Source organism: Lycorma delicatula, chromosome 11, assembly GCF_047948215.1.
Source record: "Lycorma delicatula isolate Av1 chromosome 11, ASM4794821v1, whole genome shotgun sequence".
In the NCBI taxonomy this organism is placed as follows: domain Eukaryota; kingdom Metazoa; phylum Arthropoda; class Insecta; order Hemiptera; family Fulgoridae; genus Lycorma; species Lycorma delicatula.
In genome coordinates this window covers 2,223,394-2,367,572 of record NC_134465.1, presented here as the reverse complement: position 1 = coordinate 2,367,572, position 144,179 = coordinate 2,223,394, and the positions used below count along the sequence as shown (strand labels likewise).

General features: G+C 31.8%; 1 protein-coding gene across 1 annotated transcript; it reads left to right on the top strand.

The window, feature by feature from the left end:
• The first annotated feature begins 44,306 nt into the window (after window positions 1-44,306).
• Gycbeta100B (guanylate cyclase soluble subunit beta-1-like) lies at window positions 44,307-142,659 on the top strand. The gene is made up of 14 exons (XM_075378418.1): window positions 44,307-44,472; window positions 64,069-64,142; window positions 66,591-66,691; window positions 71,488-71,606; window positions 72,611-72,766; window positions 101,705-101,858; window positions 104,981-105,135; window positions 107,045-107,173; window positions 116,796-116,878; window positions 118,163-118,333; window positions 125,589-125,826; window positions 132,872-133,009; window positions 141,393-141,550; window positions 142,465-142,659. Exons 1-14 carry the CDS (start codon window positions 44,470-44,472, stop codon window positions 142,592-142,594), a joined length of 1,809 nt encoding a protein of 602 aa, XP_075234533.1. The 5' UTR covers window positions 44,307-44,469; the 3' UTR covers window positions 142,595-142,659.
• The last annotated feature ends 1,520 nt before the right edge of the window (window positions 142,660-144,179 follow it).

Below are 144,179 nucleotides of genomic sequence, written 5' to 3'. Positions count from 1 at the left end.
GTTTGCGATTATTCAAGATCAGCTTGGTTACCGTAAGATGTGTGCACGACGGGTGTCATATCTGTTGACAGACAACCACAAACATCATCGTTTTGCGTCTGCTCTTATTTTTCTTCAACGTTATTTCAGGACTGGCCCACAGTTTTTGAAACAAACCATCACAGGGGATGAGAGCTTCATTACACTCCTGAAACTAAACGAGCATCAAATGAACGGAGACACAAAAATTCGCCTCAGCCAAAATTAGTGAAAACATACCCGCATGTTCGAAGGGTTATGTTGACAGTTTTTTCGATTCTGAGAGAGTTTTTTACAGTGAAATTATGCCCCGAGGTGCAATAATCAATGCCGAATCTTACTATGAAACTAAAAAAATAGTGTAAAGCCATTAAAGATCGAAGACCCGGATGATGGGGTCGTTTTTCTTCGCGACAACGCTACTTCTAATTCGGTTCATCTGACAATAGAGTTACTGCAAAAATTCAAGTAGGAAATGTGGTCTCGTCCGCCTTACAGCCCTGACGTAGCATTCTGCGATTACCACCTGTTTGGTCCTCTCAAACCAGACATGGGAGGGGAGCGTTTCGCTAATGATTAACTGAAAGAAGCGATCCTTAAACGGTTGAAAGAAATTGGACGAAATTTTTAAGAGAGTGAAACTGAAACACTTGTCACAAGGTATGAAAGGAATTTAGAAAAACTTGGTGATTATGTCGAAAAATAGATAAAAAGATATGTAGTTTTTTGTTCGATAAAAAAAAAAAATTGTCTTATAAATATGTATTTGTTTCATACAGGGAATGTAACTTACTTTCTGATCGTCCCTCGTAAAAAAAATTTATATTATAAAATTTATTTGAATGAACCACACAGCGAATAATAAAATATTTAGAATAATTGAACCTAACCGAGATACTGAATCAAAGCGGTATATTATTCGACCGACACACAGTTCTGACAAGAAAACATTTTCAAATAAACTGTATGAGAGTATCCCATCAAAAATAAATGATTCAACAAAATGATTATTACCTGAACTTATCTTACTTCCAACGCATATTCTGTTCAAGTAACTTTGAACATAGCGTGTATCAAAATGAATGACCCGGTTTCAAAACATTACATTTGTGCAACCACGCACGGTCAATAAATGAAATTTTCACCGTTTGAAAATTCGAGAACAAGAGTTTCAAATACTGGCCGCCAGATGGCAATCTTTCAAACGTCCGCTAAGCTTAATCGTAAACAACAAGGCATCTATGCAACAGAAGGCATTTTACAGTTTAGCAAGATAGCGTCCGGAATAACGGTTCAGGGTGCTTCAGGATCGATCCACAATCGGCTAAGAACGCTGGTATAAAAAATTTGAAGTAGGGGATGTTTATGAAAGGGGAAAAATCCAGGGGGACCACGCACTTCAGTGGAAAATGTACAACGAAAACAAGAGGCTTTTCAGCGAAACCGGAAAAAGTCCACTCATTGCTCGAGAATTTTCGATTTTTCATGACTATTTCGCCTGTGTTAATACGACGATTGTTTATCAGACCGTATCGATTACAACCGGTACAAGCTTTTAATGTATGCGATAAAAGAAAAAGTAAAAGTCTTTGTGATATGCCCGTTACTGATATGGAAGGTGATAGGTTCTTACCGCGACTAATTTTTAGCGATGAACCAACATTTCATTTAAGTTGTAAATTTCACATCAATATTCGCGTATGGAAACTTGAGTACCCGCACCAGTGTGTACAGAGCGAGATTCATTAAAAGTTAAAGTTTTTTGTACGGTATAGTTTACAAAATGTATGGCCCATCCTTTTTTACAGAGTATTAAGGCATTGTTATTTAGAGATATAACAGGACTGGTTTTTTTTTTTACAACTAAATGAAGACATTTTTCAAAAAGATTGGTCCCCACCAAATCTGCACACACGAATTTTAGAACCGGTTTTTAAATGAAACATCGCCTCGACCCTGAATAGGGCATATAGGAGCCCAAGAACTTGCACTTCACTCTTAGGCCCCAAAATGTCCAGATATTATACCTCGTGAATATTTCTTGTGGTTATATAAAACAAAATGTTTATATTCCACCATTACCGGCTAATTTGGATAACCTTAAAACCGGGGTTATAGCCGCAGTAACTTTTGTTAACAGAAGACTGTCTGTAACGCGTTACGGAAGAATTCAGTTATCCTCTTGATTGTTATCCGTACAAGAGACGAATGGTATATTTTTTTGTTTGTCTTCGATTATCTGACTGGTTTGATGCAGCTCTCCAAGATTCCCTATTTAATGCTAGTCGTTTCATTTCGGTATACCCCCTACATCCTACATCCCTAACAATTTGTTTTACGTATTCCAAACGTTGCCTGCCTGCACAATTTTTTCCTTCTACCTGACCCTCCAATATTAAAGCGATTATTCCAAGATGGCTTAATATGTGGCCTATAAGTCTATCTCTTCTTTTAACTATATTTATCCAAATGATTCTTTCTTCATCTATTTGCCGCAACCACTCTTCATTTGTCACTTTATCCACCCATCTGATTTTTAACATTCTCCTATAGCACCGCATTTCAAAAGCTTCTAATCTTTCCTTCTCAGGTACTCCGATCGTCCAAATTTCACTTCTGTATAAAGCGACGCTCCAAACATATAGTTTCAAAAAATTGTTCTATTCATCTTTGAAGTAAAACAATTATATTTCTGATTGAAAGCTCGTTTCGCCTGTGCTATTCGGTATTTTATATCGCTCCTGCTTCGTCCATCTTTAGTAATTGTACTTCCCAAATAACAAAATTCTTATACCTCCGTAATATTTTCTCTGCCTATTTTCACATCCATTCCTTCGTTATTTCTACTACATTTCATTACTTTCGTTTTGTTGTTGTTTATTTTCATGCGGTATTTCTTGCGTAGTACTTCATCCATGCCGTTCATTGTTTCTTCTAAATCGTTTTTACTCTCGGCTAGAATTACTATAGCATCAGCAAATCGTAGCATCTTTATCTTTTTACCTTGTACTGTTACTCCGGATCTAAATTGTTCTTTAACATCATGGTATATAGAACGTTAATAAATTGGTAAATGAAATGTTAAATATTTTTGAATAGTATGTTGTTTTGCTATTTTATTTTATTTTTATTATTAAATATTTCTGTTTAAAAAAGGATTACTCTTTTTTACATAAGTTGTATTTCATTATAGAATATTAAGGACGTGATCATATCAATAATACTACGTAATTAGCTTTTTAATAAATAATTAATGCGTTTATTTAATCATACAATTTTTTTAAATATGTGTTTTTATTTAAGTGAGATGCTAAGCTCACTTCTTGATTTTCCCCTGAATTTGTTTTCTTTCTCGGATATATATGTATTATGCAATAAGTCTATATAAATAAATATACGAATTACCATTTAGAAAAGAGTAAAAGTGATGAGTTTTAGTAAACAGTGAATAAAATGTAATCATTATTACAGAAGTTTTTATATCTATTCAACAAACTAGATTGAATTTCACGACTGGATATGAATTTAATTTTTCATAGAGGAAGAGAAAAACTTAATATGTATGGACGGTATATAATACTCGCAATAATAGAAGCAGAATTTCAGATAGAGCTTGTTTGTAGTAATAAATGTTAAAGGAATAAAAAATGGAGAAAGGAAATGTCGATGGGTGGTAGTGAAAGACAGATAAAGAAAGAGAGAGAACGATGAATAAATAAAAGAGTGAATTACAATAAGAAAGAGAAAAGAAATAAAGAGGGTAAGCTCACTTATAAATGATAAAGGAAAACTAAATGGGCTCTGGAATAATTCGTAAAGTTAAGGGCACTTAAGAATGGTTCCAGCAGTTTCGGTATGTCTGCCACATGAGATATTTCTTGAGAAAATCAAGAAGACGTTTTCATGCGTACCGTATCAACAAACAACGAAATATATACATATATATATATATACACCAGAATTTTTTTTTGTAGTCCCACAGGACATTGCTTTTGTTTACATATAATATTTTTATTCCATCCCTCCATTCTCAACGGTACAAAGAAATACAATATTCATTTTCTTTTTAAACAAGCAATTACAATAAAGGAAAATAATAGAAAATGAAATCATTATTTTAAATAACAATATTATATTTCTTTTAAAGTACATATTAACTTCCTCACTTAAATTTAATACTATTAACAAACATGTACACACATGTTCCTTTATTTATGCATGTACAAAACAGAAATAAAGGAAATACCGGTACAGCTTTAAAATAAAATTTAATTTCTCTCTTTCATTATTATTCTTATATAATTTTATTAAAATACGATTAATTCTGAATAAGATAATAATAAACTGCATTTTTTTATAACTGGATGGTTCTCCAGTTCTTGGAATCCAACAGGGATAGTTACATTTTTGAAATTAAAAATGTCAGATATAAGGTAAAATACGTAAGGAATGTGTTTTAAGCAAAGTTCCTCTGTAATTCGAGGCGTAAATAAACCGGTTCTTATAAATCATCAAAATACAGTTCACAACGCCTAATTATTAAATTAATAATTAATCGCTTAAGAAATCTGCAACATTTAAAACAAACACAATGTACTTCTAAATTGAATAAATACGTAAGGCGAAAAAAATTATACGTTTCACGAATAGGAAAATTCAAATTTACGAATATTGTTATTTTTGAGCATAAGGAATTCATTCTCCTTATATAAAATGAAAAAGAATGAATAACAACGTTAATCTTAATGAAAACTAAATATCTGTTTTTTTCTTTTTTTACAATTATATAACGATTTTCTGATTTATCGAATTAAAATTTACGTACTAGTAAATATGTACAGAAAAATGAAAGTATTGGAACGGATTACATAAAAGTATAGAAACGATTTCATAACTTCAAAACCGGGGTAAAATAGATAGATATAAATTTCTACTTTATGATGCGTCTGAACTTTTTGTCCACCATCTTGGATGCGCCACCACATTGAATCAAGCTTTTGTTTATATAGGAAGGCTGACACGGTGATACATGATATTAATGTAAAGGTTTTACGAAAAAAACGAAGGAGATTCTTGACAAATGGTTTCGTTTTTTTCTTCCTTATACAAAGTAAAGGAAGTATTGTGATCGCGAAAAATTTCGGTTTTCACTATTCAACTGAAATATCTATTTTTACAATCTCTGAATCAATTTTGACTAGTTTCAGCCTGACGTCTGTATGAACGTATGTATCTCGCATAACTCAAAAACGATTAAGCGTAGGTTGTTGAAATTTTGGATTTAGGACTGTTGTTAACATCTAGTTGTGCAAATCAAATGAACACCTGAAGTTTGACCGCCCTGTTCTTGGTGTGGGGGGGAGAGATCGGGCCACCCTGGAAGTTAGAGGTCAAGGGGAAAATTGGCCACTCACAAGCGGCGAGTCAATGTGGCAAGAGCCGTATTGTCGGACCGTGTGGGAGTTTCTTGATGCGGTTGCTATATTCAACCGACATCAGTAGTTTACCTAAAGGAAGACGCCTACCACACTGCTGTAGGAAGCCAACTTAGAAATATATGGCTGACCACCAGCCAATTAAGGCTCCAAGCGCTTTAATATGGTGGACAGGTATTTCCTGGCATTCAACGACCTAGGCAACGAATTGCTACCTAGATAAAGTAAATTTTAATTTTTGGATGTCATATATATTTTTAGTAGTTGATTGGGTGCGCCTACCCATTTTAGTAAATATATGACAAGTGAGCGGTTGGGACACGTAAGCCGGTGATGTATGGTACCGCGCTTAGTCCGCTCACGCTGTTAGGTAAGCTCTAGGAGCTATTTAGTACACTGGTCGCTCCTTATATAAAATGAAAAAGAATGAATAACAACGTTAATTTTAATGAAAACTAAATATTTCTTTTTTTTTCTTTTTTTACAATTATATAACGATTTTCTGATTTATCAAATTAAAATTTACGTACTAGTAAATATGTACAGAGAAATGAAAGTAACTGTTTCAAGGCTCAATAGCCGTTTTTGGCACAAACATTCGGTTTTATCCTTTAGAACGACCGAATGGGATGGTGACGGGAGAAATTCCAAGCAAACCAATACATCTAGTCGTGCACCTGCCCTTTTGATTGCAGTCGACTGAACCAACAATGTCCAAAAAAGGTCAAAATCCAAAATAATTGGTTTTTGGGCTTTTTCTTAACTGCAGTAATAAACCCTCATTGAAAGCTTTTAACGATATATCATAAACGGTAGATATTTTCATCGGTTTCAGTGTTATAGCTAAATAAAATTTTAATTAATGAAATTTTAGGATCTTAAAAGGGGAAGACACATCGGTTCGAATCAGACGTCATCTTCTTTATTTTAACTTTTTTTTTTGTAATTTAAATTTATTGATAGATTAATAATTTATTAACCTACGATTGTAAAAAAATTATTATAATAAATAATAATTCAATAATAACAATAAAATAAAACAAAATATGAAAAAATATCACAAGTTATTCACGATATAAAATTTTATGTACTTTTCATTTAAAAAAAGTGTATATATAATTTAATAGGCGTAAAAGGAAGACACGTAGTGTCCACATCAGATTTCTTTTTTTAGTGATAAACAATGAAACTGGAAAAAATAGAAATATGGCGGTAGTAATTTAACGGGGTTAAACGCCCGTAGTAATTTATTTTTATTCCGTATTCCTTCAAAATTACATGCGATAACAAACTTTAAACGGTTAATGTTGGAATAAATGGCCCAAACACTATGACAATAGCCTTCATAATTATAATTTACAGTATTATTGCAACAATTAGATAACTTCTTGTTTCAGAAAGATGGGGCACCACCTTACTATCTAAGGGCAAGGCAGATTTTAAATTTCCAAATCCTTGGTTGTTAAATTTCTACGATTGGTCGTAGGATGGCCTGTAGGTCTCCAAATTTCTCTTCTCTATGGTCTTATTTTTAGAGTAACTCAAAACATTTATAGAGGAACATGGTTCTCTAATTCTATCCTGCCCTCGTACCGATATACTAGTTTAAAATAAAATAAAAAATATTCAAATATCTGTGAAAAAAACTCAATTTTGTTTTATTTCATAGAACGGTAAAAAATAAGATACTGTAATTAGAAGTAATTTAATTTTTATTATTTAAAAAAAAAATTATAATTTATTATTTCTGTAAAAGTAAGTGTATGAAAATATGCAATACAAAGATGCTGATGGAGTATATAATGGTTTACTTAGAGTTTGAAACAGGCATATGTAACATCAAACAGTGACACGCTGTATGTATTCATATATGTAGAGACGGTAGTCGTACGAGGCGTGCCTTGAAGCTGATGTTAAGATTGTTCTACTACGACTTGTCGTTTGTCATAAATATTAAGTCAAAGCAATTTATCTAAGGTAAAATGAAAGCTGTAGAAAATACATAAAGTAAAAGGCATGAATCCGTGTCGAGAAGCAAAATGAAATAATAGTCTTAATAGGAGTGACGCTGTATATTGTGTACGTATATACATATATATATATTCCTGACTGTATGAACAAAATAAAATGAAATAAACAGGAAGGTAAAGATAAACACGGTTTACTATGAAATCGAGTGAGATAAATGGAGCAGTATAAATGTAATAAAACAAACGGTAAACTAACAGAACATAAATGAACTTAACGAATAAAAATATATACTCTAAAAAAATAATACCTGCTGCAAAAATACTAGTAATTCTTTATGTAGAATAATTCTTGTAATTTTTTTTTAACTGATCGATCAAAAAAATAAAACTAAAATTTAAAAATAAATTAAATTATTGTGTTTTACATAAGTCTCTACCACTTTCAGGAAAAGTCTAGTGGTATAGCATCCCCGTGGAGAATGGACAGCCTCAAGGAAGTGTATTAAGTGCCACCTTGTTTACTACAGCCATCAACAGTATCACTAAATGTGTGCAGCCACCTGTTTCATGTTCTCAATTTGTTGATAATTTTGATATACATATATGTATATATATATATATATATATATATATATATATATATATATATATATATCGCAACCCGTTCAACCACCACAGCTACTACAGAATACTATATCTCACTTTGAAGCTTGGTCCAAGCTCACCGGCTTCACGTTCTCACTTGAGAAAACAAAATGTGTAGTCTTTTCTCACCTACGAGACCCTTTTATTCCCAAAATCCTTCTCAATGGAGAGCCAACTGCTACCTCTCCTGACGTTAAATTTCTAGGTTTGCTTTTTGATAGTCATCTTACACGGGTCAAACATACAAAACAGTTAAAGGCGATACGTTTAAAAATTTTAGATATCCTAAGAGTCCTTAGCAACATCAAGTGGGAAACCGACCGATCATGTATGTTATTATTCTTTTGTTCGGGTTGCATCATCTGCTGTTCGATGCGTCATACCCGTAGTTAAGATGCTGAAGGATCCCTCATCGTCTTTGCCTTGCCACAGATGCCTTTAGATCAAACCCAGTCGCAAGCATACTTGATTGCGGTGAGCCATCCCTTTGGGATAGACGGGGCCAGCAACTAGCATCTTACTTTACACGTCTTAAAGGACGACCGAATCACCCGGATTTTAAAGCAAATTCTCATTTACAACGATATGAAAACCATCCACGTTATACGGCACCTTTTAAATTTTGAAACACCTATTTTCCCAACTTATCCTTGCTTATATCCTTCGTGAAGACTCGACCCGATAAATTTTAATTATGACCAACTCCTATCGTCTTTCAACAAATATTTTACCAATTTTTATCGAAGACAAACCCAGACGCAGTAGTATACACAGACGGGTCAAAACAGAATGATAACGTTGGATGCCCTAATATTGCAAATGAAAGAACGTATATGATCGGCCTACCTGGTATTACAAGTGTTTCTAAATCCTGAACCCTGTACGCTAGCGATAAGAAGTTTTGTATTCTTAACATCCTATCATCACCACTATGCAACCGCCGAGTTGAACCGTCCCAACACACAAGCGAGTTTCTACTGGATACCCGGGTAATGAACGTGCGGCTTTCGCTGCTAATATAGCCAACCGTCTTTCATTAGTCGTGTTAATACTACCGATTTTATTAATTATATTAAACACACTCTTCGAGAAACGCGGCAACGACTGCCACAGTAGAAAATAAATTCTGATACATCAAGGATACTGTGCCGCCATCGAGTTCTTCAATTCGTAATAACCGTCGAGAAGAGGTTATTATTTGCCGTTTACGAATAGGGCATACTAATCTTACATATGGAACCTAATGAATCAGACCGATACCCCCGTTTGTGTTCAGCAACTGCCGACTAACGCAGTCCACAAGTATGTAGTGACACATATTTATGGACTGTGTATGTTATGCGACGTTGAGTCGTAAATTTAAATTAGGAACTAACCTCCAAGATATTCTAGGAAAAAATATAATGATGCTATCAAATATCTTCTTGTTACTTAAGGCCGTACATCTGTATTCGACTATATAATAATTATTTAAATATGTTTTCTTTTCTAATATTGCATTATTTTTGTTCCGGGCGATGATAACGCGAAAGGGTTTTTCGCCCTTCCAAATAATAAAAAAAAAAGTTGTATTATCCGATGGTATATACTTAATCGCTCAAAGTGACTTTGGAATCTTCCCGCTGTTCCAGTTATTACCGGTACTATAATGACGTGTGGATGGGGACCACATACTTTTGATCTCATCTACCATTAGGATATGTTTCTCCGTCTTTTCTCACTCCTTTTTAATAAGATTCATGAACGGACAACAATATCGACAATAATCACAAGTTTTTTAGACTTATCCGTATAAACAATATCTGGTCTACTGTGTCACTATGTCCTGTCACTATGGTACGGTTCCAATACCACCTTGAACTCCATTTGTTTCAATAATAGATTCCGGCTCGGGTGTAAAATAAGATTAACAAGAATTAATCAAACTGATATTACGGAACATTTGCTTGTGCACTATTCTCGCAATATAATCGTGCGTACTCCTTTGGCTCCAGTACTGAACATGCTCTATGTTTATTGAATATCCACACATCCGATATTTATCTGTTCTAACATCCGGCTTATTTAAAATATAGATCCTATAAATTCTAGTTGGCACTACCTGATCTTCAATCGCGAGCATAAATTCTTCCGTTTCCGGGAATATTTCACTATTATACAGCCACCAGTGTGAGGCCAGTTTATTAATATCTTCATTTTTCAGGACACCTGGAAACCATCCGTACAGTTCTTTACTTTTCCAAATGGAAATTCTTACATCGGCGGTGAAAATTCTGCTTTCCGAATCAAAACTAATATTCTATAAATTCAAAAGCGTAAATGCATTATCACAATTCACTAAGCACCAGGCAGAATGCTATCTTTAGCCTTCTTGTAGAAGTAAGCTCGGGTTATTATTATTATTTTTTTTTATTTTAAATGACACATTTCGAACACGCTATATTACCGTAGAGTAATAATTTTGTAACTATGTACATCCACACTTGTTTCTACCTTCCAGTATCCCTAAGTTTTGAAATATTTCCACACATTAGTATCACTATATTTAACGGAAATTAAATTTAAAAAACTTAAAGTAAATAAAACAAAATAACGTTAACTCTTTTTAACTGTCAGGTTCAATATTATTAATTCACATACAAAAAAAAACCTTTAAAACAGTAAAACCGAATATGTTTCCCAGTTTTCATGGAATAAAAAAATAACTTTTAAACTAAAAAATAAAATAACTTTTTAGTATCGTAATGAAAATCGCTAAGTTATGTTAAAAGCATTCTAAACCACAATAACTCCAAATCAGAGTGCCTTCTACAATCTAATGTACACCTGTTAACTTCGTTGGGTGGATAAAAATTTATCTCGCTAAAGCTAAAGATATAAAAACCTTACGCAATCAAAGATATCTCTTTCCATGAATAAATTTTAATGGAAGGGTTCATCGTTTCCTTACGAACCGTAGTGTCAACTAATGAACGATCTCTCTTTCAATACTGTTTTAGTACTTTTTTTAATAATTTTGCTTTTACTTAAATAGTATTTCACATTATAGTTAGAAAGTAATAATATCAATGTTTTTTCTTCGATATAAACTAGATTAAATAAAGCCGCCCGCACAAGAAACTATTTATAAAACAAACCGTACTGATTAGAGGTTCCAATTAACAATTAATCAATTATTAACTACTATTATTGCGGCTTTTCACGTGTATTTTGGAAGATTTTTTTCGTTTTTCTTAGTTTCATTAATATTCAATTTACGTTATCTATATATTGTCGCCGAATGGCTTCGACGGTACGTGGCTCTTACTAACCTTATGGTAGCCCTGAAAAAGGCCATATTTATCGAAAATTGCCTTCGACAACTCGTAATTACTAACCTTATAGTACCCCTGAGAAGGATTGTCGTCGTCGAATAGTTTCGACGAGTCGTAATTCATAAATTTTGGTGGCCCTGAAAAAGGCCGTGTTTTGCGTTAGCTCTGAGAAGAGCTGTTGGGTCTGGAAGCTGGTCTCCGGCGAAGTCGGGGAGTAGCAGCTCATCTATTGAAGTCAGACCGGGCTTTCCCTCAGCGGCAGTTGGGTCCCCACTATGGCGTGGCAGTGGTAGCCCCAGATCCCCGCAGTGTCGGATCGGCGTCGGTTGTCCTTCGCCGGCGCGGCCGAGGCGGTTCTCCCCGAGCGACCGCACACTGGGCCGGCTACTAATGCAGAGTCCGCCGCCCAGGGCGATTGAAGCCCGGCGAGCTGGAGCGGGAAGGTAGCGTCCGCATCTAGCGGCTCCCTCAGCGGGCCGGCCGGGCCTGCTGCTCCGGCGGGATGTTGGCATCCGCCGGGAGGTCCCACCTTGAGGCGGCCAGGGAACTTCTACCATCTTCTTCTTCTACTTGGTCTTTTCCAGGTGGTAGTCGACGATGAATTGAAAATTCACTCTCGTGCACGCTTTTTTATTGGAGCCTGAGAGTGGTGGAGCCGCAGTGCCGCTATAGTGGGAGAACTGCGCGGCGGTAGTGATGCTTGTATCAGCGCGTACGTATACTGTACGCCATCTCACATTTGCTACCGTGTTCGTCCGCCGATATAAGTTAGGCATATATATAGTAACAATATATATATATATATTAAAGGCAAAGGTTACAATATATATATATATATGTATAATCTTCGTATGATGTGCATCCGCTATACACTAAAAAACTATTGGACCAATTTACGCGCAATTTTTTGCAAAATGGTCCGCGTTGTCCGGAGAAGGTTTAAAGCTACTGAAATCCGCGATCTGACAAGTAGAAAGAAAGTTAGGGGTATTTTGAACCGACTGGTGTGTTTAGAAAGTAGTTTGAATTAATTAACATTTGACTTTTATATAGTGAAAGGTAAAATTTTGTCAAGTTCCGTAATATTCAGTTTTTTAATGTTTTATCAAACGTTCAATATTGTTCATTTAATCAATATATGTACTTAAATCTAACAGTAGCGAAGCATATAGCCGGGTGGTCAATAAATATAATATGATTTTCCGCGTACCTTTATACAGCATCCTCCATAGTAACCCAACAGGTTGATCTAGTGGTGAGCGCGTCTTTATATCAGCTGATTTGGAAGTGGAGAGTTCCAGCGTTCAAGTACTAGTAAAGGCAGTCATTTTATACGTATTTGAATACTAGATCGTGGATATCGCTGTTCTTTGGTGGTTGGCTTTCAATTAACCACACATCTCAAGAATGGTTGAACTGAGACTGTAGAAGACTACACTTAATTTACATTCATACATAAATTCCTCATTCATCCTCTGAAGTATTATCTGAAAGGTAATTACCGGAGGTTAAACAGGAAAAAGACAGCCTCCTTCATCTTAGAATGCAGTATCCAATTTTTTTTTTCAGTACCATTAGTTTAAGTTATAAAAGAGTAAGAATAATTAATAATACATCAAAAAAATCAAGAATGATTTGTTCTGTTATTGATTGCGAATAATAAAATAAATTTGTCAACCTTCGTGGCAGAGTTGTAGCGTCTTAATATTTCATCCAGAAGATCTGATTCAAGTCAAGATCAGGGCTTAAATTATACAACAAATAGTTCTATATCATATTAACCTCAGATAAGCTTTAAATTAACGTTATTAATTAATAAATGTAAAAATATATCTGATGTAATCAACACATGACTTCCTTGTACGGCTATGAAATTACATATACACATTTTTAAAAGTACATAAAATTTTATTTCATTAATAACTTCTAATACTTTTTTCATATATATATTATTGTCGTTATTTAATTATTATTTATCGTAACACTTGTTTTAAGATCAGATGTTAATAATTTATTAATAAATCGATACATATAAATTAAAAAAAGTTACAAAAAAATAAGATGAAGTCTGATTCGAAGCGATGTGCCTTGTAAGATCTAAATATTTCATTAATTAAAATTTTATTTGGTTACAACTCTAGAACCGATGAAAATAAGCACTCTTATGATACGTCGCTGAAAAGCTCTCGACGAGACCTTATTACTGTAGTTAACAAAGAGTCTTTTTTTGGAAACTTTTGGTTCAGTCGATTACAATGAAAAGGGGAAGTGCACAACTAGATGTTACAACATCCTAAATCCAAAAGTTCAACATCCTACACCTAATCGTTTTTAGTTATGCGATATACATACTTACGTACAGACGTCACAACCAAAACTAGTCAAAATGGATTCAGGGATAGTCAAAATGGATATTTCCGTTAAAATCTAAATACCGAAATTTTTCGCGATCACAATACTTCCTTTACTTCGTTCAAGGAAGTTAAAAAGGAATAAAAAATGTTTAAATATATTATTAGTAAAAATATTGAGATTACTATTAGTTACATTAAAAATAAATAATAATAATTAATAATACATTAAAAAAATTCAAGAATAATTTTTTTAACGAAAAAAATTAATACAATAATTTATCAGTTTCGTATAAATTATAATGAAAATTAAAAAAATGAAAATTAAATTTAAAAAAAAAATAGAAATTCGTGCATGATTTCAAATAGTAAAATTTGTAAACGGAAAGAGCTTCGCAAATTTTCACCAAAAAAAGAACGATGAAATAAGTCGTATTCATGCAGCAAATTAGATAGTAAGTACATAAAAAAAAGCGGTTACAGAAAAGCTCTCTTCCAAAGAGAAAGATAGATAAATATAAATGGAAAAGAATAAAAAAGTAACAGAACAAAAAATATAATACACTAAGCAATTATTGGTTTTCGAATTAAACAACGCTAATCCAACTTTATTTTATGTTATTTTTACACAAGGCATGATTGCTTTGTACGGAATATTAAAAAAAAAAAAAAAAAATGCACTTTTATCTACAAATTATTGAATAAAATATAATAATGGAAAAATTAGATAAAACAATTTTATCATAGATTTACGCTTGATATACATTTACGTCACATATATTAAGTGCATTCATTCTATTAATTTGTGTGTGCTTATGAGCATGCGCGCGTGTACACGTATTACTTTCCACTATTTTGCACGTGAGATATATGTTTATAAAAATAAATGAACATGGTTTTAAAAATAACTGTTATTTTAGATTTACAAAGAAATCGTATGGTCTTGAAAAGTATGAAAGAAATCGTGTCTTGGGAAATGGAACAGTCCGTAGTCATCAGAAGGGAAGCACTTCTGCTAGGCTAAACTACAGTACTTAATTCCTTCTCAGTTATCTGTGTTAATATCCTGTATATAATCCTATTATATTTTGTAACTATCAATCGTTATTTAAAAGATTTGTCGTTTTATACAGAATATTCCACGAAGAAACTGTCAGGACATATGTTCTAACCCACCAGGTTGGTCTAGTGGTGAACGCGTCTTCGCAAATCAGTCGACTTGGAAGTCGAGAGTTACAGCGTTCAAGTCCTAGTAAAGTCAGTTATTTTTACACGGATTTGAATACTAGATCGTGGATACCTGTGTTCTTTGGTGGATGGGTTACAATTAACCACACATCTTAGGAACGGTCGAACTGACCAACCGACTGTACAAGACTACACTTCATTTACACTCATACATAATATCATCCTCATTCATCCTCTGAAGTATTACCTAAACGGTAGTTATCGGAGGCTAAACAGGAAAAAGAAAGAAAGGACATGTTCTACTAGTGAAAATTATGTAAAAAGTTCTCATAAATGTAGGTCTGGTAACGCTTTGTTTTCTAGTTATGGCTAGCGAAAGATTTCGCCCGGATTTCAGTTTATCTAATAACAAGGAGCCCTATGTAATTATAGGATCCAAATTAAGGAATAAAGTTGGCGGTTCCTAATGTAATTTGAGATAGGAAATAGGATAAAACAGATCCCAAAACTGTTACTCCAGTAGTTTTTAAGATATCTGACGTAAAACACGGATTCGGTGTCTAAAATCAACTTTTTTTCGGTTTGTAATACAATAGCTTTGTTAAACGACTAACAATTGCGGAAGATTTATTTATTAACAAACCTTGTAAAGAATTTAATTCATGAGAAAATGAATGATAAAAAGTAAATAAAAACTTTTAAAAACCGGTTTCTTATTGAAGCAAAACAACCAAAAAAAATCCCTTTCGGCATGCCGGAAGGCGGAGGTATATTCACCGGTGCTAAGTAGGAGTAAAAAAAATGTCCACCTTAAAATAAAGAAAAACTTTAAATTTATTCAATACGACAACGGTTACATCTGAAAATAAGTTTCACAGTTTAGCACACGACAAACCCCATCTTAATATTCGAGCAACATTTTGGCCATCCCTTGTCGTAAGGGTTGGTCATATCAAAAATTGTTTCAGACAACATTTTAAGGTAATGTTTAGAGAACTAACGACCACTTTAAACCAATTTGATACCGTGCCTATTAAGGGAGGTATGATGTTTTTTTGTCTTCGAAACCCTATTTTTTCCACCCCCTGGATCAATAGTGGGTGATATAAAAAATCTTTACTTAGATAAGTTTTAGCACTTATTCAAAGAATAGTAAGTTTATACGAATTCGATATTTTACTTAATAAGAAAGTTATAGCAATATTTTGTTTTTTCGAAAAAGCTTCCCGATTGCCCGATTTTGCCCATTAACGAACTCGACCGAGATTTTGGGTCTTTATATTTTATGTGTCAATTTGAAAGTGATTCACGCAAAATTACGGCAGTTATCGTGTCCACAAGAGTGATAAATATATATATATATATATAAACTTTTGAACTGACGGTGGTTTTGAGGTCTAGGTGATGTGAAATGCGAAAATACGTCGAAATTTTCGGAAGTCGAATCATGGTACTCATTACAATAGCTTTCTTATGAAATCTCCTTAATAGACAGAAAATCGTATTAACCTTTCTGTACCTAATAAACATTATTCTTAATTTACCAAAACAAAAAATAAACACATGAAATAACAAATATTAACAGAATAACAAACCTCAGTTACAGGAATGTTCGCAATTCCCTCCATTCACTATGTAGATAGCACTCTGCTCGACGTAAAATATTTCAGGTGGCATTTCCGAGTCATCGTGTGATTCAGCATATTCAGCGTAGCCCAAGCAACAGTAAAAGGGGAATTCCATGTCGGACTGGCTTGGCAAAAAGAAAGTGTAGCGCATCCTACGAAAAGAAAATCTATACTTTCCGCGTGCAGAAGGTTCAACATTTGCGGTCAACAGATTACCACCGGCGGTTAAACTTCTATCATCGGGTCCTAGACAACGGTGATTAAATAAATTCAATTTTATATACTAATGAAGCCACTTTTACGAGAAACGGAGTCTTCAGTTCTAAAAAATAGTAATTCATGGATAAAACCCAAACTACATGATACTGTGGAAACTACTTTCTAACATAGATTTGGCCTGCAGTGTGGGTTACTAGATGATCCCCTCCACGTGCTGTATGAGTGTTTAAAATACGATGAGAAACTCCCTGAGATGATCTGTTGTCTCGACTTTGGATATATAGCAGAATTTGAGAAATCAGGCAAAACGGTAAATGCTGGAGGAATTTGATTTTCCTTGCTAAAGAAAGAATTGCAGAAGGGGTGAAGGGACCCGACTGGGCATCCCGTATTTCTTTGTTTTGTTTTCATTTTGTTGTCGATTTGTGTGTCGAACTCACTTTTATTTATTGAAGTAGGTAGATATATCAGCCCCTTCATTCGGCGTTTAAGTAATTCAATCTTGTTTAAGACTTGAAAAGAGATGAGTTTTTGTTTTCCACGAGTTCACCTTAGTTAATTGTACGCCGATAGGAATGTCGCTTTTGGGATTCGCATCGGTGGCATCCTGGCCGAAAAGAGACAGGAATATATCAATCGCTGAGATTTTTGAAGATAACCCCCGGTAAAGCCCATCATAGCCACGTGCGGAGGGAGTGGCATGGCGACCGAAAACGTCACATGGTGGAAGTCATCCCCGACGGAGTCAGAATGTATATAAAGCTTTATTACTTCCTTGTACGAAGTAAAAGAAGTATTTTGATCGCGAAAAATTTCAGTTTCCAGATTTCAAAGGAAATTTTGACGATCCCTGAATCCATTTTGACTATATTCGGCGTGACTTTTGTACGTACGTATGTATGTATCTCGCATAACTCAAAGCCACAGAATGTTGAAATTTTGGATTTAGGACTACTGTAACATCCAGTTGTACAACTCCCCTTTTGTTTGCAATCGACTGAACCAAAAATGTCCAAAAAAAGCCCAAATTCCAAAAAAACATGGATTTTTTACTTTTTCTTAACTGCAGTAATAAGCCCTCATTGAGAACTTTTCTACGATATATCATAAGTAATACTTATTTTCATTAGTTCTAGAGTTTCACCCAAATAAAGTATTACTAATGAATCTTACTAGGGGAAGACACATCGGTTCGAATCAGACATCACATCCTTTTTTTTTCCTTTTTTTTTATTTTAAATATATTGATTTATTATTAAATTATTAATCTCGGATTGTAAAAAGTTTACAATAAATAATATTTCAATAATAACAATTAAAAAAGAAATCAAAAGTTATTAGTGAAATAAAATTTTATGTACTTTTCATGTTAGAAAAATGTGTATAATATGTAATTTAATAGGCGTACAAGGAAGTTATGCGGACTCCACATCAAATTATTTTTCTTTTATTAGTACTAATAAATACCTACGAGTATAATAAATTTTTATTGTTATCTGAATTCAGTACAGACATTATTATTTAATTTTGCTTTTTATTTACGGAATTTTCAGTGGTCGTTATATTTAGTAATTTTTTATTGAAATTTTAGTATTTATTTTGCAACTGATGAGGCTAAATAAACAAGAACCAGTGGGCAAACATGAGAAAACCGTATATTGATATCGAAAGTACAAATATTATAACCAATGTCATTAAGTACTTTGATAAAGACAGAAAACAGTTTTATTTACATATATGAATATGTTTTTTGTAATTTGTGTTTTGTATACAAATGTATTTTTCGATTAAGTGGTGTATATATATATATACACCACTTAATCACATTTCTCAGTCTATAGAGAAAAAAAGGTTAAGTAAAGTGAATGCAACATTTTTCAGGAATGAGGTAAACCTAACAAAAAAAAAATCTACTGATTTTTTTCAACTGATGTGAAAGCTTGTGAATAAGTAAAGTAAAAAGTATTTATATTTAAAATAATCTTAATGGATGTTTTAATGAAAAAAAAAAACAGAATAAAAAAAACAAACGAAATAAAAATATATCTTCACGGAAAAAATACACTGTTAAGTGAATCACAAATTCTCGTTATGCCGATAAACCTCAATCGCATTCAACTTATATAAACAGATAATCAAAGTGGACATAAACAGCTACAAAAACGCACTCACTCCATTAAATTTTTAAAAAAGAAAAGGAAAAATCACAAAAAAGTGGAGGACGAGAAATAATTCCTTTTACAATTTAGAATGGAAAAGAAATAGAAACAGTGTAAAAAAAAAATCGAATACAAACAAGAGTAGAATAACAAAAGTACTTTTTAGTATTCTTTACATTTAACACCAGATAGAGCAGTGGTATTATTAGTCTTATCGATAAATCGTGTCATAAATGTAAATTTTTGAAACAATTAATTTATTACTTAAAATAATTTTTAAACATTGTATTATTTTTTTCTTTTATTTATCTCTAATAATCAAAAAAATTATATTAAAATGTTACTGGAAACAAAATAAAAAACAAAGAACGTATTTAATTGCCAATTAAATTTTTAAAAAAAATATATATTTTTAATACATTTAATATTTAAAATCTATGTACTAAAAAGATAAAAAATGTCATTTAAATAAAATGACAAAACAAAATATTAGGTTTTTCTTTTTTCTTTATAAAATTCATCTATGCTAATAAACATACATATAAAATGACTTTCTTTACGAAAATCACCTACGTTCATGGATAGAAAGGATTAAATAATTTAGAATATTCAAAATAAATTTTCAAGAAAAACACTGCATCGTCAGTGTTTTTTAAATTTTTTAAATTGTTTTGTTAGTTAAACCGATAAAATGTACATAATCATTATCCCGACACTAATGAAGTTGTGTTTAAAAAAAAATTACGTATAATATATATATATATATTGGTAATCTCATAAGGACACCGGAAACAAGACTGTCAAAAAATATCATTGAAAACCTCTGGTTCCAAAATCTAGAAGTAGGATGGATCAAAGAAATTAGAGAAGATATGGAAGAATTGGGAATTTCCCTGACTGACCTACAGAATAAAACTGGAAAAATTACAAAGCTAAAAGACAAAAGCATTAGATTTAAACAAAAGACAGACAAACGACAAAATACAACGAAGAGGGTGTTTACGGATGAAGAAATACCGGGCAGCTCGAAAGAGTAAAATAACACGCTTTTCTCAGAAAAGATCCAACTAAAATTGACTTAAGTGGTCCCATGTTGGCCGTAAAAGCATAATAATAATAATAATATATATACAGGTACAAACAAAGGAAAGTACAAAGTTTGATATTAAATTAGACGGTATTGTTGTAGAGAAGGTTAACATTTTTTGTTATTCAGGAAGCACCGTCACTAGCAATAATAAATGCGCCACAGAAGTAAAAAGAAGAATAGCGCTGGCAAAACGAGCTTTCCAAGGTAAAAAGAATTTACTGACTGATAATCATATGAGTTTACAAATAAGGAAACAGTTCGCTAAAACTTACATCTGGAGTGTTATAACTTATAGGTCTGAAACATGGACGCTTGGGAAAGCAGAAAGAAGACTGGAAGCAATGGAAATGTGGATTTTGAGGAGAATAACAAGGACAAGCTGGGTGGATAGGAAAAGAAATGATCAAGCGTTAGCAGAAGTGAGTGAGAAGAGGTCCTTTCTGAATGTTATACGAAAAAGAAGAGCGAAATTGATAGGACAGGTAATACGACATGACAAATTCTTGACGAATATATTTGCAAGGCAAGGTTTTCGGTAAAAATCCTTGAGGTAAAACGAGAGCAACCATCATCAATAAAGTTAAAGAAGAAATGGGCCTTGGTTCATATAATGACTTGAAGAGAAAGGCGGAGATGAGAGTGACGTGGCTAAATCGAAAAGGCGTAGCCTTTAGTGAATAGTGAATGATGATTAAATATATATATATTTAAACACAAACATTATAGGTTATCACATATGTTATTTTTAAAATTCGAGGTATTTAGTTTTTAAAAAGATTTGAACTATCTTTATTCTTCTAATATTAATTTAACGTACGATGAAAAATCCATCGAACTAGTTTTTACTTTTTTGGTATCATAGTTCTAGGAAGCTCTGTTGCAAGAAGAAAAGTATGGTGATCAGTCAAAAAATGGGGTATGAGTTTTTTCTCTTTCTCGACGTTTCACGACCCATGGGCCCCAAAATACAACAAAAACGTGGAGGGTAATAGTGTATATAAATGCGTTAGCGAGTTTTACGCTTAGCAACTTTTGACTAGATAAACCGATTTTGATAAAAATTTCTACAGACTCGTGTATATGAGAAAATGATTTTGTAAACATTTGGAATCAATATCTCTAGGGGTTGGGAAGGGGTAAATAGTTTTTTGGGACCAATCTTCTCAAAATTTTCCAAACAAACTCACTTTGTATTAAGATCAGTCATGCCTGGGATCACGACCCAGGGGCCCCAAAATACAACAAAAACGTGGAGGTTAATGCTCGTGCACGTATGTACATGCGTTGGCGTGTTTTGATTGGATAAACCGATTTTTATGAAATTTTATACAGAGACTTGTGTTATATGAGGAAATCTTTTGATAAACATTTGGAGTCAATATCTCTAGTGGTTGGAGGGGGGGGTAAATAGTTTTTTGGGCCAATCTTCTCAAAATTTTCCAGACAAACTCATTTTGTATTAAGATTAGTACATTCATGCCTGCTTATCTTATGATTTTTAAAAACATCTTGTCCCAGAATTTATTTTTTCCTAAAAATCGAAAAAATTATATTTTTATTTATCGCACAATTTTTAATGTCCTCATACGCATAGTAGTAGTAGTGCAAGTGATCCAATAAAAATACAGGGGATTGGGGAGCCAATCGAAGTTTAAAGATATCGATTTTTTGAATATTTTAAAACTTTTATTGATTTATTTAAACTTTTAACAACAACATTACAATCAAATTTCATTATAATTCACCTTTCACTCCCAGAAAAGAAATCTTAAGTAACGTTTCCACGTATTATTTTTCCACTACATAAGAATAAATAACCCGTGCCAGGAAAGTACTACAAATTTGTTCAGCTTTTTTAATTAATACATAATTTTTTTTAAACTGAAAAAAAATTTCAAGGAACACACACACACACACATAAATGTGTATATGTACATTGACTTTGAGGGGAAAGAGGGAGGGTGAGTGAGAGAGAGAGGGGGAAAACCTATAAACGTTTTTATAATACAAAGATAGGATAGGAAAAGAAATGATGAAGCGTCAGCAGAAGTGAGTGAGGGGAGGTCCTTGCTATATGTTATACGAAGAAGAAGAAGAGCGAAATTGATAGGACAGGTAATACGACATGACAAGTTCTTGACGTATATATTTCAGGGCAAGGTTTTGGGTAAAAAACCTAGAGGTAGATCAAGAAAAACTATCGTCAAAAATGTTAAAGAAGATATGGGCCTTGGTTCATACAATTACTTAAAGAAAGAGGCGGGGATGAGATTGACGTGGCTAAATCTACAAGGTATAGCCTTTAGTGAATGTTGATGATGATGATGATGATGATATATAAAGAGTGTCCTTTAAAGGTGAGGCCAGACTGTAGGAAATGATTCTACTGAACACACTGAAGAAAGAATGTCCAGTGATCATAGATTCCAAAACGCATATTTTTCTGTCTGTCTGCCATTTTGTGTTTTTTTATTAGAAAATTTTTTTTTTCAAGAACGGTTAGAGATAACGCGATAAACTTGTTTACTTTATTTTAAACAATATTTTTTAACGGTGAAAAAAATAACGATCTTCGTTGACAAATTTCAAGCTGACGGTCGTTTCAATATTTCAATCTTAAATAATATACCAATTATTAAGATTTATCAAATTGTGTTGTATTACAAAAATATCAAGTATTTTTTGTAAGAAGAAAACGACACCTTAGTCGGAAAAATCCGACGACAAACAACAGAGTTATTCCAAAAAGTATACCTAAACCGATATGGCGGCCATCTTGTTTTTTTTTACTATCGTGACTCGATAACTAAACCAAATTTTCTGATTAAAATTGCAAAAATTAGCAAATTAAAACTGCATAAATCACGATAATAAAAAACAAGATGGCCGCCAAATCGGTTTAGGTATACTTTTTGGAATAACTCTGTTGTTTGTCGTCGGATTTTTCCGACTAAGGTGTCGTTTTCTTCTTACAAAAAATACTTGATATTTTTTATAATACAACACAATTTGATAAATCTTAATAATTCCTATTCTTAATAACAATTAGTTCAACTAGTCATGCATCAAAAATCTTAACTAGAATTCTATACAGAAGAATTGAGAGGAGACTGGAGGAAGTGTTAGGAGAAGACCAATTTGGTTTCAGGAAAAGTATAGGGACAAGAGAAGCAATTTTAGGCCTCAGATTAATATTAGAAGGAAGATTAAAGAAAAACAAACCGACATACTTGGCGTTTATAGACCTAGAAAAGGCTTTCGATAACGTAGACTGGAGCATTTTAAAAAAATTAGGGTTCAAATACAGAGATAGAAGAACAATTGCTAACATGTACAGGAACCAAACAGCAACAATAACAATTGAAGAACATAAGAAAGAAGCCCTAATAAGAAAGGGAGTCCGACAAGGATGTTCCCTATCTCCGTTACTTTTTTTTCTTTACATGGAACTAGCAGTTAATGATGTTAAAGAACAATTTAGATTCGGAGTATCAGTACAAGGTGAAAAGATAAAGATGCTACGATTTGCTGATGATATAGTAATTCTAGCCGAGAGTAAAAAGGATTTAGAAGAAACAACGAACGGCATAGATGAAGTCATACGCAAGAACTATCGCGTGAAAATAAACAAGAACAAAACAAAAGTAATGAAAAGTAGTAGAAATAACAAGGATGGACCGCTGAATGTGAAAATAGGAGGAGAAAAGATTACGGAGGTAGAAGAATTTTGTTATTTGGGAAGTAAAATTACTAAAGATGGACGAAGCAGAAGCGATATAAAATGCCGAATAGCACAAGCTAAACGAGCCTTCAGTAAGAAATATAATTTGTTTACATCAAAAATTAATTTAAATGTCAGGAAAAGATTTTTGAAAGCGTATGTTTGGAGCGTCGCTTTATATGGAAGTGAAACTTGGACGATCGGAGTATCTGAGAAGAAAAGATTAGAAGCTTTTGAAATGCGGTGCTATAGGAGAACGTTAAAAATCAGACGGGTGGATAAAGCGACAAATGAAGAGGTATTGCGGCAAATAGATGAAGAAAGAAGCGTTTGGAAAAATATAGTTAAAAGAAGAGACAGACTTATAGGCCACATACTAAGGCATCCTGGAATAGTCGCTTTAATATTGGAAGGGCAGGTAGAAGGAAAAAATTGTGTAGGCAGGCAACGTTTGGAATATGTAAAACAAATTGTTAGGGATGTAGGATGTAGAGGGTATACCGAAATGAAACGACTAGCACTAGATAGGGAATCTTGGAGAGCTGCATCAAACCAGTCAAATGATGAAGATAAAAAAAAAAAATAATAATAATTCCTATGATATTTAAGATTGAAAAATTGAAACGACCGCCATTTTGAAATTTGCCAACGAAGAGTATCGTTATTTTTTTCCTATTAAAAAATAATAGTTTAAAATAAACCATAAAATTTAATCGCGTTATCTCCAACTGTTCTTGAAAAATAATTTTCTTAAAAAACACAAGAAGGGCTGAAAACAGAAAAATATGCGTTTTCGGACCTATGTCCACTAGATTTTTTTTCAGTATATTAAGTAGAACCACTTCCTAGAGTTTGGTGTCACCTTTTAAGGACACCTGTATATATCACGACTACATAAAAAGACCGTCTTTTTCGTTTGTTCTCGATAACCGGGAAAACTACGGAATCAATGATTACGAAATTTTAACTGAAGCTTTCTTATAACCCCCGGAATGTTTATGACTAATATCACTAATAATTGTAAAAAAAAGTTTTACAATAAATAATAATTCAATAATAACAATTTAAAAAAGTATTAAAAAAATATCAATGTTATTAATGAAATACAATTTAATGAACTTTTCAAATTAAAAAAAAAAAATGTGTATATGCAGTTTAATAGGAGTAAAAGTAATTTATGAGGTGTAAACATCAGATTTGGTGAAACATCTGATTATTCGTTTTTGTTTTCATTTTCTTAATGGTTACAACATAATTTTAAAAATCTGATGTGTACAACACATGACTTCTTGTACGCCAATTTACATTTTTTTTTTTTTACAATGAAAAGTACGTGAAATTTTATTTCGTTAAAAACGTCCGATTTTTTTCATATTTTTTTTTTATTATTGAATTATTACCCGTTGTAATTTTATTTTTACAATGAGGTTAATAATAATTAATAAATCAATATATTCAAATTAAGAAAAAAAGTTAAAAAAACGAGATGAAGTCTGATTCGAACCGATCCTTGTACGTTCCAAATATTTCATCGATTAAAATTTCGTTTGGCTGTAACTTTGGAACTAATGAAAATAAGTACCACATATGATATATAGTTGAAAAGCTCTCGATGAAGGCTTAATACTGCAGTTAAGAAAAAGTCCAAAATCCAATTTTTTGGATTTTGAGCTTTTTTGGACACTTTTGGTTCGTTATATTGTAATCAAAAGGGAAGGTACACAAATAGATATTACAACAGTCCTAAATCTACATTTTCAACATCCTACGGCTAATCGTTTTTGAGTTATGCGAGATACACGTACGTACGTACAGACGTCATGCCGAAAATAGTCAAAATAGATTCCGGGATGGTCAAAATGGATATTTCAATTGAAATCTGAAAACCGAAATTTTTCGTGATCACAACACTTCCTTTACTTCGTACAAGGAGACAAAAAGTATAAATAAATAACCTGGAACTACTTTTACTAAATTTAATGTTGTCATCCATATCGATTGTCATTAACAATATCGATCGTCGTCTATGTCGATATCGATTCTTCAGAAAGTTGTTACTTTCTGAAGAACTTAATAATAACTTTCACGTAATAACGTGATTTAGAATATTTAGACATTTTTTTTTATAAAAGATTAATTTGCATTTTTATCGTAATTTCCGTGAAAAAAAACAGATTAATTTGATATAAAATAAAAAGAAATGACAATTATTTACATATTTAACAAAGTTTTGATAGCTTGAGAAATACTGAATTTCGATATAGACTTCTTCGGAAAATTGTTAGTTTTTAGTAAATTTAACGCATCACCTAATCTGCCAGTGAACTACGTAAATCATCCTCACGCGAACGAACAGCACTCTGTAGATTACTATATACTAAGAAATTCCATTAGGTTAACGTAATCGGTATAGATTGGCGTATTAATATCTTCATAACGCCTAGATCGACCAGGTCAGATATAGGAAGAACTTCTAGGGCTACAAGAATTTATGATTTAGACAAGGTGAGTGTACACCAGATCGCTGTCAAAGACTTGAGAAGAGCAATTTATACATTCGGCTCAAAATCGAATTCAACCTTAGAGAAATATGTTAAATCTGAAATCGGCTTTTGATTATCAGTCTAAAACTGACTATCTGAATTTGAAAGATATTGAAATAAGTAACACGATTAAAATACATAACCGCAGTGCCAAAAAAATGAAATGATTAAACTCAGGATTTTCAGGGACTTTGTCCCTGAAAGTCACACATTAAAGTCCAGGGACTTTGATGTGCTGGGAATAAAGTACTTCTGGAACAACTTCGATATCCTCCTGATTTCATTAAAAATTGTATTTTGGAAACATATCTTTTATCCAAATATTTCTTAGATAATTCCAGACAGTACAGTACCCGGATATCATTTGAAGTAAAGAGATAAAGAAAAGTAAAATCGTAGATAGCAGTAATTCTGAACGTAACAGGCCAAACATCATTCCAAAAAACTATTTGCAGTTTTTGAAATCCTACACGCATATAGGAGGGATACCGAATAAATATTTCGCAAAGGGGATACCAAATAAATAAATAAATAAACATATATATATATATATATCTGTTAAAATAATTTCAATAAAGATGTAGAAGAAAAGTAGCAGAAGTAGAAGTTCTGTAAATATTACGGAATTACGTGGCATACAAAGCTGCTGTTATGAACTGCTGCTCACTGTACAATGCGATGAGTCATTTTTCTTAAAAGGCTTACTGCAGACTGTCATTAAAAATGTCGTAACATGTTTAATTAGATTTTTACTTACAAATAATAGTTCGTCTGCGATGGTTTTTTTTTCTTCATTATTTATAAAAAATTACCTTTCTCAGTTAATCAAGTTTTTAAAATTATTTTAAAAAATAACAATTTCTAAATAAAATACCCATTTCTATTTAAATAATGACTGATAAAAACGCAGTTAGGTTAAAATGTAATAAAAAATTACTGTTGTTAGTTTTTCTTAATACTTTACTTTGTTGGAAAACATTAATTTGTAATGAAATTGTTTAGTCTGATAGAAAAATGATGGAGAAAATGCATAAGACCTGCCTTGATTTTTTAACAAAATTATCCTTGTACAACGAATGGTTACGCTTCAATATCATCGGGCGTAAATATTATAACATAACTAACATAAAGACAACTGTGGGTGCTTAAGACCACATGGCCGAAGAGAAAACTTCGGCGATCGTAATAGTTCCGAAGAAACACACACACACACACACACACACACACACACACACACACACATATATATATATATATATATACACACCCACACACACAATACATTAATGTTTTTAATATTAACAATAAATAAATAATTTTTTTATTTAATATCAATATATTACATTAAATGTAATAAATATCTTACTAATGTTTGAAATTATGTTATATATATATTATGTACAAAGTGCAAGAAATTAGCTATGACAATAATGAAAAGTACGCTTTGAAATATAATACTACACACTAGATATATATACACGAGTAATACATAAATTTACTTACAAACACAATGACTGAATTACTCTTCAATAACATTTTTTAGTATTAGAACGACGATGCACTAAAAGTATACAATGAAAGATAGGTATAGTAGTTACACGAAATCTACACGTACAACGAATAACAATTATAAACTTATTTAATATAGACCGAAACACAGCCAAGCACAGACGCCACGACACAATTAACCTATTCCCTCTCGCTCGGACAAATTCGGTCCCTCCGAGCGTAACCGAAGAGCAGATCACAACATAGTCATATAGATCATACTTACTTATTCAGTACACAGCAGACTCTCCCGCGCTCGGCTAAAGTCGGCTCGCCCGACCTTACACGAATGAGTGTTTCATTACAAGCCTGATGAATCAGACTTTTTCAATGCTCGTCCAAAAGAGAGCGGCACGCCTAAACAAGTTTTCACTTCATGAATGTTTGATTGTAATAAGATGGTTGATTTTTTCTACCCAAAAATGTTTTTTTTTTTTTTGTGGGCGAAAAACGCCTGGGCGTTATCATCGCCCGGTAGTTATTAGTAAAAGGATAAAACAATTCCGAAATAATAAACCATACATGGTGTAAACGTAATATTAATCATATAATAAAAATCAAAATTCATTAACGGTGGGGGAGATATCGCGAAAAAATATTCCGATTTTCTTCAGAGGGATTTTAGAAAAAAACTTTACTTTGACAGATTTGCTACCTACATCGCATGAATACATAATAAATAAATTTAAAAAAATAAAAAATATTTTTTCAAAATTAAACCCCTTTCTCTTAAAATTGAAATTATGTTTTTTTTTTTTGTTTTTTGCTTTATCTTCCTTCGGCTTAAATACAGGGTTATCATAAAAGAATGGTGCGATTTCACTAATTCATAGAAAGATTGTAGGGAAATTTCTAGATTTTATATTTGTATCCCTGAAAGCCTCCAACCCAAACATTTGTTTATCAGCAGTTGTAACCACAACGTCAGTTCTTGTATTGTTGTTGCGGTGAGTTTAGCGAGTTACTATGTTCTCGGATAAAGCCAAAGCAAAGTGTGTTTTATTGATGGCCGAATTAAAATCCGTAATTTTAGTTCAACTTGCGTTTCGACGTGAATTCGGAAGAGATCCACCGCACAAGAATAACATAACACGTCGGTTCAAACGATTCGAAGAAACCGGATCGGTTAAGAAACAGAAATCAACCGGCAGACCAAAAGTACCAGACGAAACGGTTGAACTAATTAGACGATCGGCAATTAGAAGTCCTGGGAAGTCCATCCCCCGTCAAAGCGTCGAATTAGGTATTCCAAAATCAACAGTTCGCAAAGTTTTACATAAAAAACTGAAATTACACTCTTATAAAATCCAGATACTGCAGGAATTGAAACCCGATGATGGTGTAAAACGTTACAATTTCGCTGTTGAAATGTTGGACAGAATAAGTGAAAACGAATCATTTTTAGACGATATAATTTTTACAGACGAAGCTACATTCCATCTGAATGGATGTGTTAACAGACACAATTCACGAATACGGGGCTCTGAAAACCCACACGTAATTATTGAGAAACAACGCGATTCGCCTAAAGTTAATGTTTGGTGTGGTGCGATGAAAAATCGTGTAATAGGGCCTTTCTTCTTTACTGAAAAAATGGAGTCGTGTATCTTGACATGTTAACCGATTATTGCTTTCCTCAGCCGAATGAACTCGAAAACATTCATCGACTTCATTTCCAACAAGATGGTGCTCCCCCGCACTTCAACGCATCGGTCACGGACGCTTTGAACGAAAAATTTGGAGATCGATGGATAGGCCGGCAAGGACCCGTACTTTGGCCTCCAAAGAGTCTAGAACTGACATCTTGCCATTTTTCATGTGGGGGTACATCAAAAGCGTTGTTTATACACAAAAAATTCGCGACCTAAACCGCTTAAAAGCAGGATTAATGAAGCAATGACAACCATTAACGAAGAAATGTTAACTAATGTTTGGAGAGAAGTTGAGTATCGTTTGGACATTTGTCGAGCGACTAAGGGCGCACATATTGAAATTTATTAATTATGTAGAAAAATGTTTGAGACGACAAATTTGAAAAATATAAAACATAAACGTAAGTAATTCTGTTTTAATTTAAACCATCTACAAAACTGCACCATTCTTTTATGATAACCCTGTATTTTAACAAAAAAATTTTCTTATATATCGTACAACAGGGGTGTCATATAATGTCTAATTTTTTTCAAAATTATAAATTCCGGAACTTAAACGAAAAGCTTTTTTTGAAAATTTTTACATTTTTGTTTTTGGCTTCATTTGAGAGAAGTATTAGATAGAAGGAAAACTTTACTTATGAATATTTTGAAGTTTAATATATATATGATATTATTAGAATTCTTTTTTTTTTATTTACTCTCCACCTCTAAAAAATATAATAACGGGTGATCATATAGTCACACAACCCAAACGACAACAAATTCTTTTCCTACAAAGCCTTTGTATTAATTTACAAAGTAATTTTAACATTTACAAAAGTATTACTTACAAGATTATAATAAGTGCTGAAAAAGTCCACCATGATTTTCAATGCATGCATCACCACGTTTTCTTTCATTGTATGCGAATTTTTTCAGTGTAGCAGCAGTGATATTTGATATACAATATTTTGTTTAAGTTCATCAAGCGCTTGCGGGTTGTTTTAGAATACATTATCTTTCAAAAAACCCTACAAATAAAAATCAGGAGGATTCAGGTCCGGTGAACGAGGAAGCCATAGACCTCGAGAAATTATCCGGTCATCGAAGAAATTGCATGCTACTGTTCGCCGTGTATGCCGTTACTCCGTCTCGTTGTAACCAGCAATCACGTTAATCAGCAAGTAGTGAAGCTATAAACTGCATAATTATCTCTTGATACCGTTCAGATGTGATGGTCTGAAAAAAAATATAGGCCCCACAATTCTCCGACGAGATACACCACACCACACCCCATTTTTTTGGTAATGAAATAGCTGTCCATGGAACACATGTATGTTTTATGAAGACCATATTCTGTAATTTCGACTGCTAACAAATCCGCTAAGATGAAACCAAGCTTCATCCCTGAAAAAATCTTGTTTTGAACAGATACGTCATTTCGAATGAAACTTCTAAACCACCGACAATATTGCATTCGTTTCTGCTTATCTGATTCTTGGAGCCGATGACTTACGGATGTAATTTTAGAACTTTAGTAGTCTTATGAACACTTCTGTAAGATGGCCCAATCTGGTTAGAAAGTTTTCGAAGAGACTTTTTTGGAGAACGAAGAAGCTTTTGATTTACCGTCTCAAGACTGTCATCAATACCCACCAGATTGGTCTGCTGGTGAACGCGTCTTCCTAAATCAGCTGATTTGGAAGTCGAGAGTTCCAGCGTTTAAATCCTAGTAAAGTCAGTTATTTTTACGTGGATTTGAATACTAGATCGTGGATACTGGTGCTCATTGGTGGTTGGGTTTCAATTAACCACATATCTCAGAAATGAGACTGTTCAGGACTACACTTCATTTACACTCATACATATCATCCTCTGAAGTATTATCTGAACGGTAATTACCGGAAGTTAAACAGGAAAAAGAAAGAAGACTGCCGTTAGTTAAAACACTTGGATGGCCGGTACGCTTACGGTTATGTACACTACCTGTATCTCGAGAACGCTTGAATAAAAGGTGGATTTTTTTGAGCACATTAGCACCTGGAAAAGCATTTTAAAAATCTTGACACATCGCGTACGATTTCGATTCGCAGTAACTCACAACAATAAAGACGCGTTGGGTAATTACGTATTATAACGGCGCTACTACGGCTGGTAGCTTATAGATAATAGGTCTTTAAAATCTAGCCAAACTTAACCTACGCTCGCTAGTCACGATTACCGAGCGAAGCGAGCAGAGGCTAAGTTTTGTTTAGATATTATTTATAAATTAGTTATTTACCTCGCCACCAGTCGCGCTGATTATAACTTCCCAACGTGGCGCCGTTAAAATACTAGGCGTTGTTCTTGTTTAAAAGATATTGCTGCTCAGACCAAATAAACTGCTTAGTGCCACGCCCACTGTTGCCCTAAGGCATGATCTAGCAGTGCAGCCATACACTAACTATTGTCACACAAAAAATTAGCGTAATTAAAATATTTTTTTACAAATCATTTAATTGACATTCCTATAAAGCAGAAAAATTTGGGTTGCGCGACTTTACGTATCACTCTGTATTTTGTTTTTTTCTTCGTTTTTTCAATCGATTTTATTAAAAAGTTTTTTTTCTTTATTACTTTATAGGCAACTGAAATTTAAGTAATTTTAATACATCCCGCACCCAAAATAAAAACGAATTTTCTTCTTCTCCATTACAAAAGTTACTTTATTTTTTCAATATTTCTAAACAGTCCTTTTTTTTGTTAAGGATCACTGTTTTTTATAAAAAGAAAAATGTATACTAAATTGTCCCCGCAGACTAAGGAAGCCTCAAAATTCAAAAAATGTTTTATTTTAAATTTGGTAATCATAATCAATAAAAAGTCCCATTAACACAGGAACTCAAAATAAAAAAAGGAAATTTTTTTCCTTATATTTAAACGTTTATATGAAAATAAAAATAAGACTAAATTAAAAAGGGGTTCTGGTATAGCCATGTAATATTTTGCCGGCTTTATTATGTTCTCTTTCTTTCAATGTAAATCTACGATTATAGACTATATATCTTTCTAGAAGACATACAACTAATCGTAAGTTTACAGTAAATATGAAAACATATGAACATAAAATGTTTTTCAGGTTTAGATGCGGTTTCTCCAATCTAAAGAAATTTCCAAATCGCATTCTAAATCATAAATCAATAGGCGACTCCTTCAGTAATCCTGAGAAAGACGGTTAAATAAACCTGTAAACTCCGATCTGTGAGGTTAAATCATCCCTATTCCACTTTTCCTTCCCTTAATCTTGGACAAACTTTAATGGAAGTCAAGTCAGCCAACTTGACCTACCTGGTTGAACAAGTGGTCAATTCGTCATCGCAAATCAACTGATTTCGAAGTCGAGAGTTCTGAGATTGAAATCCTAGTAAAGGCCTTTATACGGATTTGAATGCTAGATCGTAGATACAAGTGTTCTTTGGTAATTGGGTTTCAATTAACCACACATTTCAGGAATGGTCGACCTGAGACTGTACAAGACTACATCCTGACCTCCATATGTGAAGACACCCCCCCCCCCCCCGATACAATCCCCCCAACCAATCCGTTGGTAACCCTTATGGATTTTACCTAAGGTTATCTTCAAAACCTCGGCTTTTGACATATTTCAGTCCGCCTCGCCCAGGTTGCCACCGATGCGAATGCGGCGAGTTCCCATTGGTGTGCTATTATTTAATGAACTAAAAACAAAACACATCTCACAGAGTCTAAAGTAAGACTGAAAGGACTTACTTTAGGACGAAACAAACGAACTGAACTACCTACTGTACAAGACTACACTTCATTTACATTCATACATATCATCCTCTGAAGTAATAACTTACGGTGGTTCCGGAGGCTAAACAAGAAAAAAAGATCAGCCATCTTGGTTTTATCAGTGATACTTTCTGCTAACCGACAAAATAACCTCATTTTTATTGGAGCATAAAGTTAGAGCAATTTTGTATACCGGTAAAACTGTCGACTTCCAAAAAAATTAAAAACTAGAGTCTGAAATTCGTAGCGATTAAATTCACCCTATCGTACGAGTAGCCAATCGATCAAAGTTTTTTTTTATACTTTTATCACTAATTCTACGTAAATTCGTTATTTTTTTTATTTTTTACCTTTATGTAAACGTTAAAATATTTTAACACAATAAAACCGATAAATTCTACTACGCATTTCAAATAATTTGAAATTAGGAGTTCATATTGAACTCTAATTTGATCATTATTCTTTGATCTGAATACAAAATGTATAAACTTTTTTTCTCTATTAAAAAAACATTACAAATAATAGATTTAACAAGTTAAATAGAATAATAAATAACTTTATTAAATGAATAACCCTTTAATTCTGCTATTCAATTCAGAAAATGTTGAATTACTTTCTGTATTTATCAAATGCAATTTATTATTGCCGGTTATCGTGTAGTATGAAACGTTATGAATAAATTACCAATTTAGTAACAACACAAAGTAAAATTTTAAATACATATATATTATATAAATGTATGTGTTAATATAAAAGAAGATGAAATATGGATCCGAGTTTATTCAAATTATTATCCGATGAGAACAAAATGCATAAACAGTACCCGTTACGAAAAAAATTAATCGGTCACCAAAAAATTAATATTTAAAAAAAAAACTAAAAAATGAATTAACTCATTTTTTTATTAATAATAAAATTTATAGAATAAACCTGAGTATTATAATCTAAGCGGCAGCTGATTTCTGCAGGTATCTATTTTTTTGAATGAAACTCGATTTAAATGTTAATACATTACTGCCGGATTGCTTAGTAAAAATTAGCCGCAATTACCTTTAACTAAATATATTGTAATTAATTTATTTTAACGAATTGCAACTACATTAATTTTTAAGGGAATTAAACATCACTTGAAAGAAAATTATGTGAAGAATGTAAAAAAAAAATGGTTACCAGCTCTAAGTCAGCCGCAACCTCCAAATTGTCAGGTGTAACAGATATAAAAATTCTTAAAACAATAAACCTGTTAAAGGTTTCGGCGAGAGTTTGCCGTCAGTTAAAAATATCGTAAATCAAAATTCAACAATTTATTTATTTATAAAAGTTTTTCAAAAAGACATTGTCCGAATCAAAAAAGTACAGATATGAATGAAAGGCGAGATAATTGTTATATATTTTTCCTACTTCATTTTCTCAAACACAAAATTATACACCATTAAATATTTTCTTCCTGCTCTACTAATATTGTAACTGAATGATAGAACTTTTTTAATTTTTTTTTTTGTCTTCAGTCATTTGACTGGTTTGATGCAGCTCTCCAAGATTCCCTATGTAGTGCTAGTCATTTCATTTCAGTATACCCTCTACATCCTACATCCCTAACAATTTGTTTTACATATTCCAAACGTGGCCTGCCTACACAATTTTTTCCTTCTACCTGTCCTTCCAATATTAAAGCGATTATTCCAGGATGGCTTAATATGTGGCCTATAAGTCTGTCTCTTCTTTTAACTATATTTTTGCAAATGCTTCTTTCTTCATCTATTTGCCGCAATACCTCTTCATTTGTCACTTTATCCACCCATCTGATTTTTAACATTCTCCTATAGCACCGCATTTAAAAAGCTTCTAATCTTTTCTTCTCAGGTACTCCGATCATCCAAGTTTCACTTCCATATAAAGCGACACTCCAAACATACACTTTCAAAAATTTTTTCCTGACATTTGAATTAATTTTTGATGTAAACAAATTATATTTCTTACTGAAGGCTCGTTTCGCTTGTGCTATCAAACAAATACGAAATCATCGAGAAATAATTGGAGATAATTTTTTTTATATATTTGTATATATAACACAATTATATATACAATTGTATATTATATATACAATTAATAACACAAATCATATAATAAAAAATTCGTCAAATTTTCTCAATTATTTTGAATGAAAATGCAAAAACTCTTGCCGGCCCAATTCCACACTTTTAAGAACGAATTTGAACGAAACTTCAAGCTAATTAATACACAATTAGAGGCAGTACTAGTAATTATGATACTTTACAGTGAAGGTGACATTAGAAATGATTTCGTCACTTTGAATGTTCAAAATATCAAGGAAACATTTTATTAAAGGTAAAATTACAAACGATTAATAATGTGTGACCTTTTAAACATTAGGAACATATGATAAATGTATCGATTGAAACCTACGAATGATAATTAGTTCACACAATAAGGTGTGTAACACTCACTTTAAATTGTCACAAAGACCCGTACTGCGCCTAATGTTGATCATTGATCAACACTTGATATGTTCATTAAGTGATATTTTTATTGAAATCAGAAATCGATTACTGTTTTTTATCGATTTTTTCACCGTAACGAACAAAGTTGAACTTGTTAAGATCGTAATGCATATGCGTAGAACAATAAATAATAATTTAAACGTAAAATATTGAAGTTTCGTTCAAATTCATTCTTAAAACTATGAAATCGGGCCCGCAAGAGTTTTTGCATTTTCAATCAAAATATTTGAGAAAATTTGATGAATTTTTTGTTATATGATTTGTGTTATTAAGTGTATATATAAAGCCGGCCTCCGTGGCCCGAGTGGTGGCGTCTCGGCCTTTCACCCGGAGGGCCCGGGTTCGAATCTCGGTCAGGCGTGGCATTTTTCACACACGCTACAAAACATTCATCTCATCCTCTGCGGAATGAATTGCTTGACTGCGGGCCCGGATGTAAAACAAACCATAAAAAAAAATGTATATATACAAGTATTTAAAAAAATTGTTTATCTCAAATTATTTCTCGATGATTTCGTATTTGTTTGATATTAAAAAAGTTCTATTATTTAGTTACAATATTCGTAGAGCAGGAAGAAAGTATTTAACGGTGTATAATTTTGAAAACGACTGACGACTGACTGAGAGCTGGTAACCATTTTTTTTATATATTCTTCACACCATTTTCTTTCAAATGACATTTAATTCACTTTAAAAAAAAATATAGTTGCAATTCGTTAGAAATAGATTAATTGCAATATATTTAATAAAAGGTAATTACAGCTAATTTTTGCAAGGCAACCCGGCAGTAATGTTTTAAGTTATCATTAATATTCGATTTTCATTAAAAAAAACAGATACTGCAGAAATCAGCTGCCGGATGTTGATATTATTATAATAGATGTTGAGTATTATTATACTCGTACATCTATTCTCATACGTATATAAAATTATCAAAAACCTTCAGTATTTTTCAGTGGTTTTCTTATATGTTCGAAATCCTGTATAGGTCAAATTTAGTAATTGAAATTTGACACACTTGCCGTTATCCAATCAAGCTGAAATTTTCCACACAGCTTTGGTTTTGATGAAAATATAATATAGCGTATTTAATATATCATTCTAAATCCAATATGGCGGACATTTTGAAAACATATTTCTTTGTTTATATATGAAAAACAAATCATATGTTTCGGTAACTAAGGGTTTGTTATGGTATAGAAACGATTTTGTTACAATAAAAAAATGGATTTGTTAAAATTTTTCGTTATGATTTGTTACTGTAAGTTATCTGACTTATCTGACTATGGTGGACATTGCCAGCTTTGGCCTACAAAACAGGTGTTTTCCTGACTGCTGGAAGGCAGCCAGGACGGTCTTTCTCCCCAAGGCAAGACCAGCCAATGAAACAGGAGGTTATAGACCAATTACGCTAATTAACAATATGGGGAAGGTCGTAGAAAGACTTATTGAAACCAGGCTTAGGAAAGAAATTGAGGAGAGGCAACGCTTACACCCAGAACAGTACGGGTTTAGGAGAGGATGCTCTACTATAAGTGCTATTGAAAGAGTTAAAAACTGGGCTTTAACAACTAAAGGTGGATCCTGGAGAGTCAGGAAAATTCCCCTCATGATCATGCTCGATATCAAAAACGCTTTCGGCACACAGTACCGTGGATAGCTATAATAGAGGCCCTACAAAATATGCACATAAGTGACTACCTGATTAATCAGATTAATCATTACCTCCATCTTAGGTTTATCGAAGTTAAAACGCTTGAAGGTAAAGCTATATATCAGGTGTTTGGAGGCGTTCCTCAGGGATCCGTGCTTGGACCTAGCCTGTGGAACGTCTTCTATGACGGGATTTTTACATTAAATTGCCCGGAAGGGGTATCAGTGGTCGACTATGCGGACGACATAGCGGTTCTAGTGGAAGATAGAAATGTAGATATCGTAGAGGACAACGCCAATCGAGCGCTATGTCTAATTGAAGAGTGGCTGGAAAGAAATCGGTTGCAGATTTCCCTTAGGAAATCTTGTTGCATGGTTCTTGCTGGTAGAAGACCCATCAGAAACATAAATATAAACATCAGAGGAGAAAGAGTCATCGAAGTCTGCCTTGGTGTTCCGCTAGACAAAAGCTTAAAATTTAGTAAACACGTCGATATGATTTGCAACAGGGTTACCCCCACCATTAAGGCCTTGAGGGGGCTTTTTCAAAATCATGGCACAACTAAGATGGAAATCAGGAGGCTGATAACGGCGGCCACCACATCGGCGTTATTGTATGCGGCCCCGGTATGGGGAAATGCAATAAATACACAGAGAAATAAAACTACACTAAAAAGTGTTCATAGACTCGCTCTGCTTAGGGTGGCTGCAGGCTACAGAACAGTGTCGTATGATGCGTTGTGTTAACAGAAGTTCCCCCTACAGATTTGCAAATTAGAGAGAGGACATTAAGAGCCACGGGACTTCTCAGAGGTGAGACCATAGAGCTAATACAGCAAGAGTGGCAGAGTGCGTGGGCGCACTCAAGAGTTGGGGATTGGACGAGAAGGCTAATCCCCAACATAAATACACGGGTTGGTAAGAGACTGGGTCTATAGCACGCAACTATTGACAGGCCATGGTTGTTTTGGTCAATATTTATTCAGAATTGGGGAGAGAGCCACCCCACTACGCGTTTATTGTCAGGAGATCGACAATGTAGAACACACCATCTTCGCATGTCCCAGATGGGCTGATAATAGAAGGGAAATTTTAATTGATAGACTGACCCCTGAAGATTTAATTAATCGGATGGTATATAGTCAGGAAAATTGGGACCGGTTCAAGAAGTTCGCGGGGGAAATTCTCCGTATTAAAGAAGACCAAGACAGAAGACGGGGGTCGTAGTTAAAGTAGGGAAGGGAGGACAGTCCCTCCGTGGAGGGCCCGCATGCTGAGGTGTGCGGGTTCCTGAGAAGGAAGGGAACTCCTGGGGAACTGTGGGGTAAAGTTAAGACCGAGTCCCGGCCGGCGGTGTCGGCCCTGCGGGTGCCTTGGTGCTTAGCGGGGTCAGTGCCGCCGGTTTGAGGCGCGGCAAAAGATAAAGACCGAGACCCGGTTCCCTGCCGAGGGGCTGAGGGACGGCGTTGCCGGACCTTGGCCATGAGGTGTGGGATTAGAGACATGTCAAATGGGAAATAAAAGATCCGAGACCGGAGAGGCTAACCTGCCGTGCCGGACGTGCTGCCGGTGGGTGGGGGACGCCTCCTTTGAGTATATGGACACTCTCCCCGAAAAAAAAAAAGTTATCTGACTTTTATTTTGCGGGAGTAGTAGCTTCTCGGCCTTTCATCCGGAGGTCCCGGGTTCGAATCCCGGTCAGGCATCGCATTTTCATACGCTACAAAAACTGTCATTCATCTCATCCTCTAAAGTAATATCTAATAATGTCCCGGAAGTTAAAAAAAAAGAAAAAAGTTATATGGTTTTGTTACGACGACAAACCGATTTGTTATTGTAAGTAATGGAATTTTTTTACTGTAACAAAATCATCTGTCATCCCGTCTTTTGTTATTTTAACAAAATCATTTTTCATAAAGAAGAAGTACCATGAATTTTAAATGTTTGCTACAAAAAAACGAAGAATGAGACTAAGGCTACCAAAAAAAAAAAAAATGTGATTTTTTATAGATATGAAACAGTGTTACGACTGGTTCTCAAGTGTTTTCAATCTGAAAAATGTTAACATCAATGATGTTGCATCTACCTCTGGTGGGCTAATGACTGAAAATGTAGATATAGTCATGCAAAACCGGCAAATTAGCAGTTTTAATATCCGTAAGAAACTAAACACCGACCAAAAAACACTTTTAAACATATACGTTGCCGTAAATCGGGTTCGCTCGCTTGATGGTTTAAGGATTGAAGAACTTGACAACACGAAGTTTAATGGAAAATTCGTTCAATAACGGAGCGCTAGTAGAGTAAGATAGAATGAGAAAAAATTATAAACCAATGTGAATGAATCGATGACATTTGAATGAACAAGTGCGGGCGGAAGACTAAAAAGTAAAGAACACATAAATTTAAAAAAAGTTTTAAAACAATGATATTCTTTTAAAACGAAACTGCTGTAAGAAGTAGAAAATAATTTTCCGATGATTATAACATAATTAAAATAATTTTTAACATTTGAAAAAGGAAAACCATTGTGCGGTCATAAAATATTACTAAAGAATTCAAATAGGTGTTCTGCGAGTCCGTAAAGGTAAAAATGTGAACGTAAATTAAAACGATTAAACAAAGTAATATTTTATGAGCGCGCAATGGTTTACTTTTTACTAATGTTGAAAATTATTTTGATCAAGTTATAATCGCTGAAAAATTCTTTTCTACTTTGTAAAGCAATTTCGTTTTAAAAGAAAATCATTGTTTTAAAGATTTAAAAAAATGTATTTATTAATTTTTAATTTATCCATAACTCACCGTTAATTAGTTACGGAAAAAATCTTTTGTTCTTTTATTAAAAAGAAATTATCTGTTACACTAACTAGACATAAAAATTAGTGCACCGCACGTTTTAAAAATTTTAGAAATTATCAAAATTACAATTAATACGGCTACAAATATAACTCTAGTTTTATTATTATAAATGAATCAAAACACCAGCTAATATTTTGTTCTTAGTTTAAAAAAGGTTTTGTTTTTCTTGAGATGACGGGCACCGACTGCTTTGGTCATGAAAAACCTTAGCCTCATGAAAAACTACAGAAACATTACACTACATAATATAAAAATTTCAATGAAATAGAATCAAGTAGTTTTGAAGCTTTTCGAGGCACAAATTTTATATATATATATATATATATATATATATATATATTATAAAAAGGAAATTACATTTCAAGTGAAAAGTATTTTCGTAATCCTCATGCCTCAAAACGTACAGAAAATTCAATTTAATCCTCCACTCTCTCCATGCGACCGAAACTAATACCGTACTTATCTTCAAAAAGTCGTTAAAAAAAATCTGTTAGATGATATTGTCATTATTTCAGGTAAATTTCCATTACCTATTTACGATCGTTCCTTTAGAGCGATCCCATTCTATATACCGTATAGTGTATAATGAATTTTATATAATTAAAAAATTATTTAATATAAGTGTAGAAAATCTACAATTTTATTTTATTTTTTTTAATCATTATCCGTTGCACCGTTACCCTTCGTCAACCCCCTTATCGTCTGTCTCTTCATCATCCTACTTCTTCCATCCTTTCTCTTGTACAATAATTAATTTTAGGTCAGGAGACTATGGATCGTTGATTTTCATCGTTATATCTCTCTCTAATACTCTAACGATCTTGTCTTTTGAAAACCCTCGTGTAGCATAATTCTCAAACCTTATATCTCTCTAAAAGTTCTCTTGCTTTCTAATTTTATCTTATCGAGATTTTTTTTTCTTTTACGTAAATCTCAAAACGTATGTATTAATAAATAAAAAGTATCATTATTTACTAATTCTTCATAATTAATCGATTAAATACCAAGGGAATTTAAATCACAAAATAAATCGAATAATTGAAAGAATTACGAGAGATGTTGATTAGTTGTTTTTTTTTCCTCAAAATATGATTCATTTTTACAAATTACGCTTTATATACTATTAGAATAAACCTATTTTCTACACGGTAAAGATCATATTTATACACACAGTCCAACTAATCCTTTTTTACAACGTTACCAAAGTATGTAACCGGCTTAAATGAAATTTTACAGGTAATGCTCCTAACAACAATTTCAATTTATTTTTTTTAACCGTTTTGAAGTAATTCTATTACCACTCTTATATTAACTCGCTCTTGGATTATGTATGTGAGATTCATGGTACGAAAAATTTCATTCCAATTTTGAAGCACTTCCGTTTATCCATTCGCTCTGAAATTTTGCGTACAGGTTTGCTCCTGACGACAACACATTTTAACAACATTTTCAAGTCGCTAAAATGCGTTAATTAGTGGGAAAAAAATGCCCCTTGAACTTATGCAACCACGTATACATGTATATGTTCTTAGTGAAAGAAATGCCCGTCATGTTTGTGATATTGTCGTGTTTCAATTGATTAAATTGAACGAAAGTTTTTTTTTCTACGGCTTAGGCAAAAATTAAAATTTCATATAACCGTTCAATTCAATATTTATGTTTGACGATGCATGATACTTATGAACAAGTAAATAAAAGTCATTACTCCTTTTCGATCATGCGAGAAGTGCGCAGCGAGCACCCGCGTAGATTACAAAATTATCAAAATCACCTTAAAATTGCAAGCAAAAAAAACAACAAAAAAGTACAAAAAAATCAAAAAAGTAATTTTGCTGCCGACAGAACTTGAACACGCGACCGCACACACGGTGAAAAAAAAATTGTCCGCAACTTTTGTTAAATTACGGAATAAAATGTTAAGTTACATTTGTGTTTTTAATAATTGAATGACAAAAATAAATATAGCTTGCGCGCAGAAACTTTCAGAATTAATTAAAACATAAATATGTTTTTAATCCGTTTTAATGATAGGTAATATAAATAAATGTGAGTTTAGTTTTATTTAATTTGAGCAAAATAATAAATTAATTGGCCGGCCTCAATGGCGCGAGCGGTAGCGCTCGGCCTTTCAAAGTCCTGGGTTCGAATCCCGGTCAAGCACGGCATTTTTCATACGCTATATTTCCATATCCTACAGACAAACTTCAAACCGATGTGGCGATATCATCAAGCAAAAAAAAAATTACTACAAACAATATGATAGTAAGATTCCTTTCAAGTATTATTCTTAATTTTGTGTATATCTGTATTTTTACATATGTAGAAGACAGAAGAGAGAGAATTTTTTGGCAGAGTTATCTCTCACGTTACGTCTTATATGCTATATTTCAAAAACAGCCAAAAATTTCAATATGCTTGAACAAAAAAAGTAACTGTAATACACCAACATCGATTTGAATGTTTAATGTGTCTCTCGCTGTATATCTATGCACACAAAACATATCGTAATTCATAATCAACGCCCACCAAATACTACCGAAAATAAATTGATGAAAATTTGTATACACGTTCTCTTACGACGTAAGTGTACGTTAAGAAAGAAACTTTTTGAAATTCCAAGTATAAAGAGTTAAAATTACAATGAAACTTACTATTCAACAATAAAATTTGCTATTCTTTAAATTTCTAGGTAACAAATCAAGATATGAATTCTATTTTGGGTGTGTATAATCTTCATGTAAATATCTAAAAATTAATTTCTTGATTTTTGAAATTCCGAGTTTAAAGGGTTAAACAAATTTTTTAACCTTTTTTTAAACCCGGCTACTTTTTTAATTTCTCGGTAAAAAAAAATGAAGATATCAACTTGATCTTTGGTGTTTTTTAATTTTTATGTGTATACATAAAAACCAATTTCTAGTTTTTTTCGAAATTCGACCTTGAAAGGGTGGTGAAGAAAGTTAAAAAAATTTCGAACAACGATTACAATTTTTTCCCATTTCCGATTACATTTAACGAAATATTCAGTAGATGTTGGTTTTAAAATTCTCTTCAGATAACTATCTAAAATCATATTCTGATTTTATATGAATTTCAATTTTTTAACGGGTGCGATGGTGTACTCACACCGGCTCAGCCGACACAGACACTGCCACTGTTACTGTATGTACGACGCGACTGGCAGTACTTACCTCCTGTTACTTGATTAAAAAACATAAAATATAAAAAGTGACCGTGACAGGAAACGCAAGTAACTATAGAGCATAGGCGAAGCAGAGACGGGGATGATAGTATGTATGTATATATATAAATTCTCATTCGCTTAATGATTATTAAATGAAGCTTAATTATAATTATTATTATTATTAAGCATCATCAGAAAGTAGGAAAATATTAACTTTTAATTAAAATTATTTAATCATTATTTATATTTTAATTGTTGGGCATCGATCTGTTTTTGCATGTTGTAAATTTTGACGCGTGACACTATTCATAAAATATAAATTTTTCTTTAATTGTTTACTCAGAAATATATCTGAAGAAAAATATATATATATAAATTACCGTCAAAATTATGGATATTTTTCACTTTAAAAAGAATTACGGGATAATTTCCACATTGTTGAAAATATAAAAACAATACTTTTTTCAGTCTTCATGAAATATTAGTTTATTAATAAATAATTTATAAAAAAGAAGGCGGTAAAATTATGTATACTGATCGACATGAAATTTTTTTTGCCATTTATACGAATTCGTACATATAAAATATTTTATTAAAGTTTTTAATTAGCTTATATTAAGTTTTTTTTTTTTATTCTTTAAAAATAAATATTTTTTAAAAAGAGAAAACTTATTTATTGAAAATATTATAAATAAATGAACAGTAAAATAAAATTTTAAGATACTATTAAGATATCAACACACTCTCTCGGTGAAATCTAGAATTAAACTGAGATCGATGGAATGACAAAAGTGTAACCGACTGCGCCGCTCCAGTCGTGAGTTGGCTGTCGTAGTGATACCACATATTTATTTTACTGCGAGTAAGTAAATATTACTTTACGAAAAATGAAGATGATTTTATAAAGAAAAACATATATATCAAATAATTAATGATGACATTCTAAATTAAATTTATTAATTATTAAAAAATAACTCCAAGAAAAATTGCAAAATGGTAAGTAAATTTTATTTATATATATATATATAGTCTATTCATTTTTTATAATCTGATTTTAAAAACATGCCTTATAATTAAGTACAATATGAAAAAAATTAAATATTATTTATTTTTATATAAAAAATAATAATGTAATTTATATTTTCTGCTAAGAGATTGTTTTTAATAAAAATTAAAAACTTATAATTTTTAAACTCTTGTTTAATTTTGATATAACATAAAAATAATTATTTGCAAAAAATATTTGAAAAAAAATAAATTCAATGTAACCCATTTTGTACTTATTTATTTATTTATTTTTTTATGAAAAGACATAATCACAACGATAGTGTGCCCCGTTAATGCATATAACGGGCGAGCGAGCGAGCGCGCGCACACATTTACAAAATAATAACACAAGTATTTATCACATTTGCTTGATTGACTCCCACCAAAAATGTATGACAAGAGCCTCAATTATTTTTTCTATTGTAAATCGACTATAAAACACAAAACTTTTCAGATTATATATACGTATATAATCACGAAAAACTTGAATCGATAAATAAAAATAAATAAATCTAAAATGATTTGTTTTTCAAATATTTGTTTTTTTTTATTATTTATTCTTAAAATAAAATACAATAAAAATAAAAACGTAATAATAATTACGTTTTTTTTTTATAAGAGTAAAAATTCTAATTAGACATTTGCAATAAAAGAAAATAATAATAAATTTTTATCACTGCTAATACAAATTTAAACGATTTATTTTTTCTTAAAACAAATATATACTAACATTCCAATCACGGATTCACCCGTGCTATATGGTTAATTTTTTACTTCTTCACCACTTTCAAGGTCAAATTTTGAAAAATCTAAAAATCAGTTTTTTTAGAAATTCACATGAAGATTGCACAAAGAAAAAATCAAGCTGATATTTTAATTTGTTACCGAGAATATAAAAATATAAAATTTCATTTTAACCCTTTAAACTCTGAATTTAAAAAAAAAATTTAATTCATTCTTAATGTGCACTTATACATATAAGTACATGTATACACTTTCATCAATTTTCTTCAGCAGTTTTTACTGACATTGATTATGAATTACTCACGAAATGTATATTTATATATTATTATTAATATTATACTTCTAGTAAACTTTTTTTTTATAATAAATCTCAAAAAGAAAAGGGCGATTTGTATTCTAATTTTATAAAAAAAAAAAAAAATTATATCGTTCCGATCAGAGAAATATTTTTTTAAGAAATTTTTTAGATATCTTTCGCTAATATCAAGATTGTGCTCTAATGTATGAAAACTCAATTTTTTCTAATAATCTAATATTTATATTGTTTTGAAAGAGCACATTTCTTATTTAATTCAACGTCATCGCTGCAAAATTGATAAATCAAATCTTTTGATATCAATTAGTTTTAACTTTCTTTTTTCATTATTTTTTTTTTCAAAACTACATGAGGTGGTTGTTAATTCTTTGAGTATTATCATACAATATAATTCTGACTTCATATAACAGTATTCAAACATTCAGTTCACAAAATAAATAAAACTGAATTAATAATTTTAAACAGAATAAAATTTCCTCTATTTTTTCACAGCAGTAGAAACTAGTCTTTGGTATCGATGAATAGATCAAACGATATTTATAAAAATATTTACATTTAATTTAAAAATGAATAACAGTCGATTTTTCTAAACAGAGAAATAGATGTATTATTGTTTTTTCTTCTTAAACACTTTTAATTTTTGAAATATTCTTGATCGGCTTAAAAAAACCCCGTAAGAAATATCTGATTTAATTATTAGTATTTAGGCACGGGGACTCTCGCACCCCCGAGCGAAAAAGACCGAGTCCCAACGGGAATGCCCCACTCGGGTTGTCCCCGTTTGAGGCGTTGGCTTGCATACACAACTTAATTTAAAATATTTATCATTTTATTTAAATATATTTTTTCGTTTATTTAATTCAATTATTCTAACTAAAACGAGAGCTCATACCTTATTTCATTCGTGTGGATGTGGCGGTACTAGCGGCCACTTTAAATACTTTTTTACACTTTAAATATTATTCATTTATTTAATTCTACCGCTTAACTGTGACGTCACAACATAGCAGTTGACTACAGTAGCTGTACGTCAGCGCTACACTACCGCTCCTTGTGATGAGAGGGGGTACTATTGACGCAGTATACTCTCTTAGCCGCTAGTTTATTTAGAGCATTTTTTGGTAGGTATGCGATTTTGCAAAATTTTTTTATTCAAATATTATTTTTTAATTGTTAACAAATGCGCCTAAGAAAAATAAGACCTTAATTAGGTGAAATCTCGAAATACTAAGGTGATCTTGCTTTACAGCCTTACACCCGCTTGAATTTTTAAGTTGACAATCTAATGTCATCAATGCATATATATAGAAGTAATCTGGCCAAGTTTGGTCACAATCGATCAAGTAGTTTGAAGATATAAGGTGTTTTAGAGGGCGACACTGAACATACATACGAACATCCGGAAAATTTCAATCCCTTTTTTGAGTTCCTTAGGTGTCATAACGTCAAGATCCGGTGAAAACAGCATAAGCCCAAATTGGACCGATTACAATGCTTTACCTTGTAAAGCTATAGCGCTAGACGGAAAAGTAAAATATTATGGATTTGTAAAGCTTACAACAAACAGCTGTATTTTGTACAATAAATTTAGACCTTTGAAAAATTAAAATATTTTCATTTACTTACACAGTATTAATTTACAATAAACAATTCACATTAGAATTGGATTTGAATCAAATTTTCAGCAACGATTTTCGATGAAAATCATTTGGTATGGCATGATCGACAGCCAATTAAAAGGTAATTTCATACTAGAACAACGTATCACGGGAGTTAATTATGTGATATTTTTAAATAATGAAATTCTTACAGATCTTGAAACATTTTCACTGGCGAAACGAATTGAAATGTACTTTCAAACCGATAGAGCATCAACTCATTTCACGAATGAAGTAAGACAAATTCTTAGTTGAAAAATTTACTGGTAAATGGATTGGGCCGGTAATTCGCCAACCTAGATCACCTTACTCAATCAGATTACTGTTTACGGGAAAGGATGAAATGCAGGACTCACGTGATGAACTGATCGCTCGCATCCTAAATTGCTATTGCCCTCATCAAGGAACGCGTAGATGTCACTAGGTTGGAGACAAAAGATATAAGAAGACAAGTTGAAGAATATATCGATGTCAATGGTGAAATCTCGAACATTTATGTTAGATTAATATAGTAGTATAAACCCCTTCACTTACATATCATTCTCATCCACCCTCTTAAGTAACACCTGACGATGATTCCCGCAGGCTAGACAGGAAAAAAAATATATAGTATAAACCCCAGTCGGTCTTTTTTAAAGTAAATTATAACATTTTAATTTCACAAATGCCTAAATTTATTATAAAAAAATAAGCTAGATTTCATTTTTACAAATCCGTAACATTTTCCTGTTAAGGATGTTCCCTATCTCCGTTACTTTTTAATCTTTTCATGGAACTAGCAGTTAATGATGTTAAAGAACAATATAGATTCGGAGTAACAGTACAAGGTGAAAAGATAAAGATGCTACGATTTGCTGATGATATAGTAATTCTAGCCGAGAGTAAAAAGGATTTAGAATAAACAACGAACGGCCTAGATGAAGTCCTACGCAAGAACTATCGCGTGAAAATAAACAAGAACAAAACAAAAGTAATGAAATGTAGTAGAAATAACAAAGATGGACCGCTGAATGTGAAAATAGGAGGAGAAAAGATTATGGAGGCGGAAGAAGAATTTTGTTACTTGGGAAGTAGAATTACAAAGACGGACGAAGCAGGACCGAATTCCGAATAGGACAGGCGAAACGAGCCTTCAGATAGAAATACAATTTGTTTACATCAAAAATTAATTTAAAAGTCAGGAAAAGATTTTTGAAAGTGTATGTTTGGAGTGTCGCTTTATATGGTAGTGAAACTTGGACGATCGGAGTATCTGAGAAGAAAAGATTAGAAGCTTTTGAAATGTGGTTCTGTAGGAGAATGTTAAAAATCAGATGGGTGGATAAAGTGACAAACGAAGAGGTATTGCGGCAAATAGATGAAGAAAGAAGCATTTGGAAAAATATAGTTAAAAGAAGAGACAGACTTATAGGCCACATACTAAGGCATCTTGGAATAGTCGCTTTAATATTGGAAGGACAGGTAGAAGGAAAAAATTGTGTAGGCAGGCCACGTTTGGAATATGTAAAACAAATTGTTAGGGATGTAGGATGTAGAGGTTATACTGAAATGAAACGACTAGCACTAGATAGGGAATCTTGGAGAGCTGCATCAAACCAGTCAAATGACTGAAGACAAAAAAAAAAAATTTCCTGTTAAGTTTTGTTTTTCATAATAAAAACTGATATTTTTATTTTTGTTTTCCGTAGATTTTATTAAATCAATTTTCTCAGAATTAAATTCTCCAAAAATTTTCACAATAACATGTACGCAATATTAGTTAATCATTTAACAAAGATTTTACTTTAAACCTAAAAAATCTGATATGGACACCACACGACTTCCTTTTACGCCTATTAAATTACATACATATACACATTTTTTTCTGCACTTAATTTAAACTTATTTCATTTGAAAGTGAGATACAATCCTCCATTTCTTTGATAAAGTGGACACTGACAATATTGCATTGTAATGGACACCACATTGCATCTCATTTTTTTTTGTGGTATCCGTGTCAGCATTTTATATTAGTTTATATATTCATTTTGTTTCACGTCGCTCAAGTAATGTAAATGAGAACGTGTCGGATCCGTAACCATGTGCACAACGGCGGAATCTGACTTTATATACATATATTTCTTTTTTACTTTTTTTTAATTTAAATATATTGATTTATTAATAATTATTATCCTGTGTAAAAATTTTTGAATTAAAATGAAAACTACATAAAATTTCCTTTCACTAATTACTTCTGATCATTTTTCATATTTGTTTTTACGTCCTTGTTCTTTATTGTTATTATTGAATTATTATTTATTGTATGTTGTTTTTTACAATCAGAGGTTAATAATTTATTAATAAATCACTACATCTTAATTTAAAAAGAAAAAAACATTTTTTTAAAATATATGTATATGAAGTTGGATCGAACCGATGTGCCTTCTCCTTGTAAGATCCAAATATTTCATTAATTAAAATTTTGTTTGGCTATAACTCTGGAACCAATGAAAATAAGTACCCCTTATGATATATCGTTGAAAAGCTCTCAACGAGAACTTATTATTGCAGTTAAGAAAAAATCAAAATCCAATTTTTTTGGACATTTTTGGTTAAATTGATTACAAACAAATGTAAAGGTGCACAACTAGATATTCCAACACTCCTAACTCCAACATTTCAATATTTTACGGCTAATCGTTTTTGAGTTATGAGAGATAAATACATTGGTTTACTTCATAAGTGTTCATCGTCACCGAAGTAATCTGGTTTACGTTGTATATCATGAAAACTATGAAAAATACAATTCTATGACCTGTTTTATTCCATCTTTCAGGTCAAAAAACATATGAAACCATCAAGTTTAGACCTTATATAACGCCTTAAAAATTTCCGTATGACCTCATTTCACTGGGGGAACTGAAAACAGGAAGAAATATTTCGCTCGCTAACCGTAACTTGATAACAAAGCGTTTTCAGATATGTTTGTATAAACTTTTTTCCTTATTTCAAGGTATAGAATCGGTTCTTAAATTATTTCCATTTCCTCCTGAATCATTCTGTATATATTCAGTCATCTTTGTTATCATATGAACCGTTTCTGATGATTTTTTTAATTGAAAGGTCTTCTGATAGTCCCGTAAAATAAATGTCTTCCATACAATTTGAATAAGGAAAAATGAAATGATCATTCGAAAATTTAAAAATATTTTATGTTTTTTTTTTTTTTATTAACACAGGACTGGATTATAAAAAATATATTTTAAATAAAATCTTAAAATTAACTGGGAAAAGTTGAGGTAAAAAAAGAAATTTCCTCAAACTCCAGGACAAAAAAGCTCACGTTCATTAGTAGTTATATATAATGTCGATTCTGTTAATCCCTTTATACTTCCCCAACGAATAGAGCTAGAATGGATGCTTTACCATTGTATTGTTAGAATAGCTAGCTCAATTAAAAAAAGTGAGATCATATCAAAAATGGAGTATTGGTTTTTCAAATGTATACGTTTTCGGGTCGAAATTAGTAATACAACTAACCCAAAAAAAAACATACGCATGTATGTGCGTACGTATGTGTGGCACTGTTTTAAGCATTATATCTCAGGATTAACCGAACCGGTTTTCTTCAAATTTGAGTCAAATATACGGAGCAATGATAATTTTTTGTGAAATTACATTCAAATTCACAAGATTCTTATGAATCTTAAATTTCACAAAAACGTTGTCAATGCACGGCTGAGCATTATCATGTTGCATTATTTCCTGGGCAGTATCGTTATCAGCGTTCGAACAGGATATTTATAAAGTAAATAAATAAATTTTCAAAATTAATAATTAAAAACTAAAACCCAGTAATAAAAAAAACACAGCATAAATGAGAAACTCCTGTAAATGTCTGCTAAAAGCGAAATAAAACACAAAATACGTTAAGAGGGTGTGGGATATCGCAAAAAACCAACTTCGATTTTCTTCAGAGGCATTTTCTAGAAATCTTTAACAAAACAAATTTTTTAAATACAATGCATATATAAATAATCGAAAAAAAACTTCAAAAAATCAACCACCAACTCTTAAAATTGAAATAATTTTTTTGTTCTTTCGCCCTATCGCCCTAGGGTTTTAATATTTTTTTTTTTTTTTTTTTTTTTTTTTTAACTTGATATATAAATTTATCATAAAATGTATACAATTTTTTTTTAATTATAAACCCCCGGATCTAAAATCAAAAAGTTTTTTTTGAAAGTTTCTTTTTTCTTATTTAACCTTTATTGAAAGGGGTGTTAGATTTAAAGAAAACTTTACCAAAGAAAATTTTGGAAGTTTAACCTATATATGAATATTTTAGAAAAATTTTCTTAAAATTGGTTCCCTGTCTAAAAATATTTTTTTTTGTTTTGTTTTTTGGCTCTAACTCTTTGAATTTTTATTATTAAAATTTTTTTTTCTTCATCATTTAGAGGGTTATGAAAATTAAAGTAGCTTTGGAAGCTATATTTAAAAAGAGAAGCAAATTTTTTTTTATTAATTTTATAAAAGTTACACTTTATTTTATAAAAGTTATACTTTATTTTATAAAAGTTATACTTTATTTTATAAAAGTTATACTTCCATCAAATATAAACTTTACCGGCGTAGTCGGGAAACTCATGCAATACTTTGCCAGCTTTTTATATGTTTAATAAGTTATAGGTATCTTTTCCCAACATCTTTTTTCATACAGGTAGTTTTTTTACAATTCTGCCAGTAATTTAATTAAAATAATTTTCTTTAAACGATAAAATCAATTTAAAAAAAAAAATACTGATTATTCTTTAATTTAAATTTCTCCCTTTTTTGAAGTTACTGTCAAATTAATAATTAGTAAATTTTTAGTAATGTAGGTTTTTAATTTGGCGCTAACTTCAAAAATTTGAACTTTAAAAAAAGCTTTTTTTTAGTAATTGATTTTTTTGAAGTTTTTATAATTTTTTTTTACAAATATGCCCTTCATACCCTAAATTTTACACTAATTTTCTCAGGAAAATAATGTAAAAAGGTAATTTGAATAAAAAAAAAGATTTATTAAAACTAAATAATAATACTTATATAATTATTTGTGTAATCATATAACACATATATAAATATATATCAATTAGATCCAGGTTAAAGGTATAAATTCAAACATAATTTCAAATCACTTATAATTTTAAAATAATTACTGTCGTGAAAAAATTGTAATTTAAAAAGATTAAGTTGTAATACATCGTTACTAAATGAAAAGTATGAATAAAAAATAATAAATATAAATTAAAATAATTAATTGTAAAATATATTTTTACTTCCTTGTACGCAGTAAAGAAAGCATTGTGATGGCGAAAAATTTCGATTTTCAGATTTCAACGGAAATATCCATTTTGACCATTTCTGAATCCATTTCGACTAGTCTCCACGTGACGTCTGTATCTCGCATAACTCGAAAACGATTAGCCGTAGGATGTTGAAATTTTGGATTTAGGACTGTTGTAACATCTAGTTGTACACCTCCCCTTTTTATTGCAAACGACCGTTATGTACTAAATAAATAAAGAAATATTCCCATAAATATATACGTACAATCATCACTATTTACATCTTCATGTTTCCCCCAACTGTGATCTAGTTTTCTTATTCTGTCACGGAAGAATGCCTGCAGTCCTTTCCTTGATCCATGACCTCTTGTGACCTTCAGTTCATCATCCATGATGAAATGATAACCCTTAACATCCCTATTTAATTGTGGAAAGAAGTGAAAACCACAGGACGTCATATCTAGTGAGTACAGAGGATGTGAAGTACATTCAAATTCACAAAATTCTTATGAATCTTAAACTTCACAAAAGCCTTGATGATTAAACCTTGTCAATGCACGGCTGAGCATTATCATGTCGCACTTTTTCCTGGGCACAGTACAGTGTCGTTATCAGCGTTCGAACAAGATATTTATACAGTAAATAAATAAATATTCAAAATTAACAATTAAAAAATAAAATCCAGTAATAATAAAAACACACCATAAATGAGAAACTCCTATGAATGTATACTAAAAGCGAAATAAAACACAATGAAATATTACATTAATAAAATAAATTAAAACAATAAAATTACCATCTGCCATTTACGCCGAATGGCATAAATAGCCGAAACAAACTTTACAACACTCAAATATTTGAATATAAACGAACGGCTCTAAGAAATCGTAAAACAATCGACAACATCGTCTCATTGTTTCCTAAGACATTTCGGAAGTTATCTCCTAGTTAGGAGATAACTATTTCCGACAAAATGCTGCATAATAGACACAATTAACAAGGATGTGGTGTACAATTAGTTGGCAGTAGCAGCGAACACAAACGGGTGCACCGGTCTGAATCATCAAATATCCATGAGTGAGCTTAGTGTACCCTAATCGCAAAGGGTAAATAATAAACTCCTCTGGATAGTTATTTCTGAATGAAGAACTCCACGATAATACAGTGTCCTTAACTGGACGAAATTTATTGTAGATGGTATAATTCCATTCGCATTGCCGCTCATCACGGACCACCCTTTTCAGAAAACAGACAAGATCATCAGATACAAAAGGTTAGAGAAAGGAGGCTGGAAATAAGCCTCTTTTCCTATCAGCGCGCTCATTGCTTGAAATTCCAATAAGACTGAGGATCCAACAGAACCTCACAGTTGTGTTACGCTGTCATTTCAGAGAATAGACTTTATTTCATAGACAACACGGTGTTTGAAGTACATATCACTAAGTAAAGGCAGTTACTTTTATACGGATTTAAATACTAGACAGTGGATACCGGTATTCTTTGGTGGTTGGGTTTCAATTAACTTCACATCTCAGGAATAATCGACCTGAGACTGTACAAGACTACACTTCATTTACATTCATACGTATCATCCTCTGAAGTAATACCTTACCGTGGTTCCGGTGGCTAATCAGAAAATTAGAAAGTACATATCACTAATCGCCTTTGCAATTTTTTGCAATTCTGGAAGTCACTCGTGGAATTTCAACAGACAAGTAAGTGTCGAAATGTCGGGCTAATTATATTTAAGCCGGTGTCTCCATGGCGCGAATGGTAGCGTCTCGGCCTTTTACCCGGAGGTCCCGGGTTCGAATCCCGATCAGCATAACATTTTCACGCATGCTATAAATCGTTCATCTCATCCTCTGAAGCAATATTTAACTGTGGACCCGGAGGTAAAAAAAAAAATTATATTTAAGGCCTTATTAATACTCGTAGCATACAGCTCGCAACAAAAAACACTGACGGTGGTGGGAGGGCCAAACGCCTATATGTTCGATTACCAACCACTAAAGCACAACAAACAGAATTAACGTTCCTACAGCCGTCCGAATAAACTATAGGATAAGGATTCACGCTATTTAGAATATTATAGAATTGTAACACACGTAATACAAGAAAGCGTTCTAAATGTTTTTTTTTTTTAAATTATATTTAGTAGATAAGAGATGGTTTTGTTTCTAAAAAAAACCATTACTTATCAACATTTTTACAGTACAAAAAATGTTAATATTGACGCATGGAAATAGTAAAACTATAAATTAACTAAAATTCAGTTCATATAAATAACATTTAATCGATGGATGAAACCTTAACTTGATTAAAATCCACCTGATGATGTTACTGTGCACTGAAATAGCTGTCATTTTAAATAAATTATGTGAAAATCAAAGAACATATCTTTTTTTTTCATTTTCTTTTTACTAAATAACGTTAACTTTCATAAAACGAAGATCTGGCTAAACTTCTGCATTCTAAAAACTCCTAATTCTTTTAAATGACAAAAATCCTTTTATGCATAGAAATAAATTTTTTTTTTTTTTTTTTCAAATCTGATGTGGGCACCACATCACTTCCTTGTACGCCTATTAAATTACATATATTTATACTTTTTCAGATTTTTTTTGTTATTATTGAATTATTTTTTATTGTAATTTTGTTTTACAATCACAGGTTAATAATTATTAATAAATCAATATATTTAAATTAAAAAAAGTTTAAAAAAATGAAGTCGGATTCTCGCCGATATACCTTCCCCTTGTATCTGGAACCAATTAAAATAAGTACCACTTATGATATATCATTGAAAATCTGTCAATGAGGACTTATTACTGCAGTTAAGGAAAAGTTAAAAATCCAAAGTTTTTGGATTTTGGACTTTTTTGGGCACTTTTGGTACAGTTAATTGCAATTATAAGGGAAGGTTTACAACTAGTAGATGTTACAACAGTCCTAAATCCAAAATTTAACATTCTGCTAATATTTTTTGAGTTATGCGAGATACGTACGAGACGTCATCCCGAAACTAGTCAAAATAGTTTCAGGGATGATCAAAATGGATATTTCCGTTGAAATCTGAAAACCGAGATTTATCGCAATTTCTTCCTTCTAGAAGTACAAGGAAGTAAAAAGTAGAAAACTTAGTTTGATTAAAAACCTTTAAAACGAAATAAGATATATTTCATCTTTACAAACGAAATGAATTTCATTTTTACCCTAAAATATATCATTTAAAAAAAAACCTTACAAATGTTATAATAAGAGCAATATACATATTACTTGTATTATTATTGGGTATATCAACTTTGCAAATACTAATCGTACATATACCATGATGACACCTTTAAAAAAAACTATCTAAAACATATATTATTCTTAAATATTCTCCTAAAAAACAAGAAACAACTAGCACTAGATAGGGAATCTTGGTGAGCTGCATCAAACCGGTCAAATAGCTGAAGACAAAAAAAAAATATTCTCCAGGTTTAAAAAATCTAACTTTATCATTTTGTTTGTTTTTAATACGTTTTTAAAATGTATTTATTCTTTATAAAATGATTTTATTTTATGTGTTTTTTTATATATACTTTTACTTTTTAAAATTTGTATTGGCCCAAAACACCACAGCCTAAATATATGAAATGTTTACTAGAAATGTAAAGCCGATAAAAACAGCGTTTTGATGAAAATAAGTAACGGAATACAAAGAAATAATATGAAATCACTACTACCGTGCGTGAAGTAAGGGTTTTGGAATGTGTTTTTTAAATAAATATATAAGTTTTTGTTATACCATCATCTAAAATTTTTATATGAAAATATTTTGAATACAGTTACGCTATAACAACTTTTATAACTAAAATAAATCTTAAAGTTTAATCTTAAGTTATAAGGTAAAAACTTATAACCAAAAACCTTCTATACGGTAAAACATAAAATCAAATTAAAAACGTGTCACTTATCGAAATTGGTTTAAAAAAAACTTGATATTTAATTTAAACAATAAATAAAACTGTGACAAAATAAAAAGTTGAAAATAAAAAATTAAAATTTATTGGACTGCGGTAATACTAAGTAAGGTAATACTAAGCCTCTAAAACCTTAACGCATGAATATTTATAACTGCTCTAGATACATGGAATACCAGACTTATCGTTTAATACTCACGATTAAGCCACTTGTATGAAGTACTTGCCATAAAATTAAATCATTAGCTTATAAAACAAAACCCAAAACCTTAATAAATATATAACAGCATATTATATATATATATATATATATATATATATATATATATATAATTACATAATAGATGAGTACAAATTATGGATATTCAACAGTATTATATTATACGAAATTATAAATACATACAAAATTCAAGAAAATTATTTAGTAAACTTAAAATATTATAATTCCGGAACAAAATTAAAAAATAATTACGAAATAAGTTTTAATTTAAAAAAAAGTAGAATTTAATATAAACTGAAGATGCTGGATATCGCGAAAAGCGGTTATTTGAAATTATTAAAGTAAATTTAACGTATGTATAATTACTGTGTTTTGGTGGTTTATACATAGTGTTTGTAAAATGGTGGGTATACTTTTTCGGATTCTACTTGTAAAACTAAACAGGAAATATCCTGGGGAAAAATGGCGATTTCTCTTTCGTTCTCCCACTGTCCGCCATTTTCTTATTTTTATAAAAAAATTTATATCTCAAGTTCGGATTGAGGAATCCGATTAATATTTGGTAAGCGTCTTTGTAATAAAGTTTTAAAATTAGCAAAAAATCAGGAATTAAATACCTTTCCAAATTACAAAATGACGGCCGTGTTTATTTTTCAAACGTTTCGATGAGCCGGTAGTGAATACCAACTGGTAACTTAGCAGCTGCAAAAACATTTTTTAAATGGATTCGGTACTCATCTCAACGAGAAATCATTTTTATCTTCCCGGAAATACTCCGCCAAATGAATTTTTATCTCACGAAAATGCATCTTCATGCAATAACCAGTTTTATTACAAGTATTCTTCAACGGAAAAGTCGAGACGACGGAGCGGCGAGAGGATGAGAGACAGCCCCCTGCAGAGCTGCCGTTCGTCGGTGCTTGCACTGATGGGCGGTAGTGATGAGACACCGGGACTCCCTCGTCCCTTCGTGAAGAAGACTGACACCCTGTGCGGGCCCCCGTTCACAGATCCCCACATTAGAGACTAAGGCGTCAGGATTGAGTGTCAGCATGGGAAGATCGACTGGAAGGCTGAAGAACGCGACCCGAAGACGGAGGGGGGAAGTGAAGGACAGCTCCCTGCGGAGCCGTCGTTTGTCCGCGCTTGCGCAGGTGTACGGCAGTGATGATGCACGGAGACTCCGGATTCACTCTTGCCCGAAGGCACCTCCTGGAGCCTCCCGGATCCGACCCCAGGATGGAGAGTTGATGTGCTTAGGTTTAGTCGGTAGGGCGCAGCCATACATATACACTTTAATAACAATTAGCGGAAACTGTTTCGAGTCCGACACTTTGTCCGTAAATGGGATTCCCCTACCTCATCAGGAACAAATGAATCTTCATGCTACCCAAACTGTGGTGAATAAGTAACAAATAAGTCTTCTTCAACCAAATTTTTCTCAATCTAAAAAAATCGGAAGTGAATGGAAACAAATCAATTTTTTTGTGCTCTGAGAGCGAATAATCCAGATATAAAACTTCTTAATAAAAGCATGAACTTTGTCATTAATAAAATATTTTTATCACGTCCTTGTAAATTTACAATAAAGTCGTTTAAACGCGAAAATATATCAGCTAAGCAAGCCAACAGCAACATACGTTCATTATTCTGTAAAACCACTGAGAATGACCTTTCTTCATCCTGGAAAAATATAATTAATTCATCTCGCAATTCCAATAATCGGGTTAACACTTTCCCCCGCGATAACCGTTAACGATCTAACTTCTGTATTGAGAAGAAGAAATTTTTTTCTTTTCACCCATTTATCTCATACTTTTTAGCAAATAGCTATTCTATAATAGTAGTCTTTGAATAAAACGAACAATTTTTACTGCTTTACAGTTTCTTTGAGATTTTCCGGCATATTTTTTTGTGGTAAGAGCATGTCTGTGAAGGAAGCAATGCGTCCATTCCGCTTGCTATAAGACGATATTTTTTAATTCTTTTAAAAATGTATTGTTTTTTCCTGTTATCGTCATTTTACCATCAGTACATACTGCAATACATTTTGTCCAATCTATGTTATAGTTTTTAGTAACTTCATAAAAAAACATGGAAAAGACATCGTCCTGTTGCATAACCAGGTATTTATTTGCAAAATATCTTCTTTAATTGATCTATCTCTATCGCAATTACATCTCACAAACATAAGAATTGAGAAATGTTTGCTTCACCTGTTGATTTATCAAATTGAATACTAAAAAGTTCACTCGCTGAATTATCTGATCGCGAACATCAGCAGCGTTGTCATCGATTCGCCTTGATACTGTGTCGTTAGAAAGCGAAGTTTTATAATTTTTTTGCTTTATCCACGTCTTCTAAAACACTGACGATATCGATTGCAGCAGGCAATATGAGGTTTTATACGATTGTCTGGGGTTGGGAGATCATAGCTACTCTTATTACTACCAGATAAGATGCTTCAACTATACTTTTATCGATATGGCTTGACTTGTTAAAAATCGAAGCTTGTTGATTTCTCAAAGTATGTAATTTTCTTTCGAAAAAATCCACGGGTTTACTTTTATGATCCGGTAGTTTAGTTTCCAAGTATCGAATTAATTTTGATGGCTTTCAACGCGTTGTGGCTTTCCATCCGATGAGGTAAAACGATAATTTAAATAACTGTCATTGTACAATCTTGTCTTTTTACCGATCGATTTACTGGATATCGATAGTACATTGCGGTTTTTCATAAATTTATCCATTTTGCATATGAATTTAATTGAAAAACAACAAATAGTTACACCGTTTGACCACACATTAAAAAACCGAAACCTCAATTATTATTATTTTCAATGGACGCTTTTAAAATCTTAAATAAAGGCACCAGACTCAGGCATCACATTCGAGACTAAACTGACGTTCTGAAATCCTTTACGCTTCTTTTATACTGCTAAGAGTACGACTTCTTATAACGTATCATAGGCATGTTCGAATATGACGCTCTCACGACGAGTATTATGCAAGCAAACTAAATTACAAGGAGCGCGTACACGTCGTTACCTGTAAATTGCTCATGTTTATACCCTTCGTACATGCATGACGGGTATACCCTTCATACCCGTCATTACCAACGCAGCTAAATAGTTTTTAACTAGGTTTCATCGGGTTACCCACCGGCTTGGTCTAGTGGTGAACGCGTCTTCCCAAATCAACTGATTTCGAAGTCGAGAGTTCCAGCGATCAAGTCCTAGTAAAGCCAGCTATTTTTACACGGATTTGAATACTAGATCGTGGATACCGGTGTTCTTTGGTGGTAGGGTTTCAATTAACCACACATCTCAGGTACGGACGAACTGAGAATGTTCAAGACTACACTTCATTCACACTCATACATATCATCCTCATTCATCCTCTGAAGTATTATCTAAACGGTAGTTACCGGAGGCTAAACAGGAAAAAGAAAAAAAGAAAGGTTTCATCGGGTTGGGGGTCGTGAAATACTCATATATTTTCTTCTTTTTTTTTTTACTTTTTGGGAGTCGTGGAGTTAAAAAGATTAAGAATCACTGATCTAGATGAACTAGTTAGTTTAACCCACCAGGATGGTCTACGGAACGCAAAAGTGGCGGGAGTTTCATAAATTCAACCCTTCGAATCGCAGAGCCTGGACACTGTCCCTTTCTGCCGTATGATTCTGTAATCGGGCGTGTTTAAGGGTTTATTTTAATGACGGGTATTAAGTTTCAAGTTTTACTATATTTTATGGACGGATTTATGATTTGCATTCCATATCTGTTTGGACCAGCGTTTTCAAACCCATTTCTTGGTCCGACCGCGGGAGGCTAGGCTTTTAAAGCCTGTGCCCCGATGTAATTCCCCTTCAGATCGTCCGCTGAAGTCCTTTCGGTGCTAGCGCTTCATAGGCTAGCACGAATACGCCACAAAGGGGCCCTAGTTTTGAAGGCGCCCCCTTTTCCGGAGGGAGTCGCAATTGCTGGTTTAATTAATTGTAAATATTAAATAGGATGGTCTAGTATTGAACGTGTCTTCCCAAATCAGCTGATTTTGGAAGTCGAAAGTTCCAGCGTTTAAGTCCTAGTAAAGGCAGTTACTTTTATACGAATTTGAATACTAGATCGTGGATACCGGTGTTCTATGGTGGTTGGGTTTCAATTAACCACACACCTCTAAAATGGTCGACTTGAGACTGTACAAGACTACACTTCATTTATACTCATACATATCATTTTCATTCATCCTGTGAAGTAATACCTGAACGGTAATTCCCGGAGGCTAAACAGGAATAAAGAAAGGAAAAGATGAACTAGTTAGACCCTAAAACGTAAAGAAAAAAAACCGATACCCCATTTTTGACGTGATCACCAAACTTTCCCTTATAATATATTTCTCCTATTCTACCTATATTCGTTGGGAAAGTAATAAAATGTTAAAAATTCCCATGCGCTTGTATTTATGAATGACCACCCTTTCTTTTAAAAAATAGCTTATTCACTGTTAAAAAAAAATTAATCAATAATTCTATTCAATGATACTCGTATCAAACAAGTCAACAGATCTACTTTTGTACGCATTTCAGTACTTTATCCTACAAGAAAAGAAATTAATTATGATATGCATTTAAATTTTAAATAATTTACTTAAAAAGATTTTCCTTTAGAAAAATAATAGGATTTTAATAAATTTTTAAAATTTAATTAATAAGACCGTTGAAACGTTTTTCACTTCACACAATTAAAATTAAAAAAAAAATTTAACAAAATATTTACGAGAAAACTTCCAGATTAAAACGAGTTGTGAAGTTTTTAATGAAAGCAAGTAAAATAGATTAAAAATGTAAAATATCACAACTGGTCTTAATAGCAAAAATACAAAAAAAAAATAAACCAAATCGTTTTATTATTTATACTACTGAATAGAATGTATTTTACTTGTACCTCAGGGATAAAAAATAGACAATTTAAATGAATTAAAAATTAGTATGAAAAAAAAATAATAATTTAAATACTCAATGGCAATAGAAATCATTTCAATTAATGAAATTATTAATTTCAAAAGGATATTCAGACAATAATTAACTCTTTAATAACTTTATAAACTCTTTTCAGAGTTCTTGAACTGTCAATAATTTATTTATTTATCTCATTAAATACCTTATTTCCGATATAAAGCGATTCTTTTTCAATCAACGACAAATTATATCATGAAACCAGAATTTTTTTTTTTTTTTTTTGGTGTTATTTACAATATTCAAGTTAAAAATAAAATTTAATTGACATCCTATTTAATAATGGCTAAAAAAATATTAGCTTGTAAATACACTGAAATAATTATTAATTAATTTCTTTAAATTTATTATTACATTTTGTACCAGTTTTATTTATTTATTTATTATATTCAAATACTTGCATTATTATTTTATATAATACAACTATTTATCTTTTTTATTAAGTTTTATTTGATTACGTTGCTCTATTCGTGTGTTTTATACAGTTTTCCCTGATTTTTCCAAGAAAATGCCGAAGCAATCCCTTCTCTGTTAATCATAGAATAACACAGCTAACATGATTTCTGTAATAAATATATAATTATATTCCGATATGAATATATTATTTATTTAGATAGTCAAACGAATCTGCGGTTGAAAAATAATAAATAGAAAGCAGACACATTAATTATAAATTCATTAATAAATTTCTGATTATAAATTGTGCTAAAAAGAGATTTTCAATTAAACACAATTGGAAAATCAATTCCAAAAAAATCCCTTTCGGAACGACAGAAGGCGAAGGTAGATTTCACCGGTACTAAGTAGGGGATAAATTATACGTTTTTCTTAACTTAATGATGTAACAAAGTTAAGAAAAAGGTCAGATTTACTCAATACGTCAATGGTTGCATCTGAAAAAAGTTTCACATGTTTAGGACGCGACAAGCTCCCATCTTCTTACAATTCCAGAAACATTTTGATCATCCCTAGCTGTAAGAGTTGGTCATATAAAAAATTGATTCAGACAAAGATTTTAGGTGCTTACAAGAATAACGACCACTTTAAGGGAGCTTTGATTTTTTTTTATCTTCGAAAGCCAATTTTTTCGAACCCCGAGCCAATGGTTGATGATAAGAAAAAACTTTACTTAGATATATTTTAGGCCTTATCCAAAGAATAGCAGGAACTTTAAACGCATTCGATATTTTACTTTGAAGTTCTACACATTTATCTCGACGTATAGAGCGCTTATTAGATCTCTTCTTCATAGAAAAGAGATTAGATCTCTTTTTTAGAGATTAGATCGTATAGAGATTAGATCTCTTCTTCATAAAATGATAGAGGACGTATCACGACCAATCACGGAGGAACTCCTCTACTTTATTGCTCTGGAATCGCTTTCCTCCCAGTGCCTCCTTCAATGATCCAAAGATAAATCGCAGAGGATAAATCTGGATTGTACAGAGAACGTTCTAAGGTTTCCCAGTAAATTTCTATTTTTTCCGTTCTTGAAAGATGCTCGTACACATTTTTTTCCTGAAGAATTAGTTCACCACATAAGCTTACAGGAAAGCTTGTATGTGGGAATATGGAAATGGGATTTTGTAGCGTATGAAAAACATCATGTTTGACTCCGTAATTCGAACCTGAGACTCCCAGATGGAAGGCCGAGTTGGTATCACTCCAATACGGTTATTTTTTTTCTTTTTATTAAATCTTTTGCGGTTTTTTGTGTATTTCGGAATTACTTTTTATTCTCTTTTGGTTTCATTCTTTTTTCAAATTTTTCCAATTTCTCCTGCAGTTTCTTTTTTCTGTTTAGCCTCCGGGAATTACCGTTCAGTTATTATTTCAGTGGATAAATGAGGATGATATGTATGAGTGTCAGGTCGACCATTCCTGGGATGCTTGGTTAATTGAAACCCAACCACCAAAGAACACCGGTATCCGCGATCTAGTATTCAAAACCGTATAAAAGTAACTTCTCCTCTACTGTTTAGGTTTAAACAATCCAATAGAATTTTGGGTCTAACTATTGTATAACTTTTTAATTTAGGAAAAGCGTGGAGAAGCGTTTGTAATAGATTCCTTTAGTTATTCCGTTTCCTTTCTCTATTTTTTGATTCCTTCGTGAAGTTATATATATTTTTTGTCATGAATTTTGATTTTTCTATGGAAATTTGTAATCCGGTTTTTTCCTTTATTTCTTTAAAAAGGTTAAGTTGAATTTCTGTCTATTCTATGTTTTGGGTAAGACGTACCAAATCAAGTTACTTTTCTTTACTTATGTAATTTATATATAAAATAACTATTATTATACAATTTTTTTTTCAGTACGGATTTGTGAATTATGCCCTTGAACTACTCGTTCTTAAAACGTTTGGTGAAGAAAAATGGGAAAAAATCAAGTAAGTCCTATTTTAATAATACGTTTTAATAAATATTAAATTCTGTAATTATCTAAGTTATTATTATAAATGTTTAACTTTTTTTTTATTTTCAGTCAAATTGTTTATTCATAAACCTTTAGCTTTTTTAAAATATTTTTAAATAAACAAAACTTGTTTAACAAAATAAAGATCTACATAATTAATATTGAAAATAATTGATTGCCAGAAAGCTAATAACATGTAGGAATTTCTTAAGGATAAAGAATGAAAATATCCCTTCTATGTCGTTCCTTTTCTTGAATAGAAGGGTCGTAGAATTAAGGATTGTGGAAAAATTAAGCGACTTAGACGGTGGTTAAGCATTTGTCTAAAGTAACCGATGCAGAACTAGAAGCTTGTATTTGGGAATATGGAATGAAAAATACATCACGCCAAGAAATTATACGAAGGTTATTTTTTATCAAGGTCCGATCGGTCACAGAATTAAAACCACAGTGAAAATAAAAAAAAATTTATTTGTAACTCGTACTTACATAGTTACACTATTTTTCTACATAGTCGCCACTCTGATTTAGATAATTGTCGCAGCGTGATACCATCTTTCCAATACCCTCGTCATAGAAAGAAGCCGCCTGTGTTTTCAGCCATGTTTCTACGCCGGTCTGCAGCTCGATGTCTGTGCCAAAATGCTGTCCTCGTAGCCAGCGTTTCATGTGAACAAAAAGGTCTTCAACGTCTACGAAGGGCAATTCATAATAAGCGAAGATGAATGTTGTCATCAGGCATTGTCTTTCTCCATGACAATGCTCGGCCGCACACTACAGCTGTAACAAAGAAGCCCCTGCAGCGTTTTCGTTGAGAAGTGTTTGATCACCCACCATACAGCCCGGACGTGGCTCCATCCGATTTTCACCTCTTTACTGACATGAAACGCTGGCTAGGAGGACAACATTTTGGCACAGACATCGAGCTACAGACCAGCGTAGAAAGATGGTTGAAAATACAGGCGGCTCTGTTCTATGACGAGGGTATTGGAAAGTTGGTACCACGCTACGACAAATGTCTAAATCGGAGTGGCGACTATGTAGAGAAATAGCGTAACTATGTAAGTAAGTACTTGTTACAAATAAAAAAATTTTTATTTTCACTGTGGTTTTAATTTCGAGACCAATCGGACCTAGAAAAAAAATAACCCTCATATTGGTTGGAATTTCGGGCCTGATAATGATAAGAATTACTCTCACCGTATGATTGGTTAAAAAAGAAAGAATATGATTGGGTAGAATTTTGTGCCTGATAATGTTCTACCCAATCGTATTCTTTGTTTTTTAACCAATCATAAGGTGAGAGTAATTCTTATCATTATCAGACACAAAATTCCAACCAATCGTATTCTTTGTTTTTTAACCAATCATAAGTTGAGAGTAATTCTCATCATCATCATGAACGAAATTCGCACACTGCAGCTGTAACAAAGAAGCTCCTGCAGCGTTTTCGTTGCAAAGTGTTTGATCGCTCATCATCCAGCCCGGACTTGGCTCCATCCGATTTTCACCTCTTTACTCACATAAAACGCTGGCTAGGAGGACAACATTTTGGCACAGACATCGAGCTGCACACCGGCGTAGAAACATGGCTGAAAACACAGGCGTCTCCGTTCTATGACGAGGGTATTGGAAAGTTGGTACCACGCTGCGACATATGTCTAAATCGGAGTGGCGACTATGTAGAAAAATAACGTAACTATGTAAGTAAGTACTTGTTACAAATAAATGTTTATTTTCACTGTGGTTTTAATTTCGTGACCGATCGGACCTTGAAAAAAATAACCCTTGTATAAATATATGTAAATTATTAAAAATACCTGACTGGGATTCGAACCAGGAACCTTCTGGATGATATAATTTAGAATGTTTTCCTAATTTTTAAGCGTTTATTATTTTATTTATTACGTACTTTATTCTACTGCTAGTATTTTTTTTTTATATTTATTTTTTTTAACATATTTATTTTCAAAATTTTTCCGTATAATCTGCTGATGATGTTACTTAACACTCAAAAAATTCACATAAGTTTTACAGTAATCTATTTTTTGTAACTTAAATTTTATTTTACATGTACAATTTATTTTTTTAAAAACTTTTTTAACGTTTTTTTCCTAAAAGAATTGTTTAACAATTAATTAATAATTAATTCTGCATTTATTTAATATTTACTATTTATTCTTTTATTTTTACTTCATATAAATAATTTCAAGAGTCGAAATATCGTAAATAGTGTATGATATAAATATTACGTGACCAATCTTCGTAGGCGCGGTTTATTAAATTAAGAAAATATAAAATAATTTTTAAATATAATCAATAAAAATTTTTTTTTGTGTATTTTCACTTTTTTTTTATTTTTTATTTTTTTTTTGGTGAAATAATTAATTTAGTGCGTTTATCTGTTTGTTATTTTTCATAGGAAAGATGCGGACGTTGCTATGGAAGGACAGTTTTTAGTGAGACAAATATATGAGGATGAAATTACGTATAACTTAGTTGCAGCTGCTGTTAATGTTCTTAGTAAGTAAAATTGATACAAAATTTTCTCATACGATCTTAAAATATTTTTATAATTTTCAAACTTCGGACCTAATATATTTCCTAGGATTCTCTCTTTCCATCTATTACCTTACATTAATCTTTTTTTTTTTCTTGATTATTTAATATTAAATCTCTTCCGAGTAGACTTTCAGATTTTATAATCGTATTGAAATGTCTGAATTTCTCATAGTAAGAGATTGATTTTTAAGTGTAACGATTTTTTGTTAGTTGGAAAGCCATTTCTATTTATAATGAAAATTGGTTTTATTAATTCAAAATAAGAATCGTATACATCCGTTTTTCTTTTGTTTATTTTAATAACCAAATTTAGATTATACATAAAACCGAAACAATTTTTTTTTTTCATATGTATTTTTCTTGTTCGTAAATCTGAAGTCATAATACCATGAAAAGTGATCTCGCAAGTAAATAAATCAAAACAAAATTACCCTAAAATCACCAAAGTTTCAAATTATGAACAACTATATATTTACAGCTGTATTATAACCGTGATTTATCATTTATGCACGAGTGAACAAATGAATATATTAAATCCTGATGTCACCAATAAACGCATTTACAAAAAAGGTACATTAATTTTCTTTTTAACCGATTAAAAATACTTACATCATTTTACGCATGCGATTTTACTGTATCAACCGATGGTAATTTACTGTTTAGTTCTGCATAAAAACACACGAGCATCCAAGAAAAAATAAATTTAGAGCGTTAAATCTTTATTAATCAGCTTAAAACAATACTTCCCTTTATAATTAAAACAAATATATTTTTATATATTTGTTTTACGAGTATATATATATTTTTATACACATTTACGAGTATTTACTTACTTTTGTAAGTAAATACTCGTAAATAAAACTTTTTGGATCTTATTTTGACTGATGAATTAATTTATCAAAAAAGTTTCTGCGCGGCAATATGAAAATGGAAATTTGTAGCAAATTAAAAAAATCCCACGCCTGACCGGGATTCGTTCATTGTTAACACGATCAACAGTAATAGTCGCTGTGTAAAATTATTCAAAAGTGAAAAATGAATATCAATTGTTTTATTATTATTTAATATTAAATCTTATTGTGAGAAAATTATTTCTTAATTTGATACTAATTTACAATACTAGAATTAACAATAAATAAAAATAATCGAATTGAACATAAAGTGGTGGACATGAAAACAGACACATAATTAGATCAATTTTTTGCCATAACTAGGCTATTTGTGAACCGATTTATAAAAATTAAAATGTCATTTTGTTCAAAAAAAAAGGCTTAATACTTTAGAGAATAACATAAATTTTAATAAAACTAATATTTACGGAAATATAACGGATTGAAAAATAAACATGGCCACCAGTTTATAATTTACGAAGGTATTTAATTCTTGATTTTTTGCTAATTTTAAAACTTTATTACAAAGATGCTTACCAAAAATATTAATGTGATTCCTCTATGAGAATTTGAGATATAAATTGTTACACAAAACTAACAAAATGGCGGACAGCGGGAGAACGAAGGAGAAATTGCCATTTTTCGTAAGGATATTTTTTGTTTAGTTTTACAAGTAGAATCCGAAACAGTATAGCCAGCCCACCATTTTAGAAACACTCAGTATAAATAATTTATTTAATATTTCAAGTATATTATACATTCAACTTATACATATAAAGGTATATTCAAACACAATAAAGAATTGATAATATCAACTTAAGACTTTAATTATTTAAGAATCAGCTCCGAACTTCCTCTGATCGTAGCGTATTATATAAAAAATCATCTAGATCTGTAACGAAAACGATTTCTTCCCAATAAAATAGATGAAATAATACAGGTTTCAATACAATTATACAGGAACCAATATCAATCTTTTTATTTTGTGTGTGTGTGTGTGTGTGTGTGTGTGTGTGTGTGTGTGTGTGTGTGTGTGTGTGTGTGTGTGTGTGTGTGTGTGTGTGTGTGTGTGTAAGAATTTATACAGGTGATTCAAAGAAACGCGAAATTTTGAAAGTTGTGTTGGTAGCCGTGGGCGATTGGTACCACTTGATAAGTGGCGCCAGCCTCTCTAACCTAAACTGCCGTTTAGTTGTCATGGATCCTTGGAGTGGTGCGCAACGTGTGTTTGCTATCAAAGCGTTTTACAAAAAAAATGACGGTGTGGAGGGAGCGCATAGAGAATTTCGTCGTCATTTTAATCTGGGACGGCACGACCGTGTTCCATCAGCACGTGCGATTAAAACATGGATATCTAATTATGTAGAAACCGGTTCGGCAATGAAAAAGAAACCTCCAGGCCGTGAGCGAACCGTCCGTACACCACAGAAAATGTTCAAGCTTTACAAGATACTGTCACACGAAGTCGACATCGGTCAATCCCTCGTCTCTCAGCATCTTTACAGTTGCATAGTTCAAGTGTTAGAAGAACGTTAGTGAAGGACTTCCATCCATACAAGTTGCAGATCGTCCAGGAACTGAAACCGAACGATGCAGTTGTGCGAGCACAATTCTGTAATGTAATGCTTCAGAAGATAAATGATAACGAAGAGTTTGTTCACGAACTGCGGATGTCAGACGAAGCGCATTTCCACCTCGGTGGATTTGTTAACGAGCAAAATTTCAGATACCGGGCACAAGAAAATCCTACGCAGCTACACCAGCGTCCGTTGCACAGCCAGAAAGTGACCGTGTGGTGGGCTATGTTATCTTACGGTGGTATAGGCCCTTATTTTTTTGAGGATGACAACGGTCTTGCGATTACAGTGACGTCGGCTCGTTACGTAGCCGTGCTTGAAACCTTTGTTGTGGAACAACAAAAGAGATTTCCACCGATTCTTAACACAGCCTAGTTTTGACAAGACGGGGCAACGTCACATACTGCACGAATATCGATGGCAGCTGTACGCCGATTGTTTGGACAACGTGTCATTTCACGAAACGGTGTCGTTAGACGGCCCCCCAGATCGCCTGATCTATCAGCTTGCGATTACTTTTTGCGGGGTCACCTTAAAAGCAAAGCGTTCCACAGTAGACCTGCTACAACGGAAGAACTGAAGGCAAAGATCCGAGAAGCGATTGCGGAAATTCCAATCGAGATGTTACTTCAAACCACGAACAATTTAACGAAGAGACTTCGTGAGTGTTTACGTAGAAGAAGAGGTCACCTGGCAGATGTCATATTTAAAAAATAAACTAAACTGTATGAATCCTAAAATGGCAACATTTGTACAATTACATAAAATAAAATTCATTTTCTAAAAAAAATTTTCATTAATGTTATTTAGTTTTTAAAATTTCCCGTTTCTTTGAATCATTCTGTATATACAAAATAATTCGGGAAATTTTGAAATTTCTGTCGGTATCCGTGGACGAGTGTCATAACTGAATAACATATAAAAACACTCAACGCCACCGTGCCATCTAGTTATCACGGATACTTGGAGTGGTATGCAACGTGCTTTTGCCATCAAAACTTTTTATAATAATAATGAGTGTTAAGGCTACTCGTAGAGAATTTCACCGCCACGTTCGTACCGTAAGCACAAGCATTTAACATAAGGATATATAATTCAGAAGAAACAGGTTCAGCACTGAATAAGAAACCTGCAGGCGATGTGCGGATCGTATGAACGCCATACAACATCGAGACTGTTCGGCTGCTGTCAAGAAGTAGATACCGTTCGATTCATCGTCATGCTGTGTCTTTATAGCGGCATAGTTCAAATGTTTGAAGAACTGTTCCGGGAATTAGTTTACCTTCCGTACAAGTCGTAAATCGTTCAGGAACTGAAAATAAACGATCACGTAATGCTCCATCAATTCATTGAACGAACGGTTGTAATCGACGACGATTACTTTGTTAACAAACTACGGATATCAGAAGAAGTGTTTTTCCACCGTAACGAATTAGTTAATAAACAAAATTTTCGTTTTTGGGCAAAAGAGAATCTTACAGAACACCAGCACCCGCTACACAGCAACAAGGTTATCGAGTACACAGACTCACTGTATCGATACATCGGTCTGATGTAACTGTCGATCAATTTAAAAGGCCATTTGAATTAAGTAATCACATTTGTATACTTGTTTATTGCTTTTCAATTTATTTTCTTTCTAAGCTAATAAAAAAGATATTACTAGTACTCTTATTTTATAATTTTTAAAAATTATTTTTCCTCAAGTAGATATTGCTTATAAAAACTCCATACACCACCCAATCTTTGAGAGATAAAAAAAGAAAGATTGATTATTACTCGTGTAGAAAGTATATTTTTAATTAATTTTGCGCGCTTCGCACGGGCTAAAAATTGAGTCGAGTTAAAAAGGAAATCAAATAAAATTATTCTACTTCAATTTCTTTTAAGACGTATCTAGGTAATGAAAATAAATTGGAGAACAAAATACGACTATCCTAGATCTTTTACTGTTTACTGTTACCGTCAAATAATTTATAACACTTCAAGCTCATCGATAAATATGTAGTACGACTAATTACCATTCCACCTGCCCCCACGCCAAATTACTACAAATGGAAGAAAATACTATTACATGCAATAATAATTATGCGATCGTCCATCAATTTTCATATAATCAATCTTAATTTTCAAGGAACAAATTCGGTTTTGTTTCTTTTTAATTTGTTTTAATGTACATACAATTATTCGAATCAAAGTCTGCACGATTTGATAAAAAGATTTATTATTTAATTATTTATTAATATTCTCAACAAAAATAACGTAGTAATTTTATTTTTTATTGTTTCAGATATTCCTGCTGATATGATATTGGAACTTTTCGGTAAAATGTTTTTTGAATTTTGCCAAGATTCTGGTTACGACAAAATACTTCAAGTCCTTGGTGCAACCCCACGTGATTTCTTACAAGTAAATTAATTTATTTAAAAGTTTCTATTGCTTAACACACACGCCCGCGCGCACACACACACACACACAATATTAAATCAGCAACCATATATTCTTCTCTAATATTACAATTTAAAAAAAAAATATTATAAAATTAACTTTTGACACGTAATATACCTCTTTAAAAATAAAAAACGGATTAAATTTTACCTTAATGAGGAGAAAAAACAAAAATCTTCAAGGAAATTAAGGATTTCTCTTAACGAGCCGATTGTAAATATAGTGGAAGAAAAAAAAAGAAGAATTTTGTAACTTTTTACTTCATTTTTTTTAACGTTGGGCGTTTTTTAAACTTTCAATTTTATACTTCTCTTCATACTTGTTTAAAAAAGTCCTATATATTGTTTATAATAAAATTTCATCACATATCTATTTGAATAGTTCTGAAGTACCCGAAGCTCTATTCTAGGACCAATATTATTTAAATACATCTATCAATGATATTGTGAGTAAGATTAAATTTCCATTTGTTAAACATTGAAGATCTGAAACGGTTCACTTTGAATAAAAATGTGTAACGGATTGTTTTTAGAAGATCAGAACTTTTTTACCTAGGTACAAACATTTTTTTACTAAACGATCGTTTTGCATTTACCAATTAAATATAACTGCATTAAAAATTGTATTTTTTCCAAAAATTTAAGACCACCCGAAAACTGGTTATTAAAAAGAATAATCTCGCCCGTTCCGAAATTTTATGGTCTGTAGCCTAAAAAAACCTTATTTGAACTATAACCGTTTACTTAGAACTCCCATTCCACCATTCTGACTGATGATCTTGAAAAAGATGGTAATAGACGAACAGTAAATTTATTTCACGAAGAAATACAGTTATCTACGTGTTCGGTAATCGTGAAAGTTGCGTGAAACATCTAAAAACTCCTGAATTATCAAACAAATCAATAAAAAAAAAAACAAATATATCCTTATTAATTGTACACTTATTTACTTATTTTATTTTACAGAACTTAGACGCACTACATGATCATCTAGGTACATTATACCCCGGTATGAGAGCACCGTCTTTCCGTTGTACAGAACGTCCAGAAGATGGCGCACTTGTACTCCATTATTATTCGGATCGTCCAGGTCTTGAACACATTGTCATTGGAATTGTTAAGGTAAGTACCGCGTTGAAAAATAAAAATATATTATCTTTGTCCTATCTTTCACCAAAATATCGATAACTTATAATACGTCTACTTTTCTACATTTTCTTCTTTTCTTTTGCTTCCAAAAGTATTTTGCTATAATGTATTTTAACAAATGCAAAAACCTGTGCAAGTTAGATCTCCTAATACATCATCAATGGGTATTCGTTTACTCTACCTTTTAAATCTTGACACGCCTTTTGTTTTCCCGACTTACGTGTTCATATCCTCCGCGGAGACTCGATCCCGTAAATTTTAATTACAATATCATCGTACATAATAAAAAATCAACAACTGCTGTAGTCTTTAAGCAACCTTTATACCGATTTCAAAACAAGATACAGTAATATACATAGAGGGTTGAAACAGATGCGCTTTTGTTGTAAATGATAAAACCTATACGTTCGGTCTACCTGATACTGTAAGTGTCTACAGTGCTGAACTGTACACCATCAATAAAGCTTTGAATATGAAAAAAAGTTTCACGTGTTTAGCATACGACAAGCCACATCTTCTTACAATTCCAGCAACATTTTGGTCACCCCTAGCCGTAACGGTTGGTCATATCAAAAAATTGGTCGTTTAAAGGACTAACGACCACTTTAAACCGATTCGATACTGCGCCTATTAAAGGAGGTATGATTTTTTGTCTTCAAAACCGCATTTTTTCAACTTCTTCGGCCAACGGTTGGTGATATCAAAAGACTTTACTTAAAAGTTTTAAACCTTTATTCAAATAATAGTAGGAACTTTAAACGAGTTCCATATTTTACGTAATAACAGAGTTTTAGCGTTAGTTTGTTTTTTTCGAAAAAGGCCCCCCATTTCCACCCCCATGGTCCGATTTTTCCCATTAACGAACTCGACCGAGATTTTGGGTCGTTATATTTTATGTATCAATTTGAAAGTGATTGGCGCAAAATTACAGCAGTTATCGTGTCCGTAAGATTTAATATATATATATATATATATATATATATATATATATATATATATATAAATAAATGTATATATATACTTTTGAACTGACTGTGGTTTTGGGGTCTGGGGATGTGAAACGCGAAGATATGTCGAAATTTGCCGTAAGTCGAATCATGGACCCGTTATAATAGGTAGCTTTCTTATGAAATTTACCTAAAAGAAATCTTTTTCGATATTGCATTCTAAATATTACAGAATTGTGTTCATTATATTGGATAATTAAGTCATCAATGCTTATAAATTTAATCACATATCAGAAATAAAAATCTGTCAAAGTTGAGAAAGTTGCCGGTTTTTTTTCATGTATGCAGTATCATAGAAAATGAAAATGGTGAAATTGTAGCGTGATAATTAACTAAAAACATTTCCCCAAAAGTTGAAGATGAATTAAATCGAGATATATATGTTATTTACTTGTTGTTTCAGTGGACAATATGTCAAATAATTTGTACACGTAGAATGAGTTAGAATTCTTAGAAAATATCTTATGCCTGCTAGAACTTAATACAGAAAACTGTGCAGATGTTTACGATTATAAATAAATTATTTGAACAATATAAACATATTGAAGAAAAAAAGGTTACAAATAAGGTCGTAAATTTGGTTTATATATATATATATATATACAATATTATATACATATATATATATATATGTATGTATATAATATTGTATATATTGTAATATTGTATATATATATATACTATAATTTCCCGTTTATGGCTCACTGCCATATCCGAAAAGACGACTATCGCCAAGTTCACCACACCCTAAGACCGGGTCTGTAGTGGTAGCAAATCTGAGTTCAGATATCCAAATACTAAATCGTGACTACTAGTTGGCTGTAATTTTAATATGGTACTGTACCCAAATTGTTGAACAATACTTCCTTAAATTTGATTGATTTGTTACATTTTGTCATAAAATCCATTCTAATTAATTTTTTTGTATACCTTTTATATTTTTACAGTTGTACTAGAAATGTCAGAATTGTCAGAAATATGTACAGTTGTATCACGAAATTCTCCCGGGAATTTTATAACCTATTGTAGTCGTGAAAATAATGGAAAAAAAATCATATAAATATACTAAGATGCTTTGTTTGCAAGTTACGCCTAATGAAAGATTTTGCTCGGATTTCAGCTATCCCGGTAAAATTAGGTCGTACTGAAATTTTTACAACTTTAATTAATCGGTAGAAATAGTGATTTCTTACGGTTTTTGACCTGAAATATTTAATAAGTCTCAGAACCGTATATGCACTAGTTCTTATTTAAGTAATAAAATAATGTATTTTAATAAATACATAAAAACTTTAAAGAAAACGTAGAGAATTTAATTTTGAATAAAGCGATGGTTTTTTTAACCCTACCTCCCGGAACCAGACCGCCCAATTAAGCATGAACACGGTAACCGGAGGTGCCTTTGCCTCTAGCCGCCAGATGAGGGAAAAGCCAGGCCTGGCTATGACGTTCCCGACCTCCATCACCCCGCAACCGAGATTCGGTCCTTTGTGTTTCGCCTCTAACGGGGACACCTCCGGAGGGACGGCCCCGCCGGGACTCAGTCTTTTAGCTCAGTGGGTCGAGAGTTCCCGGACTTCATCACCACCGCCCACCCGTACAAGCACGGGCGAAGGGCAGCTCCGTACGGAGCTGTCCCTCACTCTCTCGCTTCCCGATATTTGATTTGCATGCAGTATTCCCGACACAAAACCCGTCACAGTGTCGACCGAACTGCGTAATATCGTTCGACGATGGTCCCCACCTTGAGATGACCGGTTACGGCTGTACAGTCGCGGCGTTCCTCGTCCAACCGCGGGCACTGGGATATCACGTGTTCCGGCGTGTCTAACTCCCGACAGTAGGGGCAAAAGGGGTCTTTAGTTCTTCTTGACCCACACAGGTATGAACGAAAGACGGCATGGCCGGTCAGGAATTGAGTCGGCTAGAATCCCAGTTCACCAAACTTCCTCCCGGCCCACTGCTCAACGTGCGTGTACAAAGTGGTGTTAACCCAACCAAATTACACGTAGAGAAAAAAATTGTTACCTGGATTTTTATAAGTGGAAATGATAAAGGGGCTTATAATAAACGTAAACAAAATAAATGCGTAATCGGTGGTGGTGGAGGGGTGATTTGAGGGTTGAAAAAATTTTCGAATACAAAAGTTGTTGATCATTCAAAGACGAAGTGTAGAGGTCACGTTTTAACATAACCTCAAAATTTCCGAGAAAAATGCGAAAAATCTTCTTTTTTCCCAGTTTTTTTATTTTTTATTTCTTTAAAAATAATAAAATTTTGACGAAACTTGGGTGAAAGTATACTTTTCTCTATCTTAAATAACCACAAATTTTTTTGACGTTAATTTTCGTAGGAATAGCAATATTACCATTTTTCAACCCCCCAGATCAACTCTGTACCACCCCTGCTCGCGCATTTATATTTTTTTACGTTTATTATAAGTCCTTTCACCATTGCCACTTGTAAAAGTCCGGGTAACAATTTATTTCCCCTGTAAATGAGTTATTTCGATCGGTCACGTAGGATTGTAGGTGTAATCTGAGATACGGAAGAGTGAATAATTCTTGTCATTGTTTAATTTTGATCGGCTTTCTTTTTTTCATAATGTAGTGATTGAAGAAGTAATCTGTGAGGGCGTTGTGTTAATTGTAACCTGAGATACGGAGGAGAGACTGTTTCTTGTCATTGGTTGAATTTTTATCGGCTTTCTCTCTTTGATAAAGTAGTTATGATGAAGTAATCTTTAGGGCGTTGAATGTTAGGTGTAATCTGAGATACGGAAGAGTGTATGTTTTTTGTCGTCGGTTAAATTTTTATCGGCTTTCTCTCTCTGATAAAGTAGTTATGAAAGTAGTTAATCTTTAGGGCGTAAAAGTAAATTTTCTTTTACGTATTTTTCATATCACCAAAAAACATTTATTTTGTGTTTACTTTAAATAACTACTTTTCTAACAAATGTAATAATGTACTGTTTCTAAATAAAATTGAATTTTTCGAACTTTTCTTTGTTTTATTCAACTTGCATGGCAAAATTTTCTTAAGAATTAAATTCTCTACAAGTTTTGTTTAAAAGTTTTACGTGTTTATTACCCATTTAACAAAGTTATTACTCAATACGACATATTGTCGTATTGAGTAAATTTGAAGTTTTTCTTAACTTTAAGGTGGAAATCTTTTTTTATCCCCTACTTAGCACCGAAGAAATCTACCTCCGCCTTCCAGCGTGCCGAGAGGGATTTTTTTAATTCACCACAGAAGAATTCAGAAGCTTATCGGCGGGAATATGGAAATGTAGATTTGTACCGAATGAAAAATGTCATGCCTGACCGGGATTCAAACCCAGGACCTTCGGATGAAAGGCCGAAAGACTACCACTGCGCTATGGAGATCGGCAGAGTTTTTATCTTGAAAATAATGAAAGTAAAACTGAGAAAAAAAAAATCAAAATCCATAGGAAAAATTTTGAATCCAAGTTTCTTCTTAACTAAATAACGTTTTTATCATCAAAATTATAGTGTATTTAGTGTATAAACTATTATAAAATTTTAAAAATAAATATTTTAATAAGCTTTCGGCCCCTTTACTCCCTAGCTCGATAAATACCTCATAAAAAAATTTTAATAACACCAACAACTTGAAAAACAAATAGTCACAAATTATAAAAAATCTCAAACATTTTTAATATACTTATTCGGATCCCACTAGACTCCTTTTTTAAAAAAAATCCCATATGATCTACATTAATACTAGATACAGCTGAATTTTCATTCTTGAAAGTTAAAGTTCAAAAGATTAATATTTTATCTACGAATCCCATGCAGCCCACTTGTATTCTTTATGTATTAAAAAAAATATTATGAGTACAGTGATGCCCTCTTCTGAACTGATGGGGTCAAAAAGATCAAACCAAAGCTGAGATAAATATATCAAAATATTTTTTCCAATTTACATCCTTTCTAGTCGATGGGTATTCGAAAAGAGACAAAAAATGTTTGAAAATAATGTTGAGTATCTCTAAATTCGATTGATTTAAAACTTAGGAATTTTACAGAAGTTAATAAATACTTTCATTATACCGAGCTATTCAAAAAGATCTTCAAAACTAAAAGAATATAAAAATTTATTGAGATAACTTATAAATTCGGTTGAGGTCTCATAGTTTAGTTTTCATAGAAAACATATCAAGTTTTTCACCAAACATTCACTTTCGTTCGATATGGCTTTCATTTTTTTCCTGTTTACCATCGGGGAATCACCGTCATCTATTACTTCGGAGAATGAATGAGGATGATAAGTACGAGTGTAAGTGAAGTGTAGTCTTGTACAGTCTCAGGTCGACAATTTCTGAGAAGTGTGGTTAACTGAAACCGAACCACCAAAGAACACCAGTATCCACGATCTAGTATTCAAATCCGTATAAAAGTAACTGACTTTACTAGGATTTTAACGTTGAAACTTTCGACTTTGAAATCAGCTGATTTCATAAGGTTTCCATTCCATTTGATAAGGCGGAGGTAGATTTCACCGGTGCTAAGTTAGGGATAAAAAATATCATTACCTTAAAAGTTAAGAAAAACTTCAAATTTATTCAATACGACAACGGTTACATTTGAAAAAAGTTTCACATGTTTAGCGTACGACAAGCCCCATCTTCTTACAATTCCAGCAACATTTTGGTCATCCCTAGCCGTAAGGGTTTGTCATATCAAACATTGGTCGTTTAAAGGACTAACGACCACTTTAAACCGATTCGATACTGCGCCTATTAAGGGATTTTTTGTCTTCAAAACCCAATTTTTTCAACCCCCTGGGCCAATGGATGGTAATATCAAAAGACTTTACTTAGATAAGTTTTAAGTCCTTATCCAAAAAACAGTTTTTTTTTTTGTCTTCAGTCATTTGACTGGTTTGATGCAGCTCTCCAAGATTCCCTATCTAGTGCTAGTCGTTTCATTTCAGTATACCCTCTACATCCTACATCCCCAACAATTTGTTTTACATACTCCAAACGTGGCCTGCCTACACAATTTTTCCCTTCTACCTGTCCTTCCAATATTAAAGCGACTATTCCAGGATGCCTTAGTATGTGGCCTATAAGTCTGTCTCTTCTTTTAACTATATTTTTCCAAATGCTTCTTTCTTCATCTATTTGCCGCAATACCTCTTCATTTGTCACTTTATCCACCCGTCTGATTTTTAACATTCTCCTATAGCACCGCATTTCAAAAGCTTCTAATCTTTTCTTCTCAGATACTCCGATCGTCCAAGTTTCACTTCCATATAAAGCGACACTCCAAACATACGCTTTCAAAAATCTTTTCCTGACATTTAAATTAATTTTTGATGTAAACAAATTATATTTCTTACTGAAGGCTCGTTTAGCTTGTGCTATTCGGCATTTTATATCGCTCCTGCTTCGTCCATCATTAGTAATTTTACTTCCCAAATAACACAATTCTTCTACCTCCATAATCTTTTCTCCTCCTATTTTCACATTCAGCGGTCCATCTTTGTTATTTCTACTACATTTCATTACTTTTGTTTTGTTCTTGTTTATTTTCATGCGATAGTTCTTGCGTAGGACTTCATCTATGCCGTTCGTTGTTTCTTCTAAATCCTTTTTACTCTCGGCTAGAATTACTATATCATCAGCAAATCGTAGCATCTTTATCTTTTCACCTTGTACTGTTACTCCGAATCTAAATTGTTCTTTAACATCATTAACTGCTAGTTCCATGTAAAGATTAAAAAGTAACGGAGATAGGGAACATCCTTGTCGGACTCCCTTTCTTATTAGGGCTTCTTTCTTATGTTCTTCAATTGTTATTGTTGCTGTTTGGTTCCTGTAAATGTTAGCAATTGTTCTTCTATCTCTGTATTTGAACCCTAATTTTTTTAAAATGCTGAACATTTTATTCCAGTCTACGTTATCGAATGCCATTTTTCTAGGTCTATAAACGCCAAGTATGTTGGTTTGTTTTTCTTTAATGTTCCTTCTACTATTAATCTGACGCCTAATATTGCTTCCCTTGTCCCTATACTTTTCCTGAAACTAAATTGGTCTTCTCCTAACACTTCTACCACTTTCCTCTCAATTCTTCTGTATAGAATTCTAGTTAAGATTTTGATGCATGACTAGTTAAACTAGTTGTTCTGTATTCTTCACATTTATCTGCCCCTGCTTTCTTTGGTATCATGACTATAACACTTTTTTTGAAGTCTGACGGAAATTCCCCTTTTTCATAAATATTACACACCAGCTTGTATAATCTATCAAACGCTTCCTCCCCTGCACTGCGCAATAATTCTACAGGTATTCCGTCTATTCCAGGAGCCTTTCGGCCATTTAAATCTTTTAATCCTCTCTTAAATTCAGATCTCAGTATTGTTTCTCCCATTTCATCCTCCTCAACTTTCTCTTCTTCCTCTATAACACCATTTTCTAATTCATTTCCTCCGTATAACTCTTCAATATATTCCATCCATCTATCGACTTTACCTTTCGTATTATATATTGGTGTACCATCTTTGTTTAATACATTATTAGATTTTAATTTATGTACCCCAAAATTTTCCTTAACTTTCCTGTATGGTCCGTCTATTTTACCAATGTTCATTTCTCTTTCCATTTCTGAACACTTTTCTTTAATCCACTCTTCTTTCACCAGTTTGCACTTCCTGTTTATAGCATTTCTTAATTTCCGATAGTTCCTTTTACTTTCTTCATCACTAGCATTCTTATATTTTCTACGTTCATCCATCAGCTGCAATATATCGTCTGAAACCCAAGGTTTTCTACCGGTTCTCTTTATTCCGCCTAAGTTTACTTCTACTGATTTAAGAATTTCCTTTTTAACATTCTCCCATTCTTATTCTACATTTTCTACCTTATCTTTTTTACTCAGACCTCTTGCGATGTCCTCCTCAAAAATCTTCTTTACCTTCTCTTCCTCAAGCTTCTCTAAATTTCACCGATTCATCTGACACCTTTTCTTCAGGTTTTTAAACCCCAATCTACATTTCATTATCACCAAATTACGGTCGCTATCAATGTCTGCTCCAGGGTAAGTTTTGCAGTCAACGAGTTGATTTCTAAATCTTTGCTTAACCATGATATAATCTATCTGATACCTTCCAGTATCGCCTGGCTTTTTCCAAGTGTATATTCTTCTATTATGATTTTTAAATTGGGTGTTGGCAATTACTAAATTATACTTCGTACAAAATTCTATAAGTCGGACCCCTCTTTCATTCCTTTTGCCCTTCCTTCCTTGCCTTTTCCAATGCTTGCATTCCAATCTCCAACTATTATTAAATTTTCATCTCCTTTTACGTGTTTAATTGCTTCATCAATCTCTTCGTATACACACTCTACCTCATCATCATCATGGGCGCTTGTAGGCATATAGACGTTAACAATCGTTGTCGGTTTAGGTTTTGATTTTATCCTTATTACAATGATTCTATCGCTATGCGTTTTGAAATACTCCACTCTCCTCCCTATCTTCTTGTTCATCACGAAACCTACTCCTGCCTGCCCATTATTTGACGCTGAGTTAATTACTCTAAAATCACCTGACCAAAAGTCGCCTTCCTCTTCCCACCGAACCGAACTAATTCCTACTATATCCACATTTGTCCTACCCATTTCCCTTTTTAATTTTTCCAAAAAACAGTAGGAACTTTAAATCGATTTTATTCCAGACTGTCGCCAGCAAGTCGGGCGTTACCTCTGCATCTGCGGCGTTAATTATAAATCTTAGCTCAACAAGATTAGCAGGAAAAGGTGTACATAAACCCGATCTTTAATGAAACCTCAAGAGAAAAAACCTAGCGGAATTAAATCTGGGAAGCGAAGCGGCCATGCAATTGCACCTTCCTCGACAACCGATCCACTTGGGAATCGATATCAAGAAAATCTGGACTTCTAGGCGGTACTGAGGTGGTTTCCCGTCTTGCTTATAGTAACGGCTTCCATGTAGGTCATCATCGTCTAACTGAGGAATTAAAAACTTTTGATGCGTGTCCAGATAAACGATATATTTTCGGTTTCCTCCTTGAAGAACTGGCCGCACAGTCTTTGTTCTTAGGGCTCAAAAACCTGTCTCAACGAAGGTTTGGTGCCAAGATTACTACTAGGAGGCTCCCTACCGTCCTCTCTACGAAAATCTACGAAAAACTGTAGTTGCCGACTGCAAATCGTGAAACCAAACACACAGCGAGCACGTTCCGCACCAGTAAATTTATCCATTTTTAATAACACTTTTGTGGCCGAATTCAGTACTAATGAATTACACGGATCAAAACTTGATGCGTTTTGCTATGAAATAATTCCTTAACCGAATGTGTAAGTTATCTAAATAAATTTTTATACGCTTTTAAATTTGTGAAATCTTTTTTAAATCACCCGGAATTAAAAGCCCAATTTTCTACCGCAATTTAAAAATTAAAATGAAAAAATTGTCCCTTCCTCATTTTTTAATTTTGTCTAAAATTTAATGCCATCAATATCCCAAATATAGGAATCGTTTGGGTTATTTTCTAAGAATTTATATTGAACCGGTGCAAAGATATTAATCAAAATAGTTTTAAAATATTATTATTACTGCAATAAATTTCATATAACTAGCATTTCAGATTAACTCATTAAACGGTGGAAGGCTCGAAACATTTCCAAATCCACCGCACGCGGTTATATTCACAGATAGTTTCCCTGTCTCAAAGTTACTTCATTAAAACCCTCCATGTTTTTCTGTCACCATTACGAACATTTAGCTCACTCGATTAAAATTTTTAGTTTATAAAGATACAGTGTAAAGAACATTGTATGCTTACATTATAAACACTTTTTTTCTTTTTTTTTATAAATTGTCAGACATTTTTTCAAAATTTATATTATGATATTTATTAACTATTTTCGAAAAATCAATGTTCGCAAAAACTTTCCTTAGATTCAATTTTTTATCTAAATGAATGCCGTCTCGGCATTTTGTACGGAGAACTCGGGTTCGAATCCCGCTCAGGCATGGCATATTTTCATACACTAACAATTTTCACCGGGCTAATGATGTCCACTCTTTCATAACAAAAAAAATCATATATATATTTTTTCGTTTAAAAAAAAAGGATATTTGTAAATATTAAATATTATGTCTGCATATTATAATTGACGTTTTATTTTTCCTTAATGAAACTGTTTTCAGTAGAAATCAACTGTTCAGTATTATACATCATTCTTATACACCAGTTAACCTAACATAGAAAAAAAAATTAATTGCGCGATTCTGCGCAAAAAGACTGACTTTTCGTTATTTTATTTTGTTTCCTTTTGAAAAAGTATCAAATTCATTCTGATCTAAAATTTTACAAAAAAAAAAGAAAACCTTTGGCCTATAAAAACGCACTATAATAAATAATAGAATAAATCTGCTGCACGGCGTGTGAAAAATACACCACTACACTGTCAACATAACCTCAAAAGTTTTTTCGCTCTTAAATTTAGCGTAACTCAAGAACGACTCAACAAATGTTCACCAAATTTTTACATGTACTTCAGATACACTACTGGAACATAACTAAATTTCAATGAAACTGATCGAATAGTTTTGCAGATTTTCGGGACACATTTTATACATTAGCCTACAATATGTAGTGTTTCATTTTAATCACCGCAGAAAATTTTCTCATAAACTACGCACAATACAAAAATATTACCTAAGCAAAAGACTGGAGGGATACATTTCACGGTGACCTTGTATTTGACCTTGACCGTTATTTCAAGGTTAACACGATATTTTCAAATGGAATGACTTATTTTTGACCCCACCAATGAAAAGAGCAGAAAATTTTACATTGTGATATGTAGTCGCACATATGACCTTGGACATTTTTAGACGGTCATACGGCTAACCATCAGAGACAGTGTATTAGGATAGTGTAGAATCATTTTAATGCTCTTTTCTATATTTTGTGAGATAAATAGCCTGGAATAAAAATATTCCAGAAATATTATATGACCTTCAAAACTGTGTAACTCGTTTTACACTATCTCCGTATACACTATCTCTGATGGTCAGTCGTATGACCTTCAAAAAAGTCCAAGGTCATACGTGTGACTACATATTCTAATGTAAAATTTTCTGCTCTTTTAATTGGCGGGGTCAAAAATAGATAATTCCATTTGAAAAAATCGTGTTAACCTTGAAATAAAGTCAAGGTCAAGTACAAGGTTCCCGTGAGATGTATCCCTTCAATCTTTTGCTTAGATAATGCTTTTGTATTGTGCGTAGTTTATGAGAAAATTTTATGAGGCGATTAAAATGAAACACACACACATTATATATATATATATATATATATATATATATATATATATATATATAGGTATTTCATTTTAATTGCCCAAGTTTCCTTCTATATTTTATATAGAAGTGTATATTATAAGTTTATATTATATATATATATGGAAACCCATTTTAAGCGAATGATACTTCGTACCTCACAACATAAAAAATTCATTTTCACCCCGCCCCCCTGACACTATGAGATCGAAAGTAATACCGTACTCTTCTTTGAAAAGTTCGGTAAAAATCAAATTATAGTAATATCACTCTGCATATATTAGAGTGAATAAATTTACAAAAAACAACAAAAATAAGTATTTTACATTTTTCTAATAATTAAGGATAATTAAACGGCATTTCAAATTTTTGGAGTAATTTTGGAAGGAGACATTAGTGCTTTTAATCTGACACAAAAGATTTGCAGAAATGCATTTTGATACCAGTATATATCATAGATCCAGTAAGTTTCCTAATAATAATTTAAATGAATAAATAAATTTTCAAGATTTAACATTTATCACAAAAAAATTTTGAAAATCATAAAAAATTAAAATTTGAATAATAAAACTGTAACAAATATCTAAAACAAAACTTTTGTGCAATTATTTTTTTCATGTTATTAAAATATTTAAACATATATAAAGTTTTTCATTGTGTTTCAAATCATTTGAATCTAATAAATATCACTATGATGTGAAGCAGATATTTATCTCCTAAATAACTAACAAGATATTAAAATTTAAAGAACAATGGGAACATTTCAAAAGAGAAGAAAACTATAATGAAACTGTAGAAAAAATAAAATAAATATTTGTTAATTTTCATTCCTCTTTTTATATAATTTTTAAAAACTGGTTAACATGAGACAAATATTTTTAAAAATTAATTTTTTTTTCCTTTCTATTATCATAAATCATACAATAATTTTTAATTTCATTTTATATTAATATTTCTTATAAATCTTTTTATATCATGACTCTAATTCTTACAAATCTGTATTTGTAAATGTCAAATATGTTACATTTATTTCTTTTAGAATAATAATAAAAGATAACTCAAGGTAAGACCCAAATAAATTTTTTTCATAAAATAACAAAAATAATATAATAGTAAAATTATATCCAAAATGTTTCACGTAAATCAAAATAATTTCAATTAAAAATTATTTTGATAAAACTCTGGATTAATTCATTCTTCTTTCATCATTATAACTATTATAAATGCATACACATAATAATTACTTACCAAATATCTTGCGGTAGATTTTCAAACGGAGCCTAAATTTTTCCATTGATTCAAATCCAGCAACTAAACACCAAAAAGAAAAATTATTAATAGTAATACATAAGAAAATTTTTACTTTCCTAAAAAGTCCCTACCGGGTCGGTCTAGTGATCAATTCATCATCACAAATCGATTGTTTAACAGCTGATTTTTGAACTTAAAGGTTCTGAGGTTTAAATGTTAGTAAAATTTAGTTGCTTTTATACGGATTTAATTACTAGGCTGTGGATACCGGTGTACTTCAATGATCGGGGTTCAATTAACCACATGTTTCAGGAATGGACAGCCTGAGTCTCCTCAACACTACACCCTTTTCTTTTAGATGTCATACTGATCATCCTCATCTAACTGCACCCTGAAGGGACACTTCAGGGTGTAGTTAACTTAATAATTAGGAAAATACAATTTTAAAAAAATTATCTTAAAAATCAATACATTATTTTACGACTTCATCTAGAAGAAGCAAACTACAGAAACAGCCTTAGAAGTTTCTGAAAGAGTAAATACAGTAAAAAATTGACGAATAAATTTGTAAAAGGATATTATTAAGAAAGGAAAAATGTAATAATCAATAGAAAACCTCAGATTATAATCAATACTTAAAACTCAGAGAGATGAATACAGAGAAATGTAAAAATCAGTGGTAGCTCGTAGCTAAAATTAGCGGGGATGCTGCTCCAGAAAGATTTTTCTGGGCTTTTCAAGGCCATGGTTAAAGTTTTCTGTAAAATAAAAGAACCAAAAAAAAAGTGAACCAAACAGAATAGCTAGAAGCAGGACAAATAATCTAATTAATTCTACACTTTATCACATTCAAGAATAATACAGTACATGGACACACGCGCACAACAGCCAAACATCGCGCCACTAGAACTGTGGAGCGCATAGTTCCATACAAAGTTTTTAGCATCTTTTTCATAAACTGGGGAATGGCTACTGACATTAAGCTTAAGGATTATATATTGTACATATATAAAAAAAGAATTTTAAAAAACAGGACTCATTATATTATATGTTATCTATAATATCAAGTGGAAATAGGGGGTGCTGCAGTTCCACAATGCCCATACACAAGCCACCACTGGTAAAAATACAAAAGATAATTTACATACATTAATATCATAATCATTAACAGTTCAAGGCACCCGACATGAGTCACAAGTCGCTCCCAAACATGTCAGAGCAATCCTTAAAAATAATAAGCATCCAAGATTAAAAGGAAACAAAAGATCCAAGATTAAAGTGAAACAATTTATCAATACCCATTTCCGTGAGCCAAATACATGGTAGAATATCAACATCCTATGGCTGTAAAAAATATAGGTGATATTCAACCTGCAAGTAATGTGTTCATTCTGCTCAACTGTATTGTGAACGTCACTGCTCTCAGAGAAAGTAACTTTAACTGTTGACTCTTATACATCAGGTGCTTTATAAGTGACAATGAAACCAGAGAACTGCATCGATAGATAAAAAATTAAATTACTGTTAAGTATAAAGAAGAAAAAGAAGACTGCAGATGACAATAATTAGAAAGAAAGATAATTACAAGAAACGTAGATGTAGCAGATAGCGCAATAAGAGAAAAATTTGGGTCCTAGCCAAGAAGGTATGCTTGAGTAACAGTATTGAACGTCCTCTTACATAGATAAGATGATAAATTATATTCCTTATAAGCTGGTGGTTCCAAAACATCTGGAATGTCTCAGGGAGTAGTATCCTAAAACAACTGAAGGTTCTAAAGTAAAATGCCAATGATCAAAAAAATGTTTATGAACTAGTTACTGTAAATCACCACAGTTAAAATACCTGGAGTCGAGTGGAAGCTTGTGTTGCGGTCGAACGTATTGTTGTGCGCTCTGTCTTATACTGTTTTTTTTTCGGATCAACAGTTTTATATCTGATTTTTGGAATTGGGAATCAACGGTGGAAAATTTTCGGAAGTGTTTTAATATAATTTGGTGATTTTTGGTTGCGGACTGACCTTTTTATTGATTTTTTTTTAATCTGAGTAGCCTTAATGCTATTGGCAATAAGGTTCATAGTTGACTGCTGGTCGCAGTGGTTAGTGTGAATTAGTAGTGGTGTACCTTGAGTTGTTTTCAATTCGGGTGTAGCTTATCTGTAGTGGATGGCATAGACAATTGTAACTGGCATCGACTGATAATATTGTTTATTATTCTTCAAGTGATAAACTTTTGATATTGGAATTAATTTAATTAATTTCGGTTGTTGTTATCTCTTGATAAGATAGACTGCTGTAGCTTAGTTTATCAGGCTATCATTTATTTATTTTTTTTTTTTTTTTTTTTTTGGAGGGTATCAACGGATGCGGAATTGTCCCCTAAGTACAATTTCGAGACATGCGATGTCGTAGCTCCCTCCCATCTGAGGATACAGCCTCACAAGGGGCTGGACCCTCGAAGAGAGCAACTGGAAGGAGAGAGAGTGGCACAGTGGACACTGAAGGTATGGATACTACGGTGAGCACCCAGGGAAAGAATAAATGGAGGGAAACCGAGGGCAGAGTAGCCAAAAGACCTAGAGCAGGTTCTTCGGAGGAGGAAGAAACCCCTCCTACTCTTGAGAAAATTACCTACAAATTAGGTAATGCAATCATACAACCGAGACGCATGACTGGCAAGGGGAGTCAAACTGCAATCAAAGCCCATGAAAGGGAACTTAAAGAAATATATGAAGACTTACAAAGACTGTGTGAAGAGAAAGCGGAGACAAGTAATCAGACCACTCAGACTGAAGGTCATTATAACAGCGAGATGTCGGACATTTTGGATGTTGATCTATCAGACGAGCAATTGATAGAGAGACTGCCCTCCAGATGGTCAAGGTGGGTGATGAAAAGGATCACTCAGGTTAACGCAGCAAAACCTGAGAGGGTAGTTGTCACTTTGTAGACTTGAATGGCATAAGACCAAACAGCCTATATGCAGGAGCAACGCCTGGTGCAATGTTTCTTCAGTAATCAACGATACTCGAAGACAGTAAGATCACAACTAATGGTACAAGATACACAGTCATCTATGACTCCAGTTGCGGGGTTAAGGAAATGGCGTCATACGTACTTAAGGCACTAAGAAGAGTAGTGGGTAACTCTGACTCTTCAGTTTTCGCGATACCAAATGGCCCTCTGGGCATTTTGATTAGGAAAATAGTAATATATATTTTAAGGAAGGGGAAGACCTTACCAAGGATGGTCCTCCCCAATCCAAGTGACAATGCGAGACCAAGATCCAGGTCGGCGTCTGTAAGGCGAGGAACCCCACCAGTCGCCGAGAGTAAAACCATTGTTGTACAAGCACAAGGGAAAACATACGCTGATCTATTAAAAACTATGAAAGAGAAAGTTAAAGTAGAGGAGGCTGGAGAAATTCTTTCTATAAGAAAGGGTAGAGATGAACAGCTAGAAGTTAGGGTAAGTGGAGTATAGAAGACAGGGGAGTTTTCTGCAATGCTGAAGGATAGAGCAGGGGATCTTCAGGTCGATATACGTAACAAGGGAAACCGTAGAACAGTTGTACACATTAAGGACATGCTTGGAGATACTACGGAAGGTGAGCTAAAAGAGGCAATTGAGAAGGTCCTAGGAACGGGTGAGAGATTTCAAATAACATCTATGAGAGACGCATACGGTAGCACCAAAAATGCTACAGTAATTACTACTCAACGCAGCGCAACAAAGTTAATAACAGCAAGATTGACAGTAGGCTGGGTTTGCTGTAGGGCATATATCCGCATCGAAAACGAAAAATGTTACCGGTGCTGGAGCATGGGGCACGGTAGAAGAGAATGCAGGGGCCCTGACCGCACCAACTTATGTTTCAACTGTGGTAATACTGGGCATTTCATCAAAGACTGTAGGCAAGCAATGAAGTGTCTCGATTGCAGAAGTACAGAACACAGAACCGGGAGTATGAGCTGCAATAAACATAATGATTAAAATATTATTAAGTTATAATAATAGAAGCCTACTATCAGGAGACCTGACAATGGAAATAGCCACAAGATACAATGTCGACTTTCTGGTGTCTACAGAGCCTAATGTGTATTCGGCTGCCAGAGGTCAATGGATACCCGACAGGAATGGGGCTGTGGCCATCAGAAGAATACTCGATAGAGTGGATTATAACTTGTACAGCAGAGAAGACGGAATAATAGCTATTGAATTAAGTGACACGATTATTGTGGGTACATACATCAGCCCCAATTGCACTATAGAGTTTTTTCAAAACCAGATATTTAACCTACAGCAGATCATGACCAGATCGCAGAAAAGAGTGGTAGTGCTTGGAGATTTTAATTGTAAAACTACTGTAGCGGGTGCCAATTCTACAAATGCTAGAGGTAGAATTCTTGAGGACTTGTTGGAGGTTACGGGTGCGTGCTGTATAAATGATGGGGCTCCTACATACAGCGCAAGAGGTCACCAATCAACAATAGACCTGGTAATTGTGGATAGTAGGTTTAGAGCAGATATCGTCGAGTTTGCTGTCCTTACCGAAGAAACTGGTAGTGATCACAAGGCCGTATTGGTTAACATCAGAGATTGTCCAAGGCGGGTAAGGCAGGATAATATTATCTCTAGATTAACGGATTTCCAGATACACCGGGTGTCAAATAATGCGGCAAATAGGATTAGGAACTGTGAAAACATAGAACCGGAGAAATTTCAAGAAATAATCAAAGAGGAAATTGCTAACATACCGCAGTTCGGTAATAGATATCATCCGGTGTACTGGTGGACCAGAGAAATCGAAGACCAAAGGAAAATCATGCAGCATCACAAAAGAACTGCTCAGAGGTTGCGAGCAAGGAATAGAAACGATGAAGAAAGTCGACGTGCTGCCCAAGACTATAGACAGGCCAAGAAAAAGCTTAACTTTCTCATTAAGCAATCTAAGAGGAATAAATGGCAAGAGCTCTGTAATGAACTTGACACTGACCCTTGGGGGAAAGCTTTTAAGATAATTACCAAAAGGCTAGGTAGGAAGGTGCCAACGTTGAGTAAGGAGGAAGCGGAACGACAAGTTAGGATTCTTTTCCCTAGACCTGAAAATCTGAATAGGGAAACAATTGTTTGTGAAGGTGGCAGTTTGTGAAGTCCAGGGCCGGATGGCATACCTGCGGCCATCATCAAGACTATAGCAGGTATAATACCCTGGGAAATTGTGGATCTGGCTAGTTATGGTCTACAAAACTGTAATTTTCCTGGCTGCTGGAAAGCAGCCAGGACGGTTTTTATACCCATGGTGGGGGTAAATAATGGATATAGGCCGATTACTCTTATTAATAATATGGGAAAGGTGGTTGAGAGGCTGATAGAAGGCAGGCTTAGGACAGAGCGTGAGGAAAAGGGCTGTCTACATCCACAACAATATGGATTCAGAAAAGGCCGATCTACCATAAATGCCTTAGAGAAAGTTAAAAATTGGGCTTTAAATAGCAGGAGCGGTACCTAGAGGACCAGGAAAATCCCCCTAGTGATAATGCTGGACATTAGGAACGCGTTCGGATCAGTCCCCTGGTCATCTATAATTGATGCATTGCATGAGATGCGAATAAGCGAATATCTACTAATAAATCAAGTTAATCACTATCTACATCAAAGGTTTCTTGAGATCAAAACTTTGGAAGGTAAGGCAGTTTTCCAGATGTTTGGTGGCTTTCCTCAAGGTTCTGTGCTGGGCCCAACCTTGTGGATTTTTTTTTATGATGCAGTCTTCAGACTGAATTATCCTGAAGGAGTTACTGCAATTGGCTATGCTGATGACATAGCAATCCTCGTTGAGGATAGGGATGTAGATAACTTAGAACGCAAAGCCAATCTGGCATTAGGAATTATAGATGAATGGTTACAAAGAAGCCAACTACAGATAGCCCCAGGGAAGTCCAGTTGTATTGCCCTTTCCGGCAGAAGACCTATTAGAGATATAAATTTGAATATCAGAGGAGAGCCAATTATGCAAGTCAATGAGGCAAAATATTTGGGAGTCATACTCGATAAAAATTTGAGATTTAGCAGACACATCGATATGATATGTAGTAGGGTCACTCCAATGGTCAAAGCTCTGAGAGGACTCTTCCAGAACCATGGAACACCAAAAATAGAAACTAGGAAATTAATAACTGCTGCAACAACATCAATGATATTATACGCGGCCCCGGTTTGGGGACATACAATTAGTATTAAACGGAATAAAGGAAAATTGAGAAGCGCGCATAGACTTGCACTGTTGAGGGTGACCGCTAGTTACAGAACGGTGTCCTATGACGCGCTTTGCATAATAACAGAGGTTCTACCAATAGACCTGCAGATTAAAAGCAGGATGCTTAGATATGAGGGACTACCACAAGACGAGATAGCGGCTCAATTGGAGCAAGAATGGCAGTTGGAATGGTCACGCTCAAGAGTCGGGGATTGGACTAGACGACTAATCCCTGATATAGGTAGGTGGTATGGAAGTAGACGCGGAAACGTTGACTTCTATATGACACAGTTATTATCGGGGCATGGATCTTTCGGGCAGTACCTAGCCAGAATTGGAAAAAGGGACACACCACAATGTGTTTATTGTGAGGAAACAGATAATGCGGAGTACACTATATTTGTATGTCCTAGATGGGCTGAAAACAGGAGGGTAATTATAACAAATCGATTAACACCGGATAATCTAATTAATTGGATGGTACAAAATCAAGAGAACTGGGACTGGTTCAGAAGGTTTGCTGGAGAGATCCTGAGAACTAAGGAAGAAGAGGGCGGTAGACTGTAATTAAGTTAAGTAGGGAAGGGCGGACAGTCTCTCCGTGGAGGGCCCGTATGCCCTGGTATGCGGGTTCCTGCGAAGGGGAGATGGGAATAAAAGAAAAGACCGAGTCCCGGCTGGCGGTGTTTCTCCCTGCGGGCGTCTAGGCGCTTTGTGGGGTGGGTACCGTCAGTTAGAGGCATAGGCATAAAGGCCGAGACCCGGTTCCCTGTGGAGGGGCTGGGGGACGGCATCGCCGGACCATGGCCCTAATGCGGGGAATTAGAGGCAGGCAAAAAATAAAACAAAAGATCCAAGACCGGGGGGCCAACCTGCCGTGCCGGATGTAAAGCTGGTGGGTGGGGGACACCCCCTTTGAGTAGAAGGACACTCTCCCCGACTGAGTATACTTAAATGGATATCCGGTCGGGGAGAGTAGGGTTAAAAAAAAAAAAAGTTAAAATACCTGGTACAACTCGTCGCATTCTACTGACATTTTTTGACTAGAAAATGACTCCAGTTGATGTCAGTGAAATAAAACTGAGAGAAAATGTTGGTGAAATGAAAAAATGTAACAATTTAAATTTATACTTTTTCAATGGAAAATGACTAACAGAACCAAACAAAGTAACAGAACACTTTCAAAAACTTACTTCAAAATGTTTAAAGTTATCTTCACAGCTCTCTTCAGTAAATAATTGTGTATTTTTCATTTCGTTTTCCAAAATATTTTATTATATGATTTGGTTCGACAGCAAAATTTAAAAATTTAAATTAATAATATTTATTTTTTTTTAAATTTAAAGAAGAAAAGGATAATTGAGAGTAAAAGAAATATACAAAAGGAGGGGAAAAATTATGTGATAAGATGAAGATAAGTGATGGTTATTTCAAATGGAGACTCAACACCGTCTGGATTCAATATAATTATGAAATATTTAAACTGGAAGAAAATGATAGGAGTTAGTGATATAACATTTGAATTTCTATGTTTTCAGGTGGAAGTAGGTCAGAATAGGATGCACAGAATAATACTTAGTACAAATATTACACCAGGAAGAAGATAGACTAAAAAAAAAATACCAAAGTATTGTGTTGAGTTATATCCAAAATAATTAGAATTTTGGACTTTTTCTTGACAGCAGTAATAAGCCCTCATTGAGAGCTTTTCAACGATATATCATAAGTGGTACTTATTTTCATTGGTTCCAGAGTTACAGCCAAATGAAATTTTTATAATTAGTGAAATATTTGGATCTAAGGGGAAGGCACATCAGTTCAAATCAGACTCATCTGTTTTTTAACTTTTTTTATAATTTAAATATATTGATTAATTAATAATTATTAATCTCTTATTATAAAAAATTTTACAATGAATAATAATAATTCAACAATAAAAAGAAAAAAATATCAGACGTTTGTAATGAAATAAAATTTTATGTACTTTCCATTTAAAAAAACAGTGTAAATATAATTTAATAGGCGTAAGGAATTCATGTGTTGTGCAAATCAGATTTTTTTAAAAATAAGTGACCATTATATTCAACAAAGATTGTACATTCATAAATATAAAACCAGGGATAAGTTAACATTTAATTTATAAATATAGGTCTACACTACACTATTTATATTTATGGACACCAGGAAATGAATTGATAGCCAATTATTTTAAAAACTCATTCTGACTTTTTAAGGGAGCTCACTGAGAAGACAGTATACTTATTATAAGAACATAAGTAGGCATAATAAATACTCAATAATTATGATAAGCTTGGTGTTTTATTGAGGTACTTTATAGCAAATAAATAAGCAAATGAAAAACATAATTAGAATAGATAAATTACAATATGAGTAGAATGTTATTTAATTTAATCAAAACATGATTTTGATTAAAAACAGTAAAAAGTACAATATTCTAAATTTCATTAATCCTAAATTTAAATACTCCCAAAAAAAAAAATATATATATATATTTATATTCTGTTTACATTTTAAAAAAAAAAACAGGAAATCCTATTTTGGAAAAAGCAGTATTTATAAATAAGGAAAGGAAAAAAAAATACTCAGTAAATGATGAGGAAAAAGTGAAATACTGCAAATATTATAGTATAGTATATTATAGTAGAAAAGAGAAAACACATTCAAGATAAATGAAACATGTAAAAGATTTTACTCATATTATGTTAAAAAAATGTGATGTTTTGATGTGTGAAATGTCACAGTACAGTAGAGACGGTAGCGAGATATTGTCAGTGTATTCAAAGAGATGAAACATCCTTTCACAAAGTAAGATAGACGTACAGTGAGAGAAAGAGAGAGAGTTTGTTACTATACTACATCAAATGTTACACCTCAATTTCATAAAATCGAAATATGAATTTTTTTTTATTAAAAAGAAAGTAAACATTTATCATCTGAATATTTATACTGCACCGATACTTGAATAAAATCAAATATTTACAAATAACTTTTTTATCGCTACGATTATTCCTGGAGATTTAAAAATAAATTTCAAAGAACTATTATTTACAAAAGCACAGCAATAAAAAAAAATCATGAAATAATTTCATTAAAAACTGATTTACATCAGTTTAAAATTAATCAATTTCAAACACTTTTATCCTGTTTTATGTGATAATATCAAATGGTTGCAAGCGATTCAACGTTAAAACAAATTACAACCAAAAATGGTACATCATCTTAAGAATAACAAGCATTATCTTCTTCATTAAATCAAATATACTATTACATATTAATAGGCAAAGTCCATAAAAAAAAATTGACAACACAGTTTTTCTGATGCACAGCTTGACACACACAACTTAATTTTTAAAAATTTTATTTAAATATAATATTTTTTCGGTTATTTAATTCATGATTCCAACAAAGCATTCGTACCGTCCATACTTAATTTGCACGGGTACGGTGGTACTAGCGGCGCAATGGTCGGCACTAACTAATGTAATTTGACAACTTACACAGAACAAATTTCACTTGTACGATCAGCGGACTGGTGTAGCCACGAGTCTCAACTCACCAGGTTCCAAGTGAACCGGGCAATCGAGTTCGATACCCAGCCAGACCCAAGTTACTTTTTTACGCATTAAATATTATTCATTTATTTAATTCTACCGCTCACCTGTGACATCACAGCATAACAGATGATGAATGCTGTAACAACAGCATTTTTGCGATGGGGGTGCAATTTTGCAAAGATTTCTTTTGGAAATATTATTTTTTTATCATTAACAAATGTGTCTAAGAAAGATATGATCTAAATTATGCAAAAATCTCAAGATACTGAAGGTGACCATGCTCTACAGCCTCACCCCCTTGACGTTTTAAATTGAAAATTTAATGGCATCAATGCCCCATATATAGGAGTAATCTGACCAAGTATAGTTAAGATCAGTCCAGCAGTTCTGGAGATAGAAGGTGATTTAGAGGCCAACACAAAACACATGTACATATGAACATAAACATACGAAAAATTTTCATCTGGTTTTTTGAGTTCCTTAGGAGTCAAAACGCTCAAGATCCGGTGAACACTGTATATGCCCAAATTGAACCGATTACAATACTTGACCTAGAGCTGTAGCACTATCTAGATGGGAAAGTAGCACGATACATTCAATCAGACAATACTAAACACTCTAATCAACAAAGAAGATGGCTATATAGTTAACAGCATTACTCTCACAGAAAGCAACTGTCAGACTGTTTACTTAGTCATTAGTAATACTAATACTATCTACCCTGCCAGTAGGATAGAATATTAGTGAAGAATACTACTCCATGGAAAATATTCTCCATGGGGTTTCTCGACATTTCATTCAAAGATCTCAGGTTTAAAGAAACAGCCATAACAAGTACTAAGATTCGGTTCTAGGTTCAAACCCCAGTCAGGTATGTCATTTTTAATTCCCGCAGGACAAGCTTTGAGCTTATCTGGCAAATAAATCATTAGAAAAAAAAAGAAATTACGTACTGCATAATTAATTTTAAAAACTATTCTAAATAACTTATTTTTCTTTAATTTATGCTGTTGTATGATTATGAGTAATAAACCATAAAATAAAGGAACAACTAACTGTAAAGTAAGAAAAATTTACAGAAAAAGGCACAAGCCAAATTCTAACAAACTTTCTGGGTTTTTTTATTTACCTGGTAACTCCAGTTTTCTAAGGTTTCTCTCCCAAAACATTTAATAAAGCTGTTCTTGGTCAGTTATATACTTTTATTCAACCATAATTTTGAATATAAATATTTTTAAATAGATAAAAATTATATATAACAATACTTTATAGCAAAACTGGAGGAGAAAGTTTAAAATTATCCACTATTATTTCACAATGACCAATCAAAGACAAGTCTTTTCTTATTGTAGAGAACAAAATACGTACATTATTTACACATTTTTACTCTATCATACAACATTCCAGATGATGTAGAACAATCAATTTGTAAAGATTGTACTACATTTTCCTAGTTTATCTTACACCTAGCAGCAAATTTGTACTCCTTTTTGTCATGAAACAATGTATCATACATATACTACTAAGGTAAAATGGCTTTGAACACTTACAATCTCTAAAAATTAGGAGAGAATTCAAAATTATTCAGTATATCTATCAACATCCCATTATATAAAAAATATTTTTTCAGAGATCTTAAGATAACAAAACCTAATTGTATCAAGACTATTTTATACACAATAGGCTTATTTCCTGGCAGATACTTCATACATTAAATTTGTTACAAGATCTTGGATAAAACAGTAAATTTATCTGCTCATCTCAACCTTACAATCAGATTGTACTGCACCTCAGTGAGTAACAAACTGTAAACTGTAAGTAGTAAAATAACGTAAAATAACTATACATAAAACTGTATTTAATAAACCAGTTTCCAAAAATCACCAAAGTTAAACAATACCGGGTGAGCTGAGTACTTGTTATGAGAATACTTATTATTAGTATAGCTGATCTTTCTTATTAGTAACTACTGACTATAATAGTCATCATTCCCAGTTACAATAAAAAAAGAGAAAAAAGTTTTATAGAAACTAAAAGAGAAAAAATGCATTAACTGAAAAAGAAGATTTTTAAATTCAATAAACTGATAAAACTATCCTTATGCTAGGAATATGTCACACAAACAGTTTATATAATTTAATTTTTTACAAGCAGTATATTTTTTTATAACAGTCATATTTATATCAAGCAGTTGCACTTGTTATTGTACAGTTGTGAATTCTGGATACTGAAAACTGCAAAGAGATTAGGGTACAGTCTACTGAATTCAGTTCTTCCACCCTGTTAAATATGTTACGTCTGCTAGTCCACCAAAGAAATGAAATGTTAAGCCAGGATTGAATATAAAAAAAATAAATACAAAGATATGCACTAATATATCAACAGGAATAAATAGCAAGAATATAAAGATAGGATGCACAAGAAAACTTTTGCTTATTACAAGCGAAAAGGAAAGTGGAGTATTGCTAAGCCACAACAGCTTTGGATCATCAGAAGATTTCATATGATCACCTAACCTTGTCTGGTGATGATAATAACGACTAATCAATTGTATAATTTTTAAATATGTAAAATAAAATTTATATATTTATTTATATTAAAAAACTTATATTAAATTTTTTCAACCATTTATCATACTAAAATGAATCAATACTGATGTTTTCATAATACTGTTAGTATACAAATTTCTTAAAAATTATTTTAAAACCGTAAAAAAAATCAGTAATCAACCATTCAGTTGATTTCAAACGACTGAATAGTTTTACGATGATTAACAGTTTTAAAACTGATCTCGTTGTGTGAATCTTGAGACCTTGCCGATGGTGATGAGTGCTCAGTGATACAGAGTAGCTGGACTGAAGATGCAACCATATCGGAGAAGTATCTATTAACAGCCAGACTAAGGAATGATTCCTGAAAGAGGACAGCAGTTCTTTCTGTAGCTATTTAAAGACATAGGTCAGGAGGACTGAAATGGCCATATCAACATCACTAATCTTCTGAGTACTGCACAGCTAAAAGCAATGGAAAACTACGACTGTTTTGTTTCCAAGAAAATGCATTTTCATGTAACAAAGATGGAGGCACCTTCCCTAGTAAAATATTCTGAAGATAAACTAGTCCCCATTCATATCTCCAGGTGGGAACTGTTAAGGAAGGAGTCAGCAGAAAATTAAAAAATAACATTTCACGAGTCAGAGTGTGAAATGTTAGAAGTCTAAAAAAGGTTGGTAGGTTAGAAAATTTAAAGAGGGAAATGGATAGATTAAATGTAGATGTAGTAGGAATTAGCGACCTTTGGTGGAAAGAGGAAAACGACTTTTGGTCAGGTGATTTTAGAATAATTAACTCAGTGTCAAATAAAGAGCAGGAAGGAGTAGGTTTCATAATGAACAGGAAGATAGAAAAGAGAGTAAAGTATTTCAAAAAGCTTAAAAGAAAAGATTATGGAGGTAGAAGAATTTCGTTATTTGGGAAGTAGAATTACAATAGATGAATGAAGCAGGAGTGATATAAAATGGTGAACAGCATAGGCGAAACGAGCTTTCAGTCAGAAACACAATTTCCTTACATCAAAAATTAATTTAAATGTCAGGAAAAATTTTTGAAAGTATATGTTTGGGGCGTAGCTTTATATGGAAGAGAAACTTGGACGATCGGGTACCTGAGAAGAAAAGATTAGAAGCTTTTGAAATGTGATGCTATAGGAGAATGTTAAATATCAGATGGATGGATCAAGTGACAAATGATGAGATACTGCAGCAAATTGATGAAAAAAGAAGCATTTGGAAAAATATAGTTAAAAGAAGAGACAGACTTATAGGTCACATACTAAGGCATCCTGGAATAGTCACTATGATATTGGAGGGACAGGTAGATGGGAAAAATTGTGCAGGCAGGCAACATTTGGAATATGTAAAACAAATTGTTAGGGATGTAGGATGTAGGCAGTATACCGAATGAAACGACTGGCATTAAATAAGGAATCTTGGAGAGCTGCATCAAACCAGTAAAATGACTGAAGATAAAAAACTGATTAGTTTTTTTTAAAAAAAGAGAGAGATCCATTAAACACATAAACTAATGCATCTATTCATTAAAGAAATAACAAAAAAAAAACAAATTCATAAAAATTACTTATTCTAAATTGTTACTGAAATAAAACTGATCAAACCTCAACAAAAATAAACAAAAAACAAAATGTGCATTTCCATTGTAACATAATCATCATCATTAGCAAAATATAGACACGAAACCAACACTAAAAATAAATATAAAAGAAAGATTAATAATCAATAAAACAATAATCAAAGCTTATAGAACTTTTATTTTAAAAGAGAGAGTATTTCTTGTCAGTTTTAATAAAACACAACATTTTTAAATTACATACTTTGTCATTGAGCACAATTTTCTTTCATTTTAAACTTGAGTTATCTAAACCAGTAATAGTCAATGACAGTCTTAGCTCATGTTTGGTAGATATTACATCATGTCAATTCTCTAAATTCCTTTTTACTTTCTCAGCATAGTTACATTAAAGGAGAAAATATGGTGATCATGTTGAAAAAATAGGTTACTGGGTTTTATTTGCAAATCTTTACATTTTAGGATCCTACTAGTTCACCTAGACCAAAAGAACATATGTATGTATGTATATGTTACATTGCTTTTAGCCATAATATATCTCAGGATTAAACAAATCAATATGTTTCGAATTTGGCTCAAATATTTCTATCTATGGGGCATTGAGGATATTTTTTTTAAAATCAAAATGAGTCCCTAAAATCAAATTTTTTTTTTTAAATTTGGGAATTTTGATGCTTAAATCTTATTTTGGTAATTCTACTTGCCTGGCATAGCCAGCAAAGTCATGCAATACCTTTTTTTATATTAATTTATTTTTTAACAGAAGTTTTTTACTCATACAGAATTTATTTTTCTATAATCCTCATTAACTATTGAAGATGACTGTTTACTGCTCAACATTCACATCCGATTTCAAGTATAAACTTTTTGTAAAGAGTTTATGAACAGTTTCTGTACTTAATTTTATTGCAAAAAAACTAGTTTTATCAATTTTCTTTATTAATCTAACTGTTCACTATCAATTCATAAAGTCGGTCTAAATAATTTGTCTTATTTTAAAATCATAAATTTTATACAGAACTAAACTTTATTAGATAAATAATATCTTTTTTAATGGGCTGCAAAATAAGGGTTTAAAAATTCTGGATAAATTATATTTTTATTAAAATATATTTAGCCATAATGTGTAATGGAAAACATAAAGCAAACTGCATGACACAGATACTAAAGTTGCATGATATATTATGCACGACCTGCTCTTAGAGATTCTAGACTAAGATAAAATTCTTCACTGCTCCATTGTATACATAAATGGATCCCTTCATCTTTGATTAAGTAAAGGAAAATTAAGATTAAGTAAATCTGAACTTTTATGCAAATTTAAAGAATATTCTGGACTAACAAAACTATGAAATTGATTCATTTTAGTATATTAAATGGTTGAAAGAAATTTAATTCAATTTACAGATCATGCATTACCAATTTATACTATTTTAATTGTTAAATGAGTAAAACAAGGTCCCTAATTTGATCTTTTTCCATTTCACTTATTTATGACAGTTACAGTCTAAAACATTTACCAATTTTTATGAAATTTTGCAAAACTTTTTTCCTAATAGAAAAATGATATACACGTAAGTGTAATGATTTTTTTATTTCAAAATAACTGCTACTTTTTCTTTTAGATAAGGGTAAAGTAGAAATGGAGGAAAGATATCTATCACTAAACAAAAAATTATCTCCCATCTACTTCTTGCCCATCATTGTCTCTCACTGGCTACACATAAGATCTTCAATTTTTCACATTTATTCAATCTTTAATGCTGATGTACGCCTAGGATACTGTACTCCTACTGTTGTACATAATTATGTCTTTCTTGGTACAATATTATATTCTTAATCTTATATTAGTTTTCTTTAAATTTAAGTATTATTTATATAAAAATATTTTTTAATTAAAAAAAGAGCATGGAAATATAGTGGAGATACCTCCTTGTCACTCATCAATCGATCTAAAAGCAGAGCTTATAATATTTTCAATACAGTAAGATTACTTTTGATGCTGACCAAATTTGATTAATTCAGTTTTCATAGTAGAGCTCAAAATTTGTTAAATTAAATATAAAATGAGTTTAAACCATAACATTTACATAAATAATATTAATATCTCCATGGTGGAACAGCAGTGCGTCCCTGTGCTTTTCATCTGAATGTTCCGGATTTGAGTCCCAGTTAGGTAAAATAGTTTTACATGCTATAAAATTAACACCTATCAGTAAGTTATTGGGGATTAGCTTGTTGTTACTGTATAAATTAATGAATTAATACTAAAACAATAACTAATATCTAATATATTTTTATGGCATAAAAAATAATAAATATATATTTGCAGACAGTGGCAAGTAAGCTTCATGATACAGAAGTTGAAGTTGAAATAACGAAAACAAAAGAAGAATGCGACCACGTACAGTTTTTGATAACAGAAAAATCTGGCAGGGGAAAAGTAGCAAATACACCAATAGAAGAAATACAAACTATGTCACTTGGTAAGTATTTTTTTTAATTTTTAACAATCTTATTAGTAAGAAATCAACCAGAATCATAACTGTTTACCGATTGAAATGAAGATGATTATTCATTACTTCACTATATATATTATTAAGACATTGTCTATCCAATCTTTTTTAAGATTCTAATGCATGTAAACCAACCGAGATACAAGAGGCACCTGTCACTTTACAAGCCACTTTTTCAGATAGTAATAATATCAGTTCTGTACTGAAGAATTATATAATCACTACCTACTTGTGAATAGAATTTATAATCACATACACAGCATTTGAAATGATGAAATGCAAGTATATATTTGACTTTATGAAAAGGGCAATGAAAACCACTTCAATCCTTTCATTAAGCATGATGCAAAGGAAGTTAGTTGTTAGTCTTGAGTATTATTGAGTCATTTTTTAAAGTAACTTTTTATTCATGTCAGGTCACCTACAAATATTAAAAACACAGCACCACAGGCACAGGTCACAAAAAAAAAAGCATTAAAAAATGTACACCAAAGATATTTTCATTTAACAATGCATTGTATTTCATGCAGTACCGCTTCTAAACTATTTTCTAATTCATACCAAATTAAAACTCAAGTTTTCATTTTTGGACTCTCTGTGTGATTTTGAAATTTTACTCACCAAATATGTTGAAATCCTGTTTTGATAATTAAAGAAATCCCTTTAATTTTTGCTAATGAATTCTATTTATTTGTAAAAATAATAATATCCAAATAATAATAACATCAAAACAAAACAATTTTCACATAACACATTATTCAGGCTATGAAACAGTTTTATTCCATTGTCATTTTTTATAAATTACGAACCCATTTATATAACATTCTCTATAATTTGTTTAAAATAAAGTCATCCAAAAATTTTTTGGATGATTAATTTTCCATATAAGCTTGAAGCTTTTGCAGGGAGTATGAAATGGAAATTTTGTAGAATATGAAAAATGCCAAACCTGACCGTGATTCAAACCTAGGACCTCCGTTTGAAATCTGAGACACTACCACTCCACTATGGAGATTAATGTATTTAATAATTCTTTTTTTATATTTTAATTTACATTCATATCCACAATTAATTAATAACTCATCAATAACTGCATGAATCTACTAACTTGTACTCTTGAACAAACTCAAGTCGATGATTCCCTGAGACAAGTGGTTGGTTAATAGAAACTCAACCACTCAAGAAAACCAGTATCCATAATTTAGTATTCAAATTCAAACAAAAGCAAGAACCTTAGAACTCTCGGCTTCGAAATCAGCTAATTTATGATGATGAGGTTTAACACTAAACCAACCCAGTGGGTTAATTCTAATCTTAATAAAGACTTGAACTGATGTTTAATGTCTATATATTTATTCATTATTTTTTCTCTCTTCTTTTTACATAATTTCTTAGCTACATTATATTTTCTTACAAAAAAAAATGTTAATTGTACTTAAAAACTATTAACATTAAAGTTTCTAATATATCTAGTTCTGACACAATTTGTTGTTACACTTTCATTTAAAGGTGAAGAGAAATCAGGTATTCCTGAAAAAAAGCCTGTATAGGAGTTACCATCACATATTTTAATTGCATTAAATGAATAAAAAAATTTTTAAATATCAAACAATATCATCTGCTCAAGAAATTTTCATTACCTTCTAAATTATTATTTTTTTACCTTCACATATTTGCTTTAATATTCTTTAATATTATTTGTTTGTATAAATATAGACTTTAATCCCTTCTATTTCTATTATCAATTTTGTATTTTGGTGACAACTCTGATTAAGTTTTAAGTTTATTTATTTATTTTTTCATCTTTTGATTTTTTGAATTATGATTTTTTGTATGGTTTCCCTTAATTTATTTAAGAAATTTTTAGGTAGATCCATCTTTCACCAGTAGTATATCAAATTTACCCATTCCTAACATGATCTATGTAACGTATTACCTTCTGACTTAAATAAAATATTTATTTATTTACTTTACCGTGTTTCAAAATCAAAATTGTCTAGATTGCAAGATGGTGATCATCCAGATTGAAAAACCATAGCCCACCAAGCTGGTCTAGTGGTTAACTTGTCATCAAAAATCAGCTGATTTCATAGTCCTAAGGTTCAAATCTTGATAAAGTTATTTACTTTACGTATTTGGATACTAGATTGTGGATACCGGTGTGTTTTGGTAGTTGGGTTTCAATTAACCACACTTCTCTGAAGAGATCGACCTGAGACTGTACAAGACTACACTTCATTCACATTCATAAATATCATCCTCGTTTATCCTATGAAGTAATACCTTACAGTGGTTCTGGAGGCTAAACAGAAAAAGAGAGGTTGAGAAAACCATGGTCAGTTTTAGAATCGTTTCATCAACATTTTGAAACTATTTTTCTCAAACAAAGCTGCAAGAAATAAAAACAATTAATATTTAATTGAACTGAATGTAAAGTGGAGGACATGAAAACAGACAAAATTACATCAATTTTCTGCCATAACTCGGCTACTTTAAAACATAACCGATTTTAAAACATAAAATGTTATTTTGTTCAAAATAAAAGGCTTAATATTTTATCAATAACATAAATTTTGATAAAACTAATATCTACAGAGATATATTGAAATATAAACATGGATGCCATTTTGTAATTTGCGAAGGTATTTAATTCGTGAGTTTTTACTAATTTTAAAAATTTTTCACCAAGACTCTAATGTGATTCCTCTATCCGAACTTGAGTTATAAATTTTTGTATAAAAATAACAAAATGGCGGACAGTGGAAGAACGAAGGAGAAATTAAAATTTTTCCTAAGGATATTTTTTGTTTAGTTTTACATGTAGAATCTGAAAAAGTATAGCCAGCCAACCATTTTAGAAACACTCTTTATAACAAATAATAAATAAACAACTTGATATTTTTTATTGGCTGATCAGAAGATTAATACCATCTGATAATTTTATACAAACTATGAAAAAAAAATGAAATTATAAAAAAAGAAACTTTATTTTTAAAATGTACCGGTAGAAAATTTGTAACATTCTGACAAAAAAATATATATTTCAAAGATTTTTATCAAAAATAATTTTGTTTAATCTTATCATTTTTCAGAACCAAAAGTTAGCCCAGCAACATTTTGCCGTGTTTTTCCATTCCATTTGATGTTTGACAGAGATTTATGCGTACAACAAACAGGAGCAACAATATCGAGAATTTTACCATCAACAAATTCACCAGGTTGCAAAATAACTGATCTATTAGATCCAGTAAGTAAAAAAATAATAATGATTATAAAATCTATGAATAATGCATCCTACAACTTATTTTTATTAAAATAATTAAAATAGAATGAATAACTAAGCATATAAATTTATAAAATTGAAAATTAGATTCTACATTCTTTTACATGACCTCAATCGTGACATTAATTTAAATTTTATAACAACAAACCAAATAAGACAACTGAAAACAGTTCAAAGTAGATTTTTTTATTTACATTTTATTATAAAATTTGGTTTGGTTTGTCGTAAGCAAAGTCTAAGATTAAAATTAATTAGATATTAATGTTATTTATCTTAACATATTTTTGTTAGATTCACCAGCATCAAAGGTATAATTTCAAAAAAAGAATCAAAAATAAAAAGAGAGTTATTTTTACAAGGGCGGTCCAGAAAGTAACTTATGTTTGTGCCTAACATGGAAATGGGTGGTGATAAAGTAAATCTTGGCATCAAAACGTTTCTACACTTGTACGCATCAAGTTGTCATAGCGTGTGGACTGTGATTTTTCTACTTTGTTCATTGTAAATTATTGAAATGTGTGTTTCAATAGAAAATCCCGCGAGTCGTGAGGTGCAACTGATTAAGTTTTTACTAGAAAAATTCCTCAAACAAATTGAAATTCATCGGCAACTTTGTGAGGTGTACAGAGATGGAACGAGTGAATGTGGGTGGAGTGAGACAGTGGTGCATTCAGTTTAAAAATGGCCGCACCAATGTTCATGATGAGGACCGTAATGGTCGACCTAGCCTTGTGACTGAAGAACTGACGATGAAAATCAACGATAAAATTCCTGAAAATTGCCGCATTTTCCCCAAATTTCACAAAGTTTACTGTATGAAATTGTATCAGGGAAGCTTGGTTATCAGAAGTTCTGTGCCAAAAATCTTAAGGCGGTAGATTTCTAAAGAGAAGGAAGAAGTGCCTCAATTTAATTGCCGACTGTATAAAAATAGTTTAAGATTGTCCCTTTCAAACGTATAAAATAAAATTTCTTTTTTTATTTGTAAAAGTTACTTTTTGGACAGCCCTCTTGTAGATATCATTTTTACTCTTCTCAGCGTATCTTTGTTTCAATTTCTATTGATCCTCATAGCACAATTTTATTCAAACCTTCTCTTCTGTTGATTTGGCCCAGCTAGACTTCTTATTCTGAACTGTTCTGTTAAAGCTTCTATTTTTGTTAACACTTCTCGTAACTTTTTTTATTTTTCACTTTCTGCCCATTTAATTTTTTTTTCATATTTCAAATGCCTACAGCCTTTCTTTTTAACTAGAAAGAGTCTATGATTCATATGCATACAGTAGTGCACTTTAGACATAAACTTCACAAAATACTTCCTCAATCCTAACTCCTGACTACATACTTTGTGGTAGTGGTAGCATCTTGGCTTTTCATCCAGAGTCCCAATTCAAATCCCAGTCAGGCATGGCAGTTTTCACACACTACAAAATTCATTAATCATCTAGTAACAGAAAGAGGGCATAAGCCTGTTGTTACTCCATAGATACACAAATTGTAATTGTTTCTTTTAAATGCATCCTTATCCATTTGCTATCTTGATGTATATTATGAAATAATAACTCTTACGATAATAAATTCATTAAAAATGGATTATAGTTTCATTAGGATCTAATTTCAACATTATAATGATATATTGTTTAAATTTTGTTGATTTTTTTTACAAAAAAAAAAAAAACAAAAATTATTTCTTACACTGTCATCTAAGTTACGATTAAATTTATTAAAATTAATTAATGAATTCAAGAAATTAAAAAGTTATTTGTTAAGATTTTTATTATATAAGTAATAATAATTTCATTAATAACAATTCATATTAAATAAATAATAATAATTTTATTATTTAAATAATTAATTTTCCATTGATCAACAGGTTCGACCGCATTTAGAGTTAACATTTGACAACATCTTGGCACATATTAATCAGGTTTATGTACTTAAAACAAAAGAAGGAGTTATGAAAACAGACGCAGAACCACAGTTCTCAAGCATTCGACTCAAGGTAAATATTCAAATAAAAATATTTTCCCAAGACTTTTCTGTTAGTAGTTAGATGGTTACAATTTTTTTATTTTTTACAAACAAAGAAAAGAATTCTTAAAAAAAAATATAGTTTTCTTTATTAATGTAAATTAACTAGCACGGACTGCCACTGTGTTCATTACCCTCGTGCATGTGAGAATAATACTGATAAAAAACAATTAAGGCCTATTCATTTTATATAAACTATCAGTGTATTGTAATTGCTTCAAAGTAAAAATTTGGTCAGCACAGGATTCGAAACTGAATGATCTGAAGCATGCAGGTTGCAGAATCATAGACCCCAACATACACGATTATTTAATCCTTCGAACAAGTAAAAAAGTATTTTGCATGCTTCTTACCATTACTTTATCTTTAATTTACTAACCTTTAAAAACCGTGAGGAAGTAACCATAAAACTTTGTATCACTTTTTTGTTTTCTTTAGTTAAGTAACCAGAGGCTAGTCACAGCCACGTTGCATCAAACCCATAGCGGTAGTGGCAGTGTTGGTTGAGTCAAACCCCACTGCACCTTTAAAGCTACTTTCCTAGATAACCAAAAGTTATATACAAAAAAACAAAAAAAAGTTTTTTATAGAAAATTTAATTTCAAATACGGCAAGTGGTCGATTTGATCAACAGTTTTGCCATAGTAAAGTTGAATAGAGGCAAGGAACATAATCCAATTATTAGAAATCATTAGATTAGAAATAAATAAATATACTCGTATACATACACGAGATTAATATTTATTTTAGATTAAATTTTTAATAGTCCAGTTTTTCTTTCTTTTTCCTCGGTACGTTAAATAACTATATAAAATATTTAATATAATATTTTTTCAACCATCTACAAAGCACAGAATTAGAGAACACTGTTACCTTTACTTATTTATGTTCAAAACGTTTTTGGGTCTAAGCCCATCTTCAGTGATGTTTTTTCAATAATTCTTATTTTTTTACATATACGCGTTTAATTATAGCTTTTTACTTTTATTTTGTAAAAATTGTTTATTGATAAAAAAATTTTAAAACATTTTTATATTCAGAACAAATATTTGTTCAGTCAAGAGAATGGAAAAGTATATTACACTATTACTTTATCAATATCTTATCTTTGTACGGAAACTTAAATAATTTTAATAACAATGTCCTCATCAGATTCTGTTCGTAGATTTATACGGCTGAATTTTCATTTATTTATATATATATATATATATATACAATTTTTCTAAAATTTCTAACTTTAGGTAGATTTCATATGAAAGCTACCTAATGAGTACCATGATTCGACTTCCGGAAAATTTCAACAGATCTTCGCGTTTCACATCCCCCAGACCCCAAAACCACCATCAGTTAAAAGGTTTATATATACATTTATATATATATCCATATATATGGATATATATATATATCCATACATTTTATTTTCTTATGGACACAATAACTGCCGTAATTTTGTGTCAATCACTTTCAAATTGTTCCCTAATAAAAACTCAACCCAAAACCTCAATCGATTCGATAACGTCCAAAATCGAACCACGGAAGTGGAAATACGGGGGCTTTTTCGAAAAAACAAAATATTATTATAACTTTTTTATTAGGTAAAATATCGAATTCGTTGAAAGTTCCTACGATTTTTTGCATAAGGGCCTAAAACTAATGTAAGTAAAGTTTTTTGATATCACCAACCAATGGCTCACAAGGTGGAAAAAATGGGGTTTAAAAACAAACAAAAATCATATCTCTCTTAATAATAGCATCGCATTGGTTTAAACGACATTAAACCTCTAAATCGCGCCACGGTGGCCGGCAGCAAGCCTATATTGCATTGGTTGTACCGCACTGATAATTCTAATAACTAAATCTTCTCCTGTATTACATTTCTGTTCATATATTGATTTAAAGTGGCTCAGACAGTCATTAATCCTGAGGCGTCAACTCAGGTGACCTAGGAGGCCAGTTCATAAGTCCGTCACCTCCAAGTTTAAAAAAGTCGCATTTAGAGTTAAGTGTTGTCTAACTGCTTGAGAAAAGTATGCAGTGACGTCATCGTGCTGGAAAATCATCTGTCATCTTGTTATCATTGTCCAGTAGATCTGGCAAATTATTCGTCAAAAAATTTAAGTATGATGCATCCAAAACAATCTCATTGAAAGTAAATGGTCGCATTACTTTGCTGCTCCAGATTTCTCGACAACTGAAGTGGCGGACCAGTTGGTAAGTCCGCCACTTTAGTTGATAGATAGATTCGCTTATTTAAAAAAGTTACATTTAAATGATGTCTAACTGCTAGAGAAAGCGGTGATGTCTCATCGTTGATTTTTTTCCGGAAAAGTATTAATGTGATTTTCTAATTAGAAAATCTCTAAATTACCGGTAACGTTATTTTTACCGAAAAATTTGTGCAGCAATTTTTAGACACGCTAATAAATAAAGTAAGCGTGAATTTATATAAATTACACATGGCAACATAAAAGAATGAAGGCTCAAGAAAACTATAAAATGTTTTAACAAAACATAAAAACTTATATGACAATTCAAATAAGATATAACCAACCCTCTAATTGGTCGTAGTCTGTTTTTTTTTTTCAGGCTGTTGCATAGAGAACAATATTAATACATGCTTATGACCTTTAACGTTTTGATTCCAGTCTTCCAATATTTTATGTTTTTAAATCGAAAAATACTTTTCAAGGAGAAATTGTGTTACGTCATCTATTTCAACTTATGTGCATCATTCGTGCTCCAAATACAAAAATACATGCAGTATTACGTTTTTGTTTAGTTTTAAAACGGGCACCTTTCTTTTTTTCTTCTAAATAGTAATTACCAGATATGTTTCAGGGTACCAAAAAAATAAAAATCAGGATTTTAATAAATACAAGAACCGTACGAATACATATCTAAAACGCTTTTCTTTTATTGTAAAAGTAAAATATAACGCACAAACCAGTTTTGGAACTGTTCAGCATAAAATGAAAAATATGTTATTATATTCTGTATAGATGATATAGAATGCGGAAAAATTACATTATTCAAATTAATACATTAAAAGTACTTAATTTCCTACTGGGAAAAATATGTTTCAATTTTGTATATGTAAAATGAATGTTGGTAAAATTAAGGCTAAAACCGGTTTGAGAACTCGAGTACACAAAAAAATACGAGAATATTTAATAGTCATACCCCCCAGTAAGAATTCTTGAGGAAAGTTAAAAGATTTTAATTAAATACTATAATATTTAGCTAGAATATTGTCTTCACACATTCTCATTTAATAACTGTAATAAGACATTCCTTTTATGATCCAACCAAGTCAGGTTTAATATGCTTTGAAAAAATAAACAATTTTACTTCACTTATGTATATATGAATGCTTATAACAACTAGATTTTTTTGAAGTTTTCCCACTTTCCAAAAGCGAAAATTTTATGTCGAGGTAACTTATAAAAATAATAAATAAAGTAAATTCTTCTCAATAAAAAAATAAATTTTTAATATGATTTATTTACAGTTTATTGGTAAATAATAGATGAAGGATATTCTCTGTTTTTAATTATTTAGTAAATCAGTAATTAAAAAAATTATTATTTTACGGGAAACGTCCACTCCGTCCTGCTAACACACACTTTATCTACGTGCAAGAAGTACCTGGTGAGGGTTCAGTTCACCAAATACTTACTTGCGTTCGCGATCCTATGGGATATATGTGTATTTGTAACCGTATATGTGTATGTGTAAACGAAGATTTGTTTGCGGTTTGAGATGTGTCAAGCGGGTGAGGATGCGGGCTTCCGAGCCTATTTCTTTATCTCCCGTCCCTATTAAAGTGCACGTCTAGCTTAACTATATATGAACTCTGATTCAAAACTCATCCGTCTTATCCCGAGCCTACATTCTCATTTAAAATAAAAAATCTAATAACGATCCTAGAAAAAAACATATTAACCTACCTACCCGAGCCCGAGCCTATCTTGTTGTGTATGTAAGTGTACCTGTCCTACGCTAGCTGGCTTACCTACCCACCCTTCCACCACCGTGTTCGTGCACTTCGTAAAGACGTAACCGTCTACCACAAAGTGGTGACAGTCCTCCGCCCGACTTATCCCGATTCTATCGTGTTTGTGTTAAGTTCCTGGCGTGATAACAGGAACGAAGGGGAGGTTCCCGTTGTAAAGTAAGCAAAAAATCCATTCCGCACTAGACCAACATTGTGCATGTATATTATGTAAAAATGATTTTCAGAAATGAAAATTAACCGGCTTGTTTCTACAGCAATAAAATTTATTCACTTTTATTTTTTCTTATTGTTGAAAAAAATTGTTCGATTATTTTATTTCTATAAATTAAATAAGCAAAATTTAGTAGTTAATCATACATATTTCTTTTTCAACCCGTTTATTGATAATTATAAAAATTAAGATAGAATATAGATAGGCTTTGTCTCTACCCAATCAAATTTAACATCGTCTTAAATATATGATTTCATTAAAGTCGGCATAAATATTTATTGGTATATTTCCTCATAGGTATTGTATTACATCGAATCGGGATGAATTGTACTTAGCTGTTTAGTATTATAATTAAAAAAATACTTTTTTTAAATCTGGCATAAAGGCTGAAAAAAGAAATAAATCAATGGAAAAAGGGTTTACTTAAAAATTCGCATTGAACTGCTACGCCTACAACTTTAGCAGTTATTAACTCCCTTACAACACTGAAGCCGCTGTGTAATAATAAAAATATTATGCGTTACATACAGACACGGACTAGATATTCATAAAAGAACTCATGTTTGTCCTTTAACTAGAGCGACAGTGCTGTCTCCCTTGCAGCCTTTCGTGTAGCTTCCTATGTGCGCATGCGCACAACAGCCAAACACCACACCTCTGGAACTGTGAATAGTACAGTTCCATACAAATATTTTTGTATATATTTCATAAACTGGGAAATGGCTACCGACATTAAACTTCAGAATTATATATTGTACAAGTACAAATAAAGGATTAAAGAAAAAAGGACTCGTTATATTAAATGTTATTGATGATATCAAGTGGAAATAGGGGGTTGATGCAATTCCACAGTGGCTATACGCGAGCCGCCGCTGGTCTGGACTATTGTTTGGAAATATTTTTACAATGTTGTCTTCATAAAAATGAAGAAATAAATTTCTTTAAATTAAAGTAATTTTTTATTAGTACTAAATCTTTTGCCGAGTAAAATATTATAAAATTTTCATCCAAATATTCCTCTTTGAGAAACACTCTTCTATCAACAATTCGTAACGGTTCTGCTTTTACCCAGAAAAAATTGCATTTCCTTTTTTGAATTTGAAAAAAACAATGGTAATTAAAATGATAAAATCATGTGAAATCAAATGAAAAAAACAACAATTTGTAAACCTAATTTCAGTAAACATTACACGATTTGCTTATGTAACAAACTGAATTTTGAGTACACTATGATGAAATTCCATCTTTACTGTTTCCAAAAAGCTTTTTTTGACCCTCCGTACAATATAAAATATAAATGATGCAGCTCATGGAAAAAGTGACGAAAATAGGTAAAAATTTTTTACCTGTTGGCGAGTTAGAAAATAGTTTATAACTCACCAAAAAAGTTTTGAAATATTTATTATCCGTTACAAGGTACTTATCATAAACCAAATATCAATAAAATCAAAAATAGTTATGCGCTGATCATTTGTTGAATTAAAATAGAATACCCCAATACGAAAGAAAAGGTCGATAGTTGGATGGAATATATTGAAGAGCTATACGGAAAAAATGAATTAGAAAGGGGTATTATAGAGGAAGAAGAGGAACTCGAAGAGGAAGAAAAGGGAGATACAATACTGAGATCTGAATTTAAGAGAGCATTAAAAGATTTGAATCGGGAAGCGATAGATAGATTATACAAAGTGGTGTGTAATATTTATGAAAAATGGAAAGTTCTGACAGACTTCAAAAATTGTTATTGTCATGATACAAAAGAAAACAGGAGAAGATAAATGAGAAGAATACACAACAATTAGCTTAACTACTTGTGCATCAAATATCTTAACTAGAATTCTGTACAGAAGAATTGAGAGGAGGGTAGAAAAAGTGTTAAGAGATGACCAATTTGGTTTCAGGAAAGGTATAGAGACAAGGGAAGCAATTTCAGCACTCAGATTAATAATAGAAGGAAGATTAAAGAAAAACAAGCCAACATACTTGACATTTATAGACCTAGAAAAGGCATTCGATAACGTAGACTGGAATAAAATGTTCAGCGTTTTTAAAAATTTAGAGTTCAAGTATAGAAATAGAAGAACAATTGCTAACATTTACAGGAACCAAACTGCAACAGTAATAATCAATGAACATAAATGTGACAAGGATGTTCTCTATCCCCGTTATTTTTTAATCTTTACATAGAACTAGCAGTTAATGATGTTAAAGAACAATTTTGAACAATTTTGATCCAGAGTAACAGTGCAAGATGAAAAGATAAAGATGTTACGCTTTGCCGATGATATAGTAATTCTAGCCGAGAGTAAAAAGGATTTAGAAGAAACAATGAACGGCATAGATGAAGTCCTACGCAAGAACTATCGCATGAAAATAAACAACAACAGAACAAAAGTAATGAAAGTAGTAGAAATAATGAAGATGGACCACTGAATGTAAAAACAGGAAGAGAAAAGATTACGGAGGTAGAAGAATTTTGTTATTTGGGAAGTAGAATTACTAAAGATGGACGAAGCAGGAGTAATATAAAATGCTGAATAGCACAGGCAAAACGAGCTTTTGGTCAGAAATATAATTTGCTTACATCAAAAATTAATTTAAACATCAAGAAAACATTTTTGAAAGTATATATTTGGAATGTAGCTTTACATGGAAGTGAAACTTGGACGATCGGAGTACCTGAGAAGAAAAGATTAGAAGCTTTTGAAATGTGGTGCTATAGTTGAATGTAAAAAATCAGACGGGTGGATAAAGTGACAAATGAAGAGGTGTTGTGGCAAATTGATGAAGAAAAAAGGCATTTCAAAAAACATAGTTAAAAAAAAACAGACAGATTGATAGATCATTAAGGCATCCTGGAATACTCGCTTTAATATTCGTGGGACATGTAGATGGAAAAAATTGTGCAGGTAGGTATCGTTTGGAATATATAAAACATATTGCTAGGGATGTAGGATGTAAGGGGTATACTGAAATAAAACGACTGGCACTAGATAGGGAATCTTGGACAGCCGCATCAAACCAGTCAAACAACTGAAGACAAGAAAAATTTAATGTTTTCTTACATGATTATCAAGTTTATAAGCAGGCTTATATTTTTTATCATTATTTGCATAATAAATTTTTCTATAATTTTATTTGTATAAGAGTACTTTACATAAATATTTTTATTATTTTTATTTATAGGTATTAATTTAGTAATGTTGGTATTATTGAAAAATTCTGGATTATATTTTTTATATATATTATCAGTCGATGACATATGATATCCATTTTTTATAGCTATATTATTTATTTCATTATACAATTTCTGTTTATCTTTTATGTATTTTATTGTTCTATTTATTATGTTTTTAAAAATATTAATTTTTTGGGACCAAGGATGATTAGAATTATTGTTTATAATGATTTCATTTGAGGTAGGTTTTTTATATACGTCAGTTATTATTTGATTGTTTTCATTTATTTTAATATTTACGTCAAAATAATTTATTTTTCTATTGCGTTCCATTTCATATGTAAATTTTAATGTTTTATGATACAAATTCAATTTATTTAAAATTACTTCACGTTCGTTATTTATAAATGGTTTATATATAACAAAAATGTATTTTTTTTTTGTCTTTGACTAAAATGTCATCTAAACTAAATTATCTGACCTATAATAAAATTTTATGTACAATATTTATCCCATAGATTATTCTACTCTCAAATTCCTGCAGATAAATTTTTTCACATTACAGCAGATAAGAAAAATCCCATGGGTAAAACATTTTCTTATGTATAACAGGTTCCATTATATTCAAAATAATTCTGGTTACATATTTTTCTAATTATTGTTATAATATAATTTATAAATTTTTTATCTTCATCTGTTTTTATTAATTCCTTTTCTAATATTGAGATTGTACAAGCAATGGGTATATTTGGGTACATATTATTTATATTGAAGATAATCATTTTAATTTTATTATTAATTTTTAATTTATTTAATTTATTAATCGATTCATACCCAGTATTTATAAAATAAAATGCAACAAGATATATATTGGTAAAATGAAAAAGATTTAATGAAAGACAGAATTAATGAACATTTTAGATCATTTAAAAATAAAAAAAAGATTTCTCAAATGTAGCAACCATTTACTAAATAATAATCATAATATAACAATTTTAAAAATAATCAAAAGAGTAAATATTGAACATGAAAATAGTAATAAAAAATTAGAAATTTTAGAAAAATTGTAATGGAATTTTTATACATATAGACATATATAACATATCTATAGATATAAACATAAATTCAGCCTTAAAAATCTGAAACAGAATTTGATGGGAACATTCTTAATAAAATTATTTAAGATTGCATACAAAGATAAGATATTGATAAATAGATACATGTAGATATTGATAGATAAATAGATAAATTAAATAGATAGATTGATAGATATTGTTATTGCAATACATTTTCATTCTCTTGACTGAACAAATATTTGTTCTGAATTTTTTAAATTTTATTAAAAATAATTTTTAAGAAATAAAAGTAAAAAGAAAAAATGTTTAAGTATAATTGTAACCACATGAATTATTAAAAAATAACACTGGGCTTAGGCCCGAAAACGTTTTGAACATAAAAAATAAAAGGTAACAGTGTTTTCTATTCTGTACTTTGCGGAGGCTGAAAAATATTATATTATTATATATTTTATACAAATATATATATCAGACAATAAGAGGTAAATGCACACAAATACACCAAAAAATCATTTAGCAATCCTACCAAACAATTGACACACGATCAGAGTACCTGAGAAGAAAAGATTAGAAACTTTTGAAATGTGGTGTTATAGGAGAATGTTAAAAATCAGATGGGTGGATAAAGTGACAAATGAAGAGGTGTTGTGGCAAATAGATGAAGAAAGAAGCATTTGGAAAAATATAGCTAAAAGAAGAGACAAACTTACAGGCCACATATTAAGGCATCTGGAATAGTCGCTTTAATATTGGAGGGACAGGTAGAAGGAAAAATCGTGTAGGCAGGCAACGTTTGGAATATGTAAAACAAATTGTTAGGGATGTAGGATGTAGGGGGTATACCGAAATGAAACAACCAGCACTAGATAGGGAATCTTGGAGAGCTGGATCAAACCAGTCAAATGACTGAAGACAAAAAAAAAAGAATGCTTGGTATGATTTGAAGTGGTTGGCTGCCTGTATTCCTAACAAGAAATTTCATTTCCTATTTAATGGCTGTATGACGAGCCTAAACAGTTGAAAATCTTATCAGGTAAGTAAAATTTGTCAAACACTTAATTCAGTTCGTAAGAATATCCATTTTATTTAAATTAAATTAATTTTACATTACAGGGTCAGATGTTGTATGTTCCGGAATCAGATGTAATGATATTCCTGTGTTATCCAAGTGTTGTTAATTTAGATGATTTAACCAGGTAATGCACTAATTAAATAAAAATTACATTAACTCAATAATTTAGTAAGATAAGGAGTATACAAAAATACGTGTAGATTGTTGATTTAAGGCTAAAATGAAAGAGCAAAAAGACAGTTTTATTTGCATGCACAGTAAATCAATTCCCTATATATGCTTGATAGTACCACTGCAAAGATGAGACAACTCCTGAAAAGAAAGCCTTCTGTGTTTTACAATTGGCTGAATGCATATGTATAGTTAGAATTTGATGTGTGTTCCACAGAAATTTTAATTGTGATCCTCCAACTGAAATGACAAAAATATTCGTCATGGCATAATCAGTTTGAAGTGATGATGTTGTCTCTACATAAAGGAAAGAGTGCAGGACAACCGAGGATATTTGAAGAAAATGTTAAACATGTAACAAAGTCTACATGTTTAACTAAAAAAAAATCTGGCTCCTAAAAAAATCTGTTAACAAGGCTAGCCAGAAAATTAGTAATGCCGGTGATGATGGTGTGGAATTTTCTAAGGAAACACTTACACACCCGATCATCTAGTCCATCAAAAATATATGATCTGTAATATACTACTTTCACCCTCATCTGCCTGTGGAAAAGTATCTTACTGTGGAAAATACTATAAATACTTCTTTAAGAGGAAGTGTTTGCCTTTCTTTACATTTTCATGGTGCCCATAACCAACCATTCTTTTTCACTTATTCTTTATTCTTCCCACACTCTTAATTTTCTTTGGGTTTTTGCCAGACACCCATTTGATTGATGTAAATCATAAATACCTGTTTGAGTAATTACAATGTTGTATTAAGAAATTTAATAGGAAAAGCTCAACTTAAGACTTCTTAGGGATCTTTTTGTATCAATAGTTGTTCATAAAGCCCAATCTGAGACTGATTTACTTATTAAATAACATCAGATCTCTTTAAAGTAATTAAAAGTATTTCTGTTATAAAAATGAATTACTAAAAATATTTTGATAATTATTTCATCTAATGCATTTAATAAAAGACATGACAAAGTCTTTATATTAATTGCATAGTTTGTAAAATAAGAAAATAACATTTAAAAATGGAAACTTCAGGTGCGGATTCAAATAAAAGTGTGTAGAGTTAGATATGTAACAACATAAAACTTCACATCACTCATCAATGAGATCTGAATTTAATCATTTTTAAACTATTAAAATAGTTTAATTATTATTAAACTGTTACTTATTATAAATCATAATTTTAATGATCCATTTTATCATAAATTTATAATATTTCAAAAAATGTATTTTTCAGACGTGGTTTATACATTGGTGACATACCATTACATGATGCAACACGAGACTTGGTTTTAATGAGCGAACAATTTGAAGCAGATTATAAATTAACACGAAATTTAGAATTGCTAACAGATAAACTTCAGCAGACTTATCGTGATCTTGATGGTGAAAAACAAAAAACTGATCGGTAAGTAAAATTATTTAACAATTCTTTATAAAAAACAATTTTTTATTGAAAAATATGACATTAAATTAATTTTATCCTAATCACATTTCAGTACCACAATAGTAATCACAATATTGTGTCAAAGCCCAAAAAGCACAGAGTTTGACATTAAAATCACCAACTAATAAAACATTATTTCATATGGTGTAGTCAAAAAGCTAGAAATTATATATTATGTACTCATCAAGAAAGGAAATTCTGTCGTTAAAAATTCAATTATTAGCATATTGACTACAGACCTAAATTTATAAAAGTCAATGCAGAGACAAGTTTATTTTTTGAGCTCTTATTGCTTATTGATGATACTACAGAAATTTACATTTTCATAAATAAAAATACCAGGTGTCAGAACATTTTTTTTAAAAATAATAATAAAAAAATGCATACATTCACACTGTGTACAATGGTATTAATCAATAATAAAAGTAGATAAACACACTTTTTAAAATACTATAAATAAATATTTATTATAGCTGACACTTACTCATATACTACATATTTGACAACCCCACACACAAAAAAAAAACAAGAATAAGATACAAGTATAACTAGATTATCTATATTAAGTGGGAAAGTAAGGTGAATATGTTAAAAATAGAGTAACTGGTTTTTTGAAAATCTTTACATTTTAAGGTGCAACTAGTTCATCAAGATCAAAAACCTTATGTATACATATGCATATATGTGTCATACTGCTTTTGGGCTTATATCTCAAGATTGACCCAACTGATTTTCTATTTGGCTCAATAGAAAGACTGGTAAAATTTAAAATTGGAAAATTTATTTATTTATTTTATTTAAAAATTGGAAAATTTATTTTCATATTTGGCTCAAATTTTCTACATATGGAGCATTGATCATATTAATTTTTTAAATCCATTAAATCTGCTGATGGATATAGTAAAAGGAACATTTTTGACTTTTCTTCAGAGGTATTTTAGAGAAAACTATTAAATCTTGCTTAATGTCCTTGCTTACGTATGTTTATGAATGTTTAAAATATGGAATCAAATCCTCTAGAAAACACAGAAGAAAAGAATATTATTTGTATAAATTTCACAAATGATATGGTATTTTTAGAGGATGACCCACAGGATATTTAACGCGATTATAAAATTAGAAGACACAAAGAAAGTGTAAGAACACAAAGGAATGAAGATAAGTGCCAACAAATAAATGAATATCTGCTCAAAAGAAAAAAAATTAAACAAGTGAAACCATACAGACATTTACATATTATCATGTTGTAGATCTCAAAAGTAAAAAACTAATAAATTGACTAAGTATTAATTAAACAAAATAATTTTTGTGTTGCAAGGTAGAGTTAAAACTTGAAAAAGCATGTAAAGTGTATTCTTTAGAGTATATTTCTGTATATATATATATATACACACACATAGAAATATATATAACAAGAACATTAAAGGGGAACAGAAACAGAAAACCTGGACCTATTTGAAATCTGAATAAGGAGGAGATTGGAGAAGATTAGATAAACAGGTAGAAAAAAATGATGGAACTGAAGAATAGAAATTTAATCAGAAAATTAAAATTAATTGAGATTAGGAAGCTAACTGACTGGGACATACAAGATGAAAAGGATTGATTGAAACAGTTCTTTAAGGATCAGTAAAAAGTGGAAGTGGAAAAAATGATAGGTTATGTAAAAGAAAATGGGAGAGCACTCAGGAACTCTTTAGTATAGTATAGGACACGGCGCAAAAGATCTGCCCCAGAGCTGACAACTGAATCATCATGATGATGATACAATAATTATATCAACTAATCAATATCTTCTTAATTGAATATCTTTATTAATTTAAAGACTTGATATAACTATTTATAGTTACTAATACGTCAACTCTTATACTGACACATAAGTTTGCTAATATTCAATTTACAAAAATTTGCCAAATCTTGTTTAATATTGTTCTAACCAAATTTTAGTGTAAGAGACAATTTCATATGAACTGTATGGTAGAACTGACCAATTTACTCTAATTTATAACTAATATGTAAGTTGCAATCTATTCAACTAGTGATCAATAAACAATCCCCGCAAGGCCCAATGAGATGAGGATGATATATATGACATGTAATCAAAGTGTAGTCTTGTTCAGACTCAGGCTGACTATTCCTGAGATGTGTGGTTAATTGAACCCCAATCACCAAAGTACACCAGTATCCAGACTAGTATTCAAACTCATATAAAAGTAACTAACTTTTACTAGGATTTGAACCTCAAATCTTCGACTTTGAAAATCAGCTGTTAAACAAGTGATTTGTGATGAGTTTACCAATACGGTGGGCTATTTTTTCTAAAGAAATTAAATCTGTTAACTTGTATGAATAACTGTTGTTAAGTAGCAAGATATAAACCAAAATTGGATTCAGGTGAAATATTTAAAGAAGGAATATAAATTATTTGAGAAAATGTTACTAACATCTCCCCAAAACCGGGTGTTGTATATGTATGTATGTGTGTGTGTGGGTATATACATATATATATATCAAAAAACAACATAACCATTAAACACAGTAACAAGAAAATCTAAACAAGCTAAGCTGGCCACTAAACCAATAGCTGACTTTCACGGGATCCCTCATCAGTCAGTTTATAGTTCTATAATTACATCGACAAATAACAAAAAAGAAATAAAAATGTAGAAAACATAAACTCTAACAACCAGTGTGGCAGTGAAGTTGTGTTACAAATTTTGTGGCTGTTGGGTTTATGTTTTATAAATTCTTAAGTTTTTATTTCTTTTTTTTGTTATTTGCTGATGTAATTGTAGAATTACGTATCGACTGATGATGCAGGATCACACAAAAGTCGACCTATTGGTATTAGTTTTTTTTATTCTTTTCTGTTACTGTGTTTGGTGATTAAGTTGTTGTTTTTGAGTTTAATTAGCACAGTGGTCAGTAAGTTGATTAATTATTTGAATTTTCATTAAGTTATATATATAAAATCAGAATAAGGATAAAGTGTTAGAACTTCAAGGGAAAGATGATGGATGTTTTACAGAGCCAAACACAGAGCCTCATAAAATTTCTTTAAAAAACACTTATAAATGAAAAGTAGCATTTAAAAAATAATTTCAATACATATATACACATTTCCAAAATAAAAGGCTTAATATAATCTAATTTATATAAAAACCTTTTCGAATCCATGGATTTATAATTGCTTATAAAATACTACATCAGGTAATGTATTAGCTGATGTATTTTATAGGTAAAATCTGATAACTGTCATATCAACTAACAGTTATATAAATTGTAATGTGAAATAGGTTTTGGAATAAATATTCTTTACATGAACACTGGTTGTGTAAAATCATGGTGTATGTTTAATAGGTTCTATTCCAAACCTCAACAAAATTATTTAATTTCACAAACACAACTGTTTCAAACAGAGATATGGTGATGTCCATAAGTTATAATAAATTTTTATGAATCAAAAGTAAGAATCTATTTGTAGCAGAAAAGAAATGAGAAAATTAATTATAGCTAAGGAAAAATTTCATGCTGTTTTACTTTCAAACATTTTTTAGATTATAGGTAAATGAAATTACAAAAGTAAAAAAAAAAACAGCTAAAACAAAAATGTAACCTGACTATATACAATCTATAATGTTCAGTCTTTCAACCTTTAACAGAAGTTTATTATACCATTAATCTATTTGAAACAACAAGACTGAACAACTGCATTGCACAAAATTAGCAAATTTGTCCTTTTCTTCAATGTTTAACTTCATTTAAAGACACAATAGAATAATTTAATTTAGATAATTTAATTTTTATTTCAATTAGTTTTAAGTAAGTAAGATGAATGATAATATGGAAGTTTCTAAACTTAATTGCGTAACTTTGTTTAGTTTATACTAGAACTCAATAAAAACAGTTACATTTTCACCAGGCCATAATTCACTCTTAATAAGAAATCTAACAACAAAAATAAACTGAAATAGTACTGGAAATTTGTTATAGTTAAATCTTGCTGATAAATGGAAAGACAAGTATATATTCTTTATGTCATCCTGACATATACCAGTGTGATAGATTCATCATGCTATTTAATTATGCTGAACTAGACAAAATAAATCTGAATAATCAGATTAACTGTAATTTTTTCTAATGTAATTGTATAATTATTTTCTGAATAAAAAATCTTTCTTTTCTTCGTGCAGTAATTCTTATTCCTGCCATATTATTCATATACATCAGCGTTTCTCAACCTTTCAGCATTTGCGATCTAATTTTCAATCATAATTTTCATTGCAACCCCTTGCAATGAAAATTATGACAATGTACACAATAACAATACAATGTATTTTAATAACAATGTATTACAATAACAATGTACACAATAATAATGTATTTTGAGTATTTTAACACTAAAGCTATACTATGACCTTAATTATAAACCTTACGAATTACCAAGAATAAGTAAATTTATTGATTTTTGCCAACACCAATTTGCTGGATTGATAAAACCAAAATCGATGTCTCTCTATTGCTCTCTGTCTTATGTCCATGATAGCGAACATTCTCATGGCTTCGTGAGAAATTCCGATTTGTCTCAAACATTCTGGAACACCTGCATTTATAAATGCTGCACCTTGTTCAATTTCAGCCAGTCTCAGTCATCGATCCTTCTATCAAAATCAAATCTATTGTGAATGTGTATATTACAATTTGTGTGTTAATTGTAATTCATGGTATTAAATATGCACAGCAGTATTTATACAGAATCATGGATAAATTTTTAAAGAGGGTGTGAGCATTAGATGAAAGTGAAGCATCAACAAGTGCACAGAATGAATGTGGTTCCAAAAATAAAATCAAGATATTCTCAAGAATACTAAAATTTTTGATTTACCAATACTGAAGTAAATGAAGAAGAAAGACCCTTCTGTGTCATTTGCTCAAAAATTGTGGCAGCATGAAACCTAATAAACTTAAACGACATTTGAAAACGCTTCATGGCAAGTACATTAACAAACCCCAAGAATTCTTAAAATTAAAATCATATGAAAAGCAAACATCATTTTTATAAAAAACTTTGTGAATGAAAAAGCTTTACTTGCTTCTTAGAAAGTTTCATATAAAATAGCCAGATGTAAAAAACCTCACACCATTGGTGAAGAGCCTATTTTGCCAACTGCAATTGAGATTGTAGAAATGGTGTTTGGAGGAAATTTTGCCAAACTTTTGCAGTTTATACCTCTATCAAATGATACTGTTGCCTATCAAATTAGTAATATAGCTGAAGTTATACTACATCAGCTTTTCGGGAAGTTGCATGACAAATTGTTTTCAATTCACTTGATGAGGGAACAGGTAGCAATAAAGATGCTTATTTCATTGCCTATGTTCGATTTTGTGATGAATGTCAGCAGTAGAAGAACTATTTTTCTGCAAACAAATAGAACTCAACGCAACAGCACTTGCATTATTTGCCATCTTAAATTTTATAAAGAAGCAAACATAGAGTGGAAAAATTGCATCAGAATATAAATTGATGGTGCTTGTTCATTGTCTGGAAGATTCCGAAGTATAGAAACACTTGTGAAACAAAAATCTCCACAGTGTGTCTGGATACATTGCATGATCCACAGAGAAACTCTTGCTTCCAAAGAAATGAGACCTGGTCTGAATATTGTGTTAATTATGGTTGTAACTGCAGTAAATTAGATAAAAATGGTGAAATCGCCATTTTTCTTGAAGAGGAAAACAGACCAGAAGTAAAGAAGTATTGAGCTGGTTTATTTGTGATGGAATTGAGTTACTTGGCCAACATATTTGAGAAATTAAATACTTTGAATCTTCAACTACAAGGAGCAAATACACATATGTTAGATACAAATGATAAAGTTAATGATTTTTGTAAAAAACTGGAATTGTGGACCAGAAATTTAAAGCAAAAAACCTAGAAATGTTTGCAAGTGTGGATGAATGTGTTAAAACTTACAAGGCTGAAGAACAACAAGTGAAAATTGTTTTTGTAACCAATGAAAATCATTTAGCCATGGCAGCAAAGAATTTTAGAAAGTATTTTCTTGCTGACAACAACTTGATAGCAAGTTAAGAGTGAGTTAGGGATCAGTTTTAAAATATTCCTGAAGGTCTCTCAACTGCTGAAGAAGAAATTTTCATAGACTTCACGGCAAGTGGTGAAATCAAAAGACAATTTAGTAATAAATAACTCTTTGAATTTTGTCTAGGAGTGGCTCATGAGTTTTCTGCACTGAAATAAAGAGCATTTCATATACTATTACCATTTTCAACATTCTACCTTTGCAAAACCGGATTTTCTATAGTGGCTGCTTTGAAGACAAAATATAGATCTCGGCTAAATATAGAAAAAGAAAAGAGTGTCTATTTCTAATATTAAACTTTCCTTCAAAAAACTCTGCTCTATAAGACACGCCCAAGAGAATCACTAATAATTATTAAACTTGTTTTTAATTTAGTACTGATGGGTTCATTATTAAATACATTGTGCAGTAGCTATACATATTTATAATGTATTATATCAGTGTAATATGTATTTTATTATTTATTATCTCAGAATGTATTTTTTTTGCTTTCCTTTCAGTAAAATAATAATTTTTTTTTAATAATATTCTCTTTTCAATATGCTTGCACTCCCCATTTGGTGTTATCACACCCTTAGGGGAGCGCAACCCACCAGTTGCGCTGTGGGGCTTGCCAAACACTGATATGCATGATTAAAAATTATTAAGTTATTAAGACATGAATAAGATGGTAAGCTGCAGTCCTTATAACCAGATAGTTCCAAAATACTTGAATGTGTTAGGAAGTAGTATCTTCAAAATTGAAAAATGTGAATAAAATTCCAATGACCTAAGCAATCTTTAACAGACCATAGGCTCACTGAATTTGAACAATGTTGAGTACAATTTCATCGCATAAAGTTGGTATTTATTAGTATTTAATGACAGAGATCAACATTTTTAAAAAACTTACATGCTAAAAAAAATTACCAAATTGTGCTGAGTAAAACTTTGTGTCTGTATTTGATAATGTGATAGTACTCAATTATTAAAAAAGCATTAGAAAATATTAAAACAAATTTAATAAGCCAAATGTTATGTTTCTCTAGTTTTTTCCTGAATACTAATTAGATCCAATAATTTTTTGGGTAACAAAGTACTTAATGCTTAAATTATTTAAATTTTTGTTACAGATTGTTGTATTCAGTATTACCACCGAGTGTAGCAAATGAATTGCGTCACATGCGCCCTGTTGCACCTAAACGGTATGATTGTGTAACTCTATTATTTAGTGGCATTGTTGGATTTAGTGATTATTGTGCAGCAAACACCGATTCAAGTGGAGCTATGAAAATTGTCAACATGTTAAATCAACTGTACACTGCATTTGACACATTAACAGATCCAAAAAAGAATCCAAATGTTTATAAGGTAAGTTATTTACAAAATATTTTATAAATAATTTGGTTTTATCAACTAAAAAAATCAAAGAATTTTAATCTGAACCATTGTAAAATGAAATAACCTTAACTTTAAATATGGTGCCCATTAGGTTCCAATTAGAATGTGAAGAATTTATAAGATTAAAGAATTTTTAAATCCATTCTTTTGAATCTCCAACAAGAAACAGCATTTCATGATCTATTATTGTCTATTATCTTGACCTCTCTCCCTCTTTTCTCATAAAATAATAATTTTCAGCATTTGATATTATAACTCACAAAAAATTGAATATTTTTTTATTTGAAAAAAGAGTATATAGATAATGGTTTCAATATCTTAATAGAAATAGTATTACATTTTGTTTGATAGTGTAACCAGGGGGTTGAGATAATAAACATGTGTGCCGGGGCATCAAGTTTAATACCTAGACCCCCCCCCCCACCACTATTATAGTACTAACATTACTAAAAAAACTCATAGGTTTAAAAATTTTTTTTAAAAAACAGAAATAAGTATGTAGATTTTCTTAACGTGCTACTGAGTGCTGAGAACTGTATGATGCTTTCAAATATATATATTCCTTGTACTGTTTAGCACAAAACATCTCAGTAAGGAACAATTCAGTTTATGAATTATATAAAAATCATATATAATATTTATTTCTCAAGAGATATAAGGGCGATAGTTAATTGTATACTGTCTGAGTAATTTAAGCTTTATCTCCACTTAAACAAACTACAAACATAAACGGTTTTCTTCAAGAGTCAATATATTAACATCATTCGAGTCAAGATAATAATATCAGTTGCCTGTGGGATCATGTCTATTACCTCAACTCTCTAGTACATTGTATAATAAAACTGAATTAACTAAATGTACTATTAATTCTTGGTTTCAACATACAAAAGTTTTGTTTTTTTGCATAACAGGAAGGTAGAAAAGCCAATTTTATGAATATCCAGAGGATTTGAGATAATGAAACATGATACCTTAGATGTTTTTTTTTTTTTTTTTTTGTCTTCAGTCATTTGACTGGTTTGATGCAGCTCTCCAAGATTCCCTATCTAGTGCTAGTCGTTTCATTTCAGTATACCCTCTACATCCTACATCCCCAACAATTTGTTTTACATACTCCAAACGTGGCCTGCCTACACAATTTTTCCCTTCTACCTGTCCTTCCAATATTAAAGCGACTATTCCAGGATGCCTTAGTATGTGGCCTATAAGTCTGTCTCTTCTTTTAACTATATTCTTCCAAATGCTTCTTTCTTCATCTATTTGCCGCAATACCTCTTCATTTGTCACTTTATCCACCCATCTGATTTTTAACATTCTCCTATAGCACCACATTTCAAAAGCTTCTAATCTTTTCTTCTCAGATACTCCGATTGTCCATGTTTCACTTCCATATAAAGCGACACTCCAAACATACACTTTCAAAAATCTTTTCCTGAGATTTAAATTAATTTTTGATGTAAACAAATTATATTTCTTACTGAAGGCTCGTTTAGCTTGTGCTATTCGGCATTTTATATCGCTCCTGCTTCGTCCATCTTTAGTAATTTTACTTCCCAAATAACAAAATTCTTCTACCTCCATAATCTTTTCTCCTCCTATTTTCACATTCAGTGGTCCATCTTTGTTATTTCTACTACATTTCATTACTTTTGTTTTGTTCTTGTTTATTTTCATGCGATAGTTCTTGCGTAGGACTTCATCTATGCCGTTCATTGTTTCTTCTAAATCCTTTTTACTCTCGGCTAGAATTACTATATCATCAGCAAATCGTAGCATCTTTATCTTTTCACCTTGTACTGTTACTCCGAATCTAAATTGTTCTTTAACATCATTAACTGCTAGTTCCATGTAAAGATTAAAAAGTAACGGAGATAGGGAACATCCTTGTCGGACTCCCTTTCTTATTAGGGCTTCTTTCTTATGTTCTTCAATTGTTATTGTTGCTGTTTGGTTCCTGTACATGTTAGCAATTGTTCTTCTATCTCTGTATTTGAACCCTAATTTTTTTAAAATGCTGAACATTTTATTCCAATCTACGTTATCGAAAGCCTTTTCTAGGTCTATAAACGCCAAGTATGTTGGTTTGTTTTTCTTTAATCTTCCTTCTACTATTAATCTGAGGCCTAAAATTGCTTCCCTTGTCCCTATACTTTTCCTGAAACCAAATTGGTCTTCTCCTAACACTTCTTCCACTCTCCTCTCAATTCTTCTGTATAAAATTCTAGTTAAGATTTTTGATGCATGACTAGTTAAACTAATTGTTCTGTATTCTTCACATTTATCTGCCCCTGCTTTCTTTGGTATCATAACTATAACACTTTTTTTGAAGTCTGACGGAAATTCCCCTTTTTCATAAATATTACACACCAGTTTGTATAATCTATCAATCGCTTCCTCACCTGCACTGCGCAGTAATTCTACAGGTATTCCGTCTATTCCAGGAGCCTTTCTGCCATTTAAATCTTTTAATGCTCTCTTAAATTCAGATCTCAGTATTGTTTCTCCCATTTCATCCTCCTCAACTTCTTCTTCTTCCTCTATAACACCATTTTCTAATTCATTTCCTCCGTATAACTCTTCAATATATTCCACCCATCTATCGACTTTACCTTTCGTATTATATATTGGTATACCATCTTTGTTTAACACATTATTAGATTTTAATTTATGTACCCCAAAATTTTCCTTAACTTTCCTGTATGCTCCGTCAATTTTACCAATGTTCATTTCTCTTTCCACTTCTGAACACTTTTCTTTAATCCACTCTTCTTTCGCCAGTTTGCATTTCCTATTTATAGCATTTCTTAATTGCCGATAGTTCTTTTTACTTTCTTCATCATTAGCATTCTTATATTTTCTACGTTCATCCATCAGCTGCAATATATCGTCTGAAACCCAAGGTTTTCTACCAGTTCTCTTTATTCCGCCTAAGTTTGCTTCTGCTGATTTAAGAATTTCCTTTTTAACATTCTCCCATTCTTCTTCTACATTTTCTACCATATCTTTTTTACTCAGACCTCTTGCGATGTCCTCCTCAAAAATCTTCTTTACCTCCTCTTCCTCAAGCTTCTCTAAATTCCACCGATTCATCTGACAACTTTTCTTCAGGTTTTTAAACCCCAATCTACATTTCATTATCACCAAATTATGGTCGCTATCAATGTCTGCTCCAGGGTAAGTTTTGCAGTCAACGAGTTGATTTCTAAATCTTCTAAACCTTAGATGTTGTCATACATATTATCTTGATCTCATGACTTTATCTAAAAAAAGTTCTTATCATCCAAAATTTATCAGAAAATTATCTGTTAATCAGTATATCTAATTCAAAAGATGTCTAATTTTTCATAAATGTTGAAATCAAAAGATGAAAACTACTAATTTGTGAGATAAAAGGGGGAGTTGAGAAAATAGTCAAGTTCCCATTTTGTCTCCAGTTTGAATTGAGTTTTTATAATGTGACATATTCAGCCAAACTGAATAAATAAAGAATATAACAAAACAAAATTATTAACACAGAATCAAATTACGGGAATCTAGTTGTAGAGATAATGACAAAAAATATAGAACAAAAATGCTACCATAAATCCAGTGATGATAAAATTGTTTCAGCACAGATTGAAAATCCAAGCAAACTAAAGAACTACATATTTATAACCCTAATTTTTAACATAAGATGATAAAATATAAAATAGATATTAAAAAATAGATGACTTAGTCAAGCACACATGACAAGAAATAATGGAGCTAAGCAAGCAAAGAAAGGGCAGAAAGATAGTTGAAATATTAATACTTGGTCAAAATAATGAAAAAAATGTAGATTTTAATAAATCTATGCAATGTAATTAATAGCAATATTAAATACCACTTTCTAAAAATTATAAAGAACATACACTAGGTATGGAATTTATATTATAGAGATGAAAATCTTTGATTCTAGGACTCTCAAAACATTGCCAATACGGCATGTGATGTATGTTACAGAACATGAGTTTTCATTCAGTATCATTACTGAATGAAAAATAATAAATGTAAAATAAATCCAACTTAATAAGCTTAGAAAATCAGTATAACATTTAAAAAAAATAATAAATCAATAAATTAACAATATCATAAATAAATTTCTTAGGTGGAATGGTGGATCATTCATACTTCAACTCACTTGAAATAACCATACAGATTAAATTTGCAAAAATAAACTAAAAATACTTTTATTAAATACTATATGGCTTGGTGACTACAAACTGATGAGAACAACATATCGTGGCTTGAAAATTTCTCATGTTAACATTCAGTACTGTTTGAGTTTCAAGAATCAACATCAAAACAAAATTTAGAAAAAGTAAAAACTTGGTCGAAATAACAAAACATAAAACCTACATGAATATTTCAAAAGCATATAATTAATGACAATTCTAACACTGATCATTTAACTGAAAAGCCAGCTTATATAAGGGTAAAAAACACAAGTTGTGTAAAATAAACATTATTAGTACTGGTAATCGTACAAGTATATTTCTAAAACAGCTTTAGTTTTTAAACAAAAAAAATGTGTTTCCTACATTGAAGAATTCCTTTCCTTCTTTGTTAAAGTACATTCAAGAAATATATGTATATATATTTCTCTCCAGTATGTGTAAATGTACTAATAAACATCTACTTCTTGATCACTAACATAGACAATAGTTAACTGAAACCCAACCACCAAAGGACATCGATCTTCAGTCTAGCATTCAAATTCATGCAAAAGCAATTACCTTTACAAGGGCTCGAACTTCATAACTCGATTTCGAAAATAGTCTGATTTTGCGATGACTTTAACGGCCAGACCAACCCGTTTTTAAAAAGTTTTAAACGTTGTCAAAAAAAAACTGAATCGCGGACAATTTATAATAAGCCATTGAAATCCACAGAAAACAGATGCAAGCCGTTAAGAATTCATATCTGAATTGACGGACGAAAGTTTGTATATATGTAAACATGTAATCAATACGAAGATAATTAAAAATAATAATTAAATAATGTAAAATACTCACATAGAATTACGGTTAATAATTTGTAGTACACGCAACAAAAAATGAATAAACAGCCTTTAACAAACAACACTAGTAAAATAGAATACGCGCCAAATGAAGACTGAACAACCGAGTTGTCATAAAGTAAAAACATACATACACACACACACACACAGACTACAGTCTAGAAGGGGTATCGATACACAGACGTACAAAATTGTGCAATTACAAAATGTTACTAGACGCTTAATTTTTTCTATTACCAACATTAAAATAAAAATACCAACACTAGTTATTTTATTAAAATGTCAATCATCATTTTATATTAGCTATTTTAGTTTGTTTTCTTTATAATTATTAATACTTATCACAATAAATTATTAATATTTAAGTGCATTAAACGATTCTGTGCGTTCGTTTGTATATCCACGATGATAAAAAAATTAACTGTTAATTGGGTGTTAATTAAACTTCGTGGTGCATTAACTTGAGGAAAAATTAATTCTTAAAATGAAAAAATGTTTACTTGACGGTCGAATAAAAGTTTAATATTTTGAATCGGTACAGGGGTCTCTGAGTTATACGACCGCTACTATAAATATGTAAAATAAAATATAAATGGACCAATTTAAGAATAAATTAACCTTGCTCATGTTAAAATTATAAATATAATTAACCAAACTTAACCTACGTTCGCTTCGCTCGTAACCACACTAGCGAGGGTTGGTTAAGTTTGGTTACATTATATTTATAATTATAACATGAACAAAGTAAATAATTTATTCTTAAATTAGCCCATTTATATTTTATTTTATATATATATACATAATGGTGGTTGTATAACCATGAGACCTGGGTTCAGACTAATTCAATTAGCACTAACAAATTATCAAATTTAAATCAATCCATCTGAAATTTTAATCCAAAATTGGTTTAAAAAAAATACTATTGATGTATCGATACCAATTTTAAAAATTAATGTTTTATTAAATGAAAGATAGGATATGAATACTAAAATGTAGTTTTGAATTTTTAAGATGTAATGTTTTATAAATGTTAAGATGTTTTTAAAAATCAACCACAGTAGATTTTCTTTTAAAAAAGTAGATTTTTAAAAAATAAAGAAAGATTGTAAGTTGTTTTTCTACATTCTAAGTTACTCCAGTAAATCAAGTTAAAATATTTTGTTACTTATGTGTAATGTTTTCATTTTGTTTACAAAAGTGGTTTGTTTTAATAAGGTGAATTTAGCTGTAAACTCACTGAATCATGAATGTACTGCTTATGTTTAAAATATTACACTATATCACAATAAGTAGATATTTTTAATTGTTTTATATAAAACTCATTGATATGAAAAATATTTATATTACTCACTTAAATATATAGAATTGTGTTTTCACCTGCAATTTGAATTAGGGCTTTGCAAAAAGCAGAACAAACATGAAATTTAATTTTAAGTTAAAAAGAAAAATTATAAATTTGGGAAGAAATTTGAAATGTATATTTTTAAATTTTCTTTTAATCTATTCTCATTTGTTTAATATAATATGTGAAAAATGTTATTTCTGACTCCAGAACTTCTCAATAAACATAAGAAACACTATCTTCACCATGCAGATAGTTACATAATAAATGATTTATGTCAAGTAATTTAGCAACTCAATTCAGGTGAATTCAGATTACTTGGCCTCCGGGTTTTGAGACCTCATTCGATTCTCTATAAAAATTAGGGGGAACATCTTTCAGGAAATTTTGATTGAAACATTAGGGGGCTCTCCAATGTTTCAATGTAATCAAACTAAATTTTCTTCATGTAATATCAATTAGCTATTAATAGCTGCTAAGAGCTTGCAATGAAACCACATCAGTGTTCTTCAACTTTGGGTATAGATAGGAAATAATTTTATGACTTTGGTTGTTACTGATAAAGCTTATAGTTTTATCTTTTGTGAATATAAATAATGACTACAATAACTAATTATTCTACTTTATATTAACAGGTAGAGACAGTTGGTGATAAGTATATGGCAGTGAGTGGTTTGCCAGAACCATGTAATCAACATGCTAGATGTATAGCACGTCTAGCTTTGGACATGATGGATTTAAGTCAACAAGTGATAGTACATGGAAAACCAGTGGTAAGCAAAATTAATTGTAAATTGTAATTTTTCCTATTATTTACTATAGATTTGTTAAAAACTAATAGTAAAAATCTGTATCAAAGATGAATTATTGTGTTAATGACTTCAGAAAGGAATTGCATTACTCAATTATGCAATAGCCTAATAAAAAAAATTGTATTTTAATTTCAAAATAAAATAGTAGATGAACAGCATCAAAAATTCCCTGAATAATTGAAGGGATGTTTTTGTTATGATAAGACAGAAAATATAAATTTTTACTGGTATAAGAAACTAACTATTGACAAATTGAGTAAATTTTTATTTCATATCTGTAACTTCCTTTTTTGAAGTATATGATGCACAATTTTTTTGAAACTAGCTGTAAAGCTGACTGATGCAGGACAGAATATAATAATGAAAGAGGGTAGATAATTTAACAAGTAAACTACCATGCATTTGTAATTAAAACTAGTTTGTATCAGCCTAGAACTGAATATTCCCAATACTATATAGTAAAAAAGTTTTTAATAGGCAACCATAAACATTCCAGTTAGTATTCTGAACCAAATACCTCTTCATTTTCTCCTTGTCTTGTACAACACAGTTTTTCCCTTGAGTGAGAAAGATGTTCTTATTTGTATGATAAATCTCAAACATAGTGGACCTGCCAATACATAAATATGTGGCAAGAGCAAGTATAGTTATTTAAGTCAAGGTAAGATGCTATCACTTTAGGGCAACCATTATGATCAATCAATTTTTTGACTTAGGAAAAAGAATGGAGAATCAAACCACTGAGCAGTTTTATTTATATAGATAATTCAATTTTCACACAGCCAGATTTAAACTACCTCAGAGAATGTGATTTCCCTAAATTGGATGTGGATACATGTAGGTAAATTTTAATTTTTAAGCAAGTTATACCCATTTTCCTAACTGCAAATGTACAGTTCTTTTTTTTTTTAGGAACACCATTTACAGGTGCCTAAGCAGTGTTGGGTTCGCTAACAGGTTCCGCAGGATTTATTAATTGCATATGTGTACCTGCGCAATATCGACCAAACCTCCACCCCTGGCAACCTTCCCCCTGGAACAGCTAGTAGAGCATTACTTCAGGAGTGGTGTTAATGCCCCCCCACACACACAATTAGTCACCATAAGGAAACATGAAAGCCATATCATCATGCACATCACAAAAGGGTATTAAACACAGTTCCAACCAAGCACAAACACTCCCACAGGCACATAAGACCTCCTCAAACACACACACCACATGCCTCCTCACACACACAGGTACAGACCCAGCCAACGCACAGACACAAACATCACAAGAACTCAAATGGAGAGAACCACCAAGCACAAAAGGCAATCTCAAAAGAGGCGCCCATCAACCACACATGCACTCAACTCACATACTTACCCATATCAGCCATCAGTCATTGGGCAACACGCTCAGGCACCAGGAACAGAATTTCACATCCTCAGTGCAGCAAGGTGACCCCCGCATGCTTGCAGGAGCCTCCCAGGCACTCAGCCACAGACCTGTCCAGTCCAGTACCCCCGACGTATTCTTCTCTGCTGGACTCCTCCTATAGATGGAGCTTGTCCGTCACCTTCCTAGCACATCAATTCACCACAGTCCACTCTTCCTCTCCGCTCAATAATATTTGCCAAGTGTCTTCCAGCTGGAACATATTTCCATAGCCCAGGGTATCTAATCTCCTTTCACTCTTCCCTGATACATGGACATCTGAAGTAGATGTGCAGGGGGCTTTCCTCCTCTCCACACTCCAGAAAGAGGTTGGTGTGGTCTAGATCAAATTGGAACAGGTATGCCCTAAATTCTCCATGGCCCACCAGAAACTGAGTGAGACTGTAATCCAGCGAGTCATGTGGTCTCCTATACCAACCCTTGACGTCCCCAATGAGCCAGTGCATTCACCGTCTCTTTGTTGATCGGTCCCATCGCTCCTGCCATTCGTCCATTAGCTCTTCTTCTATGTCTTTGGCTAGTCGTTTTTTATCCACAGGTGGCTAAAAAAATCCCCCGTTTCCTCATTTTCCTCCACAACAATATCGTAAGATCGATTTGGAGGTGACCCCTAAACCCTCTTTAGAGACTGTTCGGTGTGCCGATATTATCCTGAGGCAGCACCTCCGGTCTGCCACGGTATCTGTCATACCTAATTGCACCTCCCCACAGCTCCACACCATACAGCAGGGTGGAGTACGCCACCCTGGCCAGTAGTTTCCTCCACTGCTGCGTCGGCCCGCCAGTATTTGGAAGTAGGCCGGTGATCAATCTCATCCCTGCCGCAAGTTTCTATAGCGTGTACACCGAATCTGAGCCTGGAGTCTACCCAGACTCCAAGATATTTGATTGCCGGCCTGGAGGCAATCCTTCTACTTTCTATCACAAGCGTGATCATCCGCTTCCGTTTGGCGGAGGAGATCACCACCGCCTCTGTCTTTTCTGGGGCCAGCGTCAACCCTGCTCCAGCCATCCATTCCCTTATCGCTGTGTAGGAGTTGGCAATCTTTTCCAAAAAGATTGCCAAAAAGATTTTCCAAAAAGTCGTCGTGTTCCCGCTTCGACGACCAGAGCTAAGTCGTTAGCATAGCTCATTTTTTTAACCTCTCGCGGTAGAGCCACCCGCAATACGCCGTCATATGCAAGGTTCCAGGGAATCGGTATAAGGAACGACTCTATATCGGCCAGGGTATTCAAGGCAGATCTGCCTTGCGAAATCCATATTGACAGGAGGAGAGTCCGTCCGCCTCCTCCACTACTCCTGTTATTCTTTGTTGTAACATACGCTCTACACCTTAGTTAAGGCGTCTATCATCGCCAGCGGCCAGTACGAGGAAGTGCTGGGTCCCTCCCCGGTTTGGGGAGCAGTACCAGCTACTGACGCCTCCATCTAGCCCGGAAAATACCCTCTGCCAAACAGATGTTGAAAACCTCCAATATCGTCGCCGGATCAGTCCTTACAGCCAGCCTAATCACCAGACCCGGTAGCAAATCCGGGTCCGGTGCCTTGGCCGGCGGTATTCTCGATGCCGCAGCGCCAAGCTCTTCTTATTGCTATTATTATTGTCCACCAATTCTTCGCCTGGGAAAGAGGCTCTCTATAAAGTTTCTTACCTCTTGCTCTTCCCGTATAATTGGGGCTCATGATCTTATTGCTCTCTTCACAAGTATGTCATATGGCCGCCCCCACGGGTCCGCATCCATTTCGGCGAACAATTGCTTCCAACAATTTCTCTTCGCATCCCGAATCTGCCTGGAGCGGGGTAGCGAGTCCAAAACGCGTAAAGTAGTGCCAATAGCCAGTTGAAATATGACAAAGTTAAAATGTACACAAAGCAATGCAAAAGCTGTTTGGGAAATTCAAACAGCTGTACACCACACTCGCGGGAAACGTGACTTACGCGCCAGTTCGGCAGGCTAACCTACACAAAGTCAGCTGTTTACCGCTGAAGCAACTAAATTGCCGCGAACTGTTACAAATGCCATACCTGACCGGGATTCGAACCCGGGACCTCCGGATGAAAGGCTGAGACGCTACTACTTGCACCACGGAGGCCGACGTTAAAGAACAACTGGCCTAGACGATGTTATGATTACGTCAGTGGTGATATCACCTACTAGAAATTACGTGTCTATAATCTTAAGCTGTTACTAAACTTTAATAAAACCTTAAAATATTAAAATTACTCATTAACTGCCTGAAGCTACTTTAGACTAATTAGATGATCTTCCCGTAATTAAAATAATACACTTCCTTGCACAGTATACCACTTAAAACACTGTAACAAAATGAAAAAAAAATCGTGTAAAAACAAATCTGTCCGTTGTCCAATAATCGAAAATAGCTAAACACGTCTAGAAATCACAATCCACTATAACCCAACGTCCGTACCGAATAGAATCCCGAAAAAACAACCAAAACACGTAATAATTGCAGAGCGAAAAACAGAAATTCTCCCGTATGAGTCCCCAACTCGACTATTGTCGAGTTCCTCTGCCGATTACTCAGGGAATGCCTAATAAAACAATATCTTGTAAATTTATAATGAATCTGTTTTACCTGAATTTCTGATCCACCAGTAATATGAGGTCACATTGAATTTCACAGGGCATAAATTACAATGCATATTTGGTAGTCTTATATGTTGTGTGACCTGAAAAATTGGAGCTATATCTCTTGTAGTATTGAGAAAAATATTGTAAAACCCCAAAAAATTGAAGTTGAAAAACACAACTGTTTAGGTTTGATGTACAATAAATTTTTTAAATGGGCAATTAAGTGATCAATATTTTTTACTTGATTTATAAAAAATTTAATTCTATAAATTACAATGCATATTTGGTAGTCTTATATGTTGTGTGACCTGAAAAATTGGAGCTATATCTCTTGTAGTATTGAGAAAAATATTGTAAAACCCCAAAAAATTGAAGTTGAAAAACACAACTGTTTAGGTTTGATGTACAATAAATTTTTTAAATGGGCAATTAAGTGATCAATATTTTTTACTTGATTTATAAAAAATTTAATTCTGAGTTGATTTGTGTCAATAAACCCAATAAAAAAACAAATATTAATTTAGAAATCTTGATTTTACTTAATGAAAAATGATTAAAAGCTTTTCTAACTTTGCTTAAGGTGTCAGTACTATTACAGAGAGTTGCTGCAGCTTTAATGACACGATCCCTTAGTTGTCTAACAGCATAAGATCTACATATTGTGAAGGCCACTTTACAGGTCCTGCTTGACCAGAACACTGGTTACCATATGTATTATTTATGTAATCTGATACTAAAAGAGCTAAGTGAACAGATGACTATCATATGCATAAACCACATCCCTGCTTTATATTGTAGAACATCTTCCAAATGTTCATGCAGATTTGTTTGTAAAAAATTCAAGTACTCTACTCTATTAAGCTGTGGAGGTAAAATAGCTTCTTTGTCAGCAAGAATTCCACAGCACATGTTAAATGAAAATGTGTGCTGGAAATACATTGTGACAGCTTCATTTGGGTTTTCCTCTGCCCAAATACGGGCATTACAAAAATTTACTTCATTCCTGGCAAAGTAAAATTCATCTGCAACTAGAATTCGTTTAAGGAAATTGCAATCCAGTGATTTTTGTCTAATTAACCATTGGCAGAATTCTTTTTGATTACTGTAATCTTGCATTGGTGTGACGTGAAATGGGTACAATTGTTACTCTTGCAAAGTTTGCCATACAGATGTCTGAGAAATATTAGACATCTCCGACTGGTTGTCGGAGACATGTGAACTGCAGCAAGTACTTCTTCTAAATTCATATTTCTTACAAATCAGTGTCGACCAGTTTCTGTAGGTGTTGATAATGGCATAGCTGTTTCTCTGAGACATCTTTCAACTGCTTTAAACATCTTACAATCTGAGATTCTTCTTTCAGGATATTCTCTCAGAATTCTCGAACCGCAGCTTTACTGTTATAATTTATTTTTCCACAAATTAAAAACATATTGATCAATTTTATGAATGTAAATATATTTGAAGCGTCTCCCATATTTATAACTGAATGAATTAACTGTTATTAACAAGTTGAAAACTCATAAGACAAATAATATGTTTGCTAATTGCTTTCTATTTATTATAAAATGAAAAGTATTATGTAAATTTTAAAAGTAATAAAATAGAAACAAAATTTCATTCCACTGAACAAATTGTAATAATTATCCACCACTTTTTTTTCGTTTTTCATTCAATAAAATTAAGATTTCTTGAAGTAGTATTTGTTTTTAAAAGCTTTTATTTAACTCGCATTAGGAATAATCAAATCTTGCAACTGCTATATCTTTTGATCTATTGTATGAAAATCAATGAAATTTGGTACACACACGTATGTAACTTCGATGACAATACAGCACTACGGTGTCGGAATTTGATATGACCCACCCCCACGCTAAATTCATGCATTTAGTTGAAAATTTTCATTTCTCATAAACTTATGAAAATGATTGAAATTTGGTACACATATGTAACTTCAATGTGTAAAAATAAATATTTTAAAATTTTTTTAGTCTTAAAAAAAATACAAAAAAATTACAGAAATATATTTGATTACATATAAAAAATTATTTTTTAAAAAAGATTTTATTTAACTAATATTAATATTAACATTAATAAAAAAAGGAAACAAATTAGAAAAACCCTCTAAAAAGTGAAAAATAAGAATTAAATCAAATTGAGAATTTAAAAATATATATAATATACTAACTAATATAAAAATGCACTGAAAAGTAAAAAATAAATTATATAAATATCTAATAAATAAATGTAATAATTATTCAATTTTAAAATTAAAAGTAATGAAAATATTTAGTTAAATAAAAGTGTGGCACAGTTTTTATAACAACGTTTTCGAATAAGTATTTATAGACAATTTCTGTATTTTAAAATATATTTTTTGTTTAATGAGGTTATTTAGTATATGTATATACTTTATTTATCTGTAATAAAATAACTCAAGTTTTAATTCTTTGATGTTCAAATTAACATCGAGATGACCTTTAAGGGTTAATAAGATTAAAAATAAAAATTAAATTTAGAAATCTTGCACAAAGTTATTACATTTTGACGGTAATCTGAAAAATTATTAATTATTATCATCATTATAATTGCAATCGTAATTATGAATTCGTTAAATAAAAATTCATAATTAATTAAAATGAAACTTTTAGCGGAAAGAGTGCGTTCAATTTGGCTTAGATTACAAGCAGAATTTGAAGATGAACTTTATGTGAGAACACATATAAAGAAAGCGAGTGGGTGAATTTTCCCAGATTGTTACTTGTAGCTAGTCAGTCTCAACTGGAGAGGTTCCAGCAGACCTTTCCGCCTCCTCGCGTTGTTATTGAAAATGAAGATTAATTGTTGTAAAAATAAATGTTGTGTTGTTTTAAATAAATTATAAAAACTGCGCCACACTTTTATTTAACTAAAAATTTTCTTTACTTTTAATTTTAAAACTTAATATTATTACATTTATTTATTGGTTATTTATTAGATATTTATATAATTTATTTTTTACTTTTCGGTGCATTTTTATATTTTTTAATATATTATATTTTCTTGTTTAAAATTCTCAATTTGATTTAATTCTTATTTTTTACTTTTTGAAGGGTTTTTCTAATTTGTTTCTTTTTATTAATGTTAATATTAATATTAGTTAAATAAAAGCTTTTTTAAAAAATAATTTTTTATATGTAATCAAATATATTTTTGTATTCCTTTTTTTTATTGGGTTTATTAACATCAATTAACTTAGAATATAAATTTTTATAAATAAAGTAAAAAATTACTTAATTTAATTAATTACTTAATTATCCATTTTTTAAGTTATTGTAAGTCAAACCTAAACAACTGTTTTTCGACTTCAATTTTTTGGGTTTTACAATCATTATCTCAACAAGTACAAGAAATATAATTCTGGGACCTATTTTTTTCAATTTTTTAGATCACAAAACATATAGGGCCACCAAATTTGTGTTATAATTTATGCTCTGTGAAATTCAATGTGGCCACATATTACTGGTAGATCAGAAATTCAGGTGAAATCTTTTGCTAACCGTAACTCACTAATAAAGCATTTTTGGACCTATGTTTATTCAAACTATTTTTCTTATTTTTAGCTATAGAATCATTTTTCTGAGAGATTGCCATGCAGCTCCGATTCCTCCCTGTATATATATATATACACAAGTTTACAATAAAAGTTTGTAATATTTGTATTTTAAAACTTTTAATGTGCAATAAGTTTAAACTGAATATAGTGTTTTGCTTCATATAAAATTACATGTTACTTCTAAAAAAGTAATTCATTAAAACTCTACATAACAAATTAATTGTAAGATTAAAATTTTATATAAAATACTCATGTTATTGATTAAGCACATTTTCTAATGTTTAGTATAATTTTTGCAATGTAAGGTAATAAAATGTGGTTATTTGATGCAGTAAAACAACTGTTTAATGCTGGACAATAAATCAATTTTAATTGGTTCTCTGGTGAATAATGTCTAAATCAACATATCTCCATATTACTGGAAAATTATACAATTTGGTTTTAAAAGGCAGTTGTTAAAAAACATTACATCTATTAAATGAACATTTAGTTAAAAGATTTGGAATTTTTACTTTTGTGCATATACTAATATAAGTGCGTTATAATGTATTAATGTATGCCAATATTGTAGTTTACTCCATCCACATGGGGGCATAGTCCAAAGGCGAATTAATTAAATAATAATAATAATTAATTGTAATAAAAATTAGATAAAACTTCAAAACTTCGTTTTTTTTAAGTTTCATGAAATTTATGTAATACATTTTCAATTTCAGAGAATTACTATTGGTATTCATTCAGGTGAAGTGGTTACAGGAGTTATTGGGCATAGAATGCCTAGATATTGTCTTTTTGGCAATACAGTTAATTTAACTAGTCGAACAGAGACAACTGGTGCTCCAGGACGTATCAATGTATCAGGAGATGCTTACAGGTAATATAATTTCTGTAAATTATTATTTGTAGATTCATCAGATATTACAGAAGTCTTAGTATGGCTTTCATGATTCCGCGTCCATTGGCTGCTGTCATCTTGTTTATGAAATGAGTGTACCTGCAGCTTATTACATCCACATCAGGTAGTTATTAGAACCCAACAACAGAACAGTGACAGGAGGCAGTATCAAGAACCAATTGCCGTAAAAGTAAAACAGATTCGACAGAGCCTTGAACTATTACCTCTCATCACATGATAATTCTAACACTAACAACCTGCGCTGTTCCAATAGTTGTTATTATTGTTAATCATTTACAAATTTTATATATAATAAAATATATGACAAAGCAGAAATCAAAAAATCAGTTTCTTAAAAATAAAATTTCAATTAGCAGAATAAAAAATCTGGTACTGTTTTTAAAAAATGAACAAAATTACACTAGAAAAACATATTGTAAAAACAATACGTCATATTTACAAAGCAATAATTAATGATAAAATAAATTAATTGTAATTCATATCTGAAGCGTAGGATGTGAAAAAACCCACATGAAATGTGGGATGTGTGTAATCAATAAGTGATTGCATTACAAAATTATAAAAAAGTAATGTAATAAATAATCGCTTGTGCTGTAACTATATAACATGCTTTACGGATTGTTTTCCAATGATGAGATCTTACCATGTGACACGATTTATTAAAATATAAACTAAAAGTTGACTGCTGTTTACTGGAACCTGTACATTAACAACTGGGTTAATTACAATTCATTTTTTCAACACCAGTTACATCCAGAAAATCATTTTAGACTATCCACATTCCTTCATTAATGGTGTGTTGATTTAGGCTTTTTTATTTCATTATAACTAAAAGTAAGAAACCTAACTGATGTAATTTTTTCTGTTTAAAGATACTTATGTCGTGCCGATAATGAAGATCCACAATTTCATCTTGAATACCGTGGACCAGTCACGATGAAGGGTAAATCAGAACCAATGGAAGTATGGTTTTTAAATCGTAGTAAAGAATACATTGTGTAAAATTATAATTACTATAATATATTATAAAAAGGAAAATAAATTAATTTTATGTTGTAACAATATTGTTAGTAGACAATCAATAAAACTACATTTTGTGTGGTTTTCGTTAATTTATTTCTCAACCATTAATTTAAATGTAGTTAAACTTTTTAATTTAGTTATCAAGTGGTAGGAAAGATTTAAAATGAAAATAGACCTGGAGAACCAACTTTGTAAAAAGGAACCCTTTGCCAAAGCAGATAAGAAAATTCTTGAGCAACTTCAAATGATTTGGTGTTAACAGAGAGCCAGTTCATCAAATTTTAGTGAAAAATAACTTCCGATTTGTAGTACACTAGCAAATTCCTTGTCAGATGAACACAAATGCCACTATACACATTACATAGGTTATCTAAAATTCTAATAAAAAAAAAATTCTTAAATTCAGTTATGGCAAAAGATGACCGTTTTTAGCTACAGCCTTGCAACATGCTGAATGGAAATCAGTTGGATCACCAAAAGCAAATAATAAAGGATAGCTTGTATGTTTCTATAATTACATGGGTATTTCTCACCATGAATTTTTCCCTGAATGTCACTCAAACTGGAAATTTTTATGTTAGTATTATAATGTTTATGGAGGAGTTATCCCAGGATTTTCTACATAAAAACAAGCACATGTTCAATCATTCACCCTATTCTTCAGATTTGAATTCCTATGATTATTTCTTGTTTCAAAATTAATTGAAAGAGCTTCTTCATGACATAGTTGATGACATCCACTGAGAAGTAACTCCGAGTCTAAGACCAAATCAATAAACTACCTATCATTCTTTTTAATCAACAACCTCTCTTCTTTAACCTTGACTCCTTCTTTCCTGTAGTCAGTTCTCTGGGTGTAGTAGGTCTTGGAATCTTGTAGGGAGCTCTGTATGAACTGATTCAGGAACTACTTTTTCTGTCTGACGGCTGTACATTAAGCCATTGAAGTGCTATAAGGTAAAATTGGATATCTAATCAACTAACAGAGAAAAAAATATATACCAAAAGAAGACTTAGAAATCATTCTAGACATTAAGTCATATCACTTGCCTTATTGCAGAAGGTTAAATAAATAAATTTTATTTTGATCAAACATAAGAATATACTACACAAATCACATCAATATAAGATAAATTATAAATATAAAAAACAAATTATAAGATAAAAATACTTTGGTATAACTGTTTACTGTTTAGAAGTAGCAATGATTTTAAAATGGAAAGATAAAAAATATTCTGTAAAATTGCATCAATATACACTACAAATTAATGAACTATAAAGTCAATAACAACATCTGTACAGGTTTTTTATTCATTTGTTAGTTTGATCAAAGAAATAATGAACATAACAAAGAATTCTCTGAAATATATCAAGAATATGCTAAATTAAAAATAATCAATAAAAGTTTTTCTGTTAGTAATCACTAAACTAGGCAAGGAATGGCTGAAATGTAATGCACAGTCGCTTATAACTACAAAATGGAAAGAGATGGTCAAATGAAACAAATATGACATAAAAATATATTTCATTTACTACAGAAACTTACATTTATTTTTCCATACAA

Coding starts and splice junctions, on each gene's coding strand:
- Gycbeta100B (XM_075378418.1), top strand. Junction 72,767..101,704: donor TTGTCATTGGAATTGTTAAG/GTAAGTACCGCG, acceptor ATATATTTGCAG/ACAGTGGCAAGTAAGCTTCA. Junction 105,136..107,044: donor TAACTGATCTATTAGATCCA/GTAAGTAAAAAA, acceptor ATTGATCAACAG/GTTCGACCGCATTTAGAGTT.